At 45.5% G+C, this 142545-nt stretch overlaps 3 protein-coding genes across 3 annotated transcripts in view; all 3 read right to left on the reverse strand.

Annotated features, from left to right (window-relative positions):
* Positions 1 to 1374: 1374 nt before the first annotated feature.
* Positions 1375 to 37655, reverse strand: LOC131196698 (hydroperoxide isomerase ALOXE3-like). Its single transcript, XM_058179833.1, has 14 exons — positions 37050 to 37655; positions 33250 to 33454; positions 31634 to 31718; positions 28193 to 28315; positions 27516 to 27619; positions 23857 to 24026; positions 22323 to 22466; positions 21431 to 21634; positions 19936 to 20022; positions 15858 to 16027; positions 8342 to 8463; positions 5363 to 5463; positions 3563 to 3733; positions 1375 to 2385 (listed from the first exon to the last, which is right to left on the reverse strand). The coding sequence occupies exons 1-14, from the start codon at positions 37194 to 37196 to the stop codon at positions 2206 to 2208; spliced, it is 2013 nt and encodes a 670-aa protein (XP_058035816.1). The 5' UTR covers positions 37197 to 37655; the 3' UTR covers positions 1375 to 2205.
* A 9075-nt stretch (positions 37656 to 46730) lies between these two features.
* LOC131196700 (polyunsaturated fatty acid lipoxygenase ALOX15B-like) lies at positions 46731 to 109797 on the reverse strand. Its single transcript, XM_058179836.1, has 18 exons — positions 109597 to 109797; positions 100205 to 100443; positions 98277 to 98422; positions 96330 to 96448; positions 89054 to 89205; positions 88273 to 88476; positions 85182 to 85386; positions 83480 to 83564; positions 78720 to 78842; positions 77379 to 77482; positions 75215 to 75387; positions 68643 to 68786; positions 67692 to 67895; positions 62728 to 62814; positions 60648 to 60817; positions 58293 to 58515; positions 55350 to 55520; positions 46731 to 52840 (listed from the first exon to the last, which is right to left on the reverse strand). Exons 4-18 carry the CDS (start codon positions 96394 to 96396, stop codon positions 52661 to 52663), a joined length of 2292 nt encoding a protein of 763 aa, XP_058035819.1. The 5' UTR covers positions 96397 to 96448; positions 98277 to 98422; positions 100205 to 100443; positions 109597 to 109797; the 3' UTR covers positions 46731 to 52660.
* A 14137-nt stretch (positions 109798 to 123934) lies between these two features.
* Positions 123935 to 142545, reverse strand: part of LOC131196695 (polyunsaturated fatty acid lipoxygenase ALOX15B-like) — a 60571-nt gene continuing 41960 nt past the window's right edge. Inside the window, exons 12-14 of the mRNA XM_058179826.1 lie at positions 139263 to 139363; positions 132473 to 132643; positions 123935 to 125013 (exon numbers count right to left, since the gene is read on the reverse strand). Of these exons, the coding sequence (XP_058035809.1) occupies positions 124834 to 125013; positions 132473 to 132643; positions 139263 to 139363 (452 nt within the window). The 3' untranslated portion in view covers positions 123935 to 124833. The remainder of the gene's footprint in view (positions 125014 to 132472; positions 132644 to 139262; positions 139364 to 142545) is intronic.

Genomic DNA, 142545 nt, shown 5'->3' on the forward strand with positions numbered 1-142545 from the left:
TACCCGCCTATGGTACGCGTGCCGCAAGTGGTACGCAGAGCCATCTCTTCACCAATGAGACTGTCCCTAGTTTTCAGAGGTCGGCAACCTTAAACACTCAAAGACCCATTTGGACCCGTTTCCCAAAGAAAAGCAAACACCGGGAGCCACAAAACCCCTTCCTGTGCCTGCCTGAGGATTTCCTGAGCGGCCACAAAACTAGCATTTGCAGTTGAATTAAATGTTCCTGTTTTCTTCTGAAACTTTTCTTTTCTTGGATTTATCCACGGGAGTCGAAAAGCTCAATAATTTGCATGCTGGCGGGTGTCGCACATTGGCGGCTGTGACGCACATATTGAGCGACAGGGAGCCGCAGCAGTGGGAACGGAAGAGCCACATGCGGCTCCAGAGCCCCCGGGTTGCCGACTCCTGCCCTAGTTTCTCGGGCTGTAAAAGAAACCGGGGAAGAACGATCCTTCCAGATTTTCAAGACTCTGTCAACGTCACTTTACAATCAAGGAGGATTATCTTATCTGGTTGTGTTTTCCATCTCGTCTACCTCGTTTCTACTTATGAGAGAAACGAGATCGTCTGGCTTATATCTTTTGTCATTCCTCCTCCACTTTCAGCCCTGCCTGAAGCTGGGGCCAGTTTCAGACCTTCGTCTGAATAATCCAATTTTAATAAGATTTCACGAGGTATTTTTTTTCCCCATATTTCACAGCGCCCGGGATTGCCCTGGGAAACCTGGAGTCATTCCAGGATTAAAAACAGATGACAGGGTTTTGTTATCTCCATCTCTTCCCTCCCCCACTTCTGAAGGAGGATGCAAAAAACTAAAAAGAACACCGCTCACAATTTTTTTGTCCCAGTCGGATCTCTTTTTATGTTACTTTTTCCAGTCATAACTTAGGACAACGATTCTCCGCGTTGGCCCGTTTAACACGAGCGGACTTCAACTCCCAGAATTCCCCAGCCAGCAACGGTTTACTAAAAAAAATTCAGTAGGGCTAGGAAAAGAACAAATGTGACTACCTGGATCGCATGTTTTGATAGGGTAGCTTTCTTCATAGATGGTGGGAATGCAGTAGACGTAATATATCTTGACTTCAGCAAAGGGGGGGGGGGAAGCTGGCTGGGGAATTCTGGGAGTTGAAGTCCACAAGTCTTAAATCAGAGGTCTCCAACCATGGTCGCTTTAAGACATGTGGACTTCAACTCCCAGAGTTCCCCAGCCAGCCATGTGGGGTAACTTTCTTAATGGATGGTGGGTATGCAGTAGACATAATATATCTTGACTTCAGCAAAGTGAGAAAAAAACAACAGCTGGCTGGGGAATTCTGGGAGTTGACGTCCACCCATCTTAAAGGGGCCAAGTTAAAAAACACTTAGATGAAAATAAATATGCAGACATCAAGACAATGTGGAATATAATTTACTGTTATATACGTTTATAATTTACTGATAATGACGCTTCTTGTTATCTAGGATTACTAAACTTGTGTTTCTAGTCCTCATGATCTAAATTTCGCAACTACCGGGCGAGCATGACGCTTCTGGTTATTTATGATGACTAAACTCGTTTAAACTAGTGTTTCTAGTTTAGTCCTCATGATCTAAAAACTTTGCAGCTACCGGGCGATCATGACGTTATATATGATGACTAAGCTAGTGTTTCTAGTCCTCATGGTCTAAACTTTGCAACTACCAGGCAACTATCATTAAAGATGGGGGGGGGAAAGAAAAGAAAAGAAAAGAAAGAGAACCAGTCCGACTGAGTTTCCAGAAGTCAAAATGCATTTGTTTGTTTCTTCAGTGGATACAATCCTTTTTCCTCTCCTTATTTAAGGAGAAAATTTGGGGATTTTTCGCAATCTCTTCTGGCTCTCGCACCAACCCATCCATCCCTCCTTGCAGGTCCCACCTAAAAATAGCTGAATTTCCCTCACCCTCTAGTCTTCCTCCTATTATTATTATTATTATTATTATTATTATTATTATTATTATTATTATTATTATTGTTGTTGTTGTTGTTGTTGTTGTTGTTGTTGTTGTTGTTATTGTTATTATTGTTGTTGTTGTTGTTGTTGTTGTTGTTATTATTATTATTATTATTATTATTATTTGGCAGAAAAGCAGATTTTTCCAGATGGTCAAAACGTTATCCAATTCAAGGTAATAACTTATCATCTTCTTCTGCCTTTGGCGGGGTGTGTGGCTGGGCCATTAAATGGAGACACTGTTTTGGACCAGCGAAGGGTTGAGATAGTGGTAGGCGATGGGTAGCGCCTGGTTCCTTTCTTCAATTTTTTCGGAAATTTCCGCCAGGCTTTTCTGGAAATCGGAAATGAGGTTTTTGGGCATCTCCTCAGTGAAATGCTCTTCGGGGTAATGGCCCAGAGGTCTCTGGAAAGGAGAAAAATGTGGAGATCGTCAGCTACGGAGGGGTGCAACGAGGGGTGAAATGCTCCCAGTTTGGACCGGATCGCCCGATCCGGTAGCGATGGCGGCGGGTGGTTCGGAGAACTGGTAGCAAAAATCCCTGCCCCCCTTCCCATGCCCAGCTGAGCTGCGCGATCATCAGAGTTGGGTTTTTTTTTACTTTTAAAAGCATTTTTTTCTTTGGCTGAAGAGGTTGTAAAAAAAATGCCTTTAAAAGGCTCTAACGATCCCAGCTGAGTTGCCTGATTGTCCGATGCTTTTTTTTTTTTTAAAGGCAAAATTTTTTTTTAAAAGCCTTTGAAGATCAGGCGACTCAGCTGGGATCCTCAGAGCCTTTTAAAAGCATTTTTTTACAACCTCTTCAGCCGATAAACACTACCTGATAAATATGTTAATGTATTCATTGATACTAATTTTTTCTAATCTTAGCAAATGACCGGATGCAGATTGGCTTTTCCCAGAATTCCACAGCCAGGAGAATAGATGTTGCTAAGGATTCTGGGAAGAGAATCCATCCATCTGGAAAATGGGTGATGTTGGGAAACCTTCATGGATGATAGTCGCAGTGCTCAAAGCTCAGGGGGACTCATGGGACATCAATGGTACACTTTTGAGGACATAAGCAGGGGTGGGATTCAGCCGGTTCGAACTGGTTCGGGCGAACTGGATGCTAATTTTACATCTGGTTCACTGAACCGGTAGTTGCAAGGACTGGCTGGCCCTGTCCTGCCCCCCCCCCCCCCGCATCTCTCCCTTCCTAGGAGTCTCCACATGGCCCAATTTGGATGCTAGGTAAGTGCAACGCCCGCGTGGAGACTCTGGGAGCATGAAAAATGGGCCTCCCGGAAGTTCCAGAAGTTCAGAAATAGGTCCATTTCCGGCCTCTGGTGGGCCTCTGGAGCCCTGGGGAGGCCATTTCGCCCACCCGGAGGCTCAAGGAAAGCCTCCAGAGCTTGGGTAGGGAGAAAACACTTCTCCCACCATGGTGCACTAGGTCCAGTTGGCCACCTGGCCACCTGCCCAGCAACCAGGCAGAGGACCGGTTGCTAAAATTTTTGAATCCCACCCCTGGACATAAGTCCATCGTTCTATTGACTTTCTCTGTCTTTTTTATCAGCTTTTGACTCTTAGGTCCACTTACCAGGTCTCCTGGCTCATAGCTGACGATGGATAGCAGTGACAACAAGGCACAGGTGGAGTTGACTTCAGGGAAGGTCTCTAAGATGCTTTTCAAGGAGGCTGTGCCTTTGACCGTTGGTGGAGGCTGTCTCAACGTGGCCGGCGTGTTTGGCATCCAGGCGGCAAAGTCAAACTGTTGCAACACACAAGGAACACAAAATCAGAAGGTCTACAGAAGGTAAGGAAGCATCTCGGCTTTTGTGTCCAGCACATGGAGAAGATCTAAGGCAGGTATGGGGAAACTCGACATGAAGAAAAAGGTTGTCCCCCAAGGAGATCAGGGAGGAGCAGGAAGCCATCAAACTAAGGTTGAAAGGCAAGGTTGGACCATCAGTAGACCCAAGGAACCCGAAATTAGAAGTTCTACAGATGGTAGGGTGTCATTTGGGTTGTGTGTCCAGCAAATGGAGAAGATGTAAGATAAGAATGGGGGAACTCAACTTGAAAGACAAGGTTATCCACAAGTAGATCAATAACAGGAAGCTGAAAACCAAGGTTGGACCAAGAATAGATCCAAGGAACCCGAAATTAGAAGTTCTACAGAACACAGGGCAGTATCTTGGCTATGTGTCCAGCAAATGGAGAAGATCTAAGGTAGGAACGGGGGAATTCGACGTGAAAGACAAGGTTGTCCCCAAGGAGATCAGGGAGCAGCAGGAAGCCATCAAACTAAGGTTGAAAGGCAAGGTTGGACCATCAGTAGACCCAAGGAACCCGAAATTAGAAGTTCTACAGATGGTAGGGTGTCATCTTGGCTGTGTGTCCAGCAAATGGAGAATATGTAAGATAAGAATGGGGGAACTCAACTTGAAAGACAAGGTTATCCACAAGCAGATCAATAACAGGAAGCTGAAAACCAAGGTTGGACCAAGAATAGATCCAAGGAACCCGAAATTAGAAGTTCTACAGAACATAGGGCAATATCTTGGCTATGTGTCCAGCAAATGGAGAAGATCTAAGGCAGGAATGGGGGAATTCGACGTGAAAGACAAGGTTGTCCCCAAGGAGATCAGCAACAGGAAGCTCAAAACTCAGGTTGGACGAAGAATAGACACAAGGAACACAACGTTAGAAGTTCTACGGAAGGTACCACACCAATATCTGTACAGACGTTCTACAGAAATTATGACGGCAAATGGAGAAGATCTAGTAGCGGAATGGGGGAACTCGCAATGTGACAGACAAAGTTTTCCCCAAGGAGTTCATGCAGCAGGAAGCCATCAGACTAAGGCTAGAAGGCAAGGTTGGACCAAGATTAGACACCAGCAGATGTGAAGACATTAATCCAAGGCTAAGTCATTTCAGAATGCAAATCTACAATCACACCCAGCCCTCAACAGTTCTCAGAAAAACAGCTTGGAAATTAAATGTGTTTTGTCAGACAAGGGTTTGTTGTTGTTGTTGTTTTGGTTCTTTTCCAAACAACAACCCCCGAAGCCCAGTGTGAATCTACTGTGGAGTTGTATTTGTGATACTAAGACACCGTCTAGTGCAATATTTAGAACTTCCTGCCATCCCGCAATGTGCAGGAAGGGGACGTCGCAAAACAGAAACCTCTTTCTCTTTTTGATGTTGATGTTGACGGACACTCAGTAGCTGTAACTTTAAGATGCGTGGACGTCAACTCCTGGGAGTTGAAGTCCACACGTCGGAAAGGTCCCAGCGTTGGGGAAACAAGTCTTGCAGATCTTGCTTAGTCCCAGGGACGAAGGATGAACATTAGAAGAAGAAAACCCAGCCGCCCGCCGGAGGAATCTCCTACCTGTCCACTGTTGACCGCTGAATGCCGTGCAGAGCAGTTGAAGATGACCATGGTGAGGAATTTGATCAACTCAGCTTTGCTGTCGAAGGTGGATGGAACACCTGTCGGGGGACGGACAGGACGATGGGTATTGACCAATGATGGGTTTCACATTTTGTTACCGCCGGTTCGCCCTGCGTACACATGCTCGCTTCTGCGCATGCACCTGAACTTTCGTGCATGCACTTTGCTCACACTTGCGCCTTACATGTGTATACGCAAGGTAGTTGAAAACACAGCCCAAGAACCAACCGCACAGTGTAAAAAAGAGATGATTTCCCTCACTCCGAGGGGAGAGCGTGGAAATCTCGTAAAAGGTTGCACATGGGCGGAGGTGGGTTTCGCATAATTTTACCACCGGCTTGCTGCGCAACTATTCTGTCCCCCTCGCCTCAGTCCGAGTGATGACCTAATTAGCCGGCAACTATCAGCTCTGGCAGCAAACTAGCGAGCGTCTGCCAAGTGTCTCTGTTATCTCTCTTGATGCCGATGAGTCAACCAGGAACAAACAGTACTTCAGCTCTAGTTAAGCAGTTGATTTGTTTGCCACGAAGTGGCATAGCAGCCCTTGCTGCTTTTATATCCTGTGGGGTGTGGCTCCATGACTCAGCACTTCCTAGGCCTGCCCCACCCCTGCTTCTGTTGTTCCCGCCTCTCCTGCCTACGAAACCTAGGGTCCAGCCAGGCCTGATTGCCATCAGCCGGGTCTGGAGGCGTGGCCTGGGGGGGGAAAGAGTCAGGGGACGGAGGCCTCGTTACCTCCTCCACCTGGCCTGCCTCTGGCTCCTGGAGCTGAGCCAGGGAAGCCGGTGCTCCCGAGGTAAGTCCTGATGGCCCTTCCCCCTCACTTTCCGAGTCACTTTCTGCCAGGGGGCTCTGCTCGGGAGGTCCAGACACAATACCTTCCGTGCATGCGACCAGCCTTCTTCACATGTGCTTTGCTCGTGTGCGTGGCTTGCACGCTTAGAAAATGTGGCTAAATAGGACGGCATAGTGCCGGGCAGGTGGGTGGGCCCCCCACCCGCAGGTCACCACTACCAGGTTGTCCAAACCTGTCTGAACCATCTGAATAACACCACTACACATAGGGACAAAATCAGGGGTGAAATTCGACCGGATCAAACCGGCTCAGGCGAACCGGTAGGGACGATTTGAATCAGTTCGCCAAACCGGTAAAAATCACCCTTGGTTGGTCCCGCCTACCCCCACCCACTCGCCCGGTTGCCACTCACCTCTTCCGGCTGCTGCAGCCTGTCCCTCTAAGGTGGTCCCCGGGAAAGTGAGGGCCAGGGGAGACCATAAAGGGAGCAGCTGCTCTGCTGTGTATGAATGGAGGGAGAAAAATCCGGCTTCACTCTGCCACAGCATTCACTATGAGCCCTTCTCGTGCTCATACACACATTTTTTCCCTACCGGGTTCTGTGGGTGTGGCTTGTTGGGGGGGGGTCATGTGACTGAGTGGGCATGGCCATGAGTGTCATCTAGTTGGCCACGCCCACTCGGTCACAGGACACCCCCCCCACCAAGCCACGGCCACAGAACCGGTAGGGAAAAAAATGTGAATGTCACTACTGGACATAATGTCATCGAACGTCTGCATCGCTGAGAACTTCAGGCATGGTGGACCATATATCTACTTCTGGCCCATGTCCAGCCAAGGGATGTATTATTCAGCTTGGTTTGTCCATTGTAATTTCCATTTCTGAGCCTCTGGTGGCTCAGACTGCTAAGACAGTCTGTTATTAACACAGCTGCTTGCAATTACTGCAGGTTCAAGTCCCACCAGGCCCAAGGTTGACTCAGCCTTCCATCCTTTCTAAGGTAGGTAAAATGGGGACCCAGATTGTTGGGGGCAACAAGCTGACTTTGTATATAATATACAAATGGATGAAGACTATTGCTTGACATAGTGTAAGCCGCCCTGCGTCTTCGGAGAAGGGCGGGATATAAATGCAAAAAAAAAAAAACAACCCAGGAATTTGGGTCAAGGAAGGAAGAAAGGAGACATCGATCTCTGGTGGATGTACCACCAAGGTTAGTCAAGCCAAGGTCTTTTAGCAGAAAGCATTAGGAGCATCGACGTGGATGGTGCGCTTCCTTCCAGACGGTTATTTAGTATGTTCAACGGAGGACCGTTTTGAAACCCATTTCCAAGTAGAAATGGCAGGGGTTGGCTGCCGAGGGGTCGCAGGGGTTTGGGAGAAGCTAAGATTCTGTGCAGTGCGGAGAACCCCCAAATCCCACTCCTGGCTGGTCCCGCCCACCCCTCCCCTCCCCTCCCAGGAGTCCCCCACGCAGCCCATTTTGGATGCAGGTAGTGCAGGGCACGCACGGATACTTGGGGAGAGTGGAAAAACAGGCCTTCTGGCCTCCAGAGGGCCAACGGAGCCTGGGTAGGCCGTTTTCGCTCTCCCGGAGGCTTGAGAAAAGGCTCCGAAGCCCGAGGAGGGCAAAAACACCCCCTCCCCACCATGGTGCAGGAGGCTTACTAGGCCACGCCCACTGTGGCCCCTCCCACTCCTCTCCTCCCCTCCCAGGAGTCCCCACGCAGCTCGTTTTGGATGCAGGTAAGTGCAGGGTGTGCGTGGATGCTCGGGGAAGGCGAGAAACAGGCCTTCTGGCCTCTAGAGGGCCTCCAGGGCCTGGGGAGGCTGTTTCGCCCTCCCGGAGGCTCGAGGAAAGCCTCTGAAGCCCAGGGAGAGCAAAAACGCCCCCCCCCCGGTGGTGCAGGAGGCTGACTAGGCCACGCCCACCATAGCCATTCCCATCAGCAACCAGGCAGAGAATCCCTTGCTAACATTTTTGAAGCCCACCCCTGAGAAAGGGTGTGGAGGAAACCAACTTGGTTCCGTCTATGTGGATTCGATCTTCTAGCTGAGGAATTCAGAGAGGTCCTCAAGAGAGACCGGGATGGGGACGCCTTGGTGGCAAAAACCTTACCTGACGATTCCCTACTCAAGAAAGCTTCTGTGAAGATCTCATGAATCCAGGCTTGTAGCTCAGGGTCCTCCTTGACGGCGTCATCGGATTTGTAGTAGAATTCAACAGTGCCGGAGACGAATCTGAAAATCACCGAAGCAAAATGGAGTTATTTGTGGCCCTAAATCCCAGAAGTCCTCGGAGTTCTGACCGCAGCCCGAAGAACAGAAAATGGACAGATGTATCCTTGCCACTTTGGACTTTACAATGTAAAATGGAGTTCCTCCAAACTTCATTTCTGATGTTCTGTCCTCTGAGAACATTGCAAAGAGAGGGGAGAACTTCCAGAGGAAGGGAAGGTCCACGAGACCCAAGAATCGTGAAGGAGGCATCCGGCAGAGCTTTCCAAAAAATGAGAATTTGTGGAAAAACCTTCTGACCACACTAAATGTCTATGGAGATCCTCAATCATCCAGGCAGGGATGGGATTCACTTGGTTCGGTCCGGTTTGGATGAACCGGATATTAATTGTAATTTGGTTCGTTGAATCGATAGTTGCAAGTGTTAAGGGTAATCTGGGTTCACAACCAAGGTTGTGGACTGTTGAGCAGAGTACCCTATGCATGAAAACGACTGAGACTGGTTGTATACAATAACAGTCACATGTAGACAAACTGGGGTTTGATATTCCTTTACTTTTAGGGAAAAGGCAAAATCATAGTCCAAAAACAATTCCAGGTCACACACATATAAAGCCAGTCAGTCAGGGATGTTGCAAATATCACGTCTTCTTACCAACGTAGACTTGCACAACAAACAAGGTCTTCTTTCAGTTCGGCAAAACACAGTTCAATTCACAACAGTCAGTATCTTGAGGAATCAGTAACTAGCCATGATCAAGCAACAATCATAAAGCTCAAATATACAGTTGCAGCATGTCACCAGCTTACAATGCTGTAGCGTCCCTGTAGATTCCCCACAAGCCATAATTTAGTAGTCCTTTTATACATTGGCTGCAGAGCTCAACCAATCAGGATGCTTGCAATGATGCAGCACAGCCTTAAAGCAATATCATGCCTTTCTTACAAACATACATAGTTAGTTTATATATTGCCTGGCCAACTAGTTAGACAAATAACCATTTCCTGACAGCAAGGAGTGACTGACCCAGCCCCTCCCAGGAGTCTCCACACGGCCCGTTTTGGATGCCAGGTTAAGTGCAGGGCCCACGCAGAGGTTCTGGGAGGGTGAAAAATGGGGCCTACCAGTAGTACCAGAAATGCAGAAATGGGTCCGTTTCCAGCCTCCGGAGCCTGGGGGAGGCTGTTTTCGTTCTCCCGGAGGCTTGAGGAAAGCCTCCGGAGCCTTAGGAAGGCAAAAATGCTGCCCCCACCATGGTGCAGGAGGCCAAATAGGCCACGCCCACCATGGCCACGCCCAACCCTGTGTCCAGGTCATGGTTGCCCCACACGTGCTTTTTCAAGAGGCAACCGGGCTTTGTTTTTCCTTGAAGAGGTGTCACTTCTCATCCAAGAAGCTTCTTCAGTTCTGAAGAACTGATCGCCTTTGCTTCTGAAGGAGAACTGATGAAGCTTTCTTGGATGAGAAGCGAAAGGTCTTCAAGGAAAAATCCAAAGAGAGTCCAGTGGCCTCTTGGAAAAAAAGCACCTTTGGGACCTCTCAGCTCACAAACACACACACACACACACACACACACACACACACACACACACACACACAGAGTATCTGAAAGTCTTCTAAACAAGAAGAGAAAGGGAAGGAGAGACTACCACGAGGCCAAGAATTCTGAAGGAGGCATCTAAGACACCTTCCCAGGAAATGACACTTGGCCAAGAAAACTTCTGACCCAGAAAAAAAACCAACCAAAAAAACCACCAGTATCTGAAAGTCTTCTAAACCGGTTTATCTGTTTGGGATTATTATAATTATTATTTTTTTTAGCTTGCCAGGTGTTTTCTTAATCATGAGCTTTGCTAATTAAAGAGGGGGAGCGAAGTTGTGGCTCCAAGGAATCCATTGGGCTGAATTTGCAGGACCGTATCTGGAAAACGAAGACGTGACTTCCACAATGAACACCTCCCGCCCCAAATCCTCGGGGAAGAATAGTTGATTCCCTTGAACCGTCCTCGTTCGGTACAATTTGTTTCCGGACCAGCCTGCGAAATAGACACCTCTTAGAAATAGAACTATTTTGATTCAGAACGGGGCTGCTATGCTGAATTACCACAATTTAGATCAAAGTAGTTGTAGCCGCTGTTTCTGCGTCTGGTTGTCCTTGCAGGGCTGACGTTTAACAAACGTCTCCGCCCCCCCGAGGACTTAGCGTCAGTTAAAAGTCGGTCGGTCAGGGACCACCGTAAACATCTCACTTGGGGTAACTGAGTGGGGGTGTCTTTGTGGGGGGATCCACGTTTGCACACAAAAAAACCACACAACAACAACCACCAAAGTGGGGAAGAGAAGAGGTGTTTGGGGGTCGGCAGTGGTGAAGCTCCGTGGAGACTTCAGGTTTTTCGATCTCAATGGAAGGTTCTTGCACGCCAGGCTAGAACCCATCAAGGACTAAGGAGAACGGTCTCAACAGTGAGAAGAATTAACCAGGGGAACAGCTTGCCACCAGAAGTTGGGGGAGGGGCTTCATCACTGGAGGTTTTAAAGAAGAGATTGGATAACCATTCGTCTGAAAGGGTATGGGGTCTTCTGCTCGAGCAGCGGGTTGGACTAGAAGACCTCTGAGGCCCCTTCCAGCTGTATTTTGATTATTATTAAGAAAGAAAGAAAGAAAGAAAGAAAGAAAGAAGGAAGGAAGGAAGGAAGGAAGGAAGGAAGGAAGGAAGGAAGGAAGGAAGGAAGAGGGGGGATGAAGGAAGAGGAAAGGGAGGGAGGAAGGAAGGAAAAGAGAAAGAGAGAGAAAGAGAGGGAGAAAGGAAGGAAGGAAGAAAGAGAGAAAAAAGGAAGGAAGGTGGAAGGAAGAGGAAAGGAGGAAGGAGGGATGAAGGAAGGAAGGAAGAGAGAGAGAAAGAAAGAAGGAAGGAAGGAAAGAGGGAGGGAGGGAGAAAGGAAGGGAGGAAAAGAGAAAGAGGGAGAAAAAGAGAGAGAAAGGAAGGAAGGAAGAAAGAGAGAAAAAAGGAAGGAAGGAGGAAGGGAGGGAGGGAGGAAGGAAGGAAGGAAGGAAGGAAGGAAGGAAGGAAGGGAGAGAGAGAGAGAGAGAAAGAGAGAAAGAAAGAAAGAAAGAAGGAAGGAAGGAAGGAAGGAAGGAAGAGGGAGGGATGAAGGAAGAGGAAAAGAAAGAAAAAGAAAGAAAGAAGGAAAGGGAGGGAGGGAGGGAGGAAAAGAGAAAGAGGGAGAAAAAGAGAGAGAAAGGAAGGAAGGAAGAAAGAAAGAGAGAAAAAAGGAAGGAAGGAGGAAGGAAGAAAGAAAGAAAGAAAGAAAGAAAGAAAGAAAGAAAGAAAGAAAGAAAGAAAGACAGAAAGAAAGAAAGAAAGAAAGGAGAGAAGCAACCTGGAATTAAGGAGAAACTTCCTAATTGTGAGAAGAATTAACCAGTGGAACAGCTTGCCACCAGAAGTTTTGATTGCGCCATCACGGGAGGTTTTCAAGAAGAGATTGGACAACCATTTGTCTGAGAGGTTACCGGATCTCCTGCTCGAGCAGCGGGTTGGACTAGAAGACCTCCGAGGCCCCTTCCAAGTCTGTTATTCTGTTATCCCTTCCTCCTGAATTTTGGCCGCTTGCGTGTCTATTCCAAAAGGGAACGTGGCATGATTTAATGGGAATGAGAGTGGCCAACATGGCAAGGGATGAGTGGGTGGACAGTGAAATTATCCTTTCTCTTCCTTTCCTTCTTGGGTGCCACAGAGCCCTTGGCTAATTTGAATTATTCTCGTTGGGCTGGAATGCGCTCACCACCTTCGGAGCCTCAAAAGTACATTACGGCAACTTGATTGGGAAGTTACGGCCTTCCCACCCTCTGATTTAACTCACGGCTTCCCACTCACCCACCCAGCCCCGGCACTGTGGTTGGGAGGTGCGCAACACCTGGTTGTAAAGGGGATGAGATGGCAGTCCAGGATTTTGACAAGCCTTGGCGTGCGGGATTTGTTCAGGGGAACGAGGGCTTTGCAGCCAGGCAGCCTCCTGCGGTTACAAATGCTCAGATTTTTCCACCCACAGCTAAACAACGCACAGAGGATAAGCTAAAACATCTATCAGTCAGTCAGTCAGTCATTCTGCCTGCCTGCCAATCTATCGATCTATCATCCATCCATCCATCTATCCGACAGTTAGAACAATTAATCAGTGGAACGACTTGCCTGCAGAAGTTGTGAATGCTCCAACACTGGAAATTTTTAAGAAAATGTTGGATAACCATCTGACTGAGATAGTATAGGGTTTCCTGCCTGGGCAGGGGGTTGGACTAGAAGACCTCCAAGGTCCCTTCCAATTCTGTTGTTGTTGTTGTTGTTGTTGTTGTTGTTGTTGTTGTTGTTGTTGTTATTATTATCACTATCTATCTATCTATCTATCTATCTATCTATCTATCTATCTTTCTTTCTTTCTTTCTTACCTATAATCGGTCTTTCTGTCAGTCTGTATCTCTCTGTCTGCCTATCATCTCTCTCTCTCTCTCTCTCTCTTGGTCTCTTTCTCTCTCTCTCTCTCTCTCTTGGCCTCTCTCGGTTTCTCTCTGTCTCTGTCTCTCTCCCTCTGTCTCTCTCTCTCTCTCTGTCTCTGTCTGTCTGTCCAACTCTCTTGGTCTCTCTTGGACTCTGTCTCTCTCTCTCTCTCCCTCCCTCCCTCTCCCTCCCTCTCTCCCTGTCTCTGTCTCTGTCTCTCTGCCTCTGCCTCTCTCTCTCTCTCTCTCTGTCTCCCTCTCCCTGTTTCTCTCTCTGTGTGTCTCTCTGTTTCTCTGTCTCTCTCCTCTCCTGTCTCTCTCCTCTTTCTGTCTCTCTCTCTCTCTCTCCCTCTCCCTGTCTCTCTCTCTCTGTCTCTCTCTGTCTCTGTCTCTCTGTCTCATTCCTTCTTCCTCTCTCTCTCCCTCTCCCTCTCCCTGTCTCTCTCTCTGTCTCTCTCTGTCTCATTCCTTCTTCCTCTCTCTCTCCCTCTCCCTCTCCCTGTCTCTCTCTCTGTCTCTCCCTGTCTCTGTCTCTCTCTTTCTTCCTCTTTCTCTCCCTCTCCCTGTCTCTCTCTCTCTCTCTGTCTCTCCCTGTCTCTGCCTCTGCCTCTTTCTGGAAGCAACAGATGAAAACTAATCAAAGAGAGAAGCAACCTAGAACTAAAAAGAAATTTCCTGACAGAACAATTAACCAGTGGAACAACTTGCCTCCAGAAGTTGTGAATTCTCCAACACTGGAAGTTTTTAAGAAGAGATTGGACAACCATTTGTCTGAAATGGTAGAGGATTTTCTGCCTAAGTAGGGGGTTGGACTAGAAGGCCTCCGAGGTGCCCTCCCACTCTGTTATTATGTGTTTATCCTGTGTACTTGTTCATCAGGTTAGCTCCTTGTGTTTTCAAGGTTCTAAATTTGACTAGAGGGGAAGATTGTAGGTGAAAATTAGATTTGTTTGGAGATATATATATATATGTTTTCTGAGATTTTCGCGGGTGTTTGTATATAGGTCTTTGGTTATTCGGGTTTTCTCCCACGTAAAATTGGAAGTGACTTGGCGACGTTTCAACGAAGTCTCATTCGTCATCTTCAGGCTTCAGCTTCGTGCTTCTGGGACTTCGTCGAAATGTCGCCAAGACACTTCCAATTTTACGCGGGAGAAAACCCGAATAACCAAATACCTACATATATATCTATATCTATATATCTCTATCTCTATCTCTATCTCTATCTCTATCTCTATATCTATATCTATATCTATATCTATATCTATATCTATATCTATATATGTAGGTCTTTGGTTATTTGGGTTTTCTCCCATGTAAAATTGGAAGTGTCTTGGCGAAGTTTCAACGAAGTCTCATTCGTCATCTTCAGGCTGGTGTTTACTGCTTCGTGCTTCTAGGAGCAATGCTTCTAGGAGCAACCCGTGAAAATCTCCAATATATATATATAAATCATAAATATAAATATATATAAATATATATATAAATCATGTCCCTTTGTACTAAGATGTTGTAGAACAATGTTTTTCAAACTTGGGACAACTTTAAGATGCGGGAACTTCAGTTCCCAGAATTGAAGCCCACACACCTGGCCAAGTTTGAAAAGAAAAAAAAAGTTTGAAAAAAAAAACCCCCTAATCTTACATAGCTTCTTCTCCAGAAACACTATACATCTAACCAGAGCTTACAAAACATTTGCTAGACCAATTCTTGAATACAGCTCGCCTATCTGGAGCCCACACCACATTTCAGACATCAATACAATTGAACGTGTCCAGAAATATTTTACAAGAAGAGTTCTCCACTCCTCCGAATACCACAAAATACCTTATACCACGAGACTTGAAATCCTGGGTTTAGAAAACTTAGAACTCCGCCGCCTCCGACAGGACTTGAGTTTAACTCATAGAATCATCTATTGCAATGTCCTTCCTGTTGAAGACTACATCAGCTTCAATCACAACAATACAAGAGCAAACAATAGATTTAAAAATGTGAACCACTCCAATCTTGATTGCAGAAAATATGACTTCAGTAACAGAGTTGTTAATGCTTGGAATGCACTACCAAATTCTTTGGACTCTTCCCAAAATCCCAAAAGCTTCAAAGTCAATGGGGGAAAAGCTGGATTCGCTGAACGACCATCTCACTAACTGAACCGCAGCAGTGATGGGTTTCTAATTTTTTTTACTACCGGTTCTATGGGCGTGGCGTGGCTTGGTGGGCATGGCAGGGGAAGGATCCTGTAAAATCTCCATTCCCACCCCACTCCAGGGGAAGGATACTGCAAAATCCCCATTTCCTCCCGATCAGCTGGGACCTGGGAGGCAGAGAATAGATGGGGTGGGCGTGGCCAGGCAGCATTTTTACTACCGGTTCCCCGAACTCCTCAAAATTTCCGCTACCGATTCTCCAAAACTGGTCAGAACTGGATGAAACCCACCTCTGAACCATGTCAGTGATTCACTTAACAACTCTGGCCCGAATGGCCCCGTCAAATGAAGCCAAATTTACTTCACATTCATCTCGCTTAGCGAGGGGAATTTTTGGACTCGACAGTGGTCCTAAATTGAGGTATTTAGAGCTTACTTTCCAGCCAGGGAGACTCACCTTTGGTCCTCCTGAAGACAGAACCCATCCAAAGGTGGGCTTTACATTCTGGTCACAACTGGTTCACCCAGCACCGGAAATGTGAGCGTGCCCCATCCGCGCATGCATGCGATGTCAAACAACGCGGCAATTCGCTCTCGCGCGCCTTCCACACATGCATGCAACCTCAAAACCACAGTGAAATAGGAGAGGATTGCGCCTGGCCGGGTGAGTGCTACTACCGGTTCTCCTGAACCGGTTCGAACCGTCTGAATCCCACCTTCAGAACACAGCTACCCGATGCTCACTCACTTCTCAATGGCGGCCCAGATCTTCATCCCATCATCCCGGTAGTAGAAGTTGGGCAAGGAGGAGACCCCTCTTTCTTCAAGGTCATCGGGCAGGCACAGGGACGTGTAGTTGGAGGCTTCTACCCCTTTAGCCAGCAGTTTCAGCATGCCATCCCGGCCTGTAGCTGTGGCCTGGAGAAAAGGAGATATGAGGTCAACCCAACTGTTCGCGAAAAGCGGATTCTCTTCCAGGAGAACCTGAGGTGGACTCATCAGCTGGTACCAGTTGACTTGGGTGTGACCTCCTGGGTCCTCCTGCCTGTTGTGGCCCACCAGCGGCCAGCAGAACTGGTAGCAGATTCGGTCAGTGAGGAGGTTGGGGAGGAACATGAGCCAACCCTGGAGTCTGGGGAAGGCTCTGCATCGGAGGGCTCTGCATCAGAGGCAGAGAGGGGGCCAGGGCTATATGCCAATTTTCAGCTGCCTTCAGAGTCGGACATCAGTGAGGCAGACGAACAGCTGGAGCCTGTTCCCAGCGTGCGCATGCGCAGAGTTGCCAGACAAAGGGAACAGCTAAAGAACAAGGGTCGACTCAGGAGTAAAGCCACAGGTGGACGATGAATGGGCCCCTTCCAGAAGGAATAGAAGGGGAGCGAAAGGTGAATGGAGTTTGGAGGAGACAATTAGTGTGCTTAATTGGTTCATGATTCTCCGAGACTCCTTGCCAAGTTTTGAAGATATCGGCCTGGCCGCTCTCCAAGCCAGATAAGGTCTGTGACTGTAAATTCTCCCTTGAAAGACTTTGCTGGATGTGAACGAGAGGAATTCACAATAACTTAATAAAAAAAGGAGGGTTATCTTGGGATAAGGAGTTTGGGAACGCCTGGGTCAGAACACTGTCTTCTCATGAGAAGTTAAAGACGGGAAGTATCCTTCAGCGCTAGCAATAGAAACTCAAGGAACATGCATGGAGGAAGATGGAGGAGAACATCCGACCAGTGGCTGCTGCTGGTTTGGTTTCCAATTCATCATTAGTAGGGTCTCGTTGGGATCTTCTAAATCAGGGGTCACCAACCTTTCGGATCTCAGGGGCCACTAAATTCATAATTTAAAATCCTGCGGACCACTAATACGATCTGCCTTATGACCGGCTGGGTGGGTGTGGCTAGGTGGTCATGTGACTGGGTGGGCGTGGCGAACTCGATGTTACTCACGACACCGCCAGCCTCTACTCGCCCCTCCCCTCCCAGCCACTCCTCGCCTCCCCACCCAGGCTCCTTAGGGCCCCAACAGGAAGCAGTTGTTGGAGCTAAGCAGCCATCATGAGAAAGAGTTGGCAAAACAGCTCAGTTCAAATTGGATCTGACCGAGAAGGTGGGTCAGTAGAAACACCTCACTGAGGACTAGGAGCATAGGCTTTCCAAGCAGAGGAAAGATCTGTGGGAGTGCAGGGCCAGGTACAGGCACCTGAGGCTCAGTGGGCTGAGATGGTCAGCCAGGCCATGATGCAGTCCCACTGGAACAAGGCCCTCCGGCTCTTCGCCATTGGCGGCCCTTCCCTCCAGCCCTCACCCAAAGCCCCACATCAAGAGGCTGAAGCAGACCCCAAGTCCGAATTTCTGCCCTCCTTCGACCCACACAAAAAGACCCCAAAGGGAGAGACTCAGCAGCAACATTCATTGCATATATCTGGCCAAAGGGCCGTAGTTTGAGGACCCCTGATTTAGTGCAATATTTTAAAAAATTCAAATAATTTTTCTGGAGAACACCAAAATTTTCTCACAGACCACTAGTGGTCCATGGACCCCCAGTTGGTGACCGCTGTTCTAAATCATCTGTAAGTTCTTCGGCTACATTTCTGATCTGTTAGAACAGGGATCCCCAAACTTGGCAGCTTTTAAGACATATGGACTTCAACTCCCAGAATTCCTCAGCCGGCTAGGGAATCCTGGGAGTTGAAGTCCACAAAGTTGCCATGTTTGGAGATTCCCCCGCGTTAGAAAGTCCAGATTTTCGACTACTTCGACATCGCCAACTACTTTTAGTAGAGTTTTGAGGAGAGTCGCACTTACATTTCTCCCATTCAGATCAGCGTTTCTGAAGCTAAGTCATGAGAAGGTATGGACTTCAACTCCCAGAATTCCCCAGCCAGCTGAGGAATTCTGGGAGTGGAAGTCCACGCCTGTTCTGTTTCCCTCCCCCAATACTCCCAACAAAGAGTCAGTCAAAGGCCTCCTTTTCTAATTTATTTACATAGATAAATGTTCTGGCCATCTCTACCCACAGGTCTGCCAAGTCTCTGGAGATAACTAGGAAATTATAGATAAGGCCAGAATTACTCACGAATATATTCTTCCCTCCATTGATACAGTTTGCCCACGCAAATTCACTGCTTTGTCCAAGACAAAAAACCAGGAAGTTCCACCTCCTTTTTATAGTCTCTGCAGATGTCACTGCATGACTCATCATTCGTTGGCTTTGTCCCAACGCTTCCTCTGCTGCGCGCGCCGGTCACGTCTGCCCAGTCTTGCATCACTCCAAAACTGTTCTTGGGGCGTTGCCAAATCAGAAGAAGGCCCGGGAGAATCAGGCCTTGCCGGCCCCTCCTCCTCCCTTTGGGTGGGTGCCAGGGAGGGAGAGGGCCCAGGAGAAGCAGGCCTTGCCAGGTCTTCTCCCTTACTTTCTGAATCATCCGAGTCCAGGAGTCCGAGTCCAGGAACCTGGGTCACAACAACACCTCTTAAAATCGCCACGGTTGAGAAATGTTGGTTTGAAGGACCGTATAAAAGAACGGAGAGCCAGTGAAAAGAAATGCAGGGTGGTGAATGTTGGACGCTCACAGGAATTATCTTTCGTATTTCCAACTGACGAAATAAGACTCGGTAAAAAGCAAAATTGATTGGTTTGGCAGGCTGTAGAACCGTGATGATGAACCTGTGGCATGCTTGCCACAGGTGGCACACATAGCCATATCAATGGGCACGTGAGCTCAGCTCTGCCCTGATTTTCGGGCCTTCTGGGCCAACTAGAAGTAGGGAAACAGCCTCCGGAGGGCCTGGGGTGGTGGTGGGGAAGGCCAGTTTTTCTCTCTCATCTGACTCCAGAGCCTCTCTATGAGTCTGGGGAGGGTGAAAACTTTCCCAACCCCACCGGAGGCCCTCAGGAGGCCAGAAACTACCCATTTGCCAACTTCCAGTTAGATAGAAAGTGACTTTTGCTGTCCCCAGCCTCCAGAGACTCATAGAGAGGCTCTGGAGCCAGGTGAGAGAGAAAAACGGGCCTACCAGGCCATCGCATGCCAGGAGCAGGGTGGGGTGGGGTGAGGGTGAATCACGCGCGCATGCGTGGGGGCAGGGTGCATAGAATTATGGGTGTGGGCACACGCGACCCCCACCACCCCCCGCCTCCTGGCCCACGATGGCAAAAAGGTTAGCCATCACTACTCTAGAAGTGTTGTGACCCAGGTTCCTGGACCCGGACTCCTGGACTTGGATGATTCAGAAAGTGAGGGAGAAGACCTGGCAAGCCCTGCTTCTCTTGAGCCCTCTCCCTCCCTGGCACCCACTCAAAGGGAGGAGGAGGGGCCGGCAAGGCCTGATTCTCTCGAGCCTTCTTCTGATTTGGCAACGCCCCAAGAACAGTTTTGGAGTGATGCAAGACTGCGAGGCATGACAGCGCGCAGCAGAAGCAGCATTGGGATAAAGCCAAGGAATGATGGTCATGCAGTGACATCTGCAGAGACTATAAATAGGAGGTGGGACTTCCTGGTTTTTTGTCTTGGACAAAGCAGTGAATTTGTGTGGGCAAACTGTATCAATGGAGGGAAGAATATATTCGTGAGTAATTCTGGCCTTATCTATAATTTCCTCGTTATCTCCAGAAACTTGGCAGGCCCGTGGGTAGACGTGGCCAGGACATTTATCTATGTAAATAAAAGTAGAAGAGGAGGCCTTTGACTGACTCTTTGTTGGGAGTATTGGGGGAGGGAAACAGAACAAGAAGGTGCATGTGTGAAGTTGTGTTCTCCAGTTGAACTTGTGATGTGGAATGCGCAGGCCAAGCTTCCTGTTGTCAAAATATCCTTTTGGAAGATTTCTTACCTTATCAAAGACTCCACCGGGCTGGATAAGATTGGTCCGAGCAAGCGTATTAATATGGAGGGTATAACGGGTATGTGGTATCAGGAGCTGAAATGAAGAAAAAAAGGAAGGGAAGGGAAGGGAAGGGAAGGGAAAGGAAGGAAGGAAGGAAGGAAGGAAGGAAGGAAGGAAGGAAGGAAGGAAGGAAGGAAGGAAGGAAGGAAGGAAGGAAGGAAGGAAGGAAGGAAGGACAGAGAGAAAGAAAGAAGGGAGGAAATTCAAAATAAGGAAGGAAGAAGATAGAAAAGAGGCAGGAAGGAAGAAGAAAGAAAGAAAGAGAAAAGAGGAAGAGAGGAGGAAAATAGAAAAGAAGGAAGAAGGAAGGAAGGAGGAAGGAAGAAGAAAGAAAGAAAGATAGAAGGAAGGAAGGAGGAAAATAGAAAAGAAGGGAGGGAGGAAAGGCAGAGAGAAAGGAGAAAGGGAGGAAATTCAAAATATGGAAAGAATGAGATAGAAAAGGGAGGAAGGAAGGAAAGAAAGAAAGAAAGAAAAAGAAGAAAAGAGAAAGAAAGAAAGAAAAGAAAAGAAAAGGAAGGAAGGAAGGAGGAAGGGAGGAAAATAGAAAAGAAGGGAGGGTGGAAGGAAGGAGAGAGAGAGAAAAGGGAGGATGGAAGGAAGGGAGGAAAGAAGGAGAAACAGAGAAGGGAGGATGAGGATGAGAGGAAAATGGAGAAGTAGGAAGGGTGGAAGGAAGGAGAGAAAAAGGAGGATGGAAGGAAGGGAGGAAACAGGAGAGGAGGAGAAACAGAAGGAGGATGGAGGAAAATAGAAAAGAAGGGAGAGTGGAAGGAAGGAGAGAGAGAGAAAAGGGAGGATGGAAGGAAGGGAGGAAAGAAGGAGAAACAGAAAGGAGGATGGGAGGAAAATAGAGAAGAAGGAAGGATGGAAGGAAGGAGAGAGAAAAGGGAAATAAAAAAATAAATAAAGAAAGGAAGGGAGGAAAGTAAAGAAGAAGGAAAGGTGGGAGGGAGAGAGGAAAGGAAGGAAGGAATAAACAAGAGGAAGGACAGGACAGAAAGGAAGGAAGGAAGGAAGGAAGGAAGGAAGGAAGGAAGGAAGGAAGGAAGGAAGGAAGGAAGGAAGGGATACTGCTTAGACTTCACCATGGAATATAATCTGGGGAATTCTGGGAGTTGAAGTTCCCCCTCTTAACGGGGCCCAGTTTAAAAAACTGGGATAGTAGACCCCCCCAACACCCCAAAGATTTTCCTAAGGTCAATGTAGCTGGGCGATCCCATAGTCCCTGGCTTTCCAAAATCTCCGTAGTCATCTTCCCAGGTCGCTTTTGAAGGCCACCAACCCATCTTCAAAAACAAAACCGAGACAGTTGCCTCTCGCAACGTGTCCCGTCCCCCTGCCTCCCCCCCGCAAAAACAATCTCCCTCCAGATGATCTCTGGGAACCCCTCAACGGGTGCACAAGAGCGCTTGGGACCCCCCGTTCTCAAGGCAATTACCTTGTAAATAGGGTGGCACATCGGGAGCTGGCGAAGAGTAGCCATGGCATAGACCTCGCAGTGGAAATGGGCTTCCAGGAGGTGGGTGATGACCTCGTGGACGTGGAAGTTGGCCATTCGCACCCAGATCTTGGCTAAGGTCCAGTCCCATTTACGGTCTGTGGGCAGGAAGACGGGGCTTTCCAGGCTGTGGATCTGGCTCAGCTGGGGGAGAGGAAGGAGAAAGTGGATTTTAGCACATTCAGCTTCATGCAACATCTCCATGGCTTCCAATTGTTGATAATTAGAGAGCAAACTCGACTGCCTTCTGCTACTGATGTTGTTATGTAGTTGGGTCATGAAACGTCTGCAAGAAAACAACCAAGCTCAGAGAGCACCTAGGAGCCCACAGTCCTTAAGCAGAGAATTCTGGGAGTTGAAGTCCACCTAGCTTAAACAGGGAATTTTAGAAGTCCACCAACCTTAAACATGGAATTCTGAGTTAGGGTCCGCCTATCTTAAGCATGGAATTCTGGGAGTTGAAGTCCATCTAACTTAAGCATGGAATTCTGGGAGTCCATCTATCTTAAGCATGGAATTCTGGGGATTGAAATCCATCTATCTTAAGCATGGAATTCTGGGAACTGAAGTCCATCTATCTGAACCATGGAATTCTGGGAGTCCATCTATCTTAAGCATGGAATTCTGGGAGTCCATCTATCTTAAGCATGGAATTCTGGGAGTTGAAGTCCACCTATCTTAAGCATGGAATTCTGGGAGTTGAAGTCCATCTATCTTAAGCATGGAATTCTGGGAGTTGAAGTCCGTCTATCTTAAGCATGGAATTCTGGGGACTGAAGTCCACCTATCTCCAGCCATCTTTGAGGGACCAAGGTTGAGAAACACTGATCACCTGGATAGCTATCGGCATCATCTGTTGCTCCGAGTTGAGGTACAACAGGCAAATTGGGGCTGCGAGAAACTGGTGCTTCCCATTCAGTTTGGTGGTCGGGATGTCCTCCAAGATCTTGTAGTCGGCGATGAAGAGGTTCCCCTTCTGGGTAGGAGAGAAAGATATTGAAGGAAGACAGGTGTGAATTCAAGGTAAGTCTGCAATTTTGGAAAATCCAGATTTCCCAGTTGGGACCTGAAAGATTCAGGTCTCTTTGAAACCATCAGAGGAGACCGACCCAATGTTGTTCCCATTTTAGAAAGGGGGAATAGCATTGAAGGATGTGTTTTGGGTTCTACCATGAAGGAAGGACGTGTTTTGGGTTCTACCATGAAGGAAGGACGTGTTTTGGGTTCTACCATGAAGGAAGGACGTGTTTTGGGTTCTATCATGAAGGAAGGACGTGTTTTGGGTTCTACCATGAAGGAAGGATGTGTTTTGGGTTCTACCATGAAGGAAGGATGTGTTTTGGGTTCTACCATGAAGGAAGGATGTGTTTTGGGTTCTACCATGAAGGAAGAACATGTTTTGGGTTCTACCATGAAGGAAGAATGTGTTTTGGGTTCTACCATGAAGGAAGAACGTGTTTTGGGTTCTATCATGAAGGAAGGACGTGTTTTGGGTTCTACATCAAGGAAGAATGTGTTTTGGGTTCTACCATGAAGGAAGGATGTGTTTTGGGTTCTACCACGAAGGAAGAATGTGTTTTGAGTTCTACCATTAAGGACTCATCTCCCCAATCTGAATTCTATTCCAATTTAGCATCCTCCAACTCAAACAATTCTAAATTGCATTAATAGAGGGATACAATCAAGGGAGGTACTAATACCACCCTATAAAGCCTTAGTAAGACCACACTTAGAGTCCTGCATCCAGTTTTGGTCACCACATTATAAAAAGATGTTGAGATTCTAGAAATGATGAGGGGACTGGAAGCTAAAACATATGATGAACAGTTGCAGGAACTGGACATTGCTAGTCTAGTGAAGAGAAGTACCGGGGTAGACATGATAGCAGTCTTCCAATATTTGGGGGGCTGCCACAGAGAGGAGGGGGACAAGCTATTTTCCAAAGAACCTGAAGGCCAGACAAGGATTAATGGATGGAAACTGACCAAGGAGAGATTCGACTTGAAAATAAGGAGAAATTTTCTGACAGTGAGAACAATCCACCCCTGGAACAGAAGTTGCCTTCAGAAGTTGTGCGAGCTTCATCCCTGGAAGCTTTCAAGGAGAGACTGGACTGCGATCTTGTCAGAAATGACGTAGGGTCTCCTGCCTGGGCCAGGATGGGGGTTGGACTAGATGACCTACAAGGTCCCTTCCAACTCAGTTAATCTCTTTTCTGTTAAACTCAGATCCTTGTGAGGAGACCTTCTTGGAAAGTTTGCACCCCGAGATAAAAATATTCCCCTTTTATTGGTCCTTGGAAGGTGTTCCAGGGACCCAAATCCCCAAACTTCTCCCACCCATCCGATGGGTCCACCTAAGGTTACCTTTAGTTCTTCTTCAAGGGTGGACTTTCCCAAGCTTCCAGCCACCATTTCTTCTGTCACGGGGAGATTTTTGGGAATCTCGGTGCATTTGCGGAGCAGGACGGGGTTGACTCCGTTGAGGAACTGGTACCCAAAGAAATCATCGTCCATCCAATGGTCCATGACGTATTCTGGATTTACAGAAAGGCTTCTTAGAGAAGGTTGTGAGGGCCTTTTTGCTACCGCTAAATATGGAGGCATTTAAGAAGGAAAGAAAGGGAAGGGTAGGGTAGGACAGGACACAACATGGTGATGATCACACCTCCGGGGTGTACAATATTTACAACCATTTGTTTAGTGACCGTTCAAAGTTATGATGGCTGTGAGAAATGGTGACTCGTGTCCATTTTTCACACTTACAACCAGGGATGGTATTCACTTATTTTCCCTATACCTCTACCTTAAGGTAAAGATTCCCCTCGCACATACGTACTAGTTCTTCTCGTTTGGATTATTGCAATGGTCTCTACATGGGGCTGCCCTTGAAGTGCACCCGGAGGCTGCAGTTAGTCCAGAATGCAGCTGCGCGAGTAGTAACGGGAGCCACTCATTGCTCCCATGTAACACCGCTACTGCGCAGTCTACACTGGCTTCCTGTGGTCTTTCGGGTGCGCTTTAAGATTTTGGTTACCACCTTTAAAGCGCTCCATGGCTTAGGGCCCGGGTACTTACGGGACCGCCTGCTGTTACCTTATGCCTCCCACCGACCCGTACGCTCTCACAGAGAGGGTCTTCTCAGGGTGCGTCCGCCAAACAATGTCGGCTGGCGGCCCCCAGGGGAAGGGCCTTCTCTGTGGGAGCTCCTACGCTTTGGAACGAACTTCCCCCTGGCTTACGCCAATTGCCTGATCTTCGGACTTTTCGCCGTGAGCTGAAAACGCATTTATTTATTCAAGCGGGACTGGCTTAAAAGTTTTATTAAATTTTAATTGGGATTTTTATGCATTTTAGGGTTTTAAATTTTTAAATTTCGGCCATTTATGTAATATGCTTGGTTTTAAGTTTGTTTTAATGTGTATATTGTGGGGTTTTTATTATTTGGCTGTACACCGCCCTGAGTCCTTCGGGAGAAGGGCGGTATAAAAATCTAATAAAATAAATAAATAAAATAAATAAATAGTTGTTTTCGACTCTAGGGAGCAGTCCTCATCTCTGTTTCAAAGCCGAAGAGCCAGCGCTGTCTGAAGACGTCTCCGTGGTCATGTGGCCGGCATGACTCAACGCCAAAGGCGCACGGAACGCTGTTCCCTTCCCACCAAAGGTGGCCCCTATTTTTTTCTACTTGCATTTTTACGTGCTATCGAAACTGCTAGGTTGGCAGAAGCTGGGACAAGTAACGGGAGCTCACCCCGTTACACGGCAGCACTAGGGATTCGAACCGCTGAGCTGCCGACCTTTCGATCGACAAGCTCAACGTCCTAGCCCCTGAGCCACCGTGTCCCTCCTATTTTCCCTACCGGTTAGCAAATGTGAGTGCGCGCCTCCACGCGCTTGTTCCGCTCGCACCCACCAATTCTGCGCATGCGCAGGGCCTCAAAAACGTGTCTAAATAGAACGGCATAGAGCCGAGATGGGTGGACGGGCCCACCAGCGATTTCCGCTATCGGTTCGGCTGAACCGGCGCGAACCGGCTAAATACCACCTCTGCTTATGACCTTTGGAGAATCTCCATGGTTACCTGATCAATATTTGAGTGATTGGCAATATATTTTAAGACGGTCGCCGTGTCCCCGGGGGGATCGCGTGATCCGTTTTTGCAACCGCGGCGATTCACTTAGCGACGTTGGCCAGCAAGGTCGTAAAATGGGGCACAACTCACTGAAGAAATATCTTTTGGGCTCCCTGGAGGTTCAGCGAAAAAGTAGCGGTATTGCAAGAGACAGGTTAACTTTACATGTCTTGCAATTGGCGGGAGGCTGATATTCTTTCAATATCGAAGGGAAATAAAAATATCCAAGCGTCCTTTTTATGCTTTTCTTCAAAAGTAATTTATTGTATTTATTTATCAAAGTTCTATCTCCCGCCCGTCTTTCGGTTAGAAGCAAGAAAAGGCCAGAGGGCCACAACGCAACTAAAGTGATGGATCTTTATTGAGAGAGAGAGAGAAAGAAAGAGGGAGGGAGGGAAAGAGAGAGAGAGAGAGAGAGAATAAAAGACAGTATTTGGGCGTTTGGGGACTTAGGAAAAAAAAAAGGAGAAAAAAGGAAAGAACGTTGGAAATGCATAAAATTATATGCAGAGTGGAGAAAATGGGAGAGGAAAAGCTATTCTCTTCCTCTCTTCCTTTTCTCGTCTCCAGGAATAATCCAGTAAAGATAAATAAATATTTGGGAATAGAGGAGGCTAAAAATCCATTTGCGTCTCTCTTGGTTATAGCTATTTATCATCCATCTTCCCTTGTTCTCTCTCTTCATCCATCCATCCATCCATCCATCCATCCATCCATCCATCCATCCATCCATTATCTCTAACTCTCCATCCATCTATCATCTTTATCTCTCCATCCATCCATCAGTCATTTCTTTTCTCCATCTCTCCATCATATTTATTCACCCACCCACCCATCCATTATCTCTATCTCTCCATCCATCCATCTATCATCTATCTATCTATCTATCTATCTATCTATCTATCTATCTATCTATCTATCTATCTATCTATATCCATCCATCCATCCATCCATCCATCCATCATCTCTCTCTCTGCCAATCATCTATCTACTTCCATCCATCCATCATCTCTATCTCCATCCATCATCTATCTCCATTCATCCATCCATCATCTCTATCTCTCCATCGATCATATCTATCTATCTCTATCCATCCATCCATCATCTCTATCTCTCCATCCATCATCTATCTCCATCCATCCATCAGTCATGTCTTTTCTCCGTCTCTCCATCCATCCATCCATCCATCCATCCATCATCTCTATCTCTCCATCCATCATCTATCTTCATCCATCCATCCATCCATCATGTCTATCTCTCCATCCATCCATCCATCCATCATCTCTATCTCTCCATCGATCATCTATCTTCATCCATCCATCCATCATCTCTATCTCTCCATCCATCCATCCATCCATCCATCCATCCATCCATCTATCATCTCTATCTCTCCATCCATCATCTATCTCCATCCATCCATCCATCATCTATCTCCATCCATCCATCCATCCATCCATCATCTCTATCTCTCCATCCATCCATCCAGCCAGCCAGCCATCTATCATCTCTATCTCTCCATCCATCATCCATCCATCCATCTATCATCTCTATCTCTCCATCCATCATCTATCTCCATCCAACCATCCATCATCTCTATCTCTCCATCCATCATCTATCTTCATCCATCCATCCATCCATCATCTCTATCTCTCCATCCATCCATCCATCCATCCATCTATCATCTCTATCTCTCCATCCATCCATCCACCCATCCACCCACCCATCACGTCTATCTCTCTCTCCATCCATCATATCTATCTGTCTGCCTGTCTGTCTGTCTGCTTCCCATCTCTCTCTCTCTCTCTCTCCCATCATCCCTCCCTCTCTCCCTCCCTCTCTCCCATCATCTACGCTGTCTGGTTCTGGAGCTCTTGGCCAAAGGGAGACCCACCTGTGACAGGAGTTTTGTGAAACCAAAAGATTTTGCGGAGATCATCCAGACTCTCCCACGATTCCACAAGATTCGAGAAGCCCTTCAGCCTCAGTTCAATCTCCCTGCGAGGAAGGACAAGCACAGGTGAGCTGGGGGTGGGGGGAATTGTGGGAGTTGAACCCACCACCATCCCCACATCTTCAAAGTTGCTAAGGCCAGACATTGCTGCGCCAGCCTCCCTGGAGTCGTAACCTTTAATTATTATTATTATTATTATTGAATTTAAATGGTGAATTTCCTCCAAGGTGGTAAAAAAATTCCCTTTGCGATCTTGGTTTCGAACCCGGGCGCTTGGTGGAGGGTCAGATTAGATGCCCTCAAGGCACATCTCCCAATGCGTTTCCAACATACGTTATCCTCTCTCTTTTACAAGGAGAGAGAGAGAGACCTAGAATGCTGACATCCTTTTAACAATTAACCAGTGGAACAGCTTGCCACTAGAAGTTGTGGGAGCTCTATCACTGGAGATTTTGCGATGCAACTGGACGGCCATTTGTCGGACATGCCATTGGCTCCCTTGCTCAAGCAGAGGGTGGGTCTAGAAGACCTCCAAGGTCCCTTCCAGCTCTCTCGCTCTTGTTCTGCTGCAGCCGAAGCTAAAACCCAGATCCCGACCCACCACATCCGTTACTCACGACTTGAGGGTGCGAACGGCGAAGACGGTGGTTTTGCTGAGCGAATACTTTGAATTTGAATGCAGCTCTTCGGTGGTGTGGGCATCGACGCACCTGGGCCAGCCCGGAGCGTACGTCTTCCAGCTGCGGTGAGAAAATCCAGCCCCAAAGATTTTTTTTTAACACAGACACACACAACACACATAAAACGCACACACAAAAGAGACTAGGGAACTCCTCGCTACGTGATGCAATAGGCGCGAAGATTATGCGTTGGAGGCGAATTACGTGTCTCGTTCTTCCCCAACTTGGCGCCCTCCACGGGGGCTGGGTTGCAAGGTCGTTGGTGCATGGGAATTATGGGAGTTGGAGTCCGAAAGGACAGCAGGGTGGGTGGGCACCAGTTTGGAGACGGAAATGCACAATTCCGCAAATCTTTCTGTGTTTATGGCAGCTTGGAGTGCTCAGCTACGGTTGTGAGTTCGCTATTCCCCTTTGTACTATATACACACACACACACACAAGCACAAACTCACACACAGGCACACCCAGAAATACACAGACTCAGAGACACAGGCACACACACACACAAACGTTGAACCACCGACACACAACCGCCGATGTGCGACACCTGTCGGCATGTGATTTATTGAGCTTTTCGACTCCCAGTAGGCCGACCGTGGATAAGTCCAAGAAAAGAAAACAGAAAGTTTAATTCAACTACATATGCTAGTTTTGTGAATCGCTCAGGAAATAATCCAGGCACGGGAAGGGTTTTTGTGGCTCCCGGTATTTTCTTTTTTGTGGGAAACGGGTCCGAGTGTCTCTTTCTGTGTTTAAGATTGCCAACCCTTGACGTAGAAAAACAAGCACGTACAAAAAAAAAAACGATAGAAAGACTGTACAGTAATTGAGACGAAACTGATTTTAAATCTAATAACAGCGGCAAGATTACTGATAGGACAGCATTGGAAGAAAAAAGAAGCATCTACAATAGAAGAATGGATATTGAAAGTTATCTGGCTGAGATGGCGAAAATCTCAGCCTCTTTGAAAGACAATACGCAGGAAAGATATTTAAACGAACGGGAAAAAATGGATCGACTATATTCAAAACAGATATCAGACGAAGAGTTATCAGACTGCCTTTGAATGATTAGGATGTATTATTTCTGATTGTTTTGGGGGAGGTTAGGAGTTGATGAGAATTGTAGGAGTATAATTGAGTTAGGAGGGAAATTTTTTTAGCATATGTTTGTTTTATTTTTATTTTTTTTAAATTTGCATTTATATCCCGCCCTTCTCCGAAGACTCAGGGTGGCTTACACTATCTTAGCAATAGTCTTCATCCTATTTGTATATTTATATACAAAGTCAACTTATTGCCCCCCCAACAATCTGGGTCCTCATTTTACCTACCTTATAAAGGATGGAAGGCTGAGTCAACCTTGGGCCTGGTGGGACTAGAACCTGCAGTAATTGCAAGCAGCTGTGTTAATAACAGACTGCATTAGTCTGTTGAGCAAGGTATATTTTTAACTATACCTTGTGTTTGTTCTGGGAAGTCGGGGGAAGGGGGTTTGTGAAGGGTGGGGGGGATGGGAGGAAGGGGAAAAAGTTTTGTAAAACTTTTTCAATAATAAAAAAAAGAAATAAAAAAAAGAAGAAGAAGTTATGAAGTTAAGCTGGAAATATTATATTTGAGAGATTTTATTCGAAATAATATTTGATTGATGGAGTAGTATTGGAAGATTGGATATTAAATGTTATGACAATTGAAGAAATATATAAGTGATGAAAATTTGAATTTGAGAAGCTGGATTGTAATTTAAGAAATGGACTTATGAAATTTGAAGGAATATACAAGTGGGTGAAAAAAATTTGAATTTTAGAAGATGGACTAATTTTTAAAATGGACTGTAAGAAGAACGGACATTAAATGTTATGGCAATTGAAGAAATATATAAGTGATGAAAATTTGAGTTCGAGAAGATGGACTGTAATTTGAGAAATGGACTTATGAAATTTGAAGGAATATACAAGTGGAAAAAAATTGAATTTGAGAAGATGGATTAATTTTAAAAATGGACTGTAAGAAGAAGTAATATGTGAAGTTGGTATTGCTTCTTTTCTTTTTTTCTTTTTATTATTCTTTCCTATCTCTTTATTTTTATTGTGAGGGGATCTAAAGTTTTAAATTTTTAAAGGTGGGAGGTTATGTATATTTTGTATACTTTAGCTTGTGATTGTTGGTCATAATACCCGGTATTTGCTCTGGGAAGTCTGGGGGGGGGGAAGGGGGAGGGGGGGGAAAGGGGGGGAAATGATACATGGATTGATTATTAATGTACAGTAATTTTTGAAGCTATGAAATTAAAATTTAAAATGATATTGGGGATGCTCGACTGCCATTTCGGGAAGAAAAGGAGAGAGGAGTAGAAGGAGGGAAGAAAGTAGGTAGGAAAAAGTAGAGAAGGAGGAGGGGAATAAGTAGGTTAGACAGGGTGGAAGAAGGGAGGAGTGAAGAAGGAAGAGAGGAAGTAGTAAAATGAAGGAGATGAAGGATGTGAAAGTAGTAGAGGGTAGAGAGGGAGGTTGTGAAGAAAGGAAGTGGCAATCGGGCAGGCCTGAATCAGTAATAAATAAAAATTAATGATTAATGATGGATAATAGTTTGTACATAAATATGATGTTGGAAAATGGAAATAAAAATTATTTATTAAAAAAAAAAATAATTAAAAAAAAGAAATAAAAAAGAAGAAGAAGAAAAAACGAAAACCAAAAGAAACGACCGAAAGAGACACATAAACATACACACACTGACCTACACAAACACAACAAACACATAGATACACACATATAGACCAGGGATGAAATCTACTTATCTTCCTTACCGGTTTGGAAGTGCATGTGCCGTGTGCACAGACCTGCGCATGCGCAGATTGTAAAAACCACATGACTTCCTGGTTCAAACCTTGTTTAAAGACACACAACCTTCGTCCTTATCTGGGGGCGGGCGTGGAGGGGGGAGGAGACCCAGAATTGGGGAGGGGGTGGTGGGAAAGTTTTCCTAATCCCGCCTCAAAGGGGGAAATCGAATCGAAAAGCGTCCGCTCTCTGCCTGTAGAAATCTAGCCGCTCAAGCCGCCGCCGGCTTCTCCTCCCCTCAGAACCGGTGGTGGGTTGCCTCCGGTTCGTACCGGTTCGCAAGAACCGGTAGTAACACCCGGGGGGGGGAGGCTCCGCCCACTGACCTGGACGTCATCAGGAAAGTCCTGCGCATGCGTCCCGGTTGCAAACCGGTAGTAAAGATAAGTAGAACCCACCCCTGCTCAGAAAACCTCACTTTCTGGGCGCTTCTTCCAAGCCCTCGACTTCTGGGGTTCACGGCGGCAGCTTTGGGGCTACCGGAGGGTTCCAGAGAGAGAAGGGGGGGAGGAGGGGGAGGTTTCACCTCGCTCACCTGTAGCTTTCTTGCTTTTTGGCCAGCTCTTTCTTGCGATGGGTCAACAGGGTGGGGTTTCCGGCATCGTCTTCAATCGTTTTGGCTGCAGGACAAAGAGAACCGAAGGCTGGTTATTTATTATGTATTTATTATTTATTTATTTAATTTATTTATTTACATTTATATCCCGCCCTTCTCCGAAGACTCAGGGCGGCTTACAGTGTGTAAGGCAATAGTCTCATTCTATTTGTATATTTATATACAAAGTCAACTTATTGCCCCCCCCAACAATCTGGGTCCTCATTTTACCTACCTTATAAAGGATGGAAGGCTGAGTCAACCTCGGGCCTGGTGGGATTCGAGCCTGCAGTAATTGCAGGCTGCTGTGTTTTAATAACAGGCTATCTTACAGCGTGAGCCACACCGCGACCCTTGGTTGGGGGTTGGAATGGGGAAGTCACCCCTGGAAATCACGGGATACCTTGGTGCCTATGGGCCGAGCCTTCCCTAATGAACCGGGGCGGCTGTTGAGTGCTGGAAAGTCTTTGCGTGCTCAGAGGCACCGTTTCACCGGCTGAGGCTAAATCTCGGATCGTTCAATCCCACGCATCTCTGGGGCCCGGCACCCAGAGGTACCGAATATAGCTAATCCCCAGCCAGCATGGGTGCTGGGGAGGCTGGTTATTGCAATACCATACATCGGGGCGGGTGGGTGTGTGCCTTCATCGAATAATCTTTCTTCCTCCTGTTTTCCTCACAATGACAACCCTGTGAGGTGGGTTGGACTGGCCCAAAGTCGCCTAGCAGGCTTTCATGCCTAAGGTGGGACTAGAACTCACAGTCTCCTGGGAATTGGCCCAGACTCACCCAGCCAGCTTTCATGCCTAAGGTGGAACTAGAACTCTCCATCTCCTAGTGATTGGCCGAAGTCACCCAGCCATCTTTCATGCCTAAGGTGGAACTAGAACTCACCGTCGCCTGGTGATTGTCCCAGACTCACCCAGCCAGCTTTCATGCCTAAGGTGGAACTAGAATTCTCCATCTCCTAGTGATTGGCCCAAAGTCACCCAGCCAGCTTTCATGCCTAAGGCGGAACTAGAACTCCCAGTCTCCTGGGAATTGGCCCAAAATCACTCAGCCGGCTTTCATGCCTAAGGCAAAATTAGAACTCCCCATCTCCTAGTGATTGGCCGAAGTCACCCAGCCACCTTTCATGCCTAAGGCAGAACTAGAACTCCCCATTTCCTAGTGATTGGCCCAAAGTCACCCAGCCACCTTTCATGCCTAAGGCAGAACTAGAACTCCCCATCTCCTAGTGATTGGCCCAAAGTCACCCAGCCACCTTTCGTGCCTAAGGGGGAACTAGAACTCCCGGTCTCCTGGTGATTAGCTCAAAGTCATTTAGCTGGCTTTCAATGGCTAAGCGGAACTAGAACTCACCGTCTCCTGGTGCCGAGGCGAGCACCTTAACCCCTATACCATGCCATCGTCGGCTGTGTCTTGAAGACCCCTCTGCAGAACCACCCACCGACCCAGCTGGGTCTGGGGACAAGGGGGTGGCTCACCTGCCTTCTCCCCTTCCTCCCAGGTGTGTGTGTGCCGGGGGGGGGGAGGAGAGTCAAAACTTGTGCTACCTGTCCCTTCGCGCAGAGTCAGGGTGCAGTAGCCCTCCAGCCACTGATAGGAGGGGAAGTGGTAGGTCTCCCCCCGAGGCGTCTTCACCCGGACGTAGCTGCAGAACCAGTTGTCCTTCGGGAAGAACAGGTAGGGCTCCTTGTGGAGGCGGATCAGCACGATGGGTCCCAGATCCCGCTCACAGGGCACGTCGTATTCGTCCACCTGGGCACAAAACAGGAGTAGACTAAACCGCGATATAAACAGAGGATCGGTCTGGAATTGAGGAGAAACTTCCTAGCGGCGAGAACCATTCACCAGCGGAACAGCTTGCCACCAGATGTTGCGGAGATGGTGCTCCGTCGCTGGAGGCCTTCAAGAAGACATTGGACAGCCCGTTGGTCTGAAATGGCCTTGGGTCTCCTGCCTGAGCAAGGGGGTTGGGCTAGAAGACCTCCGAGGTCCCCTTCCAATTCTGTTATTCTATGAATGAATGGATCAGTGGAACGACTTGATTCCTGAAGTTGTGGGAGCTCCATCATGGGAGGATTTTAAGAAGAGATTGGACAGCCATTGGTCTGATGTGGGATAAGGTCTCCCGCCTGAGCAGGGGGTCGGACTAGAAGATCTCCGAGGTCCCTTCCAGCTCTAGTCTGATTGTAAGTTTTCTGGCTTCCTTCTTCTCTGATTCATTCATTCATTCTTCCTTCCCCCCTCTCCCTCCCTCCTTCATCTCTTCCTTCCTTCCTTCTTTCCTCCCTTTCCCTCCCACCCTCCTTCCTTCCTCTCTCCCTCCCTCCCTCCTTCCTTCCTTCCTCTCTCTCTGATTCATTCCTCCTTTCTTCCTCCCTCCCTCTCTCCCTTTCTTCCTTCCTCCCTCCCTCCCTTCCTCCCTCCCTCCTTCCTTCCTCTCTGATTCATTCATTCTTCCTTCCTTCCTCTCTCCCTTCTCCCTCCTTCCTTCCTTCCTTCTTCTCTGATTCATTCATTCATTCTTCCTTCCTCCCTCCCTCCTTCATCTCTTCCTTCCTTCCTTCCTTCCTTCCTTCCTTCCTTCCTTCCTTCCTTCCTTCCTTCCTTCCTTCCTTCCTTCCTTCCTTTCCTTCCTTTGAAATTTCTAGGGCTGAGAGAAGGTGGCTGGCACAAGACCGCCCAGTTTCATGGCCAAGGCAGGACTAGAACTCCCCAATCTCCCACTTTCTAGCCTGGTGCCTTCACCATGCCCCCAAACTGCCTCTCTGAGTCCTGTAGAAAACAACCGTTTTGGGATGGTCGCTTTAACTGACACCCCACCCACCCCCGTCTCCTGAGTCGTATCTCCGCTGCAGAGAAGTCTGACTTAGCCGAGTATTAAAGATCCCGGCATAAGAGAGAAGACCCGAAAGGCATGCAGAATTCCCTCCCCCTCTTAAAAAAAACTAGAAGATTTTCTTCTCCAGGAATCTGCCTCCCCCGCCCCCAGGAAGATTAAGCAACTTTTAATAAGCATCAGGAAATTACAAGGCGCCCACCAGAAAATTGGCCAATTTCCTCTCTCTAATTACAGAAGAAAATCTTTCTAGCTCACGGCGCAGCCGGGAGGTCCTGAGCTGGGTGGTTTTCTTGCAGGCGTTTCATGACCCAACTAGGGAACACCATCAGTGCCAGGGGGGGAGTTGGGTTTGTGAGGAGGAGGAGGAGGAGGAGGAGGAGGAGGAGGAGGGGGAGGAGGAGGAGGAGGAGGAGGAGGAGGAGGAGGAGGAGGAGGAGGAGAAGGACTGTGGAGTCCTTTGTGCTCTCTGAGCTTGGTGGTTTTTCTTGCAGGCGTTTCATGACCCAACTAGGGAACATCATCAGTGTTAGAAGAGAGAGGGGAGACGAGGAGGAGTGGGGAGGGAAAGAGGAAGGGGAGGAGGAGGAGGAGGAAAAGGATGCTTCACTCTCTCTGAGCTGGGTGGTTTTCTTGCAGACGTTTCATGACCCAACTAAGTAACAACATCAGTGCCAGACGGGAGTGGGGTTTGTGGAGAGGAAGAAGAGGAGGAGGGGGGAGGAGGAGGAGGAAGAGGAGCGGGGGAGGACTGTGAGGTCCTTGGGGCTCTCTGGCTTTGATTGTTTTCTTGAAGACGTTTCATGACCAAACTAGATAACATCATCAGTGCTAGAAGGGAGTGGGGTTTGTGGAGAGGAAGAAGAGGAGGAGGAGGAGGAAGAGGAGCGGGGGAGGACTGTGAGGTCCTTGGGGCTCTCTGGCTTTGTTTGTTTTCTTGAAGACGTTTCATGACCAAACTAGATAACATCATCAGTGCTAGAAGGGAGTGGGGTTTGTGGAGAGGAAGAAGAGGAGGAGGAGGAGGAAGAGGAGCGGGGGAGGACTGTGAGGTCCTTGGTGCTCTCTGACTTTGCTCGTTTTCTTGAAGACGTTTCATGACCCATCTAGGTGTCATCATCAGCTCTAGAAGGGGGAAGGGTTTGCTCTCTCTCTCTATACAAGCGGTTTGCCGCTACCAGCTCAGACAAGCAATCACGCAACAAACAAAAGCTCAGTCAAGCAATCCACTTGTATATAGCAATAGCGATAACCCTTAGACTCATATACCGCCTCGCAGTGCTTTCACAGCCCTCTCTAAGCGGTTTGCAGAGTCAGCCTCTTGCCCCCACCCCCCCGCCCCCAACCGTTTGGGTCCTCATTTTACCGACCTCGGAAGGAAGGACGGAAGGCTGAGTCAACTTGGAGCCCCGTGAGATTCGAACTGCCAAATTGCAGGCAGCCGGCAGTCAGGAGAAGTAGCCTGCAAGTACTGCGCTCTCTAACCACTGCGCCACCACGGCTCAATATAAACAGAGAGCAAACCCCCCACACACCCTTCTAGCACTGATGATGTTCCCTAGTTGGGTCATGAAACGTCTCCAAGAAAACCACCAACCTCAGAGAGCACCAAGGACCCCACAGTCTTCCTCCTCCTCCTCCTCCTCCTCCTCCTCCTCCTCCTCCTCCTCCTCCTCCTCCTCCTTCTCTTCCCTAAATCCCACACTCCCTTCTAGCACTGATTTTGTTCCCTAGATGGGTCATGAAACATCTGCAAGACAACCACCCAGCTCAGAGAGCATCAAGGACCCCATATCCCTTTTCTTCTTCTTCTTCTTCTTCTTCTTCTTCTTCTTCTTCTTCTTCTTCTTCTTCTTCTTCTTCTTCTTCTTCTTCTTCTTCTTCTTCTTCTTCTTCTTCTTCTTCTTCTTCTTCTCCTCCTCCTCCTCCTCCTCCTCCTCCTCCTCCTCCTCCTCCTCCTTCTCTTCCCTAAATCCCACACTCCCTTCTTGCACTGCTTTTGTTCCCTAGATGGGTCATGAAACATCTGCAAGACAACCACCCAGCTCAGAGAGCATCAAGGACCCCATATCCCTCTTCTTCTTCTTCTTCTTCTTCTTCTTCTTCTTCTTCTTCTTCTTCTTCTTCTTCTTCTTCTTCTTCTTCTTCTTCTTCTTCTTCTACTTCTTCTTCTTCTTCTTCTTCTTCCTCCTCCTCCTCCTCCTCCTCCTCCTCCTCCTCCTCCTCCTCCTCCTCCTCCTCCTCCTCTCCACACACCCTCCTCCTTTCCATCCCTGATGCTGTTCCCTACTCCGGTCATGAGACGTCTGCAAGAAAAACAACTTAGCTCAGGGAGCTCAGACCCCACTGTTCTCCTCCTTCTCCTTCTCCACACACCCCGCTCCTTTCCAGCCCTGATGCTGTTGCCTAGTCTGGTCACGAGACGTCAGAGAGCCGCAAGGACCCCACACTCATGCAAACCCCCCCCCCGTCAGAACCCCTTTCGAATCCCGCTCCTCTCCAAATACTCACAGCTCCGGGGACGAAATCTTTCCCCAGCTTGTCCAGCCGCTGCTTGGCGCTTTCCGCTCGTTCGCCCACCAGGGTGATGGAGATGGTACTGTAGCTGCCAGCTAAGATCATGTCGCCGGTGGCTACCGAGACTTTATAGGTCGCCATCTGGGAAGCCGGGAAAGCGAGCTCAGAACGCAGGTGAGCAAGGAAGGATTGTGGCGAGCCGATGCCTCAGACGGGCTGGGACATGTTGAGCAGCTCCTCCCCAGGGAAAGCTGACGTGCCACGCACCTGCCACGGATAAATGACAGTCACCTCTCCCACGCCTTGGGCGAGGAATGCAACGCGGCCAAATCTGTTGGTTCTGAATTCGCTGGTTCGACTTCAAAAAGAATTGCCACCCGCTCCTATAATTGCACAACCACAATTGGTTCCCCTTTCATGGTTGGGAAAAAAAAATGATTAAAGAGCACATAGATTTTAAACCAGAAGTCTTTCTACTTGGGATCATACCAGGAATTTATAATAGAGGAGTGAGTTATTTGATGGTAAATATCGTAACAGCTGCTAGAATGGTGTTTGCCAAAAATTGGAAAAGTGAGAAAATACCTTTGCAAAACGAAATAATTAGGAAAATAATGGAATGTGCTGAAATGGGTAAATTGACATTTGAAATAGAATATAATTTTTTTTTATTGGCCAAGTGTGATTGGACACACAAGGAATTTGTCTTGGTGTATATGCTCTCAGCGTACATAAAAGAAAAGATACGTTCATCAAGGTACAACATTTGCAACACAATTGATGGTCAATATATCAATATAAATCATAAGGATTGCCTTATGATTCTCTTATAAATAAGAGAACAGGAAGAAAAACAATACTGTAAGATATGGGATATATTTTATCAATGGCTAGAAGGGAAGATATGTTAGTAAAGATTGGAGAAAAAAATACTATTAGCTGAAATATTAATATGAATGGTGTAGAACGATAGAATTAATGATGTTACCAGATAAAATATTCACCAGTGGATATGCATATGGAATGAGAAAAATAAAGGTTGATTAATTTAACATTCTGGATACAAGAGGGTGACGATATAAATTTAGATAAATTAAGGTTATTTGTAAATTGTGAAGGCACAAGAGATACACAATATTGGGATTGAAAATGTTTTCATGTTTATGGGTCTGGTTTTTAAAAGATAATTTAAAAAAAAATTGTATAAAAAAGAAAAGAAAAGGAATTGCCACCCGCTCCTATAATTGCACAACCACAATTGGTTCCTCTTTCTTGGATCCTGTTTCTATCTCGCCTTGGCAGGAAGTCCTCGACTTTACAACCAGGCATTGAGGGACCGAAAGTTACGATGAGACTTAGGACTGGTGGCGGTTTTTAACTTGGGAGTTGTTGGGTTGTTGTTTTTTTTCTGGAACGCTGACAACCGGTTTTCTTCACCGTTTTGCAACCTCCTGGACATCAATAACTCAGATGCTTGGCAAGAGGTTCGTATTTATGACGAACGCAGTGTCCCCAGGGTCGTGTAATTTTCCCCTTTTTGCGACCTTCCGACCAGCAAAGGCCAGGGGAAACCAGATTCACTTAACAACCGTGTGACTCCTTTAAAATCCAGCGATTCGTTTAACAACGGCGGCAAGAAAGGTGGGGCCGAATTCCCTTAACGAATGTCTTTCCCTTAGCGACATAAAATTTGGGCTTAATTGTTTACTTTACTTTACTTTATTGTCATGGCACCTCGTACAACGAAATTAAATGCCATCTTCAGCGTACATTAGAACTATAAAAATAAAACACAAACACACATCCTTCACATTCTATACAATTGTGGTCATAAGTCAAGGACCATCTGTATTATTTTTACAAATGAGTTATTTGTAAAAATTATTCTATTCTATTCTATTCTATTCTATTCTATTCTCTTTTCTTCTGTTCTATTCGAATTCTGAATTCTATTCTATTCTCTGGTCCCTGTTCTCTATTTTCTATTATGTTCTCTATTCTCTATTCTGTTCTATTTTAAATTCTATTCTATTTGATTTGAATTCTGAATTCTCTCTTTTCTTTTCTTCTCTTCTCTTCTCTTCTCCTTTCTTCTCCTCTCTTCTCTTCTCCTCTCCTCTCCTCTCCTCTCCTCTTCTATTCCATTCCATTCCATTCTATTATTTCTCCTATTCTATTCTATTCTATTCTATTCTCTATTCTCTTCTCTTTATTCTCTTCGCTTCTCTTCTATCTTCTCTTCTCGACTATTCTCATCTCTTTTTTCTATTATATTCTCTAGATATTCTATTCTATTCTCTTCTATTTTTTCTCTTCTCTTTCTCTTTCTCTTTCTATGCTATGCTATGTTATGCTATGCTATGCTATGCTATGCTATTTCTATTCTTTCCTGATCGTATCCTATCCTATCCTATCCTATCCTATCCTGCCCTGCCCCGCCCCGCCCCGCCCCACCCCGCCCCGCCCCGCCCGTCCCATCCCATCCCATCCCATCCCATCCCATCCCATCCCATCCCATCCCATCCCATCCCATCCCATCCCATTCGTATTTTCTACCAGTATTCTATTCTATTCTATTCTGTTCTGTTCTGTTCTGTTCTGTTCTGTTCTGTTCCGTTCCGTTCCGTTCCGTTCCGTTCTGTTCTGTTCTCCCAGACCCCAGTTTAGAGATTCCAGCCTCTTCTATCCCACCCTTATTAGCGAGCCACAAACCCGAGCCAGTCTGGCACCAGAAACAGGTGTGGGCAGAGACGAGGGGAATGCCAGCTCTGTAATTCAACCGACCTAAATCAACTGACCTTCTCCGGTAGCCTTGCAGAGAAACAACCTACCCATCCATCCATCCAGGCAAGGCACTCAATCAAGTCAGCACACCTGGCTCTGGGCTGGGAGATCAAAGCCCCATGGACCTTTTCCAGTTACAAAGGAAGGCAGAAATATATATATATATTGGGGACAGCAATTAGGTTTAACTTTGAACATGTTTTTTATTTATTTTATTATTTTTTTTGCAGGTCAAAAATCACTCAAGAGTTTGGGAACCCGAGCTCTGTTTTTTCAGAGCTTTCAACTTAGGTTTTTTTGGTGTCCGAATAGAGCTGGAAGGGACTTTGGAGGTCTTCTAGTCTGACCTCCTGCTCAAGCAGGATGTCCTGTACCATTTCACACAAGTGGCTGTCCAATCTCTTCTTAAAAACCTCCAGTGATGGAGCCTCCACAACTTCTGGTGGCAAGCTGTTCCACTGGTGAATTGTCCTCACCGTTAGGAAGTTTCTCCTTCATTCCAGGTTGCTTCTCTCCTTGATGAGTTTCCATCCGTTGCTTCTTGTCCTGCCTTCATGGGCTTTGGAAAAAAGGCATTCCATGATTCTGTAAGGGTCTCCACCTCGAGCAGGGGGGGTTGGACTAGATGACCTCGAGGGTCCCTTCCAACTCTGTCGTTCTATGATTCTCGAAGGGTTTCCTGCTCGAGCAGGGGAATTGGACTAGATGACCTCCCGGGTCCTTTCCAACTCTGTTGTTCTCTGTAAAGGTTTCCTGCTTGAGCAAGGGGTTGGATTAGATGACCGCCAAGGTCCCTTCCAACTCTGTCATTCCATGATAGAATAGAATAGAATAGAATAGAATTTTTATTGGCCAAGTGTGATTGGACACACAAGGAATTTGTCTTGGTGCAGATGCTCTCAGTGAACATAAAAGAAAAGATACCTTCATCAAGGTACAACATTTACAACACAATTGATGGACAATATATCAATATAAATCATAAGGATTGCCAGCAACAAAGTTACAGTCATACAGTCATAAGTGGAAAGAGATTGGTGATGGGAACTATGAGACGATTAATAGTAGTGCAGATTCAGTAAATAGTCTGACAGTGTTGAGGGAATTATTTGTTTAGCAGAGTGATGGCCTTCGGGAAAAAAATGTTCTTGTGTCTAGTTGTTCTGGTGTGCAGTGCTCTATAGCGTCGTTTTGAGGGTAGGAGTTGAAACAGTTTATGTCCAGGATGCGAGGGATCTGCAAATATTTTCACGGCCCTCTTCTTGATTCGTGCAGTATACAGGTCCTCAATGGAAGGCAGGTTGGTAGCAATTATTTTTTCTGCAGTTCTAATTATCCTCTGAAGTCTGTGTTTTTCTTGTTGGGTTGCAGAACCGAACCAGACAGTTATAGAGGTGCAAATGACAGACTCAATAATTCCTCTGTAGAATTGGATCAGCAGCTCCTTGGGCAGTTTGAGCTTACTGAGTTGGCGCAGAAAGAACATTCTTTGTTGTCCTTTTTTAATGATGTTTTTGATGTTAGCTGTCCATTTGAGATCTTGCGATATGATAGAACCTAGAAATTTGAAGGTTTCTACTGTTGATACTGTGTTGTCAAGTATTGTGAGAGGTGGAAGTATGGAAGGGTTTCTCCTAAAGTCTACCACCATTTCTACGGTTTTGAGTGTGTTCAGTTCCATTAGGTTGACCCCCTCTTCTATGGGGCAGCCCCTCAAATACTGAAACACCTTCCCCCACCCACCCAGCAATCTGCTCTTTTGGACTGATCCAATCTCAACATTCCCCCCCCCCCATCCCTATGGATTGGTCCACCCTCCAAAAGACAAGAAAAATTCCTAGCAGAAACAGCAAAGGGATGCTCAGGCAGAAGAGAGCCATGGCGCCACCTGGAGACTGCTGAGGGTATAACCAGAGCCCTCCAGGTACCACTGTCGTCCGTCGCATTTGCAAGACTTTGACCTATATATATTTTTTTTAATTTAATTGTCGACCTTCCTTTTTCTCAACCCTCCCGGGAAGTTTTTCATCCTCTGTTTGCAGCTTTAAAAATAATAATAATAATATTCGCCGTCTCCTTTGAACTCGAAATGCAGGGTGCAGGTTTTGATTGCAAGGTGAAGAGGCTTATAATTCGTATTTTTAGACTGGTTTCATGGATTACCTTTACTTAGAAACAAACAGCCTACTCTCTAATAAACAATTTGGTTTCAGGAAAAAATTATCATGCAACTTACAACTTCTCCACTGTAAAAACATATGGACTACAAATCTCGATCAAGGCAAAACAATAGATGCAATCTACATAGACTTCTGCCAAGCTTTTGACTCAGTAGTACATGATAAACTTCTACTAAAACTAAAATCCTATGGCATTTCAGGACCCCTCCACAAATGGATATCTGCTTTTCTGTCTAACAGACAACAAGTGGTCAAAATTGGCAACGCTCTATCAAATCCTGTTCCTGTCAAGAGTGGCGTTCCTCAAGGCAGCGTCCTTGGACCAACACTCTTCATACTATACATAAATGATCTTTGTGACCATATCTCAAGTAATTGTGTTCTCTTTGCTGACGATGTCAAACTATTTAACACCACTGACAATACATCTATCATTCAAAATGACCTTAGTCTAAAACTTGGCAGCTCCAAATCTCAACCAGCAAATGCTCAGTCTCACATATTGGAAAAAAGAACCCAAACACTAAGTACATACTAGATGGACATTACCTTACAGATGACCCCCATCCCGTTAAAGACCTTGGAGTTTTCATGTCAAATGATCTAAGTGCCAAAGCCCACTGCAACTACATAGCAAAAAAAGCTCTAAGAGTTGTAAACCTAATCTTGCGTAGCTTCTTTTCCAAAAACACCACACTACTAACCAGAGCATATAAAACATTTGCTAGACCAATTCTAGAATACAGCTCGCCTGTTTGGAACCCTCACCACATCTCTGACATCAATACAATTGAACGTGTCCAGAAATATTTTACAAGAAGAGTTCTCCATTCCTCTGAAAACAACAAAATACCTTATGCCACCAGACTTGAAATCCTAGGCTTAGAAAACTTAGAACTCCGTCGCCTTCGACAAGACCTAAGTTTAACTCATAGAATCATCTATTGTAATGTCCTTCCTGTCAAAGACTACTTCAGCTTTAATTGCAATAATACAAGGGCAACAAATAGATTTAAACTTAATGTCCACCGCTTTAATCTAGATTGCAGAAAATATGACTTCTGTAACAGAATCATCAGTGCTTGGAATACTTTACCTGACTCTGTGGTCTCTTCCCATAATCCTAAAAGCTTTAACCAAAAACTTTCTACTATTGACCTCACCCCATTCCTAAGAGGAGCATGAGGGGCGTGCATAAGAGCACAAACGTGCCTACCGTTCCTGTCCTATTGTTTTTCTTCATATATATGTTTATATACTATATAATCTTTTTGTGTGATGCTTATGTATATTGTTATGACAAAATAAATAAATAAATAAATAAATAAATAAATAAATAAATAAATAAATGGATGGATCAACATTTGGAGGTGTTTTTTTTGTTTTTTTGTTTGGTCACTGTCTCCCTCAGGGATATCCTTTCATCTTCCCTGAGATTTCCTGGTGGTCCCCCATCCAATCTCTAACCAGCTCTGACCCTACCATTGTCCCCAATTCGGGTCTGAGCCTGGTGCTGAGGTCAATTATGGGCGCCAGACACAAGGTGCGGGTTTTTGATTGCTTTTTTATGGGAGTTACCCCAAGGAAAAGAGTCCATAGTCTCTACTCAAAATCCCAAAATCTTCAACCAAAAACTTGTCTACTATTGACCTCACCCCATTCCTAAGAGGACTATAAGGGGCGTGCATAAGAGCACAAAAGTGCCTACCGTTCCTGTCCTATTGTTCCCTTCATTGTATCAAATTAATATTATTGATGCATATTTTTACTTATATATTTTCTTCAAGACATGTTGTTTTATCTATGACAATTGTTTGTGTATACTGTTGTGACAAAATAAATTAAAATAAAAAATAAAAAAAAGAAAGAAAGAAAGAAAAGGGCTCCCGGCTGGCAGTGGGTTTCATATTTTGTTACTACCGGTTTGCCCCGCGTGCGCACGCTCGCTTTGCACATGTGGCGTAGAGCCAGGACCGGTGGACAGGCCCATCTGCGATTTCCGCTACCAGTTTGCTTGAACCGGTCCGAACCGTATTAAGAAAGCTTTGTACATTTTCACTAAAGGAGAAGGCGGGACAAGGCAGGATGATAAGAAATATCATCTAATAAACATTTCATTAGTTTCCTGGGGAGGAATAAAAATAACAACATTTTATTAGTTTCCTGGGGAGGAAAGCTATGGCAAATCTAGACAGCGTACTAAAACGCAGAGACATCACCCTGCCAACCAAAGTGCGCATAGTCAAAGCTATGGTTTTCCCAGTTGCAATGTATGGCTATAAAAGTTGGACCATAAGAAAGGCTGAGCGCCAAAGAATTGAGGGCCTTTGAACTCTGGTGCTGGAGAAGACTCCTGCGAGTCCCTCGGACTGCAAGGCGATCCAACCGGTCAGTCCTAGAGGAGATCAACCCTGACTGCTCTTTAGAAGGCCAGATCCTGAAGAGGAGACTCAAATCCTTTGGCCACCTAATGAGAAGGAAGGACTCACTGGTGAAGAGCCGAATGCTGGGAAAGATTGAGGGGCAAAAGAAGAAGGGGACGACAGAGAACGAGGTGGCTGGATGGAGTCACTGAAGCAGTAGGCGTGAGTTTAAATGGACTCCAGAGGATGGTAGAGGACAGGAAGGCCTGGAGGAATGTTGTCCATGGGGTCGCGATGGGTCGGACACGACTTCGCAACTAACAACAACAACAAACATTTTAGTAATAATTCGACAATTGGTTCTGTTGTCCTTTAGCTGCCCCTATTCCTAAACCTTGGCTAATGGATGCTCCAGGACATTCGTACTAATTCGCTGTGCATGCGCACGCTCACTTCACATGCAGGCGTGCCTTCCGCGCATGTGCCTCGAAAACGTGGCTAAATAGGACGGCATTATGCCAGGGGGGGTGGGGGTGGACAGGCCCACCCGTAATCACCGCTATCGGATCGCCCGAACCGGTCCAAACCGGCTGTTCCAGGAGTTCACTAATACACATTCTGTTTGCTGCAGGCCATCTCTAGGCCTAACTTTTAGCTGAGGTCTGCAAGTTGCCGAACTCTCGGTTGCTTTTATCAGGCTTTCTAAGGATCCAGAATTGTTTCGGGCTTTTACACCTGCCTATTTCCTGGGAAATAAGCAGTCTTGGCAGACAGACTCCGCAATTACAGGCGTCCTGGTTTACTTTGAAGTGTGTGTGTGTCATGACCTCGCTTTATTTCAGCAGACAGCCCATCGCTACACAAATGCCAAGACGAACCCGGTTTTGATTCTGGCACGCGTAGCCAAATCAGCTGACTTTCAGGCCTCCTGGGCCCACCAGAAATAGGGAAACAGCCTGTTTCCTGTCTACAGAGGATCTTGGGGCTGTGTGTGGGGGGGGGAGGCCCGTTTTTCTCTCTCACCTGGCTCCAGAGCCGCTCTAGGAGTCTGGGGAGGGCAAAAACGGCCTTCCCCATCCCCCTGGAGGCCCTCCGGAGGACAAAAATGGTCCATTCGCCAACTTCCGGTCCTACCGGAAGTTGACAAATGGGCCATTTCTGGCATCCGGAGGACCTCTTGGGAGGGAGACTATTTTCGCCCTCCCCAGACTCCTAGAAAGGCTCTGGAGCCACGTGAGAGAGAAAAAGGGGCCTACGGGGCCATCGCATGGAAGGAGTGGCGGGAGTGGGTGAGGGTCACACGCGCATGCACGGGGGCGGGGCACATAGAAGTAGGCAAGCGTGCGCGCATGAGAACCCCCCCCCCACACACACACACGCGATGGCAAAAAGGTTAGACATCACTGGATTAGACATTTGGAAGGACATTTTTGGTTTCCACCATGGATGCGGCAAAAATGGATGGAATGAGCAGAGACGGTGAACTCGATTGCTTTGATCAAAGGAAAAAAAACAACGACACACAATTAGTTTTGTTTTGACTTGGAAACCGCTTCTGGACTTTGTGCTCGGGGTGAAAAAAAAAAAAGAAGAAACTTTGATTCTGGGTTTTACCGATTAAACAGGTTTGTTATTATAGAAATGGCTAGTTTATGCTATTACCTAAAAAATAAAAAGTTGAGGTTAGGCGTAAATCGGAAGGGGCCCTCAGGGTCATCTAGTCCAACCGCCTGCAGTCGGATAGGACCTTGGAGGTCATCTAGTCCAACCCCCTGCTCCATCAGGAGACTGTTACAGAATCACAGAATTCGAAGGGACCTTGGAGGTCTTCTAGTCCAACCCCCCCCTCCAGCAGGGGACCCTTATGGAATGACAGAATAACAGAGTTGGAAAGGGACCTTGGAGGTCTTCTAGTCCAGCCCTCTGCTCAAGCAGGAGTCCCTTACAGAATCACAGAAGAGTTGAAAAGGGACCTTGGAGATCCTCTAGTCCAGCCCTGGGCAACTATGGCCCCTTTATGACCTATGGACTTCAACTCCCAGAATTCCTGAGCCAGCATGCTGGCTCAGGAATTCTGGGAGTTGAAGTCCATAGGTCATAAAGGGGCCATAGTTGCCCAGCCCTGCTCTAGTCCAACCCCCTGCACAACCAGCAGTCCCTAAAATCTGGAGGGAGGGAGAGGAGGCGATTGCTTTAAATCCAGCTTCCAAATCCAAATTTCCAGCTTCCAAACCCCAAATGTATCGATTCGTTTTCCTCCAGCACCTTTTCAATAAGCCACGCTGTGGAGTTTTAAACCGGCCCGGAAAAAAAAAAAAAAAAAAAGGAAAAAAGCACGACGTTTTAGATCTAAGGCACATTTTTTTATTTCAAAAATATATAAAAGTAGTTTTCTTTTCCTCTTATTAAAAGTCTAGCCTTCTCCGCATCCGAAACAGGGAAAAACACCCCAAACACCTTACAATATCGAGAACCCAGCTGCCCTTAAAAATTACAAAACTGTGCCATTATTGACTCGCACCGGGCGAAATCCGCATTCGGGCTGCGACGGACATACTTCATTTTTAAAACGTCGTGCAAAACCGGCACTAAAACGATCCAAGTCGCGGGACTGTTTCGCAACCCGGCACGAGGAGCTTAAAAATACACGCCGGGCGGTGAACCGACAAGAGAAATCTCACCAACGCAACTGTCACAAAACAACAATTACACAAATGGTTGTCGTGTTGGAAGAACTCGATTTGACGCTTCAGGCTGGAACCGGGCTCCCTTCTTCGTCTTGAGGCGACTTAAGACTTTGAAGCTGGAGTAACCACCGGAAGATGTTCTCCTCAGAGGCGAGTTTCACATATTTTTACCACAGGTTCGCTTCTCACATGCACCTTCCGGCCACGCACCCGGCCTTCGGCGCATGCACTGTGCTCGCGCACATACCTTCCTCACGTGTGCCCCACTTTGAAAATGTGGCTAAATAGGACAGCATACCGCCGGGGCAGGAGGATGGGCCCATCCGCAATTTCCACTATCGGTTCGCCAGAACCGGCTGAATGCCACCTCTGGTTCTCCTGCTGGTTGCCAATTCCCATCATCCTTGGCCAGCTTAGGTTGCTACCGGTATTATCATTCTTTCCCAGTTTGAACCAGTGGTGAAATGTAGAATTTGTTACTACCGGTTCTGTGGACGTGGCTTGGTGGCGGTGGTGGGTTATGTGACTGGGTGGGCGTGGCCAACTTTTTTTTTTTTTTACTTTTAAAAGCATTTTTTTCTACAATCTCTTCAGGCGAAGAGGTTGTAAAAAAAAATGCTTTTAAAAGGCTCTTCTGACGATCCCAGCTGAGTTGCCTGATCATCAGAGGGTTTTTGTTTTCTTTTAAAAGCATTTTTTCTTCAGCCGAAAAAATGCTTTTAAAAGTTAAAAAAAAAAGGCTCTGATCATCACGCGGCTCAGCTGAGATTGTCAGAGCCTTTTAAAAGCATTAAGGCCGAAGAGATTGTATAAAAATGCTTTTAAAAAGCTCTGACGATCCCAGCTGAGCCGTTGGGATCATCAAAAGCTTTTTTTTTTTACTTTTAAAAGCATTTTTTCAGCCGAAGAAAAAAATGCTTTTAAAAGCATTTAAAGGCAAAAAAAAAATGCTCAGCCGAAGAAAAAATGCTTTTAAAAGTAAAAAAAAAAACCTCTGATGATTGCACGGCTCAGCTGGGCATGGGGGGGGGAGGGATTTTTGCTACCAGTTCTCTGAATCACCCGCCGCCATTGCTACCGGATCGGGTGATCCGGTCCGAACCGGGTGATCCAGTCCGAACCGGGAGCATTTCACCCCTGGTTTGAACCTTTAGTCAAGAAAAACTTGGAAGGAGTCGTTTCCCATCCCAGGAGTGTCTCCCAAAGAAATCCGCAAAGCCTTTTTTCTTTACAGGTTAAGCCCTCGACTTACGACCCACCCATAGAGAGGCCCAAATTTCTGTCGTTCAACGAGACATCTGTGAAGTGAGTTTTCGGCCAATTTTATGACCGTTCTTGACCCCGTGGTTAAGTGAATCACCGCAGCTGGTAAGTTAGTCAACAAGCAGTTGTTCGGGGAATTGGGGCTTCCCCGTTGAGTTGGGTCGTCGGGACAGTCACAAAAGGGGATCACGTGACCTTGGGACACGGCAACGGTCGTAAGTGCGAGTCGGTTTGCCTAGCATTTTGATCACGTGACTGTGGGGATGCTACAGAAGTCTGGAAAAAAAAACCTGAGTCCTGTCACTTTTCCCCCCCCATGCCTTTGTAACTTTGGAACGGTCGCTAAATGAACTATTGCCTACATTAGGCAAAGATATTTGATCTTGTGAGTGCAGCTGCCATCTTGGTTTTCTTTGATACCTTGGGAAAATTCCCTTGTCCCCAAGCCGAGTCATTCTTCATGATAGACCAAGCTACCGCTTCTCAAAGAGGACTACTCTCTTGAGGGATCCACCAATGAGTAAAATATTTGTAGGACAGAAGCACCCAGAACAAGATCCGAACTCAACGTCCTCCACACTTAAGAGCTACCAAATCTATCAGGATTCGGATAAGGAGGAGCGGACTGGCCTTCAGCAGATGTTCGGATGGGGGGAAAGCCAATTTTTGTTGTTGTTGTTGTTGTGCTGAATTTCAGTGCAAAGGTACACAACCCCAAATTTGAGGAGTTTGAAGTTCCAGGGGGCTAAAGGATAAAACATATGATGAATGGTTACAGGAACTGGAAGGTCTGGACCAGGGGTCTCCAAACTTCAACTCCCAGAATTCCTCAGCTACTTTTAAGACTTGCGGACTTCAATTCCCAGAATGCCTCAATCACTTTAGGACTTAAAATGGCTGAGGAATTTGGGGGATGGGGGGGTTGAAGTCCCCAAGTCTTAAAGTGACAGAGGAATTCTGGGAGTTGAAGTCCCCAAGTCTCAAAGTGACTGAGGAATTCTGGGAGTTGAAGTCTATAAGTCTCAAAGTGACTGAGGAATTCTGGGAGTTGAAGTACACAAGTCATAAAGTGACTGAGGATTCTGGGAGTTAAAGTCCACAAGTCTTAAAAGTGACTGAGGAATTCTGGGAATTGAAGTCCCCAAGTCACAAAGTGGCTGAGGATTCTGCGTGTTAAAGTCCACAAGTCTTAAAAGTGACTGAGGAATCCTGGGAGTTAAAGTCCACAAGTCTTAAACTGACTGGGGAATTCTGGGAGTCGAAGTTCACAAGTCTGAAAAGTGACTGAGGAATTCTGGGAGTTGAAGTACACAATTCTTAAAAGTGACTGAGGAATTCTGGGAATTGAAGTCCCCAAGTCATAAAGTGACTGAGGATTCTGGGAGTTAAAGTCCACAAGTCTTAAAAGTGACTGAGGAATTCTGGGAGTTAAAGTCCACAAGTCTTAAACTGACTGGGGAATTCTGGGAGTCGAAGTTCACAAGTCTGAAAAATGACTGAGGAATTCTGGGAGTTGAAGTACACAAGTCTTAAAAGTGACAGGAATTCTGGGAATTGAAGTCCCCAAGTCATAAAGTGACTGAGGATTCTGGGAGTTAAAGTCCAGATGTCTTAAATTGACAGAGGAATTCTGGGAGTTGAAGTCCCCAAATCTTAAAATGGCTGAGGATTCTGGGAGTTGAAGTACACAAGTCTTAAAAGTGACTGAGGAATTCTGGGAATTGAAGTCCCCAAGTCATAAAGTGACTGAGGATTCTGGGAGTTAAAGTCCAGATGTCTTAAATTGACAGAGGAATTCTGGGAGTTGAAGTCCCCAAATCTTAAAATGGCTGAGGATTCTGGGAGTTAAAGTCCACAAGTCTGAAAAGTGACTGAGGAATTCTGGGAGTTGAAGTACACAAGTCTTAAAAGTGACTGAGGAATTCTGGGAATTGAAGTCCCCAAGTCATAAAGTGACTGAGGATTCTGGGAGTTAAAGTCCACAAGTCTTAAAAGTGACTGAGGAATTCTGGGAGTTGAAGTCCTAAGTCTTAAACTGACTGGGGAATTCTGGGAGTTGAAGTTCACAAGTCTGAAAAGTGACTGAGGAATTCTGGGAGTTGAAGTACACAAGTCTTAAAAATGACTGAGGAATTCTGGAAATTGAAGTCCCCAAGTCATAAAGTGACTGAGGATTCTGGGAGTTAAAGTCCAGATGTCTTAAATTGACAGAGGAATTCTGGGAGTTGAAGTCCCCAAATCTTAAAATGGCTGAGGATTCTGGGAGTTAAAGTCCACAAGTCTGAAAAGTGACTGAGGAATTCTGGGAGTTGAAGTACACAAGTCTTAAAAGTGACTGAGGAATTCTGGGAATTGAAGTCCCCAAGTCATAAAGTGACTGAGGATTCTGGGAGTTAAAGTCCACAAGTCTTAAACTGACTGGGGAATTCTGGGAGTCGAAGTTCACAAATCTTAAAATGGCTGAGGATTCTGGGAGTTGAAGTACACAAGTCTTAAAAGTGACTGAGGAATTCTGGGAATTGAAGTCCCCAAGTCATAAAGTGACTGAGGATTCTGGGAGTTAAAGTCCAGATGTCTTAAATTGACAGAGGAATTCTGGGAGTTGAAGTCCCCAAATCTTAAAATGGCTGAGGATTCTGGGAGTTAAAGTCCACAAGTCTGAAAAGTGACTGAGGAATTCTGGGAGTTGAAGTACACAAGTCTTAAAAGTGACTGAGGAATTCTGGGAATTGAAGTCCCCAAGTCATAAAGTGACTGAGGATTCTGGGAGTTAAAGTCCACAAGTCTTAAAAGTGACTGAGGAATTCTGGGAGTTGAAGTCCTAAGTCTTAAACTGACTGGGGAATTCTGGGAGTTGAAGTTCACAAGTCTGAAAAGTGACTGAGGAATTCTGGGAGTTGAAGTACACAAGTCTTAAAAATGACTGAGGAATTCTGGAAATTGAAGTCCCCAAGTCATAAAGTGACTGAGGATTCTGGGAGTTAAAGTCCAGATGTCTTAAATTGACAGAGGAATTCTGGGAGTTGAAGTCCCCAAATCTTAAAATGGCTGAGGATTCTGGGAGTTAAAGTCCACAAGTCTGAAAAGTGACTGAGGAATTCTGGGAGTTGAAGTACACAAGTCTTAAAAGTGACTGAGGAATTCTGGGAATTGAAGTCCCCAAGTCATAAAGTGACTGAGGATTCTGGGAGTTAAAGTCCACAAGTCTTAAACTGACTGGGGAATTCTGGGAGTCGAAGTTCACAAGTCTGAAAAGTGACTGAGGAATTCTGGGAGTTGAAGTACACAAGTCTTAAAAATGACTGAGGAATTCTGGGAATTGAAGTCCCCAAGTCACAAAGTGGCTGAGGATTCCGCGTGTTAAAGTCCACAAATCTTAAAAGTGACTGAGGAATCCTGGGAGTTGAAGTCCTAAGTCTTAAAGCGCCTGAGGAATTCTGGGAATTGAAGTCCACGTGTCTTAAAAGTTGCCAAGTTTGGAGAGCCCTTGGCCTAGTCCAGGGGTGTCAAACTCGATTTCATTGAAGGCCGCATCCGAGTTGTGTTTGACTGGGGGTGGGGGGAGGTGGTGAGGGGGAGGTGTGGCCAAGGTGGGTGTGGCCAGTATGACATCACTTGTGTTGTGGGGGCGGGAGGATCACCGAGCGCTCTGCCATCGAAAATGGGCTCCCAATCTCCATTTTGGCTGGGACGGCTCCCTGCAACCGTCTGCCAGCGAAAACGGAGTTTAGGGAGTGGGGAGTCACGCACGGCCCTCCCGAGCTCCGTTTTCGCCAGCAGAGGCACCGCGGGCCGGTCGTTTGCTATTTCCAGGGCAGCCCTGTGGGCCAGGTCTAAGCATCCCCAAGCCGGATTTGGACCCCGGGCCTTGAGTTTGACACCTCTGGTCTAGTCTAACAAAGAGAAGGATTAGGGATAACATGATGGCAGTCTTCCAATATTTGGGGGGGGGCTGTCCCAAAAAAAGAGGGGGGGGGTCAACCTAGTCTCCAAAGCCCCCGAAGGCAGGGCAAGAAGCAACGGATGGAAACTAATCAAGGAGAGAAGCCCCCGAGAACTAAGGAGAAATTTCCCGTCAGTGAAGACAATTAGCCAGTGGAGCTGCCTGCCACCGGAAGTTGTGGGTGCTTCATCAGTGGAGGTCTTCAAGAAGATACCGGACAGCCGTTTGCCCCCGCAGGGTATCTGTTCGAGCACGGGTTCGACTAGAAGACCTCCAAAGTCCCTTCCCACTCTTGGTTATTCCCGAAAGAATCCCGCTGGATGGGCCAATCGGGTGAGACCGAACGCCGGATCTCTCTGGATTTTGTCCGTCTCCATCCCCAACTCTAGATGGAGACACTGTTCTCCACGCAGGGCGGGTTGAGGTAATCGTAGGGGAGAGCCAACGACCGGTTCCGCTGGTTGATTTGCGTGGAAATGTCCGCCAGGCGGTTTCGAAAGGTCTCCATCAGCCTCTCGGGTTCCTCTTCCACAAAATGGCGGTCTGGGTAGAACCCCAACGGTCGCTGGAAAAGATTTCAGAGGAGAAAACGCTTCTAGCAGCAACACACACACACATACACACACACCCTGTTTGCCCTGAACAACGGCCGGCTCCTGAGCCTGACGCCCCCGTCGCCATTTTTCTGGCAGAAAAATTAGATTCATATCTTTTTGGGGTAGGCCTGAGGAAATGGAGATTGCAGAGAAATCGTTTTAGGCAGGCGGCCCGCGACTTATGGCCCGTTCCTTTAGGGACCGTTCCAAGTTTTAAAAAGGGACTTATGACCGTTTCCCACAGTGATGCCCTTTGCAGCTTCCCCTTGATCGTGGGATAGAGAGAGGGAGGGAGAGAAAGAGAGAGAGAAAGAAAGAAAAAAAGAAAAAAAGAAGGAGGGAGGGAGGGAGGGAGGGAAGGAAGGAAGGAAGGAAAGGAGGAAAGAAGAAAGGAAAGAAAGAAAAAATAAAGGAAGGAAGGAAAGAAGGAAGATGGAAGGAAGGAGGGAGGGACAGCCTTCCTTTTTCCTTTCTTTCTTTCTTTCTTTCGCTCTTTCTTTCCTTCCTTTCTCTTTTTCTTCCTTTCTCTCTTCCTTTCTCTTTTTTCTTTCTTCCTTTCTTTTTCATCCTTCCTTTCCACCTTTCCTCCCTCCCTCCCTTCCCTCCCCCTTTCTTCTTTCTCTTTCTTTCACTCTTTTTCTTTCTTTCTTCTTCCTTCCTTCCCTCCTTCTTTCTTCGCTCTTTCTTTCTTTTTCTTCCTTCCCTGCCTCTCTCTCTCTTTCTTTCTTTCTTTCTTTCTTTCCCTTCCCTTCCCTTCCCTTCCTTTCTCTCTCTCTCTCTCCCTCCCTCGTAATCGGACCCACAAGGAATTTGTCTCCGGTGCATAAGCTCTCAGTGTACATCCACACACCGAAGTGGTACCTCGAAGCCTACATCAACTCCCAGGCGTTTCCCTTCTCGGTCGGGTATCCTCGCCACTTACCCGATCCCCTGCTTCCTTGCTCAGGAGCCAGAGGGAAGAGAGAGCAATGCAGGTAACGTTGACCTGCGGAATGGTCTCGAGGATGCCCTCCAGTGACGCAGAGCCCTTCACGGTCGGCGGGGGTCTCCTCATGGTCGGAGGGATGTTTGGCATCCAGGCGCCGTAGTCAAACTGAGAAAGAGAGAGAGAGAGAGAAAGAGAGAGAGGCCAGGTGAGCTGAGAGTGGCAACACCCACCCTGCACGATCAGGGCAGGCGTCTACTGTGCTGAGGTTCAGTGGGGTGGGGGCAAAAGATGTTAGACTGGCTCTGATTTCTCTGTCGTGAATGAGGGTCTTGTCGAAATTTGGGGCCCAAATGTTCCAGGTTGGAGGCCCCAAAGGAAGGGGAGAGGGTTGAAAATCATCAGGACAATTAGCGATAGGAGCAGTGGTGAAATCTGAACCGGTTTACTACCGGTTTGCTGGCTGCGCATGCGCGCCCTGCGCCAAATGCGAGGTGCGGGCACAGTGCCCACCAAAAAGAGGCATGAGGTATGTAGAACAGTGCGCGGTGTGTGTATGTGTGTGTGTGAGATCAGCTGCGGCACATGATCTTTTTTTTTTTGAATTTTAAAGCATTTTTTACAACTTATCCGGCCAAATAGGTTGTAAAAAAATGCTTTTAAAGTAAACAAAAAGGCTCTGATGATCGCGACGATTAGCTCGGTTACCGCTTGCCGCTTGCCGCTTCTTTCGGCTGTTCGCTTTTCCCACCGAATGGTGAAATAGGTTGCAAGTGCTTTTAAAGGTAAAGGCTCCGATGATCACAGCTAAGCCGTGCGATCATCAGAGCCTTTTTTTTACCTTTAAAAGCATTTTGCAACCTATTTCTACCATTCGGTGGGAAAAGCGAGCGAGCCGAAAGAAGCGTCAGCGGCAAGTGGGTAACCGAGTGATTGGGTGGGCAGGTTTGTGGGTGGGTGGCAGGGATTTTTGCTACCGGTTCTCTGGAAGAAGAAGAAGAAGAAGAAGAAGAAGAAGAAGAAGAAGAAGAAGAAGAAGAAGAAGAAGAAGGAAGATGGAAGATGGAAGGAAGGAGGGAGGACAGCCTTCCTTTTCCTTTCTTTCTTTCTTTTCTTCGCTCTTTCTTCCTTCCTTCCTTTCTTTCTTTCTTTTCTTCCTTTCTCTTTCTTTTCTTCCTTTCTTTTCTTCCTTCCTTTCCACCTTTCCTCCTCCTCCCTTCCTCCCCTTTCTTCTTTCTCTTTCTTTCACTCTTTTTCTTTCTTTCTTCTTCCTTCCTTCCCTCCTTCTTTCTTCGCTCTTTCTTTCTTTTTCTTCCTTCCCTGCCTCTCTCTCTCTTTCTTTCTTTCTTTCTTTTTCTTTCTTTCTTTCTTTCCCTTCCCTTCCCTTCCCTTCCTTTCTCTCTCTCTCTCTCCCTCCCTCGTAATCGGACCCACAAGGAATTTGTCTCCGGTGCATAAGCTCTCAGTGTACATCCACACACCGAAGTGGTACCTCGAAGCCTACATCAACTCCCAGGCGTTTCCCTTCTCGGTCGGGTATCCTCGCCACTTACCCGATCCCCTGCTTCCTTGCTCAGGAGCCAGAGGGAAGAGAGAGCAATGCAGGTAACGTTGACCTGCGGAATGGTCTCGAGGATGCCCTCCAGTGACGCAGAGCCCTTCACGGTCGGCGGGGGTCTCCTCATGGTCGGAGGGATGTTTGGCATCCAGGCGCCGTAGTCAAACTGAGAAAGAGAGAGAGAGAGAGAAAGAGAGAGAGGCCAGGTGAGCTGAGAGTGGCAACACCCACCCTGCACGATCAGGGCAGGCGTCTACTGTGCTGAGGTTCAGTGGGGTGGGGGCAAAAGATGTTAGACTGGCTCTGATTTCTCTGTCGTGAATGAGGGTCTTGTCGAAATTTGGGGCCCAAATGTTCCAGGTTGGAGGCCCCAAAGGAAGGGGAGAGGGTTGAAAATCATCAGGACAATTAGCGATAGGAGCAGTGGTGAAATCTGAACCGGTTTACTACCGGTTTGCTGGCTGCGCATGCGCGCCCTGCGCCAAATGCGAGGTGCGGGCACAGTGCCCACCAAAAAGAGGCATGAGGTATGTAGAACAGTGCGCGGTGTGTGTATGTGTGTGTGTGAGATCAGCTGCGGCACATGATCTTTTTTTTTTTTTTGAATTTTAAAAGCATTTTTTTACAACCTATTCGGCCAAATAGGTTGTAAAAAAAAATGCTTTTAAAAGTAAACAAAAAGGCTCTGATGATCGCACGACTCAGCTCGGTTACCCGCTTGCCCGCTTGCCGCTTCTTTCCGGCTCGCTCGCTTTTCCCACCCGAATGGTAGAAATAGGTTGCAAAAAAAAAAAAAGTGCTTTTAAAAGGTAAAAAAAAAAAAAGGCTCCGATGATCACAGCTAAGCCGTGCGATCATCAGAGCCTTTTTTTTTTTACCTTTTAAAAGCATTTTTTTTTTTTTGCAACCTATTTCTACCATTCGGGTGGGAAAAGCGAGCGAGCCGGAAAGAAGCGGTCAGCGGGCAAGTGGGTAACCGAGTGATTGGGTGGGCAGGTTTGTGGGTGGGTGGCAGGGATTTTTGCTACCGGTTCTCTGGAAGAAGAAGAAGAAGAAGAAGAAGAAGAAGAAGAAGAAGAAGAAGAAGAAGAAGAAGAAGAAGAAGGAGAAGAAGGAGAAGGAGAAGGAGAAGGAGAAGGAGAAGAAGAAGAAGGAGAAGAAGAAGAAGAAGAAGAAGAAGAGGAGGAGGAGGAGGAGGAGAAGGAGAGGAGGAGGAGGAAGAGGAATTTTAAAGCATAGCATTTAAAGTATTAAAGCGGGCAAGATACGATGGATAGATGATTTCTCCTTTTTGTTCCGATTTGTTTCTCTCTCTCTCTCGTTTTTACTTTTCTTTTCTTTTTTTTTTTTTTAGGTGGGTGATACGCTTAGAAATTAGGATAGAAAGGAAAAGTCTTTTAATAAAGGGTGACAGCATTAAAAGCTAGAATAAGTGATAGAAATAAGAGAAGGGGGAATATTAGTGGATACGTTTTTATATAATAAAAATAACCACAAGGAGAAAGATGGAACAATTGAATAACGATAGATGGCAGCATAATAGAAATGCGCATTATTAGTAGAAACATATAAGTTGGTTGAATGTAATAATTGTGATTAATTTTATAAGTTTTGCTTGTAATAGAATGTGAGACACCCAGGTGCCACACTGTTCATGAATTGATTTGATATATTTGTAAAAAAAAAAAAAAAACTTGGCGAAACATAAAAGAAGAGGAAGGAGGAGGAGGAGGAGAGGAGGAAGAAGAAACAGAAGAAGAACGGAGGAGGAGGAAGGAGGAGGAGGAGGAGGAGAACTGTGGGGTCCTTGGTGGTCTCTAAGCTTGATGGTTTTCTTGCAGACGGTTCAATGACCCAACTAGGGAGTATCATCAGTGCTGGAAGGGAGTGGGGTTTGGGGAGAGGAGGAGGAGGAAGAGGAGGAGAAGGAGAAGAAGGAGAAAGTGTAGTGGAGAAGGAGGAGGAGGAGGAAGAAGACGAGAAGAAGGAGAAGAAGGAGAAAGTGTGGTAGAGAAGGAGGAGGAGAAGGAAAGTGAAGGAGAACTGTAGGGTCCTTGGTGGTCTCTAAGATTGATGATTTTCTTGCAGACGGTTTATGACCCAACTAGGGAGTATCATCAGTGCTGGAAGGGAGTGGGGTTTGGGGAGAGGAGGAGGAAGAGGAGGAGAAGGAGAAGAAGGAGAAAGTGTAGTGGAGAAGGAGGAGGAGGAGGAGAAAGAGGAGGAGAAGGAGAAGAAGGAGAAAGTGTGGTGGAAAAGGAGGAGGAAGAAGACGAGAAGAAGGAGAAGAAGGAGAAAGTGTGGTAGAGAAGGAGGAGGAGGAGAAGGAAAGTGAAGGAGAACTGCGGGGTCCTTGGTGGTCTCTAAGTTTGATGGTTTTCTTGCAGACGATTCATGACCCAACTAGGAGTATCATCAGTGCTGGAAGGGAGTGGGGTTTGGGGAGAGGAGGAGAAGAAGAAGAAGAAGGAGAAAGTGTGGTGGAGAAGGAGGAAGATGAGGAGGAGAAGTAGAAAGTGTGGTAGAGAAGGAAGAGGAGGAGGTGAAGAAGGAAGGTGAAGAAGAACTGTAGGGTCCTTGGTGGTCTCTAAGCTTGATGGTTTTCTTGCAGACGATTCATGACCCAACTAGGAGTATCATCTGTGCTGGAAGGGAGTGGGGTTTGAGGAGGGAAGGAGGAGGAGGAAGAGGAAGAGAACTGTGGGGTCCTTGGTGCTCTCTAAGCTTGATGGTTGGTCTTCCAATATTTGAGGGCCTGCCACAAAGAAGAAGGGGGTCCACCTATTCTCCAAAGCACCAGAAGGCAGGAGAAGAAGCAACAGATGGAAACTAATCAAGGAGAGAAGCAACCTAGAACTAAGGAGAAATTTCCTGACAGTTAGAACAATTAACCAGTAACCTCTGTTATTCTACTATCTAAGGTAGGATGGTTTCTCACCTGCCCACTGTTGACCGCAGCATGTTGAGCTGAACAGGTAAAAATGACCACAGTCAGCAATTTGGTGAGCTCCTCCGCGGTCGACAGAGTTGAGGGAGCCCCCGACGCCTCTCGGCTTTGGAATGCTTCCTTGAAGATCTCCAAAACCCAGGCCTGGAGCTCGGAATCTCCTTTGATCCGGTCATCATTCCAGTAATAGTATCTGACAAAGCCTGCCACGAAGCTGGAAGAACAAGAACATCAAGTTGGAAGGTCTTCTAAGACAGCTTTCCACCAACCTGGTGGACCTCGGACACACGTTGGGCTTCAATTCCCAGAACCGCCAGTCGAAGGGCGAGAGAGTCGAGTCCATCTGGTCCCAAAAGGTGGAGAAAAATAGAAGAAGGAGACCATCTAAATCAGGGGTCTTCAACCTTGGTCCCTTTAAGACTTGTGGACTTCAACTCCGAGAGTTCCTCAGCCAGCTTTGCTTAAAGGGATCAAGGTTGGAGACCTCTGCTCTAAATGGTGGTTGTGTTGCTGAAGACCAAAACTGGCCCAACAGACTTGGCCAAGAGACTGCTCTGACCCAGCCTTAGCAGAAGCAAGAAACAGACTCCCGGTCACGAAAAAAAACAACCCTCTTTATTTACCTCTTGTGAATTAATGGCATCCAACCCACCGAAAAGTCCGGGCAAGAGTCCTTCAAGGAGTTAACGGTAGTAACAGACCTTATCAGTTTCTTGCAATAATTGCCAGGCCAGAAGCTCCCAACCGAAAGGCTTCAAACTAAGTTCTGGCATGCAGTCTTTGTGGCACAAAACGGCATGAGCAAAATCTCCAGAAATACGAACGGTTGTCTCCTACGACCACCATTCCCCTTTCCTTCTCTTTATTCATTCCCCAGCCAGGGAGGGGCCATTCAGCATCCACATGTGCTTTGCTTCCCGAGTCGACTCCTTGTCCTCCGTTGTTCTCCTCTCCTAACTGCTCTGCGCATACCACGGGCATCGGGAACAGGCCCCAGCTGTTCTTCCTCCTCACTCACCTCAGCTTCCAAAGGCAGCTGCCTCTCCGTAGCTGGGAAATATCAGACAGCCCTGGCTCTATCTCTGCGTCGGACGCAGAGCATCCATCAGAGCCTTCCCCAGACTCCAGCACTGGCCCAAGTTCCTCCCCAACCTCCTCATCGTCTGCCGGCATTTCCGCTGGCAACTGGCGGGCCACAACAGAGTCACCTGTCCTCTCGGGCACCGTTTGTGTTGACTGCTTCATTATTCTCTTTCTGGTCCTTCCCTTGCAAAGCTAAGCCAGCCTTGACTGGGTTTAGAAGCTAGGATGGTTTGAATCTGGTTAGTCTTTGGACCATGAAGTCCCCCAGGATGGCGACTAGACTTGGAGGTCCCCCACTCCCACAAAAAAAATCCCACAAGCTCATTCAGACTCAGCTGGAGGAAGAGGTTCATTTGATCCGGCTACAGGTAACCTTCAACTTACGACCACAATAGAGCCCCAAATTTCCGTTGCTAAATGAAACAGTTGTTTAAGTGAGTTTTGCCCCGTTTTACGACCTTTCTCAGTTGTTAAATGAATCCTTGCAGTACTTAAGCTAGTCTCACAGCTGTTAAGGGGATCCGGCTTCTCCCCACCCCCCTTGACTTTGCTTGTTGGAAGGTCGTAAAAGCGGATCCCGTGACCCCGGGACATTGTGACCGTCGTAAATATGAGCATCCAAATTTTGATCACATGATCTTGGGATGCTACAACCATCATGAATATGAACTAGTTTCCATATATCTGAAATTTGAACCCGTGACCATGGGGATAGTTCAATGGTTGGGTGAAAAATGCTCATAAGTCACTGGTTTTCAGTGCTGTTGTAACTCCGAACAGTCATTAAATGAACTGTTGTAAGTCGAGGACTATCCATATGTGTCTCTGGGTGGACCTGAGCTAATATGAAAAAGCTCAGCAGGGTTGAGGCAGGTTAGATTTGGATGGAAGGATATCAAGAAATACCAAGTTCTTATTTGGAAGAAGACGACAATAGAAAGACGTCGAGACATTGTGTTCCTGTCGGGAGTACATTTGGTTGAAATGTATTTTATGTGCAACAACCACAGTTGTATTCAGCCAGTAGATGGCAGTGTTTACAAGTTTGGATCTACGTGTATGTTCTATGTTCTTTCATACTAAGTAGAATTTCCTGTTTCCTGTTAAAACAGTTAAGCAGTAAAGCACATGGTGACTGTACTCTTGGTTTGATCTGTGATGGTATATATATATAAACAGAATTTCTGACAGTTCCCAAAAAACTGTGTGGTTGATCATGGAGACTTCAGAGAACGTCTTCAGAAACCCAAGACCCGACCTCACCTCTCTATGGCGGCCCAGATCTTGGTGGCATCATCTCGATAATAATAGTTGGCGACAGAGTCAACTCCACGAGCCTTGATGTCCTCCGGCAGGCAAAGTGAAGAGTAGGTCAACTGTTGAACCCCTCGGTTCACCAAGGAACCGATTCCTTCATATCCGGCTGAGGTGGCCTGTAAAAGAGGGAGAAGGTTGAGTCGCTCATGGGTAGTCCTCGATGCACGACCAAAATTTAGCTCAAACGTTCCGTTGCCAAGTGAGAGGGTAGTCCATCACCACAACCGTTAATGGAATCGCCGCTGCGGTTTAAGTGAGTGACACAGTTGTTAAGTGAATCTGGATTCCCCCGTTGACTTTGTTCATCAGAAGGTCGCAAAAACCCATCCCCACCCTCTAGATTACTGTGACTGTCATAAATACATGCCGGTGGCCAAGCGCCTGAATTTTGATCATGTGACCCATTGGGGATTCTTGATGATTTGTAACTAGGAGGAGCAGTCATAGATCACTGTCTGTTTATCTGTCTCTGTCTCTCCGTCCATCCCTCCATCATCTATCAAGCTCCATCCATTTCTCTACCTACCTACCTCTGTCTGTCCATCCATCTATCATCTATCAAGCTCCATCCCTCTCTGCTTGTCTGCCTGCCTGCCTGCCTACCTACCTATCCATCCATCCATCCATCCATCCTCTATCAAACTCCATCCATATCTCTACCTACCTACTTATCATCCATCTATCTCCATCCATCCATCCATCCATCCATCATCTATCAAGATCCATCCATCTCTCTACCTACCTACCTAGCCATCCATCATTTAAGCTCCATCCATATCTCTACCTACCTACCTACCTACCTATCATCCATCTCTCGCTCTCTCATCCATCCATCTACCCATCCATCTATCATCTATCAAACTCCATCCATCTACCTACCTACTTACCTATCCATGTATCTCTCTACCTACCTACCTATCCATCCATCATCTAAGCTCCATCCATATCTCTACCTACCTACCTATCATCCATCTCTCTCCAACCATCCATCCATCATCTATCAAGATCCATCCATCTCTCTACCTACCTACCTATCCATCCATCATTTAAGCTCCATCCATATCTCTACCTACCTACCTACCTACCTACCATCCATCTCTCTCTCATCCATTCATCCATCCACCCATCCATCCATCATCTATCAAACTCCATCCATCTACCTACTTACCTATCCATGTATCTCTCTACCTACCTACCTATCCATCCATCATCTAAGCTCCATCCATATCTTTACCTACCTACCTATCATCCATCTCTCTCCAACTACCCATCCATCCATCATCTATCAAGTTCCATCCATCCATCTCTCTATCTACCTACCATCCATCATCTAAGCTCCATCCATCTCTCTACTTACCTACTTATCATCCATCTCTCTCTCTCATCCATCCATCCATCCATCCATCCATCATCTATCAAGCTCCATCCATCTACCTACCTACCTATCCATCCATCATCTAAGCTCCATCCATATCTCTACTTATCTACCTACCTATCATCCATCGACCTACCCACCCATCATCTATCAAGCTCCATCCATCTCTCTACCTACCTATTATTCATCTCTCTCTCTCTCCAGCTCCATCCATCCATCTCTCTATCTCTCTATCTACCTATCTACCATCTATCTGCTCGCCCGTCCGTCCATCATCTATCTATCAAGTTTCTTAGCCACCCATCTCCCTCACAGAGGGCTCTGGCGAGGTTTTATATCTTCACTAAACAAACAGCCGTAAAGTGAGGACTGCCCACTATCCAAGCTTCACTTAGAGGACGAACTGAATTCGACATGAGTGTAATAGTTGCTCAAATGCCTTTAAGCCCCTTTCTTTGTTAAAACTGCTGTATTCCAATGAATGCCAAGTTTTCTCAATGCACCTGCTGTTTGCAGAATCCAAAAAAAAAAAAAGAGAGAGAGAGAGAGAGAGAGAGAGAGAGAGAGAGAGAGAGAGAGAGAGAAGGAATGGAGAAGTGCAGGGATAAAAAGAGACCAGGCAGAGAAACTACCCCAGAAGGTCCACCTTACCTGATCCATCATGCCACCTTTCTTGATCAGGCGTATCCTGGCTAGTATGTTGATCTGGAGCGTGTATCTTACGTGTGGAATCAGGAGCTGCAGAGGAAGGAGGAGAAGGAGGAGAAGAAATGAAGGTCTTCAGTCCTCGAGTTGGAGAAGGTTCTTGGAGACCATGGAGGTCAAGAGAGAGGCTGATGATTCAGAGCTTCTAAGGAGGACAACAGGGTGGCCGTCACAACCTGTGACCAACCCCACCAAATGCGGAAAGCAGGTGATGTATTTGAACCTGCCAGGTGAACAGGAAACCTGGCTCTCCACCTTCCAGAAGTAGATGGAGATGATGAGGACAGGGAGAAGACCTGTTCTGTCCTCCTTCGCCTCCGTCCAAGTGATGGCTTAATTAGCCGGCACTATCAGCTCTGGCAGCAGAATAGCCAGTGATTGCCAAGAGCCTCTGTTATCTTCCATGACGCTGATGAGTCACCCAGGAACAAACTTCAGCTCTTAGTCAATCAGTGGATTTGCCTGTTACAAAGAGACACAGCAGCTCTCGCTGCCTTTTATACCCTGTGAGGTGTGGCTCCATGACTCAGCACTTCCTAGGCCTGCCCCACCCCTGCTTCTGTTGTTCCCTCCTCTCATGCCTACGAAACCTAGGGTCCAGCCAGGCCTGATTGCCGTCAGCTGGGTCTGAAGGCGTGGCTGGGGGGGGAAAGAGTCAGGGGACGGAGGCCTCGTTATTTCTTCCACCTGGCCTGCTTCTGGCTCCTGGAGCTAAGCCAGGGAAGCCAGTGCTCCCGAGGTAAGTCCTGATGGCCCTTCCCCCTCACTTTCCAAATCACTTTCTGGCAGGAGGGCTGGTTCGGGGGGCGCATACACAACAAGACCTCTAAGGGGACCAGTTCCTGAGGGTCAAAATAGGGGAACATGCTTGATGGGACACGTCTCTCCAGGACAGAAGAACAGAACCACCGGGTTGGAAGGGACTTTGGAGGTTTTCTAGTCTGACCCCCTGCTCAAGCAGGGGACCCTAACTCATTTCAGACAACTGGTTGTCCAATCTCTTCTTTAAAATCGCCACTGTTGGGAGCACCCGCAACTTCTGGAGGCAAGTTGTTCCACTGATTAATTGTCGGGAGAGGACCTAGGACAATTTAGTAGCATGGGGACTATTCTCTTTTCCTCGAAGTCCTTCTCCCCCAAAAGAGAGACCCTTAAATTTTAGATGGACGTGACATCGTGGTGGGTTCGTCCAACTCGAAAAGAAGGAGGTGGGTCCATACTTCACTTTGGAATATACCAAGTTCCAGCAAACAAAAATCAACCGAGTGAAGATGATAGGTGGTTGCACAGCCAATCAGATGTTCAGACTGGATTTGCCCCCTTTTGACCACCTCTCGGGTCCTTCCCAAGGACCCAGGATAGGCAGATGTGGATGTTTGATGGGGTTGAAGGCCACGTCATGGGATGTCAGCCCGTCCGACTCAAGCTGCCTTTTGCAATTGACTTGACAGGGATTTTGCCAATATCTTCTCAGTCAAGCTGCCTTTTGCAATTGACCAAGAGTCTGTCAATGTCATTCCAAGCAAAGCTGCCTTTTGCAATTGGCCGATGGGGATTTTGTCAATGCCATTCTGAACAAAGATCCTTTTGCAATTGACCGAAGGGGATTTTGTCAATACATTCTCAATCAAACTGCCTTTTGCAATTGACTTTTGCAATTGACCAAGAGTCTGTCAATGTCCTTCCAACCAAAGCTACCTTTTGCAATTGACTGAAGGGGATTTTGTCAATACATTCTCAATCAAACTGCCTTTTGCAATTGAGTTTTGCAATTGACCAAGAGTCTGTCAATGTCCTTCCAACCAAAGCTACCTTTTGCAATTGACCAAGAGTCTGACAATGTCCTTCCAACCAAAGCTACCTTTTGCAATTGACTGAAGGGGATTTTGTCAATGCCATTCTGAACAAAGATCCTTTTGCAATTGACTGAAGGGGATTTTGTCAATACATTCTCAATCAAACTGCCTTTTGCAATTGACTTTTGCAATTGACCAAGAGTCTGTCAATGTCCTTCCAACCAAAGCTACCTTTTGCAATTGACTGAAGGGGATTTTGTCAATACATTCTCAATCAAACTGCCTTTTGCAATTGACTTTTGCAATTGACAGACAGGGATTCTGTCAATGCCATTCTGAGCAAAGTTCCTTTGCAATTGACCAAGAGTCTGTCAATGTCCTTCCAACCAAAGCTACCTTTTGCAATTGACTGAAGGGGATTTTGTCAATGCCATTCTGAACAAAGATCCTTTTGCAATTGACTGAAGGGGATTTTGTCAATACATTCTCAATCAAACTGCCTTTTGCAATTGACTTTTGCAATTGACCAAGAGTCTGTCAATGTCCTTCCAACCAAAGCTACCTTTTGCAATTGGCCGATGGGGATTTTGTCAATGCCATTCTGAACAAAGATCCTTTTGCAATTGACTGAAGGGGATTTTGTCAATACATTCTCAATCAAACTGCCTTTTGCAATTGACCAAGAGTCTGTCAATGTCCTTCCAACCAAAGCTGCCTTTTGCAATTGGCCGATGGGGATTTTGTCAATGCCATTCTGAACAAAGATCCTTTTGCAATTGACTGAAGGGGATTTTGTCAATACATTCTCAATCAAACTGCCTTTTGCAATTGACCAAGAGTCTGTCAATGTCCTTCCAACCAAAGCTACCTTTTGCAATTGGCCGATGGGGATTTTGTCAATGCCATTCTGAACAAAGATCCTTTTGCAATTGACCGAAGGGGATTTTGTCAATACATTCTCAATCAAACTGCCTTTTGCAATTGACTTTTGCAATTGACCAAGAGTCTGTCAATGTCCTTCCAACCAAAGCTACCTTTTGCAATTGGCCGATGGGGATTTTGTCAATGCCATTCTGAACAAAGATCCTTTTGCAATTGACTGAAGGGGATTTTGTCAATACATTCTCAATCAAACTGCCTTTTGCAATTGACTTTTGCAATTGACCAAGAGTCTGTCAATGTCCTTCCAACCAAAGCTGCCTTTTGCAATTGGCCGATGGGGATTGTGTCAATGCCATTCTGAACAAAGATCCTTTTGCAATTGACTGAAGGGGATTTTGTCAATACATTCTCAATCAAACTGCCTTTTGCAATTGACCAAGAGTCTGTCAATGTCCTTCCAACCAAAGCTGCCTTTTGCAATTGGCCGATGGGGATTTTGTCAATGCCATTCTGAACAAAGATCCTTTTGCAATTGACTGAAGGGGATTTTGTCAATACATTCTCAATCAAACTGCCTTTTGCAATTGACTTTTGCAATTGACCAAGAGTCTGTCAATGTCCTTCCAACCAAAGCTACCTTTTGCAATTGGCCGATGGGGATTTTGTCAATGCCATTCTGAACAAAGATCCTTTTGCAATTGACTGAAGGGGATTTTGTCAATACATTCTCAATCAAACTGCCTTTTGCAATTGACTTTTGCAATTGACCAAGAGTCTGTCAATGTCCTTCCAACCAAAGCTACCTTTTGCAATTGGCCGATGGGGATTTTGTCAATGCCATTCTGAACAAAGATCCTTTTGCAATTGACTGAAGGGGATTTTGTCAATACATTCTCAATCAAACTGCCTTTTGCAATTGACTTTTGCAATTGACCAAGAGTCTGTCAATGTCCTTCCAACCAAAGCTACCTTTTGCAATTGACTGAAGGGGATTTTGTCAATGCCATTCTGAACAAAGATCCTTTTGCAATTGACTGAAGGGGATTTTGTCAATACATTCTCAATCAAACTGCCTTTTGCAATTGACTTTTGCAATTGACCAAGAGTCTGTCAATGTCCTTCCAACCAAAGCTACCTTTTGCAATTGACTGAAGGGGATTTTGTCAATACATTCTCAATCAAACTGCCTTTTGCAATTGACTTTTGCAATTGACCAAGAGTCAGTCAATGTCCTTCCAACCAAAGCTACCTTTTGCAATTGACTGAAGGGGATTTTGTCAATACATTCTCAATCAAACTGCCTTTTGCAATTGACTTTTGCAATTGACCAAGAGTCTGTCAATGTCCTTTCAACCAAAGCTACCTTTTGCAATTGACCGATGGGGATTTTGTCAATGCCATTCTGAACAAAGATCCTTTTGCAATTGACTGAAGGGGATTTTGTCAATACATTCTCAATCAAACTGCCTTTTGCAATTGACTTTTGCAATTGACCAAGAGTCTGTCAATGTCCTTCCAACCAAAGCTACCTTTTGCAATTGGCCGATGGGGATTTTGTCAATGCCATTCTGAACAAAGATCCTTTTGCAATTGACTGAAGGGGATTTTGTCAATACATTCTCAATCAAACTGCCTTTTGCAATTGACCAAGAGTCTGTCAATGTCCTTCCAAGCAAAGCTACCTTTTGCAATTGACAGACAGGGATTCTGTCAATGCCGTTCAAGTCAAGCTGCCTTTTGCAATTGACGGATGGGACTTTGTCAGTGCTGTTCCAGGTCAAGCTGCTTTTTACAATTGACCAATGGGGATTCTGTCAATGCCATTCTGAGCAAAGTTCCTTTTGCAATTGACTAAGATTTTGTTAACGCTATTCCAAGTCAAGTTGCCTTTTTGCAATTGACCGATGGGGATTTTGTCAATGCCGATGGCATTCAAGAGGTGTTCCCAGATGTTTTGGGACTGCACCCTATCGCTATTGGGAGCATTTTGCTTCCCTTTGCTATGGTTTTATGATTATTTGGGTCATTATTATTCGAACAGGGTGTCCTTCGTTATTTCATATCAAGTCATGCATTACGCTTAGTTGTATTATTCCTTTCATGGACAGCCACCCCAAACCTCGCATTATGGGGAAGCTGGACAAATCCAGTGACAATATTCCTGTTCACCTGCATCACAATTCATGTGAAACCTCTCCCCACCTCCAGGGATCTGTCTCCCTTGTGCCCTACCTTAAACACCGGATGGCACATGGGGAAGTGCCGTAGAGTGGCCATAGTAAAGATCTCAGCCATCAGGTGGGTCTTTAGGAGATGGGAGATGTTCTGATGGATCTGGAAATCGGCATTGCGGACCCACATCTTAGCCAAGGTCCAATCCCAGTGCGGGTCACTGGGAAGGAAAATGGGGCTCTCGTCACCCGGGATTTGGCTGAGCTGCGAGAAGGAAGAATACAAAGAACGACAGATGTAGGGGGGGGAAAAGCATGAATGAGCAAGGAGATTGAGAAAAAAACGACATTTCCTCACCTTTCGGGTCACTGATTGGTTTACCAGAACATTTATAGAACAACAGAGAGGAGTGGTGCAGTGCGGTGGCCTAGAGGAGGAGCTCTCGCCTCACAATCAAGAGGCTGGGAGTTTGATCCTAGGTAGAGGCAGATATTTCTCTCTCTGGGCACGATGAGAATATATCTGCTGTACTAAACTCCGTATTGGTGACAGGAAAGGCATCGGGCCAGTAAACACACAGCTCCATTCAGTTGCCCAGACTCCACCCCGCAAGGGATTATGGGGTCGTTAAAAGAGGATGATGATATAAGCCTAAATGCTGAGCGGTGCGGTGGCCTAGAGGTGGAGCTCTCGCCTCACAATCATGAGGCTGTGCATTCGATCCTAGGTAGAGGCAGATATCTCTCTCTCTGGGCACGATGAGAATATATCTGCTGAACAAAACTCCGCCCTGGCAACAGGAAAGGCATCCGGCCATTAAAAAAACACTCTGCTAGCTCCATTCAGTTGGCCAAACTCCACCCCGCAAGGGATTATGGGGTCGTTAAATGACGATGATGATTTATAGAACAGTGGGCCACTCTAGGTAGCCATCCACTTAGTGACCGTTCAAAGTCACAACGGCGCTGAAAAAAAGTGTACTTACGATAGGTTTTCACCATTTTGTTTTACCTGAATTGCTATCGGGACGAGATTGCCGGACGATGTCTGGTGGAAGAGACACACAGGGACAGCCAGGTACTGCTGTTCACCTCCGATGACATTGGTCGGGATTCCTTGGAGGATCTTGTAGTCCACTATGAAGATGTTCCCCTTCTTTAAACAGAAGGAAGAGAGAAAGGGGGGGGACGGACGGAGGGAGCGGGAGGGAGAGACAGAATCATCTTCGCTGACGATGTTAAACTATTTAACACTATCAACAATACACTACCCTTCAAAAAGACCTTGATTTTGGGTCAGAATGGTTGAAAACCTGGCAACTCCAAACCTCAACCAACAAATGCTCTGTCTTACACATTGGAAAAAAGAACCTGAACACTAAATACAAGCTCGATGGACACTACCTTATAGATGACCCCCATCCCGTTAAAAACCTTGGAGTTTTCATATCCAATGATCTAAGTGCCAAAGCCCACTGCAACTACATCGCAAAAAAAGGCTTTAAGAGTTGTAAACTTAATCCTGCGTAGCTTCTTCTCCAGAAACTCTACACTACTAACCAGAGCATATAAAACATTTGCTAGATCAATTCTTGAATACAGCTCGCCTGTCTGGAACCCGCACCACATTTCTGACATCAATACAATTGAATGTGTCCAGAAATATTTTACAAGAAGAGTTCTCCACTCTGATCACAACAAAATACCTGATGCCACCAGACTTGAAATCCTGGGTTTAGAAAATTTAGAACTCCGCCGCCCTCGACATGACCTGAGCTTAACTCATAGAATCATCTGTTACAACGTCCTTCCTGTTGAAGATTACTTCAGCTTCAACCACAACAATACACGAGCACACAATAGATTTAAGCTTAATGTGAACCGCTCCAATCTTGATTGCAGAAAATATGAACTTTAGAAACAGAATTGTTAATGCCTGGAATGCACTACCAGACTCTGTGGTCTCTTCCCAAAGTCTCCAAAGCTTTAACCAAAAACTATCTACTATTGACCTCACCCCATTCCTAAGAGGTCTGTAAGGGGCGTGCATAAGAGCACCAGTGTGCCTACCGTTCCTGTCCTAATGTTCCCTTTGATTGTATCCAATTTCATATAATTATTACATACTTATGGTTATATATATGCTTGTATATCGTATAGTTATTTCATGCTTATGCTTATATACAATATTGTGACAAATAAAATAAATAAAAGAAAGAGAGAGACAGAGACAGAGAGAAAAAGAAAGAGAGAGAGAGAGAGAAAGAAAGAAAGAGACAGAGAGGGAGGGAAGGAAGGAAGGAAGGAAGGAAGGGAAAGAAAGAGAAAGAAAGAAAGAAATAAGTTTATTTATTTATTTATTTATTTATTTATTTATTTATTTATTTATTTTGTCACAACAGTATTTATTTATTTATTTATTTAATTTATTTGTTTATATTTCTATACCACCCTTCCTTCTCCCGAAGGATTCAGGGCGGTTTACAGCCTTGTTAAAACAATTTTTACAAATATTTAAAAATAATTGAAAATGAAATATTTAAATTTAGGCTGACTCCTTAAAACCCATTTAAAATTCCCAATTAAAACTATCAGGCCAGTCCTGCACGATGAAACAGCCATGTTTTCAGCTCGCATCGGAAAGTCCGGAGATCAGGGAGTTGGCGAATACCTGGCGGTAATTCGTTCCAGAGGGTTGGGGCCCCCACGGAGAAGGCCCTCCCCCTGGGGGTCGCCAGCCGACATTGTCTAGCCGACGGCACCCCGAGGAGGCCCACTCTATGGGAGCGCACTGGTCGCTGGGGGGGCCGTCGGTCGCAGGAGGTGGTCCCGTAAATAGCCAGGTCCCATGCCATGAAGCGCTTTAAAGGTGGTAACCAATACCTTGAATTGCACCCGGAAGATCACCGGAAGCCAGTGCAGCCTACGCAGGATTGGTGTTATATGGGAGCCTCGATTTGCTCCCTCTATCACCCGCGCGGCCGCATTCTGGACCAGCTGAAGCCTCCGGGTGCTCTTCAAGGGGAGCCCCATGTAGAGAGCGTTACAGTAGTCCAGACAGGAGGTGACAAGGGCATGGGTGACCGTGCATAGGGCAAGTGTATATAAGAAGTGTATATAAGCATAAGCATGAAAATAACTATATAATATATAAGCATATATATATATAAGCATAAGCATGCAATAACCACATTAATTGGATATAAGAAGAGGGCCGTGAAAATATTTGCAGATCCCTCGCATCCTGGACATAAACTGTTTCAACTCCTACCCTCAAAACGACGCTATAGAGCACTGCACACCAGAACAACCAGACACAAGAACAGTTTTTTTCCCGAAGGCCATCACTCTGCTAAACAAATAATTCCCTCAACACTGTCAAACTATTTACTGAATCTGCACTACTATTAATTGTTTCATAGTTCCCATCACCAATCTCTTTCCATTTATGACTGTATGACTGTAACTTGTTGCTGGCAATCCTTATGATTTATATTGATATATTGACCATCAATTGCGTTGTAAATGTTGTACCTTGATGAAGGTATCTTTTCTTTTATGTACACTGAGAGCATATGCACCAAGACAAATTCCTTGTGTGTCCAATCACACTTGGCCAATAAAAATTCTATTCTATTCTATTCTATTCTAATGAAAGAAAACAAGTTAGAAACAAGTTAGAAACAAGAAAGAAAAAGTTAAGTAGTTCCTTGCTATCATCTGAAAACCAGCCAACCTTCACTGTCAAAAAGGCAACCCATAAGGAGGAGATGTTTCTGTGGGTCCATGGAGAAAGTTCAGAAGGTCAAGAGGTTGGCTTCAGAAAGACCAGAAAGTCAAAAGGGCAACTTCAGGAGTCGCAACCACAACTTCCCTCTATTGACTCTCCCTGGAGATTCCCCAGTTCCTCCACCGAGAAAGTCACTAGGTCAACACTAGGTTGACTAGGTCAATCAAACAAGAAGAAAACCTCCTGCGCATGAAATCCAACCGCGCCTTCTATAGTTTTGTAAACAACAAACCACCCTGAGTCTTCGGAGAAGGGCGGTATAAATTTTTTTTTTATTTGAATTTATATCCCGCCCTTCTCCGAAGACTCAGGGCGGCTTACATTGTGTAAGGCAATAGTCTCATCCTATTTGTATATTTATATACAAAGTCAACTTATTGCCCCCCCCAACAATCTGGGTCCTCATTTTACCTACCTTATAAAGGATGGAAGGCTGAGTCAACCTTGGGCTTATTTATTTATATGAATAAATAAATAAATAAAGACTCGAGATCCATCCCACCCCTAAAAGGATCTAACAGTAAAGAATGCAATGATGAAGCAGTTAAAGCAAACTTTTTTTTTTTTGTCACAACAGTATACACAAACAAATGTCATAGATAAAACAGCATATCTTGAAGAATATATATATATATTGTTCCCTTTATTATATCCAATTAATATAGTTGATGCATAATTTTAATTATATATATATAATATTGATGTTTTATATGCCTGTGAACCGCCCTGAGTCCTTTGGGAGATAGGGCGGTATATAAATTCGAATAATAAATAAATAAATAAATAAATAAATAAATAAATAAATAAATAAATAAATAAATAAATAAATAAATAAATAAATAAAATAAATAAATATATATATATATAATTAAAATTATGCATCAACTATATTAATTGGATATAATAAAGGGAACAATAGGACAGGAACGGTAGGCACATTTGTGCTCTTATGCACACCCCTTATAGTCCTCTCAGGAATGGGGTGAGGTCAATAGTAGATAGTTTTTGGTTGAAGATTTTGGGATTTTGAGTAGAGACTATGGAGTCAGGTAATGAGTTCCAAGCATTAACAACTCTGTTACAGAAGTCATATTTTCTGCAATCAAGTTTGAAGTGATTGACATTTAGCTTGAATCTATTTTTTGCTCTTGTAATATTGCGACTGAAGCTGAAGTAGTCTTTTATAGGAAGGATATTTCAATAGATGATTTTGTGTGTTAAACACAGGTCATGTCGAAGTCGACGGAGTTGTAAGTTTTCTAATCCCAGGATTTCAAGTCTGTCGGTATAAGGTATTTTGTTGTTTTCGGAGGAGTGAAGAACTCTTCTAGCAAAATATTTCTGGACTCTTTCTATTGTATTTATGTCAGAGATGTGGTATGGGTTCCAGACGGATGAGCTGTATTCAAGAATAGGTCTGGCAAATATTTTGTATGCTCTAGTTAGTAGTGTAAAGTTTTTTGAAAAGAAGCTGCGTAAAATTAGGTTTACAACTCTTAGGGCCTTTTTTGCTATGTAGTTGCAGTGGGCTTTGGCACAGTCTTTAACACAGTCTTTAACAGTCTTTAACACAGTCTTCGGCTCAGTCTTTGTCAACAGCAATGGCTCATGCTCAACATTCCCTAGTCGTACCCAGTGGTGGGATTCAAGTAATTCAACAACCGGTTCTCTGCCCTTGTCTGTCCCACTCCTCCTCTGACGGCTGGGTCGGGGAAGTATGTATCAAGCATGGCCACAAAGCCTCTGCAGCTTTGCCAAAGTTCTGTCAGAGTTCTCAGGGCAGGCAGGAGTCCAAGATGTGACTTCAGCAACCAGATGAGACTTTCCCTGACTCAAGGAATGCCAAAAAGCAGATCCTTTATATAGGCCATGGGGTGTGGCTCCATGACTCAGCACTTATCCAGGCCTGCCCCTCCCTTCCTTTTGCTGACGTCGCCTCTCCATTCTCCGGAAGCATGAATCCGTCCACCTTCCAGCTGCCAGCAATTCCAGCTCGTGACTGGTTTCATGTTCCTCATGTTCACATGCTGTGGGGGAGGGGGTTATTTGCTCAGTTTCTCCGGGCATGGTGCCAGGACTGGGGGCTGAAGGCATGCCAGGCCATTCGTCTTGCTCGGTCTGTCCGGGCATGGTGCCAGGACTGGGGGCTGGAGGCATGCCAGGCCGTTCGTCTTCATTATCCGTCTCTGGCTGAGATAACAGGAGATGAGAGGGGCCCGGCTGCGGAGAGGGGGGCGGCCGAGGCACAACAACCCTAATGATTTCTTCCAATGACCAGTTTGCCAAACTGCTCACAAAGTTAACAACCGGTTCTCCCGAAGTGGTGCGAACTGGCTGAATCCCACCACTGGTCGTACCACTAATGATTACAATGATCTAACACAAATAGATTTCACAGAAGATAATGTTGAAAAGGCACTATGTAGACTGAAACCATCTCTATCTATTGGACCTGATGGACTATGTGCATACTTCTTAAAAAAAGATTTCCACTGTTATAGCAGAACCCCTAAGCATAATCTTTAAAAAATCTTTCAGGACCAGCTCCCTACCCAACCTATGGTCACTAGCCACGGTCATCCCTATCTTCAAACAGGGAGACCCCAGCCTAGTCGAAAATTACAGACCAATCTCTTTATGCTGTGTCACCTGCAAAGTCATGGAATCAATCATCAACCAATCCATCACCCTCCACCTAGAAACAAACAACCTACTCTCTCATAAACAATCTGGTTTCAGAAAAAAAATTATCCTGTAATGTACAACTTCTACACTGCAAAAACATATGGACTACAAATCTAGATCAGGGCAAAGCAATAGATGCAATTTACATAGACTTCTGTAAAGCCTTTGATTCAGTGATACATGACAAACTACTTCTAAAACTAAAATCCGACGGCAACTCCAGACCCCTCTATAATTGGATAACTGCGTTCCTGTCAAACAGGCAACAAGTGGTCAAAATAGGGAGCGCCCTATCAAAATCCTGCACCTGTTAATAGCGGTGTCTCCCAAGGAAGCGTCCTGAACCAACACTCTTCATACTATACATAAATGACCTTTGTGATCACATTATAAGTAACTGTGTTCTCTTCGCCGATGATGTAAAACTATTTAACACCACCACCAATGCTGCTACCCTTCAAAAAAAAAACTTGACTTTGTGTCGGAATGGTCAAAATCTTGGCAACTCCAAATCTCAACCAACAAATGCTCTGTCTTACACATCGGCAAAAAGAATCAGAACACAAAATACAAGCTAAGTGGACATGACTTGTAGATGACCCTCACTCTGTCAAGGACCTTGGAGTACCCATATCAAATGATCTAAGTGCCAAAGCCCACTGTAACAACATCGCCAAAAAGACATTAAAGGTTGTAAACCTAATCTTGTGTAGCTTCTTCTCCGGTAATATTACACTACAAACCAGAGCATACAAAACATTCGCTAGACCAATTCTCGAATACAGCTGATTGCTTATTTGTATCCTATGACTATCATTAAGTGTTGTACCTTATGATTCTTGATGAACGTATCTTTTCTTTTATGTACACGGAGAGCGTATGCACCAAAGACAAATTCCTTGTGTGTCCAATCACAGTTGGCCAATAAAATTTTTTATTCTATTCTATTCTATTCTATTCTATTTATTCAATTCATGCTTATACTATATATAAATTATCTAACATGTACTCAACAAATAAATAAATAAATAATAAATAACCCTAGTGAGATTCTTGGTGAAACACAACCACAAGTGACTCGAGAAAGCTAGAAACCACATCCCAGTCACCTGCAATTCTTCCGAGAGAGTGGTGGCTTTTCCAAGAGACTCAGCGACCATCTCCTGGGTCACAGGGAAGTTGGCCGGGATCTCCGTACACTTCTCAATCACCAAAGGGTTGACCCCATTCAGATACTGGTAGCCAAAGAAGGCGTCTTCTAGCCAGTGATCAGCAACGTACTCTGGAAATGAGAGAAAATCGAAAGCAAAAAAAAGAGATTGACTTTCTGACGGATTATGAAGATCTTGAAGGCCAGGCTGGACCATGAAGACTGGAGGATCTGGATGGAGAATTCTTGGAAGATGACAAACACTCTCTCCGTGCATTCTTGCTGAAGGGAAGAGGACATTATTTTAGGGAGACAACTGGGATCTCGTATCCAATTGGAGCCGGAATGCAATTGGGAGGAGCAAGAGCTCGGGATTTCCCTCACAATTAGAAGAGGAGAAGGTCTTGGAGGACCTGGAAGGGGGAGAAGGCCAAGTGCTCAGGTTTTAGGCCAAAGATCTGCTTCCAGAACTACAACCAGGTCAACCCGACAGGTCAAAGCTGCGGGTGTTACAACCGGCTGTCCTTTCACAACATTCAAGATGGCCGCCTCTCTTTTCCGGATAGTGGGACCTGCCTAGTCCTAGGCTCTGCACGTTCATTTTATCTTGGATGAATTCTGGGATTTTGTCTGTGTTGTGCAGAAAAAGAGCAGGGAGAGCTGGAGGTGGAACGAAATGCGTCATCAGCTTAGAATCATTACGTTGCCACAAATGATTCACGTCCAACTCCTGAATTCTGTTGACTCTTATCTGGCTCCGGTTTAGCACTGAACTTTAAACTGACTAGATTCTAGTCTGGTGCATAAGCAGGAGAGTTGAAGCTTTGAACTGCAACTTAACCTTATCCTCTGCACTAACATTAATCCAGTGGTGAAATGTAAAATTGGTTACTACCGGTTCTGTGGGCGTGGCTTGGGGGGGTGTCATGTGACTGGGTGGGCGTGGCCAACTTTTTTCTTTTACTTTTTTAAAGCAATTTTTTTACAACCGGTTCGGGTGAAAAAAAATGCTTTAAAAAAGTTTTTTAAAAAGGTTTCGACGATCACAGCTGTGCCGCACGATCGTCAGAACTTTTTTTAAAAAACTTTTTTAAAGCATTTTTTTCACTACCTAGTCGACGGAACCGGTAGTAAAAAAAATGCTTTTACAAAAAAAAAAAAAGGTTTCGAGGATAGCGCAGCACTGCTGTGATCGTCAGAACCCTTTTTAAAGCATTTTTTTTTTACTACCGGTTCGTCCAAACCAGAGCGAACCGGTATCATTAATCTAGTGATTAATGATACCGGTTGACTAGTTTAGTTGACTAGATTAATCCTGCATTAATCTAGTCAACTAAAGTTCGATACTCAGTAGATTAATGTTCCCCATAGCGGCTAGGGAATTCTGGGAGCTGAAATCCACACATCTTAAAACAGGCTGACTTTGGAATTCTAGGAGTTCAAATCCACTCATCATAAATAAAACTGGCTGGGGAATTTGGGGAGTTGAAGTCCACCCATCTTAAAGAAGGCTGGCTGGGGAATTCTGGGAGTTGAAGCCTACCTATTTTAAAGCAGGCTGGCTGGGGAATTCTGGGAGTTGAAGTCCACCCATCATAAATCAAACTGGCTGGGGAATTCTGGGGGTTGAAGTCCACCCATCGTAAATCAAACTGGCTAGGGAATTCTGGGAATTGAACTCTAACCATTGTAAATCAAACTGGCTGGGGAATTCTGGGAGTTGAAGTCTACCTATCTTAAAGCAGGCTGGTTGGGGAATTCTGGAAGTTGAAGTCCACCCATTGTAAATCAAACTAGGTGGGGAATTCTGGGAGTTGAAGTCCACCCATCATAAATCAAACTGGTTGGGGAATTCTGGGAGTTGAAGTCCACCCATTGTAAATCCAACTGGCTGGGGAATTCTGGGGGTTGAAGTCCACCCATTGTAAATCAAACTGGTTGGGGAATTCTGGGAGTTGAAGTCCACCCATCTTAAAAGCCCTTCAGTTCTGGAGCTCCATGCTCTGTACTCCAAAATAATCTTCATTAACCTCCTATTTCTTTCACGCACTTTAGCCAACCCTTAGATCCGTGGTCTTCCTTCCCGTATTTTCCCTTCTTTGTCCTTCTCCTCTGATACCAACCTGAAACCAAGGTCTTGTTGAACCAGAAAATCTTGCGGATGTCCTCCAGTCTTTTCCAGGAATGGTGGTAGTTCATTAAGCCTTTTAACCTGAACTCCAACCGCCTGAGGAGGAAAAGAGAAAGGGGAGAAGGACTGAGCCCGGATCACGCTTCAGCGGCCAAATCGGGGCGAACCATTTCCCTTCACAAGAGGATATAAGGATGAACGCAAAAGCTTCTCCTGCCAACTTTGGTGAGAGAGGTCTTGATGATTCTTCCATTAGGACGTCATGAGCCACTCCCTTCTACCACTGATAACGTTACCTAGTTGGGTCATGAAATGTCTGCAAGAAAACCACCAAGCTCGGAGAATATCAAGGACCCCACAGTCCTCTTCTTCCTCCCCCTCTCCTCCTCCTCCTCCTCCTTCCTGCTCCTCCCTAAATCCCACACTCCCTTCTAGCAGTGATGATATTACCTAGTTGGGTGTTGTGTCTGCGTCCCGCCGAGCCGGACCTCCTGCCAGAAAGTGACTTGGAAAGTGAGGGGGAAGGGCCATCAGGACTTACCTCAGGAGCACCAGCCTCCTGAGGTAAGGCCAGGTGGAGGAGATAACGAGGCCTCCGTCCCCTGACTCTTTCCTCCCCCCAGGCCACGCCTTCAGACCCAGCTGATGGCAATCAGGCCTGGCTAGACCCTAGGTTTCGTAGGCAGGAGAGGTGGGAACAACAGAAGCAGGGGTGGGGCAGGCCTAGGAAGTGCTGAGTCATGGAGCCACACTCCACAAGATATAAAACCAGCGAAGGCTGCTATGCCTCTTCGTAGCAGGGAAAATCAACTGCTTAACTAAGAGCTGAAGTACTGTTTGACTCATCGGCGTCGAGGGAGATAACAGAGACACTTGGCATACGCTCGCTATTTTGCTGCCAGAGCTGATAGCGCCGGCTAATTAAGCCATCGCTCGGATGGAGGCGAGGGGGAGACAGAACATTGGGTCATGAAATGTCTGCAAGAAAACCATCAAGCTCAGAGACCACCAAGGACCCCACAATCCTCCTCTTCCTCCTCCTGCTCCTCCCTAAATCCCAGTTCCCTTCTAGCACTGATGCTATTACCTAGTTGGGTCATGAAATGCCTGCAAGAAAACCACCGAGCTCAGAGACCACCAAGGGTTCCACAGTTCTCCACTTCCTCCTCCTCCACCTCCTTTTCCTCCTCTCCACAAACCCCCCTCCCTTCTAGCACTGATGATGTTCCCTAGTCGGGTCACGAAACGCCTGCAAAGAAAACCGCCCAGCTGAAGAGAGCGCAGGGGCCTCGCCAGCTCATCCCCGAGCTACCAAGCTTTCTGTGGTACTCACGTCAGTTTTGAACGCGCCATGAAGGTGCTTATCTTGGTCAAGGAGAACTTGATGTTCGTGTTCATCTCCTCGATGCTCTCCACCGCCACGCACCGGGGCAAGCCGGGAGCGAATTCAGCCCACCTTGGATTTCAAAAGGAGACACCCAATGCATTTTTTTTTTAAATTTATTTTTGTCACAACATTATATACAGGAACATATATTGAAAGGGAACAATAGGACAGGAACCGTAGGCACTTTTGTGCACTTATGCACGCCCCTTATAGTCCTCTTAGGAATGAGGTCAATAGTAGACGGTTTTTGGTTGAAGCTTTTAGGATTATGGGAAGAGACCACAGAGTCAGGTAGTGACTCTTACATATAGGAAAAAAGAACCCAAACACTAAGTACATACTAGATGGACATTACCTTACAGACGACCCCCATCCCGTTAAAGACCTTGGAGTTTTCATGTCAAATGATCTAAGTGCCAAAGCCCACTGCAACTACATAGCAAAAAAAGCTCTAAGAGTTGTAAACCTAATCTTGCGTAGCTTCTTTTTCAAAAACACCACACTACTAACCAGAGCATATAAAACATTTGCTAGACCAATTCTAGAATACAGCTCGCCTGTCTGGAACCCTCACCACATCTCTGACATCAATACAATTGAACGTGTCCAGAAATATTTTACAAGACTAGTTCTCCATTCCACTGAAAACAACAAAATACCTTATACCACCAGACTTGAAATCCTAGGCTTAGAAAACTTGGAACTCCGTCGCCTTCGACAGGACCTAAGCTTAACTCACAGAATCATCTATTGTAATGTCCTTCCTGTTAAAGACTACTTCAGCTTTAATTGCAATAATACTAGAGCAACTAATAGATTTAAACTTAACGTCCACCGCTTTAATCTAGATTGCAGAAAATATGACTTCTGTAACAGAATCATCAGCGCTTGGAATACCTTACCTGACTCTGTGGTCTCTTCCCATAATCCTAAAAGTTTTATCCAAAAACTTTCTACTATTGACCTCACCCCGTTCCTAAGAGGACCATAAGGGGCGTGCATAAGCGCACAAACGTGCCTACCGTTCCTGTCCTATTGTTTTTCTTTTCTTCTTCCTATATATATGCTTATACCTCCTTATATTTACTCATATATGTGTTTATATACTATATAATCTTTTTGTATTGTTGTGACAAAATAAATAAATAAATAAAAAAAACAGTGTGTTCCAAGTGTTAACAACTCTGTTACAGAAGTCATATTTTCTGCAATCAAGATTGAAGCGGTTAACATTAAGTTTGAATCTATTGTTTGCTCTTGCATTGTTGTGATTGAAACTGAAGTAGTCTTTAACAGGAAGGATATTGCAATAGATGTGTGTTAAACACAGGTCATGTCGGAGTCGGTGGAGTTCTAGGTTTTCTAAACCCAGGATTTCAAGTCTGGTGGGATAAGGTATTTTGTTGTATTCAGAGGAGTGGAGAACTCTTCTTGTAAAATATTTCTGGACACATTCAATTGTATTGATGTCAGAAATGTGGTGTGGGTTCCAGACAGGCGAGCTGTATTCAAGAATTGGTCTAGCAAATGTTTTGAATGCTCTGGTTAGTAGTGTAGAGATTTTGGAAAAGAAGCTACGCAAGATTAGGTTTACAACTCTTAGAGCCTTTTTTGCGATGTAGTTGCAGTGGGCTTTGGCACTTAGATCATCGGATACGAAATGATTTTACATTTTATATATTATTTTATAATTTTTTTAATTTTATAATTTATAAATATAATTTTTTTTTAAAAAAATTTAAATTTAAAAAATTTATTTTTTTCATTTGATAATTTAATTTTATAATTTATAGAATATTTTATAAATATTTTAGATATCATTTGCAGCATAGTTTTAATCGCAGCAATCACCATGAGGCCATGAGTGACTTTGACAGGGCCCCGTAAGGTAGTCCTCAACTTACGGCCACAAATTGGGACCAGAACCACCGCGGTTAAGTGAGTTGGTCATGAGGTGAGTTGTGCTTCATTTTACAACCATTTTTGCTGTGGCCACTAAGCGAATCGAGCTCCCACCCCCCACCCCCCGTTTGGTAAACTAGAACGGTCACAAAGGGAAATCACATATTCTCCGGGAAGCGCTACCACGATCATAAAGGTGACGACCAGCCATAGATTTGAGGACGGTCATAAATGCGAGGACTGCCCATAAGGGTGAAGAACAGTCACAAGGGCGAGGACGTGGCTTTTTTCAGCATCGTGGTAATTTTGAACTGTCGCTAAAGCTGAGGCAGTTTGTAAAACTCTTTTGTAAGTCGAGGAGTGTTAAGTTCAGTGGCCAATTTGTATATAAACAGAGAGGAAGCCTCACTCCCTTCTAATACTGATGATGTTACCTAGTTGGGTCCTGAAATGTCTGCGAGGGAAATAACCAAGTTCAGGCCAAATGCAAACATTTCTGCAACTTGGCATGGAGACAAATCAGCCATCCGCAGACACACAGAGATAAACCACATCTATAAACACCTGCTGAATGGTAATTTGCAAGACTATTTGCAGAGGGGAGGCCACGGTGTGTGTGTGTGTATGCGTGTGTTTGTGTGTGCGAGAGAGAGGGGGGAGGGAGGGAGGAAAAGAGAGGGAGAGAGAGATGGGGTGAGAGGGGGGAAGAGAGAGAGAGAGAGGGGGGGGGAGACAGAGAGAGAGGGAGAGATGGAGAGAGAGAGACACGGAGAGAGAGAGAAAGATGGAGGGGGAGAGAGACGGAGAGAGAGAGAGATAGACAAAGAGAGGGAGAGAGGGAGAGAGAGAAAGAGATGGAGAGACATAGAGAGATGGAGAGAGAAAGAGACAGTGTGTGTGAGAGAGAGATATGGAGAGAAAGATGGAGAGAGAGAGAGATGGAGAGAGATGGAGAGAGAGAGAGAGAGAGAGAGAGAGAGAGAGAGAGAGAGAAATAGACGGAGAGAGAGACAGAGAGAGAGAGAGATGGAGAGAGAGATGGAGAGAGAGAGAGATAGACGGAGAGGGAGAGATGGAGAGAGAGACGGCGAGAAAGAGAGAGAAAGAGATGGAGATATATATATATATATATAGACGGGGAGAGAGAGAGAGATGGAGAGAGAGAGAGAGAGAGAAAGAGAGAAAGAGATGGAGAGACAGACAGAGATATAGATGGAAAGAGAGAGAGAAAGAGACAGAGAGAGATACAGATGGGGAGAGAGAGAGATGGAGAGAGAGTGAGAGAGAGATGGGGAGAGAGAGAGATAAACAGACGGAGAGAGAGATATGAAGAGAGAGATGGAGAGAGAGAGAGAGACAGAGAGAGAGAGAAAGAGATGAAGAGACAGAGATATAGATATAGACGGGGAGAGAGAGAGAGATGGAGAGAGAAAGAGACAGTGTGTGTGTAAGAGAGATGGAGAGAAAGATGGAGAGAGAGAGATGGAGAGAGATGGAGAGAGAAATAGACGAGAGAGAGAGAGAGAGAGAGAGAGAGAAATGAGAGAGAGAGAGATGGAGAGAGAGAGGAGAGATGGAGAGAGAGAGAGAGAGAGAAGAGATGGAGAGACAGACAGAGATATAGATGGAAAGAGAGAGAAAGAGACAAAGAGATACAGACAGGAGAGAGAGAGATGGAGAGAGAGAGAGTGAGAGAGAGATGGGGAGAGAGAGAGAAAAATAGACGGAGAGAGATATGAAGAGAGAGATGGAGAGAGAGAGATAGCGAGAGAAAGAGACAGAGAGAGAGAGAAAGAGATGAAGAGACAGAGATATAGATATAGACGGGGAGAGAGAGAGAGATGGAGAGAGAAAGAGACAGTGTGTGTGAGAGAGAGATGGAGAGAAAGATGGAGAGAGAGAGAGATGGAGAGATGAGAGAGAGAGAAATAGACGGAGAGAGAGAGAGAGAGAGAGATGGAGAGAGATGGAGAGAGAGAGAGATAAACAGACGGAGAGAGAGAGATGGAGAGAGAGAGAGAGAGAGAAAGAGATGGAGAGACAGACAGAGATATAGATGGAAGAGAGAGAAAGAGACAAAGAGATACAGACGGGAGAGAGAGAGATGGAGAGAGAGAGAGTGAGAGAGAGGGGAGAGAGAGAGAGAAATAGACGGAGAGAGAGATATGAAGAGAGAGATGGAGAGAGAGAGATAGCGAGAGAAAGAGACAGAGAGAGAGAGAGAGAGATGAAGAGACAGAGATATAGATATAGACGGGGGGAGAGAGAGAGAGAGATGGAGAGAGAAAGAGACAGTGTGTGTGTAAGAGAGAGATGGAGAGAAAGATGGAGAGAGAGAGAGATGGAGAGAGATGGAGAGAGAGAGAAATAGACGGAGAGAGAGACAGAGAGAGAGAGATGGAGAGAGAGATGGAGAGAGAGAGAGATAAATACACGGAGAGAGAGAGATGGAGAGAGAGAGAGAGAGAGAGAAAGAGATGGAGAGACAGACAGAGATATAGATGGAAAGAGAGAGAGAAAGAGACAAAGAGATACAGACAGGGAGAGAGAGAGATGGAGAGAGAGAGAGTGTGAGAGAGAGATGGGGAGAGAGAGAGAAAAATAGACGGAGAGAGAGATATGAAGAGAGAGATGGAGAGAGAAAGATAGTGAGAGAAAGAGACAGAGAGAGAGAGAAAGAGATGAAGAGACAGAGATATAGACGGGGGGAAAGAGAGAGAGATGGAGAGAGAAAGACAGAGAGAAAATGTGTGCAGGCCTCAGTAGAAAAGGGATGGTTAGAAAAAGGTTTCAGGAAGCCTTACCTGTAGGTGTCCTGCCTGTTTCTCAGCTCTTCCGTCCTGTGTCTCAGTAGGCAGGCGTTCTCGCCGTCATCACAGATCAATTTGCCTGGGAGAGATTAAACGAAAGGAAAATGTCCTGGGCACTGGATTCAAATTGCGCGTGCCTTTCTCCCAGAGTTCATGGATCTACCGGCAAAGGGCAAACCGAGCAAACGCGGCCATGGTTGGGCGTTTGACACAGGCTCAAAATGCATTTTTCCACCTCCTCTTCTTTCTTTCCACAATTCTTCACTATAACCGTTTTCCTATCTCTTCTACCAACCAGATATTACGGGCAAACATTTATTGCTTATTCTTCGTGCTCCGCTAAACTTTTTATTTCTAAACTTATACCCTACTGTTTCATAGTAAATTGCTTTTCCAGGCAGCGAAGCTATTTATACTCTTATATTTTTATTATCCGACTAATCGTAAAATACAATAGCATTAAATAACGTGATCATACGAGACCTAAGAGCGGAGGTAAATTTCCAGGATAGTAAATAGGAACAGCTGTCAGTTATAGATTGTTGATTGTAGATTTAAATGGACCTACAGCGTATGTAAAATCTGGCATTAAAATGTAGTATGTATATTTGCCCACCGGCCAGCCATTTTTTGCCTCTACACATCCCATTTTGGGGCCCTTTTTTTTGGGCCCATTTTCAGAGCATTTTTCAGCCAATTTTTGGCCAATTTTTTTTAAAAAAACAACAACTTGAAAAAGCCTCAAAAAAAGGCCAAAAAAAAGCCTCAAAAATGGGCCATAAAAAGCCTCAAAAATGGGCCAAAAAAAGCCTTGAAAACAAGCTGAAAAAAAGCCTCAAAAAAGGCCAAAAAAAGCCTTGGAAAAAAATGGGCCTTAAAAACGGGCTGAAAAGAGCCTTCAAAATGGGCCAATAAAAGCCAAAAAAAAAAAAAGACTGGAAAAGGCACAAAAAAGGCCCAAAATGAGGTGTGCGGAGGCCTGTATTCAAGGCTTTTTTTTTTGAACCAATTAAAAATAATGGGCTGAAAAAAAGCCTCAAAAATGGGCTGAAAAAAGCCAAAGAAACCCCTCAAAAACAGGCCAAGAAAAGCCTTGAAAAATTGGGCCAAAAAAAGCCTCAGAAATGGGCCGAAAAAAGCCTTCAAAATGAACCAAAAAAAGCCTTGAAAAAATGGGCCAAAAAAAGCCTGGAAAAAATGGGCCAAAAAAAGCCTGGAAAACAGTCTGAAAAAAGCCTCAAAAACGGGCCGAAAAAAAGCCTCAAAAATGGGCCAAAAAAGCCTCAAAAACGGGCCGAAAAAAAGCCTCAAAAATGGGCCCAAAAAGGCTGGAAAAAGCCCCAAAAAAGCCCCAAAATGGGGTGCGCGGAGGCCAAAAATAATTTTTTGTTGTTGATTTCTTCTAAATTTAGGTGCGTCTTATAGTCCGAAAAATACAGTCGGATGTTGCGTGTTTTCTATCCAGATCAGGCCACATAACCGTAATCCAGTCCAAGCCAGTCCTCCTGCAGCCCTCTGCTGGCCGAAAACGGGCCCCGTGGAGGCCCCACGCAGCCCGTTTTAGCCGGCACAGGCATCGCAGGAGGCGATCTTTCGTTATTTCCAGATCAGCTCCGCGGGCCAGATTTAAGTACCCTGCAGACCGGATGCGGCCGACGGGCCTCGAGTTTGACACCCCTGGACTGGATGATCTCACCTGTGCCCTCTCTCAGCTCCAGGGGCTGGTCGTCCTCGATCCATCGGTAGCAAGGAAAATGGAAATTTTGGCCATCCGGGGTGGTCAGCTGGACGAAGTCGCAAAACCACGAATCTTCTGGGAAAAATTGATAGGGTTCCTTATGGAGCCGGATGAAAAGCAGGGGACCCAGGTCACGATCGCTCGAGATTTCATAGTCATCCACCTACGGAAAGAAGCAAATCCGTTGCAGGGAAGGAAAGCACGACCTGTTGTGGTCGCCAAAACGAAAGGAATTACGGGAAAAGTCATGGAGTAGAGAGCCAGCTAGGCTAAGGACACCTCGCTGTGGTGGCTCGGACAGGGGACAGATGTGAACTGTCCTCGCCTTACGACCATTCGTTTAGTGACCATTCCAAATGAGGACACTCTAAAAAGAGACTCGTGACCGTTTTTTCACTCTTATAACGTTACGAGTGTTTTTCACACTTACAACCGTTGCTGCATCTCCACGATCACGGGGTCAAAATTCAGCCTCTTGGCCACTTGACTCACATTTATGACGGTCGCAGTGTCTCGGGAGGGGGGTTGTCACGAAATACCCCCTTTGGCAGCCTTCCGTCGAGCAAAGTCAACAGGGAAGTCGGATTTGCTCAACATCTGTGCGACTTAACTTAGTGACCGCAATGCTTCCCTTAACAACCGTGGCCAGAAATGTCGTACAACGGAATCAAGTTCCTTTAACAGCTGTCTCACTTAGCAACAGGAATCCCGGGCCCGATTGCGGTTGTACATCGAGGCCTACCCGTATTTAGATGCCCGTACCAAGTTTGAATATGATGTTTTTTGCCTCTTTTGCCCAAAACGTTTTGGGCTCGGAAAAATAATAATAATAAATAGATAAATACCAAGCTCTGTGAGCTTCTGTGACCAACGAGATTGTAAAACCTGGGGAGGGAGGGAACCACTGTTTTGCTCAGCAGCAGACATTTGGGTTTGATTGTGGTCGTAAGTCGAGGACCACCTATATACCCACTTTCCCAGGAAATAAGACCTATCCCGAAAATAAGCCCTAGCATGTTTTTATGTGTGCGCCTAATATAAGCCCTACCCCCAAAATAAACCCTACTTAAGAGCCTGCGCAGGGGACGTGGTGGCTCAGGGACTAGGACGTTGAGCTTGTCGATTGAAAGGTCGGCAGCTCAGCAGTTCGAATCCCTAGTGCTGCCGTGTAACGGAGTGAGCTCCTGTTACTTGTCCCAGCTTCTGCCAACCTAGCAGTTTCGAAAGCACGTAAAAATGCAAGTAGAAAAAATAGGGACCACCTTGGTAGGAAGTTAACAGCGTTTCTGTGCGCCTTTGGCGTTGAGTCATGCCGGCCACATGACCACGGAGATGTCTTCGGACAGCGCTGACTCTTCGGCTTTGAAACGGAGATGAGCACCGCCCCCTAGAGTCGGCAACGACTAGCACGTATGTGCGAGGGGAACCTTTACCTTTAAGAGCGTGCGCAGCCGGCCGGGCGCCGATTTCACTGGTTGCTCGTGGTGCCGCAGCCACGAGACGAGGTGGGGGTGGTGATGGAGCCGCCCCATGTGTCCCACATCTGCTTATCTCAGTTTCCCTGCAGCCATGCCATCCACGCCCCGACAGCTACCTCGTGGCACCCACGTGCAGCAGCAGGAGCCCACGTGACCGCCAGCGCACTTCTGCTCGCTTGCGGGCGCAATGGAGCAGGAGGCCAAGCAGTGTGCTGGTGCTGTGGCCGCGAGGCGAGCCAGGTGTCGGGGAGTGGATGGCCCTGAGATAAGCCAGTGCGGGGCATTTGGGGCCGTTCCACTCACCCCCGCATCGCCTCATGGCAACAATACTGGAACAACGCTCGGCCGCCTGCTCCACTGCAGAAGGGGGCCAGTGGCCACTCAGGGTCCTGATGGATGGGGCTGTCGGAGCCGCCACTGCGAGGTAAGGCAAGTGTCGGGGCATGGATGGTCTGCCTGCGGGGCCCTGAGGTAAGCCGGTGTGGAGTGCACGGGGAAACTCCACTGGCGCGACGTGTGGCCTTCTGCTCCGCCGAGTACAAGCAGAAGTGAAGGGGAAAAGTGGGGGGGCGGGAATATTCCCGTTTGGATTATTGCAATGCTCTCTACATGGGGCTGCCCTTGAAGTGCATCCGGAGGCTGCAGCTAGTCCAGAATGCAGCTGCGCGGGTAATAGTGGGAGCAACCCGTTGCTCCCATGTAACACCAATCCTGTGCAGTTTGCACTGGCTTCCTGTGGTCTTTCGGGTGCGCTTTAAGATTTTGGTTACCACCTTTAAAGCGCTCCATGGCTTAGGGCCCGGGTACTTACGGGACCGCCTGCTGTTACCCTATGCCTCCCACCGACCCGTACGCTCTCACAGAGAGGGCCTTCTCAGGGTGCCGTCCGCCAGACAATGTCGGCTGGCGGCCCCCAGGGGCAGGGCCTTCTCTGTGGGAGCTCCTACGCTTTGGAACGAACTTCCCCCTGGTTTACGTCAAGTGCCTGATCTTCGGACTTTTCGCCGTGAGCTGAAAACGCATCTATTTATTCAAGCGGGACTGGCCTAATTAAATTTTAATCCGGGGTTATTTATATTTTAGGGTTTTTCAACTATTTTAAATGTTTTACATGTTTTAAATTTTTGGCCATTTTGTAATATGTTTGTTTTAGTCTTGTTTTAATGTATATATTGCGCTTTTTATTTGGCTGTACACCGCCCTGAGTCCTTCGGGAGAAGGGCGGTATAAAAATCGAATAAATAAATAAATAAATAAATAAATAAATAAATAAATAAATAAATAAATAAATAAATAAATAAATAAATAAATAAATAAATAAATAAATAAATAAATAAAAATAAATAAATAAGACATCCCCAAAAATAAGCCCTAGTACTTTTTTTCGGACCCAAAAGAAAATAAGACCCAGTCTTATTTTCTGAAAAACACGGATAAGAGAGCCACCAAGCCGTGACCCTCGCAAGGACAATTGCAAGCGGGAAACTGGCAAAGACTAAAAATGGCTTCTTCGCCCAATCCCTGCCCCCCCCCACCTCCATCCCCTTGAGCCACGGGTGCAATTCTCTCACCGCCCCGGGGATGAAGTCTTTCCCGGTCTTATCCAAGAGCTGCCTGGGGCTCTCCCCCTTTAAGCCCACCAGGGTGATGGAAACGGAGTCGAAGGTGCCCGAACCCCAAAGTTTCCCGGTAGCGACGCGAACTTTGTACACCAAGGGTGAAGGGGCTTCCGGGCAGGACCGAGTGCTCTGCTGTCTCCAAAAATTCTTCTTTTCCTGTTTCGAAGAAGAAAAGGAAGATCAGTGATAGCAAGGTCAGAATTTGGGGGAAAAAAGGAAAAAAAGACAGTGAATTTTGTTCCTATATGTCCTGGAATATTCTCCTTAAATATGGGTAGTCCTCGAATTACAACCACAACCGAGCCCCCAAAGTTCTGTTACTAAGCGAGACAGTTGTCAAGGGAACTTGGCCCCATTTCGCAATCTTTCTTGCCACCGTTGTTAAGTGAATCACTTCAGCCCTTAAGTCAGTAACAAACAAACAAACAAAAAAACCCCACTCCCAAGTCACTTTTTCTCAGCGCCGATCTAACTTCGGACAGTCACTAAGCGAACCGTCGTACGTCAAGGACTATCTCTACACGTTCGCTTTGGGTAGACCCGAGCCATGATTAAAAAGCCAAGCAGGGTTGCGGCCGGTTCGATTTGGTACGGAAGGATACCAAGACAATAAGGGTTGTACGTTGAGGACTACCCACCTGCTGTGACTTACTTAATGACCAACAGTCGTCGTAAATCGAGGACTGTCTTGGTTTTTTTGCAAAAGAACCCCAAAGCCACAGATTAACATTACCCTCGTTTCTCTTTGCAAACCAGCGGCTTTTCCTAATAACGGGAAACCACATCCTTGAATTCCTGGGAATCCGGCGATTCTATTCTGCCTCGTTCGGTTCAAATCGGGGTTGTTTAAAAAAGCCAATTTTCTCCAAGCGTCCCCACTGTAGCCTGCCAAAAAAAAAAAAGGGGTGGGTGCGTGTGTCATTTTTCAAAAGATCTTTGCTTATCTGTGTCCATTTCCTGCTTCCATGAAACAATACATTCATTTATTACCGAGGGCTTGGCTTTTTCCGCAGCGATAAATCATCCATTGTTAAGAATTTTTTTTCTCTCTCTCTCTCTCCATAATTTGAATTTTGGCTGAGCGGAAGCGATAAAATCAACCCTCGTTGAGAATTATTTCTTCTCCTCCAGAATTTGAATTTTGGCTGAGAAGCAAAACCACCTTTCGACGCCAGGCTACAAATGGGCGTTGTTGTGTTGTTGTTTTTAACTTCCAGCCAAAAATCTCATTTCTCCCAGCTGTTCAGCTCTTGCATCATCAATGCAATGGCCTGCTTTTCTTTATCGCTTTCCATTATTCCTTAATCCTTGCGCAATGTTTATTTTACTGGGGTCATTCCGGCCAAGAGGAAGAAAAACAACGAGAAAGTGATACAGATTACAGATTAGCAGAGCTGGAAGGGACCTTGTAGGTCATCTAGTCTAACCCCCACCCACTGTCGCTCAAGCAGGAGACCCTACACCATTTCTGACCGATGGCAGTCCAGTGTCTTCTCAAAAACCTCCAGGGATGAAGCTCCCACAACTTCCAAAGGCAACTTCTGGTCCATGGATTGATTGTTCTCACCGTCAGAAAATTCCTCCTTATTTCCAGGTTGAATCTCTCCTTGGTCAGTTTCCATCCATTATTCCTTGCCTGGCCTTCAGGTGCTTTGCAAAATAGTTTCCTCCTCTCTGGGGCAGCCCCCCAAATATTGGAAGATGCTATCCTGTCTCTCCTGGTCCTTCTCTTCACTAAATTTAGCCATGCTCAGTTCCTGCAACCGTTCATCCTATGTTTTTAGCCTCCGGTCCCCTCATCATCCTGGTTATTCTTCTCTGCACTTTTTCTAGAGTCTCAACCTCTTTTTTATCGTGCGGTGACCAAAACTGGATGCAGGATTCCAGGTGTGGTCTTACTAAGGCTTTGTAGAGTGGTATTAGGACCTCCCTTGATCTTGATGGTATCCCTCTGTTAATGCAATTTAGGATTGCATTGGCTTTTTGGGCTGCCGCCGAACACTGCTGGCTCGTATTTAACTGGTTGTCCACTAAGACTCCAAGATCCCTCTCACGGTTACTGCTATTAAACCAAGTTTCACCCAATCTATATGTGTCCTTTTGTTTTTCCTTGCCTACGTAGTGTAAGTTAGTGGTAACTTACTACTAACTATTAGCTAACTAACTAACTAACTTGCCTGCAGAAGTTGTGAATGCTCCAACACTGGAAATTTTTAAGAAAATGTTGGATAACCACCTGACTGAGATGGTGTAGGGTTTCCTGCCTGGGCAGGGGGTTGGACTAGAAGGCCTCCAAGGTCCCTTCCAACTCTGTTTATGTTATGTTATGTTATGTTATGTATTGTATTGTATTGTATTATGTTATGTATTGTATTGCATTATATTATATTTATGTTATGTTATTGTATTGTATTGTATGTTATGTTATGTTATGTTATGTTATGTTATGTTATGTTATGTTATGTTATGTTATGTTATGTTATGTTATGTTATGTTATGTTATGTTATGTTATGTTATGTTATATTTATTATAATTATATAATTATATTATTATAATTAGTAGTAAATTAGTGTAAGTTACTACTAAGTTAGTAGTGTAATGTTTCTCCAGAAACACTACACTACTAACCAGAGCTTATAAAACATTTGCTAGACCAATTCTTGAATACAGCTCGCCTGTCTGGAACCCGCACCTCATTTCGGACATTAATACAATTGAGGGTGTCCAGAAATATTTTATAAGAAGAGTTCTCCACTCCTCTGAATACAACAAAATACCTTATGCCACCAGACTTGAAATCTTGGGTTTAGAAAACTTAGAACTCCGCCGCCTTCGACAGGACCTGTGTTTAACTCATAGAATCATCTATTGCAATGTCCTTCCTGTTGAAGACTACTTTTTTTATTTATTTATTTACATTTATACCCCGCCCTTCTCCGAAGACTCAGGGCGGCTTACAGTGTGTAAGGCAATAGTCTCATTCTATTTGTATATTTACAAAGTCAACTTATTGCCCCCTCAACAATCTGGGTCCTCATTTTACCTACCTTATAAAGGATGGAAGGCTGAGTCAACCTTGGACCTGGTGGGACTAGAACCTGCAGTAATTGCAGGCAGCTGTGTTTTAATAACAGGCTTCTTACAGCCTGAGCCACACCGCGGCTCAGCTTCAATCACAACAATACAAGAGCAAACAATAGATTTAAACTTAAATGTTAACCGCTTCAATCTTGATTGCAGAAAATATGACTTTTGTAACAGAGTTGTTAATGCTTGGAACACTACCTGACTCTGTGGTCTCTTCTCAAAATCCCCAAAGCTTTAACCAAAGACTGTCTACTATTGACCTCACCCCATTCCTAAGAGGTCTGTAAGGGGCGTGCATAAGAGCACAAATGTGCCTACCGTTCCTGTCCTATTGTTTCCTTTTGTTATATCCGATTAATATAGTTAATACATACTTATATATATATTTATATATTATATAGTTACTTTCATGCTTATGCTTATATATACTGTGGTGACAAAATAAATAAATAAAAAAGTGTTTCCTTTTCTCTACAGTGAATTTCGTTTTGTTAGATAGGGCCCAGGGTTCAAAGCAGAGGTGAAATCTGCACATGTGCGCCAAACACATGCTATGCGCACGCATGCAGTGCGCGCCACGCACCAAATGCGAGGTGCGTGCGCACATGTGCAGTACATGTTAAAAGGAGGCATGGGAAGGAAGGTAAGTAGAACAGTGCGCGGGGTGTGTGTGTGTGATCAGCTGTGGTGTGCTATCGTTAAGAGCCTTTTTAAAAACTTTTTTAAAAGCATTTTTTACTACAGGTTCTGGAGAACCGGTCGTAAAAAAAGGCCTAAAAAGTTTTTAAAAATGTTCCCACGATTGTGTGTCACTCAGTGGATCGTCAGTTTTTTTTTTTTTTTAACATTTGTAACTACCGGTTCGTGCGAACCGGACCGAACCGGTAGCATTTCACTCCTAGTTCAAAGCTGTCAGGGGACTGGAGGCTAAAACATACGATGAACGGTTGCAGGAACTGGGCATGGATAGTATGGGACTGGCTTCGTGATTTTTAAATTTTATAATTTTATATTTTTAGAGAGTTTAATTTTTAATAGGATATTGTTTTATATTTCAGCCTATATATAATGTTTTTTTAACTGTTGTTTTAATTGTATATTGTTCTATTTTATTATGGCTGTGAACCGCCCTGAGTCCTTCGGGAGAAGGGCGGTATAAAAATCTAATAAAAAATAATAAAAAATAATAAAAAGTCTAATGAAGAGAAGGACCAAGGGAGACAGGATAGCATCTTCCAATTTTTGGGGGGCTGCCCCAGAGAGGAGGGGGGTCAGGCTATTTTCCAAGGCCAGACAAGGAATAATGGATGGAAACTGAACAAGGAGAGATTCAGCCTGGAAATAAGGAGGAATTTTATGCCAGTGAGAACCATCAACCCATGGAACAGAAGTTGCCTTCAAGACGTTCTGGGAATCTCATCCCTGGAAGCTTTCAAGAAGACACTGGACTGCCATCTGTCAGAAATGGTTGTAGGTAATGCTTGGGCAGGGGGTTGGACTAGATGACCTACAAGGTCCCTTCCAGCTCTGTCAATCCTTAGATCATCCTTAGATCATCTGGATCTTCTAGGGTGTTGGCTATTCCTGCCAGCTTAGTATCATCTTCAAATTTGGTTAAGTTCCCCTTCTATGCCCTCATCTAAGTTGTTTATGAAGTTATGGAAGAGTCCTGGGTCTAAGACGGAAAACTCGTGGTACCCCACCGCTTACTTCCCTCCATGTGGACTACTCATTGAGTATGGTTTGTCAGCCAGATTGCTTTAAAATGCACACACACAAACACACACACAAAACCTTGAATGATGATAAATAAGCTGGTTCCAGATGCGAGAGGGGAAATAATGCACAGCTGTAAATAGTCCTCGACTTACGACTTTCCAACACATTTGGGACTGCCATTTGGTTGTAGGGTCTCTTGCCTGTGGGGTGGGGGGTTGGATTAGATGACCTACAAGGTCCCTTCCAACTCTTATTCATCTATCTAACAAGAAAGGTTGTACCGTGGGGGGATGGGTGGGGTGGGAAATTCAGGGTTTTGCTTAGCCCCGGGAAAGCTAGGGCTCCAGTGCGGTCGTATGTCGAGGACTATGTGCATTTGCCAAATCTCAATTCCGATTAATTTTAATAAGACTGGGCTGCAAATTTTTTTAAAAACACTTTCAAATGTTGTTGTTTTTTCTCGCAGTATAAGCTGGTCGGCACAATTGGTTTCTCTGGAAAAATTCTCCACCCAGTTCTGCAGAATTTGCTTTGAATCGCGACCTCTTCGTGACTACAGATTTAAAGATTTGAACCTCCCTTGCTAGACTAGAAGGGAATCGCAACAGTTGGAAGAAGGGACCTTGGAGGTCTTCTAGCCCAACCCCCCCTGTTCAGGCAGGAAAATTTACACACACACACACCCCTGCCCGTCAGACAAACGGTCGTCCAATCTCTTCTTCAAAACTCTTCCAGCGTTGGGAGCGTTGAACAATTATTCTGGCGCTAACACTTTGCAAAAAGAACTTCCCAAAAATGAAAGCAAATTCAAAACTCAGGGTTTGGTGGTTTGTTTGGTTGGTTTTTTTTTTTTTTTTGAAGAAGTGGGACATCGCGTCAACACAATTCCGCCCCGAAAAACATCCCGTCGACCCAAGAAATTCTCCGAGCTGAACAAAGAGGAACTATTTTGCAAAAAAGTTGGTTGAACGCCAACAGAAAGGGAGTTATGTTGGTTCAGGCCGATGACCTCTTTAAATGCAAGAACAAAAAGGCCTCTGAAAATATCTTTTTTTAAAAAAGGGGGACAAAAAATTGCCATACGCTTCTGGAAAGCTCAGCCACAGGACGGTAGGCAGTTCTCGACTTATAACTGTCCGTTTAGCGACCGCTCCGAGTTACAATGGTACTGAAACAAGGGACTGGGGAGCGGTACCTCGCCCTTATGACCGTCACGGTATCTCTACAGTCAAGAGGAATCAAGATTCCGGCATTTGTATTTACAATAGTAAATTGTTTATTTACGATAGTAAATTCGTTATTTACAATAATCCCAGGGTCACCTGATCACCGTTCATGATACCATCCCAGCGGGCTTTCGACAAGTCCGTAGGGGAAGCTGGATTCACTTAATGACCTTGTGATTCACTTAACAACCGCATGGATTTATTTTAACAAGCGTAGTCCCACACAAAAAAAGAAGAAGGTCATAAAATCAGGTGCAACTCGCTTAAGGACTGCAGTGCTTAATCATGGAACTTGTCTCCCAATTTGTGGTCATAACTCGAGGACTGCCGTCAGCTCTCTGAACAAACCAGGATTTTTTTCTATGTTTAAATATCTTAATTCGTTTACGGGAGGAAGAAAAAAAAACCATCAGAGGAGAACAATACTTGGATTTTGCTCTTGGGTTCGAATTGTGATTGTGAGAATTAACAGCCCGGAGAGATCGTAAAAGTTTTATCAGCAGTCAGAAATTCCACAAACTAAAAACTTTGGTTATGTTAGCAGGTTTTAAAATCAATGCAGGCAGTCCTCGAGTTACGACGGAAGTGCCAAGGTAAAAAAAAAAGTGCAACGAAAAGCAACTGAGATGATTAAAAGCCTGGAGACAAAAAAAATAAAAATAAAATGGAAGCATTGAGGTCATCTAATCCAACCGTCCAGATTTAACCAATTCACCAGACTTAACCAGTGGAACAGCTTGCCACTAGAAGTTGCGGGTGCTCTTAAAAACTGGAGGTTTTTAAGAAGAGACTGGACAGCCACTTGTCTGAAACAGTGCTCGAGCAGGGGGGGTTGGACTAGAAGACCTCTAAGGTCCCTTCCAACTCTATTCCGATTGATCGATTGATTGACCACAACTGAGCCAAAAATTTCTATCATGAAGCAAGACTATTCTTAAGTGAGTTTTGTCTCATTTTGCCACCTTTCTTGCCCCGGTTGTTAAGTGAATCGCTGCAGTCGTTCAAGTGAGTCACACGGTCGTTAAGCGAATCGGGCTTCCCTCATTGACTTTGCTTGTCAGACGGTCGCAAAAGGAGATCACGTGACCCCGGGGACACTACGACCGTCCTCCATACGAGTCAGCAGCCAAGTGACATGGCAACGGTCGTAAGTGTGAAACAGGCTCATCAGTCCTTTTATTCGGTGCTGTTCCAACGGTCACTAAATGAACGGTTGTAACTCGAGGACTATTTGAAAATCAGAAGATGAAAGATGTTAACCCAAAGGATAAAAAAGAAAAAAAAAAAGGAAATTGAGAGATTTAAAAAGAGCTGGAACAAAAACTACATTTCAACTGCAAACACCAGTTGTATATTATTTAGAAATAACTTTGTTAAGAAACGAAAGGAAACGAAGAGAGATGCCTTAATGCAGGGGAAATAAAATTTAACACAACTGGGGAGAATCGCACGGCCAAATTTGGGGCAACCCTTAACAAATGTTGTTGTGTTTTTTTTCATTTATATCCCACCCTTCTCCGAAGACTCAGGGCGGCTTACACTACGTTAGCAATAGTTTTCATCCTATTTGTATATTTATATACAAAGTCAACTTATTGCCCCCCCCAACAATCTGGGTCCTCATTTTACCTACCTTATAAAGGATGGAAGGCTGAGTCAACCTTGGGCCTGGTGGGACTAGAACCTGCAGTAATTGCAAGCAGCTGTGTTTAATAACAGATTGTCTTAGCAGTCTGAGCCACCAGAGGCCCTTGGTTTCACTTAACCAGTGGCTGGATTCGCATTATGTTGCTACCGGTTCGCCCCATGCGCACATGCTCGCTTCGTGCGCCTGTGTGCCCAGTTTGCACTGAACCACACAAACAGTGGGCTCGACGGCGGTCGTATGTCGAGGACTCCCCGTGCATTTCCTGAGCATCGCACCTTCAGGCGGCAGGATTCTCATTGGGCCAAAAAACCCCAGAAACCTTACTTACCTCGGGCTGAATTTGGCGTGAAAATTTGGCGAACCATCCAAGATCTCGGCATCCCTTTGAACTGCATTTTGGGGCAAATTGAAGGCAATTGAGGGCCATTCAATAAGAAGCCGACATTCCTAAAGAGATAAAAACATTCCCCCAGAGGGGGGGGAAAAATTGTTTTTTTCCAATGTTCAAATGTGCGGGGGTTGAAATTGCAAAAATATATTTATTGTTTTTCCCCCTCCGGCTTTCCTGACGAGTTCCCTTCTCTGCTAACCAGGGATGATCCAACTCAGGTTACTGGTGTAGAAGTCCAGCCATTCACACCCGTGTGGATTTTGAGTCTCTTTTTCCATTTATTTATTTTTTTGCGGGGGGGTGGGGTAGGAGGACTGGACAAGGATTTTCTGGGCTTCAGAATAAGCCGAGAGCCGGATTGAGGAAAGGACGATTAGTTGGGGTGTAAGGAACCCGAGTGCTAATCCTGCTTTAGGCACAAAAGGCAGCTGGGTGATTTCTGGGCCAGTCCTCTGACATTTTTTAGGGAAATAAAAGGCTGCTGAGAAACCGAACAGACTTGTCTACATCCCTCGCCAGGGGCCAACACTGACTTTAGGCACATATATATATATATATATATATATATATATATATATCTATATATATCTATATATATCTATATCTATATCTATATCTATATATATATATATATATCTGAGGTTTTTGCGGGTGTTTGTATGTAGGTCTTTGGTTATTCGGGTTTTCTCCCGCGTAAAATTGGAAGTGTCTTGGCGACGTTTCGACAAAGTCTCGTAAAAAGTTTCGTAAAAATACGAAAAATAAATAAATAAATAAATAAATAATAAAGTCTCATTCGTCATCTTCAGGCTTCAGCTTCGTGCTTCTACAATCACACATTGCTCCCAGAAGCAATGTGTGATTGCTTCTGGGATATATATATATGAGATCTCATATCAGATGCCTGAGTTTTGCAACATTTTATAACTCATATATCTGAGTTTTGCAACAATACGTGTAAATATTATATATATATATATATATATATATATATATATATATATATATATATATATATATATATATATATATATATATATATATATATATATATATATATAATATTTTGCAATATTATACACACACATATATCTGAGTTTTGCAATAATATATATGTGTATGTGTGTGTGTATCATATATCTTAGTTTTGCAACTATACACACACACACATATATATATATATATGAGTTTTGTAACATTTTATTACTCATATATCTGAATTTTGCAACAATATATATGTGTGTATCATATATCTAGTTTTGTAACATTATACACTCACACATATATATACACACAAATATATATTTTGCAACATTTTACACACACACACACATATATCTGAGTTTTGCAATATAATACACACACACACATATACTGTTTATATGAATATGAGATATATGAGATATATAGATAGATAGATAGATAGATATATACACATATATTATTTATATGCTTACACCGCAGTTTTAATCACTGCTCCAGCACTCAAAGCAGCGATAGAAAAACAATACAGACAGTGTTCGATTTAGCACTGAAAACAACGACTTAACGACCCTTGTTTCCCTCTCATGACCTTTGCCGACCTCCCCGGCGACACAGTCTTCAAAATTCAGACGCTTGGCCACCGTCTCATACTTACGACGGTCGCAGCGTCCCTGGGGTCACGCGATCCCCCCCCCCACTTTTAAGCGAACCTCTGGCCAAGGAGGACGCCGGGGTACACTTAACAACCGGGGAGGGGGGCCCAGCTGAACGATGGCAGGGAATTCGCTTCACGACGGCGGCCGGAGAGGTCGTAAAACGGGGCTGAACGGAAGTTTCACTGAGCGGCCTGCGTGCTGGGCTCAGTTGAGTGGTGGGGGGGGGATGTACATCGAGGACTACCTGTCAAGGCCACTCAGCGAAACCAAGTAAAGGAAGGGCAGCTGCCCCTGTTGAATTTCTGCCTGTCCCGCAACTCCACTTTACGAGGCCTCTTCTCCTGGTTCCCTTCTCCAAACTGAAAGTACTCCGAGTCCCAACGGATCAGCCTGCAAAAGGGAGGAGGAGGAGGAGGAGAAGAGTTACAAATCCCATGCGTCGGAGCTCCGGAGCAATTCAGGGGGTTCGCAATTTCACACACACACACACACACACCCAGAAACAGCCCGTTCTTTCTTCCCCAACCGCTTCTCCAACCTGGCGCCCCTTGCAAAGAAAGTTGCGCCTTCCCAACTACACACCGCCCACGGTGCCCAGGTGGGGCAAGGCTGGGCGATCCTACAGCGGGGAGGAGGAGGAGGAGGAGGAGGAAAGGCGGTGCCATAACCCACCCACACCTTCTCCCTCCCTGCGCGATCCTCGCAAAGCTAGGATCGGGCTGCGCGCAAGGAGAAAAGAAAAAAAACAACCCGTCTTGCCTGGTTCTTTTGCTCCGTTTCACCGGACGCAGATTCTCCCCCACCCCCGGACAGGAGGGTCCCCGAAAGCGGGCAAGCGATCCGGAGATGCGCCAGTTGCGATAAGCCCGCTGGATCTGCGGTTCTGGGCGGCCCCAGAGAGCCTCGGCACTCGGAGCTCCACCTGGGAAGGGCGGGCCGCCTCCGCCTCCGCCTCTCGCCGCCCCCCGGGCAACCCAGCCAGCCCGGAGTCCCTGCCCGGCCGAAAAGCAGCTGAGCGACCCATCCTGCCCGCCTACCCGCCCGCCCGCCCGCGCCCCGGGCAGCGCGATCCGGCAAAGGCGCAGCAGCAGCAGCAGCCAAGCGCGAGGGCGCACCTGGGAAGGAGGGGGGAGGGAGGGAGGGAGGGAGGGAGGAAGGCTGGGTGCCTCCGCCTCTTCCTCCTCTTCTATCCAAACCCCCCTGCCTTGTAGCACTGATGATGTTCCCTAGTTGGGTCATGAAACGTCTGCAAGGAAACCGCCCAGCTCAGAGAGTACCAAGAATCCCACAGTCTTCTCCTCCTCCTCCTCTTCTTCCTCCTCCTCCTCCTCCTCCTCTTCTTCCTCCTCCTCCTCCTCCTCCTCCTCTTCTTCTTCCTCCTCCTCCTCCTCCTCTTCTTCTTCTTCCTCCTCCTCCTCTTCTTCTTCCTCCTCCTCCTCCTCTTCTTCTTCCTCCTCCTCCTCCTCCTCTTCTTCTTCCTCCTCCTCCCCTTCTTCCTCCTCCTCCTCCTCCTCCCTCCTCCTCTTCTTCCTCCTCCTCCTCTCCTCCTCCTCCTCTTCTTTCTCCTCCTCCTCCTCCTCTTCTTCCTCCTCCTCCTCCTCCTCTTCTTCCTCCTCCTGCTCCTCCTCCTCTTCTTCCTCCTCCTCCTCCTCTTCTTCTTCCTCCTCCTCCTCTTCTTCTTCTTCCTCCTCCTCTTCTTCCTCCTCCTCCTCCTCCTCTTCTTCTTCCTCCTCCTCTTCTTCTTCTTCCTCCTCCTCCTCCTCCTCCTCCTCCTCCTCCTCCTCCTCCTCCTCCTCCTCCTCCTCCTCCTCCTCCTCCTCTCTGCAAACCCCACTCCCTTTTAGCACTGATTATATTACCTAGTTGGGTAATGAAATGTCTGCAAGAAAACCACTAAGCTCAGAGACCACCAAAGACCCCACAGTTCTCCACCTCCTCCTCCTCCTCCTCCTTCTCCTCCTCCTCTCCCTGTCTCCCCTTCTCCTCCTCTCTGCAACCCCCCCCCCTCCTTTCTAGCATTGATGATATTGCGTAGTTGGGGCATGAAACGTTTGCAAGAAAACCACCAAGTTCAGAGAGCACCAAGGACCTCACAGACCTCTTCTTCTTCTTCCCCTCCTCCTCCTCCTCCTCCCCACAAACCCCACTCCCTTCTCGCACTGATGATGTTACCTAGTTGGGTCGTGAAATGTCTGGAGGGAAACGACCAAGCTGAGAGAGCACCAAGTCCTCCCCCTCCTCTCCAACTCCATTTCCTTGAAGCGCTGACGATGTTCGCTAGTTCGGTGCTGACACGTCGGCAAGAAAAGCACCCAGCTCAGAGAGCACCATGGGCCCTACAGTCCTTTTCCTCCTCTTCCTTCCACTTCTTCAAGCGCTGAGGATGTTAGCCTAATTGGGTCATGAAATACCTGCAAGAAAACCACCAAGCTTAGAGAGCACCAAAAACTCCCCATCTTCTTCCTCCTCCTCCTCCTCCTCCTCTTCTCAAACACAGGAGGGTTTTACATTTAGGCAAGAAAAACCGAATGCACAGGTACAGAACAGCCGACACCTCAGGGGTGAAATGCTCCCGGTTCAGACCGGATCGCCCGATCCGGTAGCGATGGTGGCGGGTGGTTCGGAGAACCGGTAGCAAAAATCCCTGCCCCCCCCCACCATGCCCGGCTGAGCCGTGCGGTCATCAGAGGGTTTTTTTTTTGTTTTTTTTAACTTTTAAAAGTATTTTTTCTTTGGCCGAAAAAGTGCTTTTAAAAGTTTTTTTAAAAAAGGCTCTGATGATCATGCGGCTCAGCTGGGATCGTCAGAGGCTTTTAAAAGCGCTTTTTTTTAACAACCTCTTTGGCCGAAGAGGTTGTAAAAAAAAATGCTTTTAAAAGCCTCTGACGATCCCAGCTGAGCTGCCTGATCGTCAGAGGCTTTTAAAAGCATCTTTTTTTTTTGCAACCTGTTTGGCAGAAGAGGTTGTAGAAAAAAATGCTTTTAAAAGTAAAAAAAATAAAAAATTGGCCGTGCCCACCTGGTCACATTACCTCCCCCCACCAAGCCACGCCCACAGAACCGGTAGTAACAAATTTTACGTTTTCACCACTGCGACACCTTGGCTCAAGCGTCGTAATTGCGAGAGGGATCTCGCCCTGGAAATGTTTGGGCTTAGCGGTGGCTGTAAGTCGAGGACTCCCCCTATTTCACGACTGGCCTTTTTGAGGGCTCATGGGAAAATGTTGTATCCCCAGGCAGAAAATACCTTGTGGACCATTGTGATAAAAAGCGATTTGGGCGCGTGCCAAGACAGCTGCCGTTTCCGTCCTCAAACATTTACTGTTGGATAAATATGTACAAAAGACTGGAAAGACTTTAATCTCTTGACAATGTGTAACTGGTTTCCTTTTATCTGTTTTTTTGAAGTTGGCCGCTTAGCAGGTTTTATTCAGTTTTATTGGCGGCACGTGAAATACGCTATTGTCCTGCATGGCATTGATTGCATTTATTATTTAAAAGCAGATATTTATAACTCGGGGTTTAATTAATCACGGAGCTCGGCTTTATCTATTTATTATTATTTTCCAAGGCCGCGTATTATTTTACGTGAAAAAGAGAAAATACGACATTCGGAATTGGTCTAGCAATCTAAACGCGAGTGGGCCTCAACGTACATCCACAATTATTATTATTATTATTATTATTATTATTTATTCGATTTTTATACCGCCCTTCTCCCAAAGGACTCAGGGCGGTGTACAGCCAAAATAAAACAAGCAATACAATATACAATTAAAACCCAAATTAAAAAACTTATTACATCATTGGCCTAAGACTTTAAAACATATAAAACTAAAAACCCATTAAAATTCATAGGAAAAATTTAAAAACCCAATAAAAACCCAATAAAATTTAAGCCAGCCCCGCGCAAATAAATAGATGTGTTTTCAATTCGCGGCGAAAGGTCCGAAGGTCAGGTATTTGGCGTAAACCAGGGGGAAGTTCGTTCCAGAGGGTAGGAGAATTGAGTTCAACGTTCCTGTTTGCTAAGTGAGACAGCTGCTAAAGGATGAATTTTACTCCGATCTGCGACTTTTCTTTGCCGCGGTCGTTATGTGAGTCACGGGGTTGTTAAGTGAATCTGGTTCCCTCAAGGTCGCAAAATGGGGGGGTCACGTGACCCCAGGACACTGCTGCCACCGTCATAAATACGAGTCGGTTGCCGAGCGTCTGAATTTCGATCACGGGACAGGAATACTGTATTGGTTATAAGTGTGACAAACGTCGCAAGTCCCTTTTTTCGGCGGCGTAACTGTGAACGGTCACTAAATGAACTGCTGTTAAGTCGAGGGCTACCTGTAAGGAAACGTTCAATAACTACATAACAAATATAAAGTATAAAAATTAAAACACCGAAGGAATTTTAAACACAACTGGTTCGGGCCGGTTCGAGCCGGTTCGGACGAACCGGTAGTTAAATTGCTGGCTGGCTCCTCCCCTTCCAGGAGTCCCCCGCATGCCCCATTTTGGCCCCCAAGTAAGTGCAGGGAGGCCTCCTAGCCCCAAAACGGGGGCACAGGGGTGTGGTGCGCCCCCCCCCCGCTGCCTGTTTTCACTCCCAGGAGGCTTCAGTGAGGCCTAGGCCCAAGACGGGGTGCCGGGAGTGCGTGCGTGCCCCCCCCCCCGTTTTCGCTCCCAGTGGGATGCAGGAGGCTGAGTGCTCCCTGTCACACCCACCCAGATGGTCATTTAGGGCCGAGAACTGGTTGTTAAATTATTGGAACAAATAATTACTGGCAAAGTTCTTGGAGTTTTCATATCAAATGACCTAAATGCCAAAGCCCACTGCAACTACTTAGCAAAAAAGGCTCTAAGAGTTGTAAACCTAATTTTACGCAGCTTCTTTTCCAAAAACTCTACACTACTAACTAGAGCATACAAAACATTTGCCAGACCTATTCTTGAATACAGCTCATCCGTCTGGAACCCATACCACATCTCTGACATAAATACAATCGAACGCGTCCAGAAATATTTTACTAGAAGAGTTCTTCGCTCCTCCGAAAACAACAAAATACCTTATACCACCAGGCTTGAAATCCTGGGATTAGAAAACTTACAACTCTGCCGACTTCGACATGACCTGTGTTTAACACACAGAATCATCTATTGCAATGTCCTTCCTGTTAAAGACTACTTCAGCTTCAATCGCAATAATACAAGAACAAACAATAGATTCAAACTTAATGTCAACCGCTTCAAACTTGATTGCAGAAAATATGACTTCTGTAACAGAGTTGTTAATGCTTGGAACTCCTTACCTGACTCCATAGTCTCTACTCAAAATCCCAAAATCTTCAACCAAAAACTGTCTACTATTGACCTCACCCCATTCCTAAGAGGACTATAAGGGGCGTGTGTAAGAGCACAAAAGTGCCTACCGTTCCTGTCCTATTGTTCCCTTCATTATATCAAATTAACATAGCTGTTGCATACTTTTACTTATATATATATTTTTTCTTTTATGATGTGTTGTTTTTTTTATTTATGATGATGTTTGTGTATACTGTTGTGACAAAATGAAATATTAAAAAAAAAAGAAGAGAAACATCTTCCGAGAAAAGCCAGAAAGTCCAGTTGACTCTCGAAATAAAAAAGTTGGGGAAAAAAACCTCCATAGACTTCCAGGGATGAAGCTCGCACGACGTGTGAAGGCAACGTCTCTTCCATCGGTGGACGGAAAGTTCGCTTGAAGGCCATCAACCTTGACCTTCGATGCCAACCTGGAACGGAGGGATAGGATGAGCAAGCAGGAGGTTTCGTGGCTCCCTCCCCCCCAAAAAGCAAGTTGACCTTAGGAAAAATAATTGGACTGATCCTGGTTTGACCTCTGATGACCATCTCGCCATCTCCCAAGCCTTCTCCTCCAGCCCTCACCCCCCCCCCCGGAACATCTCGGAAACTTGCAGAAGGAAGAAGAGGTTTTATTTAGCCCGAAGATGCTGAAGCCGCAGCCGAGGGAGGAAGAAGTGAAACTGGATGTTGGAAAATACTTTCACTGCAGAAGATGACCTTCCTGGGGAGGAAGTCCCTTGGCTTTCGGGTCGCACGTCCAATTTCTCCTTTCTTGGAAAGGTGGGAAGAATCGGCTTCAAGAGCTCCGAGGGTGCTACGGACTCTGGAACAGGAGATGTCCAAACCTTGGCAACGTTAAGACTTGTGGACTTCAATTTCCAGAATTGCCCAGCCAGCTGCTCCATCTCCTTTTCTTCTTCCTCCTCCTCCTCTTTCTTGTCTTCTTCTTCTTCTTCTTCTTCTTCTTCTTCTTCTTCTTCTTCTTCTTCTTCTTCTTCTTCTTCTTCTTCTTCTTCTTCTCCTTCTCCTTCTCCTTCTCCTTCTCCTCCGCCACCTCCTCTGCCTTCTTTTCCGCCTTCTCCTCATTCTTGTCTACTTCTACTTCTACTCCTCCTCCTCCTCCTCCTCCTCCTCTTCCCCTTCCCCCTCTCTGTCTCCTCTTCTCCTTCTCCTTGCAAAAAGACACTACAACCGTCATAAATAGGAGTTACTTGCCAAGCGTCTGAATTTTGATCACGTGGCCAGGGAGCCACGGGGGTGACTGCAATGGTCGTATGTGTGAAAAATGGGCCTCTGTTCCTTTTTTCCGTGCCGTTGTAGCTTCCAGCGGTCACTAAATGGACGGTTGTAAGTCGAGGACTGCTTGAAAAAGGCAATCACATGACCCCGGGGACGCTACCCCCGTTGTACATCCGGTTGCCAAAGCATCTGGATTGCGATCTGCGGTCATAAGTGTGACGCAGGTCAAAAGTATGACCTTTGCGGTGGTCATAAGTGTGAGGTCCCTTTCCAGAGTGCCTTCGTAATTCCAAATGGTCATTAAACACATCATCGCAAGTTGAGGACTGCCTCTACTGGCTTTGCTTTTCGGTGGGGATCTGTGTGGTAATGGTCGTAAGTGTGAGGACCGTAAATCCCTTTCCAGAGCACTGTCGTAATTCCAAATGGCCCTTAAACGCATTGTTGTAGAATAGAATTTTTATTGGCCAAGTGTGATTGGACACACAAGGAATTTGTCTTGGTGCATATGCTCTCAGTGTACATAAAAGAAAAGATACGTTCATCAAGGTACAACATTTACAACACAATTGATGATCAATATATCAATATAAATCATAAGGATTGCCAGCAACAAGTTATAGTCATACAGTCATAAGTGGAAAGAGATTGGTGATGGGAACTATGAAACGATTAATAGTAGTGCAGATTCAGTAAATAGTCTGACAGTGTTGAGGGAATTATTTGTTTAGCAGAGTAATGGCCTTCGAGAAAAAACTGTTCTTGTGTCTAGTTGTTCTGGTGTGCAGTGCTCTATAGCGTCGTTTTGAGGGTAGGAGTTGAAACAGTTTATGTCCAGGATGCGAGGGATCTGCAAATATTTTCACGGCCCTCTTCTTGATTCGTGCAGTATACAGGTCCTCAATGGAAGGCAAGTTGGTAGCAATTATTTTTTCTGCAGTTCTAATTATCCTCTGAAGTCTGTGTTTTTCTTGTTGGGTTGCAGAACCGAACCAGACAGTTATAGAGGTGCAAATGACAGACTCAATAATTCCTCTGTAGAATTGGATCAGCAGCTCCTTGGGCAGTTTGAGCTTACTGAGTTGGCGCAGAAAGAACATTCTTTGTTGTCCTTTTTTAATGATGTTTTTGATGTTAGCTGTCCATTTGAGATCTTGCGATATGATAGAACCCAGAAATTTGAAGGTTTCTACTGTTGATACTGTGTTGTCAAGTATTGTGAGAGGTGGAAGTATGGAGGGGTTTTTCCTAAAGTCTACCACCATTTCTATGGTTTTGAGTGTGTTCAGTTCCAGATTGAGGACTGCCCGTACTGGCTCCAACTCACCTTGAACTGCAAACTAGGTGGCCCCAAAAAATTCGATAATAATAAAAACAATAATAATAATCGTCGCCATGCCTCCGTTCGGTTCCCAGCTGAGAAGAAATTTGGCAAGCGTCCCACTTTAATTCAGATTTCCATCTGGAGTCTCACCCGTTTTGGCAGCTGCGATCCGCCAAGAAAACTTCCGGCTTTCGAAAGTGAGATGGCACATTCCCAACCCCATCATCCACCGCCAGCCTGAGTTTTCGCTACGCTGCCCCGGAGAAGGGAGGCAGGGTGGGACGCCGGAGTCCAAGATACTCCGAAAATACAAGGAGTTTTTGGCTTACGACCGCAATGGCGTCCCCAAATTTGTGTTGCTAAACCAGACCGTTGCTCGGTGAATTTTGCGACCTCTCTTTGCCTCAGTCGTTAAGCGAATCCCTGCACTTAAGAGAAATGAAACCCACTCCCCATGATTTTGCTCGTCGGAAGGTTGCACACATACACACACACAAATACACACACCATCAGGGCGCTGTGAGTGTCCTAAATGCATGCCGGGGGCCAATATTCCCGATTTCAATCACCCGCTATCGTTACAACCAGAGGTGGTATTCAGGAACCAGTTCGAACCGGTTCAGGCGAACTGATAGCGGAATTTTTTTTTTTTAATTCAAAACGTTTTACAAAAAAAAAATTCTTTTTCCCCCTTCCCTCCCCAACCCCCCTCCCTTCACTAATCCCTCCCCCCTCCCCCCTGACTTCCCGGATGAAGCACAAGATATAGATAAAAATAAAACAAACATATGCTAAGAAGATTTTCCCCCAAAACTATTATACCAATTTTCCCTCTCTAGCTCTGACTTCCTCCTAACACAACCAAAATCCTTCAAGAAAAATAAAAATAAAAAAATTAACAATTAAGAATAACAAAATATGTAAATCAATAAAACAAATTAATCCTAAAGTATTTAAAACCAACTAAAACATAAAAATCCAATCCAATTCAAAGAATATCTCCCTTATAGCTTCTATAACCATATAATTTTTCCCCCAGGTCTTTCTTACATAAACTCTCAAAATTATTCTATTCAAAATACAATACAACACATTATAAAATTTCAATACCAAGAATTACAGTAGCTATTCAAATTTAGTCCATCCTCGTCAAAATCCAGTATAAATCCAAATACCTAGTCTTTTATAATAGATACAAAACATATAATCAACCCATTTCTTCCAGATCTTCCTCACTTGTCTTTCAGGGACAGTAATATTTTTGTCTGTTAATAATTCATAGCGGAAATTTTGAGTAGTTCGGAGAACCGGCAAATACTACCTCCGGCTGGCCCCGCCCCCGGCTGCCTGCTCATTGCTTGCTGTGTTTGCCCGCTTGCCGCTCGCCCCTTCCCGCCCCGCTTGGGTTGACCAAGTAGTTTCTGTGGTTTGCCTGCCTTTCCACACGGTGCCTGCAGCCCAATTGATCATACCCTGATCTGCCTGGTTGCGGCCTAGCTAGCTGCCCCACCCAACTGTCCCTGCCTGCCTTCCCTACTCTCTTCCCCGTAGCCTGCGGCCCCGTCATGCTTCCCTGCCTTCCTTGTGGCTTTCCCAGCGCTCCCTGCGGTCTTCCCGGCGCTCGTAAGTGTGGAAAAACGGCCATCAGTCTCACTTTTTCCCCCCATGCCGCTGTTGCTTTAAACGGTCATTAAGCAAACCGTTGCAAGTCAAGGGCTGCTTGTAAATTTCTCCTGGTTCGGAGAAGGTAGATCGGTGACCATGCCACGCTGGCCAAGACCCCAGAAGACCAGCTCAGGATCCAAAAAGATCTCGATCGGCTGGGAACAATGGGCCCTATCCCCCCAAAATGAAATTTAACGCGGGGAGGGGAAAAAAAGCAAAGCTTTACATTTAGGATTAAAAATAAATCAAAGGTGTAAGTAGAGATTAGGCGAAGCTTGGCTCGAAAACAGGAACGGCGAGATGGACTTTGGCGTCCCAGTGGACGATCACTTAAATATGAGCTGGCGGTGTGCGGCAGCAACCAAAAAAGCGAATACAATTCTCGGTTGTGTAAACAGAGGCAGAGAATCAAAATTACGGGAAGGATTAGTACTGCTTTGTAAAGCCTTAGTAAGGCCACACTTGGAATCCTGCAACGAATTTTGGTCCCCACGTTACAAAAAAGATGTTGAGGTTGCTGCTAAAAAAGCCAACACAGTTCTGGGCTGCATAAACAGAGGGATAGAATCAAGATCACGTGAAGTGTTAGTGCCACTTTATAAGGCCTCGGTAAGGCCACACGTGGAATATTGCATCCAGTTTTGGTCGCCACGATGTAAAAAGGATGTTGAGACTCTAGAAAGAGTGCAGAGAAGAGCAACCAAGATGATTAGGGGACTGGAGGCTAAAACATATGAAGAACGGTTGCAGGAACTGGGTATGTCTAGTTTAATGAAAAGAAGGACTAGGGGAGACATGATAGCAGTCTTCCAATATCTGAGGGGTTGCCACAAAGAAGAGGAAGTCAAACTATTCTCCAAAGCACCTGAGGGTAGAACAAGAAGCAATGGGTGGAAACTGATCAAGGAAAGAAGCAACTTAGAACTAAGGAGAAATTTCCTGACAGTTAGAACAATTAATCAGTGGAACGACTTGCCTGCAGAAGTTGTGAATGCTCCAACTTCTTAAATGTTCCATTTAAGAAAATGTTGGATAACCATCTGACTGAGATGATGTAGGGTTTCCTGCCTGGGCAGGGGGTTGGACTAGAAGGCCTCCAAGGTCCCTTCCAACTCTGTTGTTGTTGTTGTTGTTGTTGTTGTTATTATTATTATTATTTTTGGAACAAGTGCAGAGAAGAGCAACTAGGATGATCAAAGGCCCGGAGATTAAAACATACGAAGAACGGTGGCAGGAATTGGCTTTGGCCAGTCTAGATAAAAGAAGAATTAGGGGTGACATGATAGCAGAGTTCCGGTATTTGAAGGGCTGCCACAAAGAAGAGGGGGTGGGGTGTCAAATTATTTTCCAAAGCCCCTGAAGGCAGGAGAAGAAGCAATGGATGGAAACTCATCGAAGAGAGAAACAATCTGGAACTAAGGAGAAACGTCCTAACGGTGAAAACAATTCACCAGTAGAACAGCTTGCCACCAGAAGTTGTGGGTGCTGCTTCGTCACTGGATGGAGTTTTTAAGAAGAGACTGGGCGGCTATTTGTCTGAAAGGGACTAAGGTCTCCTGCATGAGCAGGGGGTTGGACTAGAAGACCTCCAAGGTCCCTTCCAACTCTGTGATTCTGTTAGTCTAATAAAGAAAAAGGACATGATAGCAGCCTTCCAATATTTGAGGGGCTGCCCCAAAGAAGAGGGGGGGGGGTCCACCTATTCTCCAAAGCACCTGAAAGGCAGGACAAGAAGCAACGGATGGAAACTCATGAAGGAGAGAAGTAACCTGGAATGAAGGAGGCATTTCCGAAAAATTAACCAGTGGAACGGCTTGCCACCAGAAGTTGTGATTGCTCCAACACTGGAGGTTTTGAAGGACAGTCACTTGTCCGAAATGGTATATAGGTTCTCCTGCTTGAGCGGAGGGCTGGACTAGAAGACCTCCAAGGTCCCCTTCCCAGCTGGATTCTATTCCTCTGTCACACTAGCCGCGGAGCAGTAGTGGGTTTCACTTACCTTCGCTACGGTTTGCGCAGAGCATGATGACATCCGGGCGGGTGGGCAGAGCCTCCTGCCACTTCCTCTACCGGTTCACCCAAACCGGGGTGAACCCCACTACTGTCACAAAGCCTCCGTAGTCAGGGGCAGTCTCTCTGAACCCAGGCACATACGATCAGCCCAGCTTTCTGTTGAACAATGCGAGGCATCCCGCAACTTCTCCTTGGGCAAAAACAACACCACAGACACAAACACACACCCCGTTGCCCAAGAGAATGTTGTCATCCCTTCCTTGTTCAATACGCAACTTCGCAACCCTCTTTTCTTGTCAAGAAAGGAATAGGGAGGAACTGAGGATGGCCGGAAGAGATCGTTGAAACTGATAGCGCTCGCCAGTTGCAGCTTGCACGGTTTTCCTTTGAAACCCAGGTTTCGCTTCGGAGCCTGGGCCAATGGGTTGTGTCTGCGCACACAACGCAACCGAGAAGTCTGGGGAGATTTTCCAGTTTGCAAATGTTTTTATTGGTGGGCCAAACTATAAAATGCAGAGGGAAATAAAAAGCCTTGAAAAACTAGGGTGAGTGGGGAAAGAAGGGAAGAAAAGAAAATGAGGAATAGCTTAGGGAGAAAGAAGGGAAAAAAGCACTCCTTTTGGCACATCATCCTCAACTTACAACGGTTCGTTTAGTGACCGTTCGAAGTTACAATGGTACGGGGAAAAAGGGACTTACGAACGGTTTTTTTTTTCACAGTTATGACCTTTCTAGCATCCCCGGGGTTCAAAATCCAGACGCTTGGCAACCGGTTCATATTTATGACGGTTTGCAGCATCCCGGGGGGGGGGAGCAGTCACGTGATCTCCTTTTGCGACCTTCTGACAAGCAAAGTCAGAACGGGGACTGCTGGATTCACTTAATGACCGGGTTACAAAACTGAACCGCCGCCGCAATTCGCTGAACCACTGAATCGCTCTGTCGTGTCCCACTCCTCCGCTGACGGCCGGGTCGGGGAAGTCCGTATCAGGCGTGTCTCTGCAGCTCTGCCAAAGTCCTATCAGAGTTCTCAAGGCAGGCAGGAGACCAGGAAGTGACTTCAGCAATCCAAGTTAGATTTTGCCTGACTCAGAGAATGCCAGAAAGCAGATCCTTTATATAGGCCATGGGGTGTGGCTCCATGACTCAGCACTTATCCAGGCCTGCCCCTCCCTTCCTTTTGCTGACGTCGCCTCTCTACTCTCCAGCGAGGATCTCTCCAGCCTCCAGCTGTTGGTAATCTTAGCTCATGACTGGCTTCACATTCTTCAGGCTCACATGCTGTGGGGGAGGGGTTTAGTTGCTCCGTTTGCCTGGGCATGGTGCCAGGACTGGGGGCTGAAGGCACGTCAGGCCCTTCGTCTTGCTCGGCCTGTCTGGGCATGGTGCCAGGGCTGGGGGCTGGAGGCATTCCAGGACATTCTTCCGAACTATCAGCGTCCGGCAGGAGATAAGAGGGGCCTGGCTGTGGCAGGGGGAGCGAGTGAGACACAACACGCTCATAAAACGAGGCCAAACTCACTGAACATGTGTCCCCACTCAATGACAGAACGTTGGGGTGCTCGATTATGGTCGTAAGATGAGGAAGGCCTGTACAACCTGAATGTTTTACTTTTACACAATAATATACACTAGCCCAGGGGTGGGTTTCGCTTACTTTTACCACCGGTTCGCCGCTCGTGCGCACGCTTGCTTCGCACGCACGTGCCCCATCTGCGCGTACACCCGGCTTTCTGTGCATGCACTTTGCTCACTCCCGCACCTTCCGTGCATGCACCCGCCCTCTAAAACAGGGGTCCCCAACCTTTTGGACCTCAGGGACCACTAAATTCATAATTTTAAAATCCCGCGGACCACTAATATGATCTACCTAATGACTGGCTAGGCGGGCATTGCAAGGTGGTCATGTGACTGGGTGGGTGTGGCCAACTCACTGTCACTCACGTCGAGGGGCACCTTGCCAGCCTCTACTCGCCACTCCTTGCCTGCTCGCCCGGGCTCCTTAGGGCCCCAACGGGAAGCAGTTGCTGGAGCTAAGCGGTCGCCACGAGAAAGAGTTGGCAAAACAGCTCAGTTCAAATTGGATTTGACTGAGAAGGAGGCTCAGCAGAAGCACCTCACTGAGAACTAGGAGCACAGGCTTTCTAAGCAGAGGGAAGACCTGCGGGAGTGCAAGGCCAGGTAGCGGCGCCTGGAGGCTCAGCGGGCTGAGATGGTCAGCCAGTTCCAGGCCATGAGGCAGTCCCACTGGAACAAGGCCCTCCGGCTCTTCGCCACCAGCATCACTTCCCTCCAGCCTTCGTCCAAAGCCCCACACCAGGAGGTTGAAGTAGACCCAGAGTTGGAATTTCTGCCCCCCTCCGACCTACACAAAAAGACCCTGAAAGGGGAGACTGTCTACAGCAACACAAACATTCATTGCACATATCTGTCCCAGAGGCTGTAGTTTAAGGACTCCTGCTTTAGTGCAATATAAAAAAATGCAAATAATTTTTCTGGGGACCACCAGAATTTTTTCACGGGCCACCAGTTGGTGACCACTGCTCCAAAACATGCCTAAATAGAATAGAATTTTATTGGCCAGGTGTGATTGGACACACAAGGAATTTGTCTTGGTGCATCTGTTCTCAGTGTACATAAAAGAAAAGATACCTTCATCAAGGTACAACATTTACAACACAATTGATGGTCAATATATCAATATAAATCATAAGGATTGCCAGCAACAAGTTATAGTCATACAGTCATAAGTGGAAAGAGATTGGTGATGGGAACTATGAGAAGATTAATAGTAGTGCAGATTCAGTAAATAGTCTGACAGTGTGGAGGGAATTATTTGTTTAGCAGAGTGATGGCCTTCGGGAAAAAACTGTTCTTGTGTCTAGTTGTTCTGGTGTGCAGTGCTCTATAGCGTCGTTTTGAGGGTAGGAGTTGAAACAGTTTATGTCCGGGATGCGAGGGATCTGTAAATATTTTCACGGCCCTCTTCTTGATTCGTGCAGTATACAGGTCCTCAATGGAAGGCAGGTTGGTAGCAATTATTTTTTCTGCAGTTCTAATGATCCTCTGAAGTCTGTGTTTTTCTTGTTGGGTTGCAGAACCGAACCAGACAGTTCTAGAGGTGCAAATGACAGACTCAATAATTCCTCTGTAGAATAGACAGTATAGAGCCAGGACAGGGGGCAGGGGTGGGGGTATCTCAGCGATCTCCGCTACCGGTTCACCGGAACCGGTCCGAATACCACCTCTGCACTAGCCGTTTCTGCAGCGACAAACGTATCCAATCCGCAAACCCGAAATCGAAGTTTATTATTCATTCGTCTTTTTTTTTAAGTCTATGGAGATTCTCAGTCCAATCCTCCGGGTCCTTTCCCCCCCCCCCCCAAAAAAAAGCAACTGGACTTTTTTGATTTTTCCTGGAAGACTTTTTGCTTCTGGTCTAGAAGCTTCTTCGGTTCTGAGATTCCCGGTTTGTAAGTTGCAAATCGAGGACAATTCACTTATTTTCCCTACTGGTTCGCAAATGTCGTCCACAGATGCGCCCGGCCTTCCGCATGCGCCGAGCCTCAAAAACATGCCTAAATAGTATTGGAAGAAATATCCATCTGGGTTCAGTTCCAAGTGGGGACAAAGACACTGGAAACATGGATACTGCTTGGAAAGATGGTTTAATGGTGGTCAGGATCACATGGCTTGAGTCCTGAACAGAAAAGGGCTGAGATCCTGTGTGCTCAATGGCTTTATGCTTTTTCTGAGCTTTGAACTTTCTGGGGCACAAGAAGAGTACCCTGATTGGCTGTCAGACTCCCAGGGGGTGGGGGGTCTTAGCTAGCCTTGCTGGCTGATGTAATCTTCCCAGGTGCCATGTGGTGAGTTTCAGTTGCTAGATGGGTCCTATTATGTTGCAGATGATGATGGCCCATTGACAAAGGTGGGGAGAATGAGTGAGCTTGGCTGAGGCTTTAATGGCCCATTGACAAAGGTGGGGGGGAGTCAGGAAGCTGCTTTGTCTTTAAAACATGTTTCTCCATTTCTCATCCAGGGAAATATATTCTGCCTTTTTAAATATTTTCTAAAATATTTCATTCTTCTAGGAAGGGGGTGGGTGGTAAATTCCTACAATATCATGACTTGGAGTCGGGGCAGGTAGGTGGGCCCACCCACGATTTCCATTATCGGTACGGGCGAACCGGTCCAAACCGGCTGATCGTCCCAGCTCTGGGACAATCCATAGTGGAAGCTTGGAACCAACTTCGTGTAGAGATCGCGAGTTAACCGTCATTAACTGAGTTTAAACAAGCTTGGGACAAACACACGTCCATCCCCCGACACAAATTTAAATAAATAAATAAATACCACTACCGATAAAAAAATTACTTCCAAGGGCAGGCTTGATAAGTCACACAAAGACATTATTTATTCGTCTTGAAAGAAAGAAAAAAAGCATAATTGGAATTCTTTTATTCAGCAGGCCGCCGAGTGCTCGGCGGGATGGTTTTATAACATCGGAAACAAATGCCGTTATTTCTGCTTTTTCGTTTTCTTATACGGAACTTTCTCATTCTCTTCACTCTCTCTCTCTCTCTCTCTCTCTCTCTCTCTCTCTCTCTCTCTCTCTCGATTTTCCATATCCAATTTAAATAAAATAATAATAATAATAATAATAATAATAATAATAATAATAATAATAATGAAACCAGAATTCTAGAAATGAAATTAAAATCTGGAAAATGGGACTACCGAATGCCAATTTTCAGGGTGAGTTTTAAAATAAGACTTATCTGGAAATGTGTAGCTTCTACGCGCTTTAATTGTGACACCCGAGAATCATTTTTGGGAAGTGGTTGAAACTTTTTCGGCATACGGCTTTCGCATGCAAATGAATGACTTCCTAGTGCGTCCTTTGATATGCTGAATGAACTACTGGGCGATTGCAGATTGCGTTCTGGGGTTTGCACAAGAGGCAAAAATTATGAATTACAGTAACTAGAATTACGCCCTCCCTCCCTTCCTTCCTCCCTCTTCCTCTTGCTTGCAAACCTCTTTCGCTTCTGGCTCTGATGACGTTCCCTAGTTGGGTCATGAAACGTCGGCAAGAAAACCATCCAGCTCAGAAAGCAGCAAGGATCCCACCGTCCTCCTCCTCCTCCTCCTCTTTAGATGTCACATAGTTGGGTCATGAAAGTTCTGCCAGAATATAGAGACCACCAAGGGTCCCACAGTCGTCATCCTCCTCTTCTTCCTCTTCCTCCTCCTCCTCTTCTTCTTCTTCCGTACTCCTCCTCGCAAATGCCAACCCCTCATAGCACTGATGATGTTACCTAGCTGGATCATGAAACATCTGCAAGAAACTACCAAGCTCAGAGCCCTTCAAGGACCCCACAGTCCTCTCCTCCTCCTGTTCTTCTTCCTCTCCTTCCTCCTCTGCCGTCCTGCAAACCCCACGCCCTTCTAGCACTGATGATGTTACGTAGTTGGCTAATAAAACGCCTGCAAGAAAACCACCCAGCTCAGAGAGCACCCAGGACCCCCACAGTTCAACCCTCTGTGACAAACTTTCTCTTCTACAAGCGTTTATGTATTTTTCGTGATTTCTACAGCCTCCCATTTGGAGGATACGATGCAAAATGCAAGCCCTGCTGGAGGGATAGAGCGAAAGGGAAGAGGGAATGGTGTCCTGACTTGGGGCCAAATGAGCAAAGACACACACACAAACACACACACAAACACACACACGGACGAATACATGTTCCCTCTGCAAATCCACTTCCTCATTTTTTTCCAAAGCAAGTTAACCAGAAGCCGGTTCAGTTCAAGAAGGCGAAAGTCAAATGTTTATTCTTATGCATGTTGTGTCATGCCATTAATGGATGTTCGGGCGGACGGGATCAGAAAGGGATGGAAAATTTACGGGGGACTAGGAAAGAGAGGCAGCCGCTGCTCTGCTTGAAAACAAGCCAGAGTTAGAAATGCATGCAAGAAAACAAGCCAGAGTTATAAATGCGTGCAGGAAAACAATCCAGAGTTATAAATGCATGCAGGAAAACAAGCCAGAATTAGAAATGCATGCAGGAAAACAAGCCAGAGTTAGAAATGCATGCAGGAAAATAAGCCAGTTATAAATGCATGCAGAAAAACAAGCCAGAATTAAAAATGCATGCAGGAAAACAATCCAGAATTAGAAATGCATGCAGAAAAACAAGCCAGAATTAGAAATGCATGCAGGAAAACAAGCCAGAGTTAGAAATGCATGCAGGAAAATAAGCCAGTTATAAATGCATGCAGAAAAACAAGCCAGAATTAAAAATGCATGCAGGAAAACAATCCAGAATTAGAAATGCATGCAGAAAAACAAGCCAGAATTAGAAATGCATGCAGGAAAACAAGCCAGAATTAAAAATGTGTGCAGGAAAATAAGCCAGTTATAAATGCATGCAGCAAAACAAGCCAGAATTAAAAATGCATGCAGGAAAACAAGCCAGAGTTATAAATGCATGCAGAAAAACAAACCAGAATTAAAAATGTGTGCAGGAAAATAAGTCAGTTATAAATGCATGCAGGAAAACAAGCCAGAATTAGAAATGCATGCAGGAAAACAAGCCAGAGTTATAAATGCATGCCGGAAAACAAGCCAGAATTAGAAATGCATGCAGGAAAACAAGCCAGAATTAAAAATGCATGCAGGAAAATAAGCCAGTTATAAATGCATGCAGGAAAACAAGCCAGAATTAGAAATGCATGCAGGAAAACAAGCCAGAGTTATAAATGCATGCAGGAAAATAAGCCAGTTATAAATGCATGCAGAAAAACAAGCCAGAGGTAGAAATGCATGCAGGAAAACAAGCCAGAGTTATAAATGCATGCAGGAAAACAAGCCAGAGTTATAAATGCATGCAGGAAAACTGGCCAGAATTAGAAATGTGTGCAGGAAAACAAGCCAGAATTAGAAATGCATGCAGGAAAACAAGCCAGAATTAAAAATTCATGCAGAAAAACAAGCCAGAATTAGAAATGTGTGCAGGAAAACAAGCCAGAATTAAAAATGCGTGCAGGAAAATAAGCCAGTTTTAAATTCATGCAGGAAAACAAGCCAGAATTAGAAATGCATGCAGGAAAACAAGCCGGAGTTATAAATGCATGCAGAAAAACAAGCCAGAATTAGAAATGCATGCAGGAAAACAAGCCAGAGTTAGAAATGCATGCAGAAAAACAAGCCAGAATTAGAAATGCATGCAGGAAAACAAGCCAGAATTAAAAATTCATGCAGGAAAACAAGCCAGAGTTATAAATGCATGCAGGAAAACAAGCCAGAGTTATAAATGCATGCAGGAAAACTGGCCAGAATTAGAAATGTGTGCAGGAAAACAAGCCAGAATCAGAAATGCGCACAGAAAGACAAGCTCATGACTTCCTGGTTGGCTCCGTTGGCAATGGAGGTGATCTTTCTGGTCACCAACCTCTGGATCATGTTGGACTGCTAAGACAGCGACAATCAGCTGTCCAGCAGTTCGGAAACCCCCCTCTTCGGGAGAAGAAGCGGTGGTGAGCAAAAAGAAGCAGAGGTAGAGCTTCCCTAGAGCTCCTGGAAGATACCAGGGGGCTCGAAGGGTTAAGCCCCCTCAGAACTTCAAAGTGCTCCAGATCTGAGGCTTTTTTCCTGCTCCGGCAGACCTAATTGCCGCGACCAACTTCCGGGACCAATTTTAACTTAAAGAAGATAATACCGGTCTGAACAGAAACAGGAGAGCTCTAATTATAAAAGCAAGTAATCAATCAATTCCCTGTTATTTTTTTTTTTAAGTTTTGGATTTGACTTCAAAGTGAAAATGGCGATCGTTCTTTAATGAGCTACGCAGTTGAAAACGAAAGTGTTACAATTCTCTGTTTGCTGTTTATTGCTGAAGGCCAGCTGGAAATTTTTTTTAAACATTGTAATGAGAAGGGAGAAGAGATCGAGATATTGAGACTGATTTAAAAAAAAAAAAAGACTTAAAAGGTTTATACGTAATATTAGCCGGGACCAATTTTAACTTAAAGAAGATAATACCGGACTGAACAGAAACAGGAGAGCTCTAATTATAAAAGCAAGTAATCAATCAATTCCCTGTTATTTTTTTTTAAGTTTTGGATCTGACTTCAAAGTGAAAATGGCGATCGTTCTTTAATGAGCTACACAGTTGAAAACGAAAGTGTTACAAGTCTCACTGTCTGTTGTTTATTGCTGAGGCCAGCTGGAAATTTTTTTTTTTTAAACATTGTAATGAGAAGGGAGAAGAGATACTGAGACTGGAGAAAAAAAAAAAAGACTTAAAAGGTTTATTATATTATGTTAAAGAGAAATTTTAAGAGATGGCAGCAAAACAATTAAAGTCAACTGCTACAAAAACTCCAGGAACATTAACACCGGGAGTCTCTCCAGCACATACAGCAGATACAAAATCACTAAATTTGGAAGCACTTCAGGATAACCTGAAAGAATTTATGAAAGAATCTCTTAACGATGCTATGAATTGGCAAACTTCCCAGATAGAGGATAAGTTTAAATTAATTACAGAAGAAATGTCAGAGATGAAAAAACAGATGTTAGAAATTCAGACTGGAAATAAAGAAGTTAAAGAAGGTTTGGTGTCAGCAGTACAGGGTCTGGCATCAAATGTGATTTTATTGGAGCAGGAAGTAGAAGAAATAAAGAAAGTTAATTTAAAATTGGAAAATAAGATTGAGGCAGTTCAAAGTAAAATGGATAAAGTTGATGATGAAATTGTTTTGGTACAATATAGAGCAATGGAACTTGCTTTACGAATCCGTGGACTAAAAGAATGTAAAAATGAGAATTTGAAGCAAATTTTTTCGGAGGCCTTTGCAGAGATTTTGGCAGTTCGGCCAGTAGATGTGGCATTTTATATTGATAAAATTTATCGTGTGAATTCCTGGATAGCAAGACAAAGAAATCTTCCCAGAGACATTGTTATTTATTTTACTACTAGAACAGTGAGAAATGAGATTTTACAAGCTTTTTTTAAAGGAGACAAGATTCAAGCAGCCGCCAAGATATTTTAATACTAAAGGAAATTCCCCCCAAAATGTTGAGAGGTAGGAAGGAGTTTGCTTTTTTGGTGAACGAACTTAAAAAACGTCAGATTGAGTATAGATGGGACATCCCAATTGGTATAATAGTTTACTATGAAGGGAAAGCACATCGTCTTAATACAGTCAGTAAAGCACAAGAGTTTTATGCTTATGTGCTTAAGGTTGAAGTCCACCATCTCCGGATGGTAGGAGAAAGGAAGGTGAAATTAAAGAAAAAGAAGTGATAGTAATGGAAGAAGACCGTTTACAAGCGTTGGATGTGTCTAAGATGGGATCAGAGATTCCAAAAGAGCCAAGGATGACAAGAGCAGCTGTCAAACGCAAGGAACAAGAAGAAAAGGCTCAACAGGCTCAATCTGCTATTACCAAGACGGAAACAGTGGGAGGAGCAAGGCCCAAAGAAAGATATGATTTGCGGCTGGTGCTTCAAAAGTTTCCGATTGCTGATAATGGCAATTAGACTTTTATCTTGGAATGTCAATGGATTAAACTCACCACAAAAGAGAAGAAAGATATTTCATTATTTGAAGCAATTTAAAAATGACATTGTATGTTTACAAGAAACACATATTAGAACATTAGACCAGAAATATTTGATAAATTCGAAATTGGGAATACATTTTGTTGCATCTGCTACAGAAAAGAAGAATGGACTAGTTGTTTATATAAAGAGTAATTTATCTGCAACATTAATTGAAGCGGATAATCAAGGAAGATATATTGCTATTGAACTTTTATTGAGAAAATAAAAAGAAAAATACTTTTAATAGGAGTTTATGCACCAAATCAACAACAAGAAAATTTTTATAAGTTTTTACATAAAAGAATAACATCTTGGGATTATAAAACTTATATATTAATGGGTGATTGGAATGGAGTGATGGATACCCAGAAAGATAAAAGAAGTCTTAGAAATATTTCCAATCGTGTAAAACTGCCAAAGGCATTCTTTGATTTGATGGAAGATTTAGAATTGAGAGATGTATGGCGAGAACGCAATGAAAAAGAGAGAGATTTTACATTTTTTTCTGACAGACATCAATCTTTTTCTAGGATTGATTTCATTTTAATTACTAATGATTTGTTTTTCAGAGTGAAGAAGACAAAAATTTGTTCTAGAACCTTGTCTGATCATAGCCCGGTATGGATTGAGTTAGATCGGGAAAAAGAGGCCAGGAGGTCGTGGAGGATGAATGAGAACTTGTTTAAATATGAACAAAATGTAAATGAATGTAAAACTCTAATGAAGGAATTTTTTTCTTTGAACATGGATAAAGGGACACCTATAGAGATAGTTTGGGACACCAGTAAAGCTTATATGAGGGGAATTTTATTAGAGATGAATAATAAATATAGAAATAGACTGCACAAAAGGCGGAAAAAAAAAGGGGGAATTACAGTTGAAATCTAGGGAGAAATTGAGGGATGAAGGAAGAAATTATACATGGTTCCAGTATGGACAATTGCAATCTAGATGGAAAATAGATCAGAAAATTGGTATAAGGCAAAGTGATGATAATCTGGTAAAACAAATAAAAGATCAAGGTCAACAGCATATAAAAAAACAGCATATAAAAAAACAGCATATAAAGAGATTATATAATGTATTGGTTGAAATTGATTCAGAAATGGAGTTGGTTAAAGATTGTATGATAAAATGGGCACAAAATTTTCAACAACCTATAATGTTAGAAACATGGGAAAAAATTTGGGTGAGGAATGTTAAATTCACGCAAGCACAAAATTTAAGAGAAAATTTTTATAAAATGTTTTATAGATGGCATTTAGATCCTAAAAAACTGTCATGTATGTATCCAAATGTGAAAGCAAAATGTTGGAGATGTGATTGTGAGGATGCTACCTATTATCATATATGGTGGACTTGCAAAAAAGTTAAAGCCTTTTGGATTAAAATATGGTGGATTATGCAGAACATTTTGAAAAAGAAGATCAAGTTTGTTCCACAGTTCTTTTATTAGGAATAATCTCAGATTGCACTGTTATAGAGACAAAACTGATTCTGAATTTAATAACTGCTGCAAGATTATTGATTGCACAATATTGGAAGAAAGAAGACTTACCTACAATTGGAGAATGGATTAGTAAAGTATCAAATTTAGCAGAAATGGCAAAAATTTCTGCCTACTTGAAAGACTGTACACAAGAAAAATATATATTGGAATGGAGGAAGTGGATTGATTATATTCAAAATAAGTATCAGATTAAAAAATATCAATTAGTTTTTGAGTGAAGTTAGGAATTATTATGTATTAGTTTAAGAAAGAAGGGAATTGATAGTGTGATGGTGTGAAATGGAATATGTTTTATGTTATATTTTAGATTATGTTTGTTAGTTACAATACCCTGTATTCTGTTCTGGGAAGTCTCGGGGGGGGGGAAGGAGGTGGGGAAGGGGAAGACTATAAATTGATTGGTTGCCATTGTACAGGAATAATAGTAGAATTAAACAAGTTGGAATGGTGTAATGTCGGGACTGCTCGGCAAACACTCCCGAAGGGAAAGGGTAAGGAAAGAGGAGTAAAGTAGGTAGGTAGGTGGGTAGGGAGGAAAGAAGGGAGGGAGAAGAAAGGATAGGAGGAGGAGAAGAAGGAGAAGATAGAGGGTTAGAAAGGATGGTAGTGAGAAGTGGGAAAGAGGAGGGGAAGTAGGAAAGCGAGGAGAAGGTGGTGGGGGAAGTTTAAGAAGGATGAGAAGGGAAGAAAGGATTAAAGGGGGGAGTGGCAGTCGAGCAGCCCTGACTGAGTATAATTTGAGTATAGGACTGATTGTTGGATAAGTGATTGTATTGTACACTGGTCAAATTGTGGGAATTATTATGGAAAAATAAAAAAATTTTGCAAAAAAAAAAAAAAAGAAAGACAAGCTCATGTGATCATGTGCTATGTGATCGTCTTTGGTCATGTGATCGTCTTCGGCGACCTTCGGATGAGCAAAATCAACGGGGAAGTGACTGAAAAACCGTCCTACCAATTTATCAGCTGCGGCGATTCCCTTAATCAGCCTTGGCAAGAAAGGTCGTAAAATGGGGGGCCAAACCACACACGTCTCACTTAACAACAGAAACTTTGGGCTCCATTGTGGTCGTAAGTCCCCACAGGCACCCTGATTGCAATAAATGTCAGCAAAGGACTGCAGCATAAGTTGCAAGGATGTCTAAGTTGGTGGTTTGAAAACTGGTGGACTTCAACTCCCAGAATTCCCCAGCCAGCCATATAGTGTATCTTTCTTCATAGATGGTGGGTATGCAGTAAACGTAATATATCTTGACTTCAGCAAAGTGAAAAAAAAAGAACTGGTTGGGGAATTCTGGGAGTTGAAGTCCACGAGTCTTAAATCGGGAGTCTCCGATCTTGGCCACTTTAAGATGTGTGGACTTCAACTCCCAGAATTCCCCAGCCAGTTACGTAGGGTAACTTTCTTAATAGATGGTGGGTATGCAGTAAGTATAATATATCTTGACTTAAGCAAAGTGAAAAAAAGAGCTGGCTGGGGAATATCTGGGAGTTGAAGTCCACAAGTCTTAAATCAGGAGTCTCCAACCTTGGTAACTTTAAAGACTTGTGGACTTCAACTCCCAGAATTTCCCAGCCAGCCACATAGGGTAACTTTCTTCATAGATGGTGGGTATGCAGTAAACGTAATATATCTTGACTTCAGCAAAGTGAAAAAAAAAGAACTGGTTGGGGAATTCTGGGAGTTGAAGTCTACGAGTCTTAAATCAGGAGTTTCCGATCTTGGCCACTTTAAGACGGGTGGGCTTCAACTCCCAGAATTCACCAGCCAGCCACGTAGGGTAACTTTCTTAATAGATGGTGGGTATGCAGTAAGCATAATATATCTTGACTTAAGCAAAGTGAAAAAAAGAGCTGGCTGGGGAATATCTGGGAGTTGAAGTCCACAAGTCTTAAATCAGGAGTCTCCAACCTTGGTAACTTTAAAGACTTGTGGACTTCAACTCCCAGAATTTCCCAGCCAGCCACATAGGGTAACTTTCTTCATAGATGGTGGGTATGCAGTAAACGTAATATATCTTGACTTCAGCAAAGTGAAAAAAAAAGAACTGGTTGGGGAATTCTGGGAGTTGAAGTCTACGAGTCTTAAATCAGGAGTTTCCGATCTTGGCCACTTTAAGACGGGTGGGCTTCAACTCCCAGAATTCACCAGCCAGCCACGTAGGGTAACTTTCTTAATAGATGGTGGGTATGCAGTAAGCATAATATATCTTGACTTAAGCAAAGTGAAAAAAAGAGCTGGCTGGGGAATATCTGGGAGTTGAAGTCCACAAGTCTTAAATCAGGAGTCTCCAACCTTGGTAACTTTAAAGACTTGTGGACTTCAACTCCCAGAATTCCCCAGCCAGCCACGTAGGGTAACTTTCTTAATAGATGGTGGGTTGCAGTAAGCATAATATATCTTGACTTCAGCAAAGTGAGAAAAAAAAGAGCTGGCTGGGGAATTCTGGGAGTTGAAGTCCACAAGTCTTAAATCAGGAGTCTCCAACCTTGGTAACTTTAAAGACTTGTGGACTTCAACTCCCAGAATTTCCCAGCCAGCCACGTAGGGTAACTTTCTTAATAGATGGTGGGTATGCACTAAACGTAATATATCTTGACTTCAGCAAAGTGAAAAAAAAAGAGCTGGCTGGGGAATTCTGGGAGTTGAAGTCCATGAGTCTTAAATCAGGAGTCTCCGATCTTGGCCGCTTTAAGACGGGTGGACATCAACTCCCAGAATTCCCTAGCCACCTATATAAGGTACCTTTCTTCATAGATGGTGGGTATGCACTAAACGTAATATATCTTGACTTCAGCGAAGTGAAACGAAAGAGCTGGCTGGGGAATTCTGGGAGTTGAAATCCACGAGTCTTAAAGTCACCAAGGTTGGTCACCCCTTGGTCTAAAGCAATGCATACTGTAGAGAAAACCCTTAAAGTCAGTTTTAAGTGATTGCGTAATGCGATTGCGGGTCGTTTCGGAGAGGGGGAAAAAAAAAAACCCACATTTTTTTGCTCGATTTGGAGTACATTGGGAAACTAAGGCAACTGCAAAGTAATTTGTCGGGTTTGGGCACTCTGAACTTTTGTCACCATCCGGAAAGCCGCGTCAGCACAGACACACACAAAAAAATGCAAGCCTGACTTGAAATTCAGCATTTCTTCAAAAGGAAAATTCGAAAGTTGCTTAAAACAGGATTTATTTGGGTAGTGGGAAAAAAACAAAAAATACCAGGCGGCCTTGACATGTTTCCTTGCAAAAGGGCCACTTGTCCCCAAATTAGTTTCCGCAGAATTAATTTAATTAATTTCTATACCGCCCTTCTCCTGAAGGACTCAGGGCGGTTTACAGCCAAGTAAAATACAATACAATATACAATACAGCTAAAAACCCATTTAAAAAACCTATTCAATTTGGCCCATTGATTAAAATACAGATTAAAAACATAAAACCCAAATTAAACCCAAATTAAAATTACTAATAGTAATTACTAATCGTAATTGCCCAGTCAGCTGCCCATGAACTCCGAGAAGGGAATCCGCAGCTAGTCCTCCACTTACGACCCTCTGTTTAGCGATCATTCCAAGTTACGATGGTCCCGGTTCAAAGTCCCGTGTTTCACAGTTATGACCTTCGCAGCCCCTCCCCCTCCCTCCGTGGGATGCAAATTCATATTTGTGACCGTCGCTGGCGTCCCGAGGTCCCACGATATCCCCCCTTTTTTTGCGACCTTCTGAGGGGAAAGCTGGGTTCGCTTAACGACCGGGCCGCTAAGTTACCAACCGCAGCGATTCGCTTAACGGCCAGGTCATAATGTGGGGGCAAAACTCACTTTTTAAAAAAAAAAATACGTCTTGCTTAGTGACGGAAATTTTGGGCTCGATTTTGGTCATAAGCAGAGGACTAGCCGTACGACGATACGACCTTGGACGCAGCTGCATTTCGCCTCTTCTGTTGCCTGGAGGATTCCTGGAGGCAGGAATTCGTGCATTTCTGCCGCCAAAAAATGCTCTTCATATCCTCCCTCTCTCCCCCGCTTTCGAAAGGGGGGGGGAAAAACACGGGCGGGAACCCTCGTTGAGGACTAGCAACATGCACAGGCTGAGCGACCCAGCGTCCTAGATTGTCGTGCTGTTTTCTATGTTGGGGGGATAGAGGTAAGCGTAAGGCAGCGTGAGGGTCCGGTTCCTGTTGCCGATGGCCGCCGTGATGCGCTTGAGGCATTCCTGGAAGCCGCCGATGAGCCGCTTCGGGCCTTCCTCCACAAAGTGCTCCTCGTCGTAGTAGCCCAGCGGTTTCTTGCAGAACGGGAAAGAGAATAAACAGGGTGGGAAGGGACCTCGGAGGTCATCTAGTCCAACCCCTTCCCTCTTCCCCCCCTCCTCCCTCCATTCAAACATCATTTCAGACAAAGGGCCGGCCCCGTCTCCTCTTAAAACGCTCCAGTTATTGGAGCGTTCCCAACTTCCGGTGGCAAGCTCTTCGGCATAACAAAATAGTTTGGAAGGGACCTCAGAGGTCATCTAGTCTAAATCCCCCCACTGCTCAAGAAAGAGAGCCTGGCCTGTACCATCTGGGACAAAGGGCCGTCCGATCTCCTCTTTTTTTAAAAAAAAACAAACAACTAGCTGTTGGAGCATGCACAGCTTCCGGTGGCAAACTCTTCGGAATAACAAAATAGTTTGGAAGGGACCTCGGGGGTCATTTAGTCTAACCCCGATGCTCAAGCAGGAGACCCTACCCCATTTCTGACCAACGGCCGTCCGATCTTGCCTCGAAAGCCTCCAGTGATAGAACACCCTCAGCTTCTCTTTCCACTTATGACTGTATGACTGTAACTCTGTTGCTGGCAATCCTTATGATTTATATTGATATATTGACCATCAATTGTGTTGTAAATGTTGTACCTTGATGAAGGTATCTTTTCTTTTATGTACACTGAGAGCATCTGCACCAAGACAAATTCCTTGTGTGTCCAATCACACTTGGCCAATAAAAAAAATTCTATTCTATTCTATTCTATTCTGGTGGCAAGCCGTTCCACTGGTTAATTTTTTTTTAAAGGAAATTCCTCCTTAAATTCCAAGTTGCTTCTCTCCTTGATGAGTTTCCTTTCCGTTGCTTCTTCTCCTGCCTTCAGGGGCTTTGGAAAATAGGTGGAAACACACATACACACATACCACTTTTCTTTGGGGCAACCCCTCAAATATTGGAAGGCCGCTGTTTGAAAAAATGTTGGGGGGAAAAAGGGAATTGCCACAGGAGGGCGAATGCTGGCAGTGGTGCCCCAGCCGCCAGGAATGTAGGGCCTGGAGAGAGTGCCAGGCTCAGACCGCAAATGGTGCCTACAAGTTCCCTTCCTCCACATCCGGCCCACCCCGACGGCGGCCTTTGGGGTTTGAACCCTGCTTTCATCCCCCTGAGAGAGAAACACACACAGAGAGAGACAGACAGAGAAAAGAAAGAAAGAAAAAGAAAGAAAGAAAGAAAGAAAGAAAGAAGAGGGAGTGAGGGAAGGAAGGACTGAGGGAGGGAGGGAGGAAAGAAGGAAGGAAGGAGGGAAGGAAAGAAAGAAAAGGAAGGAAGGAAGAAAGGAAGACAGAGAGAAAGAAAAAGAAAGAAAGACAGACAGAAAGAAAGGAAGGAAGAAAGAAGAAAGGAAGGAAGGAAAGGAAGGAAAGAAAGAAAAGGAAGGAAGGAAGGAAGGAAGGCAGACAGACAGACAGGAAGGAAGGAAGGAAGGAAGGAAGGAAGGAAGGAAGGAAGGAAGGAAGGAAGGAAGGAAGGAAGGAAGGAAGGAAAGAGAAAGAAAAGGAAGGAAGGAAGGAAGGAAGGCAGGAAGGCAGACAGACAGACAGATAGGAAGGAAGGAAGGAAGGAACGAAGGAAGGAGGGAGGAAGGAAGGAGGAGAAAGAGGGCGGGATATAAAAGAATAGAATTTTTTATTGAGAAAAATTTAAAGAAAGAAAAAAGGGAGGGAGGGAGGGAGGAAGACAGAGAGAAAGAAAAAGAAAGAAAGAAAGAAAAAAGAGGGAGTGAGGGAAGGAAGGAAGGAGGGAGGAAGGAAAGAAGGAAGAAGGAAGGAGGAAGGAGAAATAGAAAGAAATGAAAGAAAACCCAAAAGAAAGAAAAGAACGTAAAAAGAAAAAAAGAAAGAGGAAAGAGGAAGAAAGAAATGAAAGGAATGGAAACAAGGAAAAGGATGAAAGGAAAGAAAAAGAAAGGAAGAAAAAGAAAACAAGAAAGAAAGAGAGGGGAGAGAGAAAGGAAAAGAGAAAAAGAAAAAGAAAGAAAGAAAGAAAGAAAGAAAGAAAGAAAGAAAGAAAGAAAGAAGAGGGAGTGAGGGAAGGAAGGAAGGAGGGAGGAAGGAAAGAAGAAAGAGGAAGGAAAGAGAAATAGAAAGAAATGGACGAAAAAGAAAAAGAAAAGAACATAAAAAGAAAAAGAAAGAGGAAAGGGAAAAGAGGAAGAGATAAAATGAAAGAAATGGAAAGAAGGAAAAGGATGAAAGAAAGAAAACAGGAAAGAAAGGAAGAAAGGAAGAAAAAGAAAACAAGAAAAGAGGGAGAGAGAAAGGAAAGAGAAAGAAAGAAAGAAAGAAAGAAAAAGAAAGAGGAAGGAAGGAGAGAAAGAAAAAAAGAAAAAGAAAACAAGAAAGAGAGAGAAAGGAAAGAATGAAAGAATGAAAGAAAATGAATGAAAGAAAGAAAAGGAAGGAAAACAAGGAAGGAAGAAAAAGAAAACAGGAAAGAGTAGAGAGAGAAAGAAAAGAGAGAAAAGGAAGGAAAGAAGGAAGGAGATGGAAAGAAAACAAAGGAAAGAAAAGACAAGAAAACAAGAAAGAAAGAGAGGAAAGGGATGGATAGAAACAGAAAGAAGGAAAATGAATGCAAGAAAGAAAACAGGAAAGAAAATAAGAAAGAAAAGGAAAGAAAATGAAAGGGGAAAGAAAGATAGAAAGGAAGAAAAAGAAATGAAGGAAGGAAGAAAGAAAGAGGAGGGAGGAAGGAAAGAGAAAGAAAGAAAGAAAGAAAGAAAGAAAGAAAGAAAGAAAGAAAGAAAGAAAGAAAGAAAGAAGAGGGAGTGAGGGAAGGAAGGAAGGAGGGAGGAAGGAAAGAAGAAAGAGGAAGGAAAGAGAAATAGAAAGAAAATGGACGAAAAAAGAAAAAAGAAAGAACATAAAAAGAAAAAGAAAGAGGAAAGGGAAAAGAGGAAGAGATAAAATGAAAGAAATGGAAAGAAGGAAAAGGATGAAAGAAAGAAAACAGGAAAGAAAGGAAGAAAGGAAGAAAGAAAACAAGAAAAGAGGGGAGAGAGAAAGGAAAAGAGAAAAAGAAAAAGAAAGAAAGAAAAAGAAAAAAGAAAGAGGAAGGAAGGAGAGAAAGAAAAAAACAAGAAAAAAGAAAAACAAGAAAGAGAGAGAAAGGAAAGAATGAAAGAATGAAAGAAAATGAATGAAAGAAAGAAAAGGAAGGAAAACAAGGAAGGAAGAAAGAAAACAGGAAAGAGTAGAGAGAGAAAGAAAAGAGAGAAAAGGAAGGAAAGAAGGAAGGAGATGGAAAGAAAACAAAGGAAAGAAAAGACAAGAAAACAAGAAAGAAAGAGAGGAAAGGGATGGATAGAAACAGAAAGAAGGAAAATGAATGCAAGAAAGAAAACAGGAAAGAAAATAAGAAAGAAAAGGAAAGAAAATGAAAGGGGAAAGAAAGATAGAAAGGAAGAAAAAGAAATGAAGGAAGGAAGAAAGAAAGAGGGAGGAGGAGATAAGGAAGGAAGGAAGGCAGACAGACAGATAGGAAGGAAGAAAGGAAGGAAGGAAGGAAGGAAGGAAAGAAAGAAAGAAAAGGAAGGAACGAAGGAAGGAAGGAAGGAAGGCAGACAGACAGACAGGAAGGAAGGAAGGAAGGAAGGAAGGAAGGAAGGAAGGAAGGAAGGAAGAAAGGAAGGAAGGAAGGAAGGAAAGATAGAAAGAAAAGGAAGGAACGAAGGAAGGAAGGAAGGAAAGAAAGAAAGAGAAGGAGGGAGGAAGGAAGGAAGGAAGGAAGGAAGGCAGACAGACAGATAGGAAGGAAGGAAGGAAGGAAGGAAGGAAGGAAGGAAGGAAGGAAGGAAGGAAGGAAGGAAGGAAGGAAGGAAGGAAGGAAGGAAGGATAGAAAGAAAAGGAAGGAACGAAGGAAGGAACGAAGGAACGAAGGAAGGAAGACAGACAGACAGGAAAGAAGGAAGGAAGGAAGGAAAGAAAGAAAGAAAGAGAAGGAAGGAAGGAAGGAAGGAAGGAAGGAAGGAAGGAAGGAAGAAAGAAAGGAAGGAAGGAAGGAAGGAAGGCAGACAGACAGACAGGAAGGAAGGAAGGAAGGAAGGAAGGAAGGAAGGAAGGAAGGAAGAAAGAAAGAAAAGGAAGGAAGAAAGAAGGAAGGTAGAAAAAAGGAAGGAAAGAAAGAAAGAAAAAAGACAGACAGACAGACAGAAGAAAGGAAAGAATGAAGAAGAAAGGAAGGAAGGAAGGCAGACAGACAGGAAGGAAGGAAGGAAGGAAGGAAGGAAGGAAGAAAGAAAGAAAAGGAAGGAAGAAAGAAGGAAGGTAGAAAAAGGAAGGAAGAAAGAAAAAAAGAAAAGAGGGAGAGAGAAAGGAAAGAGAAAGAAAGAAAGAAAGAAAGAAAGAAAGAGGAAGGAAGGAGAGAAAGAAAAAACAAGAAAGAAAACAAGAAAGAGAGAGAAAGGAAAGAATGAAAGAATGAAAGAAATGAATGAAAGAAAGAAAAGGAAGGAAAACAAGGAAGGAAGAAAAGAAAACAGGAAAGAGTAGAGAGAGAAAGAAAGAGAGAAAAGGAAGGAAGAAGGAAGGAGATGGAAAGAAAACAAAGGAAAGAAAAAGACAAGAAAACAAGAAAGAAAGAGAGGAAAGGGATGGATAGAAACAGAAAGAAGGAAAATGAATGCAAGAAAGAAAACAGGAAAGAAAATAAGAAAGAAAAGGAAAGAAATGAAAGGGAAAAGAGGAAGAAAGAAAGGAAGAAAAGAAATGAAGGAAGGAAGAAAGAAAGAGGAGGGAGGAAGGAAAGAGAAAGAAAGAAAGAAAGAAAGAAAGAAAGAAAGAAAGAAAGAAAGAAAGAAAGAAAGAAAAGAAGAGGAGTGAGGGAAGGAAGGAAGGAGGGAGGAAGGAAGAAGAAAGAGGAAGGAAAGAGAAATAGAAAGAAAATGGACGAAAAAAGAAAAGAAAAGAACATAAAAAGAAAAAAAGAAAGAGGAAAGGGAAAAGAGGAAGAGATAAAATGAAAGAAATGGAAAGAAGGAAAAGGATGAAAGAAAGAAAACAGGAAAGAAAGGAAGAAAGGAAGAAAAGAAAAGAAGAAAGGAAGGAAGGAAGAAAGGAAAGAAGAAAGAAAGAAAGAAAGAAAGAAAGAAAAGAAAGAGGAAGGAAGGAGAGAAAGAAAACAAGAAAAGAAAACAAGAAAAGAGGGAGAGAGAAAGAAAGAAAGAAAGAAAGAAAATGAATGAAAGAAAAGAAGAAAGAGGAAGGAAGGAACCAAGGAAGGAAGAAAGAAAACAGGAAAGAGTAGAGAGAGAAAGAAAGAGAGAAAAGGAAGGAAAGAAGGAAGGAGATGGAAAGAAAACAAAGGAAAGAAAAAGACAAGAAAACAAGAAAGAAAGAGAGGAAAGGGATGGATAGAAACAGAAAGAAGGAAAATGAATGCAAGAAAGAAAACAGGAAAGAAAATAAGAAAGAAAAGGAAAGAAAATGAAGGGGGAAAGAAAGATAGAAAGGAAGAAAAAAGAAATGAAGGAAGGAAGAAAGAAAGAGGGAGGGAGGGAGATAAGGAAGGAAGGAAGGAAGGCAGACAGACAGATAGGAAGGAAGAAAGGAAGGAAGGAAGGAAGGAAGGAAAGAAAGAAAGAAAAGGAAGGAACGAAGGAAGGAAGGAAGGCAGACAGACAGACAGGAAGGAAGGAAGGAAGGAAGGAAGGAAGGAAGGAAGGAAGGAAGGAAGAAAGGAAGGAAGGAAGGAAGGAAAGAAAGAAAGAAAGGAAGGAAGGAAGGAAGGAAGGAAGGAAAGAAAGAAAGAAAAGGAAGGAACGAAGGAAGGAAGGAAGGAAGGCAGACAGACAGATAGGAAAGAAGGAAGGAAGGAAGGAAGGAAGGAAGGAAGGAAGGAAGGAAGGAAGGAAGGAAGAAAGGAAGGAAGGAAGGAAAAAGAAAGAAAAGGAAGGAACGAAGGAAGGAACGAAGGAACGAAGGAAGGAAGACAGACAGACAGGAAGGCAGGAAGGAAGGAAGAAAGGAAGATAAAACGTAAGAGGAAGAAGGAAGGAAGGAAGGAAGGAAGGAAGGAAGGAAGAAAGGAAAGAAAGAAAGAGGAAAAATGAAGGAAGGAAGGAAGGAAGGAAGGAAGGAAAGAAAGAAAGAAAGAAAGAAAGAAAGAGGAAGGAAGAAAAGAAAGAAAGAAAGCAAGAAGGAAGAAAGAAGGAAGGTAGAAAAAAGGAAGGAAAGAAAGAAAGAAAAAAGACAGACAGACAGACAGAAGAAAGGAAAGAATGAAGAAGAAAGGAAGGAAGGAAGGCAGACAGACAGGAAGGAAGGAAGGAAGGAAGGAAGGAAGGAAAGAAAGAAAGAAAAGGAAGGAAGAAAGAAGGAAGGTAGAAAAAAGGAAGGAAAGAAAGAAAGAAAGACAGACAGACAGACAGAAGAAAGGAAAGAAAGAAAAGAAGAAAGAAAGGAAGGAGGGAGGAAGGAAGGAGGAGAAAGAGGGTGGGATATAAATTCAAATTAAAAGAAAGAAAAGAACATAAGAAAACAAAAGAATGAGAGAGAGGAAAGAGAGAGAAAGAAAGAAATAGAAAGAAGGGAAATGAACAAAAGAAAGAAAGAAGAAATAGAATAGAATAGAATAGAATAGAATTTTTTATTGAGAAAAATTTAAAGAAAGAAAAAAGGGAGGGAGGGAGGGAGGGAGGAAGGAAGGAAGACAGAGAGAAAGAAAAAGAAAGAAAGACAGACAGAAAGAAAGGAAGGAAGAAAGAAGAAAGGAAGGAAGGAAAGAAAGAAAAGGAAGGAAGGAAGGAAGGAAGGCAAGAAGGCAGACAGGAAGGAAGGAAGGAAGGAAGGAAGAAAAGGAAGGAACGAAGGAAGGAAGGAAGGAAGGAAGGAAGGAAGAAAAGGAAGGAACGAAGGAAGGAACAAAGGAAGGAAGGAAGGAAGGAAAGAAAGAAAGAAAAGGAAGGAACGAAGGAAGGAAGGAAGGAAGGAAGGAAGGAAGGCAGACAGACAGATAGGAAGGAAGAAAGGAAGGAAGAAAGGAAGGAAGGAAGGAAGGAAGGAAGGAAGGAAGGAAGGAAGGAAGGAACAAAGGAAGAAAGAAAGGAAGGAAAGAAAGAAAGAAAAGGAAGGAACGAAGGAAGGAAGGAAGGAAGGAACGAACGAAGGAAGGAAGGCAGACAGACAGGAAAGAAGGAAGGAAGGAAGGAAAGAAAGAAAGAAAGAAAAGGAAGGAAGGAAGGAAGGAAGGAAGGAAGGAAGGAAGGAAGGCAGACAGACAGACAGGAAGGAAGGAAGGAAGGAAAGAAAGAAAGAAAGAAAAGGAAGGAAGGAAGGAAGGAAGGAAAGAAAGAAAAGGAAGGAAGGAAGGAAGGAAGGAAAGAAAGAAAGAAAAGGAAGGAAGGAAGGAAGGAAGGCAGACAGACAGGAAGGAAGGAAGGAAGGAAGGAAGGAAATAAAGAAAGAAAAGGAAGGAAGGAAGGAAGGAAGGAAGGCTCTCACCATGTCCAGGCTCTCGTTCTGCAGGACCCAGAGGACGGAGAGAACCTGGCTGGTGACGTTCATTTCCGGGATGGTGTCCAGGAAGTCCTGCAGGCTGCGGGGGGCCTTCACCTGGGGAGGGGGCTTCCTCATGGACGAAGGCAGGTTGGGCATGAAAGCCCCCATCTCAAACTGCCGCCCAAAAGGACAAAAAAGAGCGTCAAACAGAAGGAGAAGAAGCCTCGGGAAATCATTTTGATTTTTAGACCTGCAAAAAGAACGAGACCAAAGGCCCAGAAAGGGAACCCTGCACAGTTTACGACTGTGTTTCACGCTTACGACCGTTGCGGCATCCCCCACGGTCAGGCAATCCAAATTCAGAGGACGGTCGCGGCATCCCGAGGTCACGCGATCGATGCCCCTTTGGCGACCTTCCGACGCGCTAAGTCAAGGAGGAAGCCGGGTTGGCTTAACGACCGTGCGACTCGCTGAACGACGGTGGCCAGGAAGGTTGGTCCAATGGGGGAAACTGAAGAAAAGCCTCGCTTAGCAACGGAAATGTTGGGTTACGCTTGCGTTGGAAGTGGGAGACGACCGGATTGGGGTTGAAGGAAAGGTTGATTCCAGAGCTAGGGGTCTCCAACCTTGGTCCCAACCCCTGCATTGAGGAACTCTGGGAGTTGAAGTCCACAAGTCTTAAAGGGACCAAGGAACTCTGGGAGTTGAAGTCCACAAGTCTTAAAGGGACCAAGGTTGGAGACCCCTGCACTGAGGAACTCTGGGAGTTGAAATCCACAAGTCTTAAAGGGACCAACCTTGGTCCCAACCCCTGCATTGAGGAACTCTGGGAGTTGAAGTCCACAAGTCTTAAAGGGACCAAGGTTGGAGACCCCTGCACTGAGGAACTCTGGGAGTTGAAGTCCATAAGTCTTAAAGGGACCAACCTTGGTCCCAACCCCTGCACTGAGGAACTCTGGGAGTTGAAGTCCACAAGTCTTAAAGGGAGCAACCTTGGTCCCAACCCCTGCACTGAGGAACTCTGGGAGTTGAAGTCCACAAGTCTTAAAGGGACCAACCTTGGTCCCAACCCCTGCACTGAGGAACTCTGGGAGTTGAAGTCCACAAGTCTTAAAGGGACCAACCTTGGTCCCAACCCCTGCACTGAGGAACTCTGGGAGTTGAAGTCCACAAGTCTTAAAGGGACCAACCTTGGTCCCAACCCCTGCACTGAGGAACTCTGGGAGTTGAAGTCCACAAGTCTTAAAGGGACCAAGGTTGGAGACCCCTGCACTGAGGAACTCTGGGAGTTGAAGTCCACAAGTCTTAAAGGGACCAACCTTGGTCCCAACCCCTGCACTGAGGAACTCTGGGAGTTGAAGTCCACAAGTCTTAAAGGGACCAAGGTTGGAGACCCCTGCACTGAGGAACTCTGGGAGTTGAAGTCCACAAGTCTTTAAGGGACCAACCTGGTCCCAACCCCTGCACTGAGGAACTCTGGGAGTTGAAGTCCACAAGTCTTAAAGGGACCAACCTTGGTCCCAACCCCTGCACTGAGGAACTCTGGGAGTTGAAGTCCACAAGTCTTAAAGGACCAAGGTTGGTCCCAACCCCTGCACTGAGGAACTCTGGGAGTTGAAGTCCACAAGTCTTAAAGGGACCAACCTTGGTCCCAACCCCTGCACTGAGGAACTCTGGGAGTTGAAGTCCACAAGTCTTAAAGGGACCAACCTTGGTCCCAACCCCTGCACTGAGGAACTCTGGGAGTTGAAGTCCACAAGTCTTAAAGGGACCAAGGTTGGAGACCCCTCCACTGAGGAACTCTGGGAGTTGAAGTCCATAAGTCTTAAAGGGACCAACCTTGGTCTCAATCCCTGCACTGAGGAACTCTGGGAGTTGAAGTCCACAAGTCTTAAAGGGACCAAGGTTGGAGACCCCTCCACTGAGGAACTCTGGGAGTTGAAGTCCATAAGTCTTAAAGGGACCAACCTTGGTCTCAATCCCTGCACTGAGGAACTCTGGGAGTTGAAGTCCACAAGTCTTAAAGGGACCAAGGTTGGAGACCCCTGCACTGAAGAACTCTGGGAGTTGAAGTCCACAAGTCTTAAAGGGACCAAGGTTGGAGACCCCTGCACTGAGGAACTCTGGGAGTTGAAGTCCATAAGTCTTAAAGGGACCAACCTTGGTCCCAACCCCTGCACTGAGGAACTCTGGGAGTTGAAGTCCACAAGTCTTAAAGGGACCAAGGTTGGAGACCCCTGCACTGAAGAACTCTGGGAGTTGAAGTCCACAAGTCTTAAAGGGACCAAGGTTGGAGACCCCTGCACTGAGGAACTCTGGGAGTTGAAGTCCACAAGTCTTAAAGGGACCAAGGTTGGAGACCCCTGCACTGAAGAACTCTGGGAGTTGAAGTCCACAAGTCTTAAAGGGACCAAGGTTGGAGACCCCTGCACTGAGGAACTCTGGGAGTTGAAGTCCATAAGTCTTAAAGGGACCAACCTTGGGCCCAACCCCTGCACTGGGGAACTCTGGGAAGTCCACAAGTCTTAAAGGGACCAAGGTTGGAGACCCCTGCACTGAAGAACTCTGGGAGTTGAAGTCCACAAGTCTTAAAGGGACCAAGGTTGGAGACCCCTGCACTGAGGAACTCTGGGAGTTGAAGTCCATAAGTCTTAAAGGGACCAACCTTGGTCCCAATCCCTGCACTGAGGAACTCTGGGAGTTGAAGTCCACAAGTCTTAAAGGGACCAAGGTTGGAGACCCCTGCACTGAAGAACTCTGGGAGTTGAAGTCCACAAGTCTTAAAGGGACCAAGGTTGGAGACCCCTGCACTGAGGAACTCTGGGAGTTGAAGTCCACAAGTCTTAAAGGGACCAAGGTTGGAGACCCCTGCACTGAAAAACTCTGGGAGTTGAAGTCCACAAGTCTTAAAGGGACCAAGGTTGGAGACCCCTGCACTGAGGAACTCTGGGAGTTGAAGTCCACAAGTCTTAAAGGGACCAAGGTTGGAGACCCCTGCACTGAGGAACTCTGGGAGTTGAAGTCCACAAGTCTTAAAGGGACCAAGGTTGGAGACCCCTGCACTGAGGAACTCTGGGAGTTGAAGTCCACAAGTCTTAAAGGGACCAACCTTGGTCCCAACCCCTGCATTGAGGAACTCTGGGAGTTGAAGTCCACAAGTCTTAAAGGGACCAAGGTTGGAGACCCCTCCACTGAGGAACTCTGGGAGTTGAAGTCCATAAGTCTTAAAGGGACCAACCTTGGTCTCAATCCCTGCACTGAGGAACTCTGGGAGTTGAAGTCCACAAGTCTTAAAGGGACCAAGGTTGGAGACCCCTGCACTGAGGAACTCTGGGAGTTGAAGTCCACAAGTCTTAAAGGGACCAAGGTTGGAGACCCCTGCACTGAGGAACTCTGGGAGTTGAAGTCCACAAGTCTTAAAGGGACCAAGGTTGGAGACCCCTCCACTGAGGAACTCTGGGAGTTGAAGTCCATAAGTCTTAAAGGGACCAACCTTGGTCCCAATCCCTGCACTGAGGAACTCTGGGAGTTGAAGTCCACAAGTCTTAAAGGGACCAAGGTTGGAGACCCCTGCACTGAGGAACTCTGGGAGTTGAAGTCCACAAGTCTTAAAGGGACCAAGGTTGGAGACCCCTGCACTGAGGAACTCTGGGAGTTGAAGTCCACAAGTCTTAAAGGGACCAAGGTTGGAGACCCCTGCACTGAGGAACTCTGGGAGTTGAAGTCCACAAGTCTTAAAGGGACCAACCTTGGTCCCAACCCCTGCACTGAGGAACTCTGGGAGTTGAAGTCCACAAGTCTTAAAGGGACCAAGGTTGGAGACCCCTCCACTGAGGAACTCTGGGAGTTGAAGTCCATAAGTCTTAAAGGGACCAACCTTGGTCTCAATCCCTGCACTGAGGAACTCTGGGAGTTGAAGTCCACAAGTCTTAAAGGGACCAAGGTTGGAGACCCCTGCACTGAAGAACTCTGGGAGTTGAAGTCCACAAGTCTTAAAGGGACCAAGGTTGGAGACCCCTGCACTGAGGAACTCTGGGAGTTGAAGTCCACAAGTCTTAAAGGGACCAAGGTTGGAGACCCCTGCACTGAGCAACTCTGGGAGTTGAAGTCCATAAGTCTTAAAGGGACCAACCTTGGTCCCAATCCCTGCACTGAGGAACTCTGGGACTTGAAGTCCACAAGTCTTAAAGGGACCAAGGTTGGAGACCCCTGCACTGAAGAACTCTGGGAGTTGAAGTCCACAAGTCTTAAAGGGACCAAGGTTAGAGACCCCTGCACTGAGGAGCTCTGGGAGTTGAAGTCCACAAGTCTTAAAGGGACCAAGGTTAGAGACCCCTGCACTGAGGAGCTCTGGGAGTTGAAGTCCGTAAGTCTTAAAGGGACCAACCTTGGTCCCAATCCCTGCACTGAGGAACTCTGGGAGTTGAAGTCCACAAGTCTTAAAGGGACCAAGGTTGGAGACCCCCGCACTGAGGAACTCTGGGAGTTGAAGTCCACAAGTCTTAAAGGGACCAAGGTTGGAGACCCCTGCACTGAGGAACTCTGGGAGTTGAAGTCCATAAGTCTTAAAGGGACCAAGGTTGGAGACCCCTGCACTGAGGAACTCTGGGAGTTGAAGTCCACAAGTCTTAAAGGGACCAACCTTGGTCCCAACCCCTGCACTGAGGAACTCTGGGAGTTGAAGTCCACAAGTCTTAAAGGGACCAAGGTTGGAGACCCCTGCACTGAGGAGCTCTGGGAGTTGAAGTCCACAAGTCTTAAAGGGACCAAGGTTGGAGACCCCTGCACTGAGGAGCTCTGGGAGTTGAAGTCCACAAGTCTTAAAGGGACCAAGGTTGGAGACCCCTGCACTGAGGAGCTCTGGGAGTTGAAGTCCACAAGTCTTAAAGGGACCAAGGTTGGAGACCCCTGCACTGAGGAGCTCTGGGAGTTGAAGTCCACAAGTCTTAAAGGGACCAAGGTTGGAGACCCCTGTTCCAGAGGGAATCGGAGGGAGAGAAAAGCGAAGGCATGAATTCAAAGAGACAGGAAGGCCAAAGAAGGAAAGGAGAGAGAGAAAGCGGGAACAAAGGAAGGAAGAGAAAGGAAAACTGAGCTCAGAGGGACTGCAAGAGCCGCAGAGAAGGAGGGCGGGGGGGGCTGCCTGCCTGCTGAGTTAGGCCCAAGAGGGAAGGGGGGGAAGGGGGAAGGGGAGGGGAGGGGAGGGGAGGGTGCCATGCCAGGGAGGGAGGGAGAGAGGAAGGAGATAGGAAAAGGGAGGGAGGAAGGAAGGAAGGAGAAAGGAGGGAGGGAGGAAAGGAAGGAAAAAAGGGAAATGGGAATAAGGGAGGGAGGAGAAGAACGAAGGAAGGAAAGACATAAGAGGAAAGACATAAGCGCACAAACATGCCTACCGTTCCTGTCCTATTGTTTTTCTTTTCTTCTTCCTATATATATATTTATATGCTTATACCTCCTTATATTTACTCATATATGTGTTTATATGCTATATAATCTTTTTGTATGATACCTACATATATTGTTGTGACAAAATAAAATAAATAAATAAAATAAAAATAAGGGAGGGAAGAAAGGAGAAAGGCGGGAGGACAGGAAGGAAAGAAGGAAGGAAGGAAGGAAGGAAGGAAGGAAGGAAGGAAGGAAGGAAGGAAATGGGAATAAGAAAGGAGGGAGGGAAGGAAGGAAGGAAAGGAAGGAAGGAAGGAAAAGGAAGATAGGAAATGGGAATAAGAAGGGAGGGAGGAGAAGAACGAAGGAAGGACATAGGAATGAGAAGGAGGGAGGCAGAGAAGGAGGGAGGGAGGAAAGGAAGGAAAGGAAGGAAGGAAAAGAAAGGTAGGAAAAGGGAATAAGAAGGGAGGGAGGAGAAGAACTAAGGAAGGACAGGAATGAGAAGGAGGGAGGCAGAGAAGGAGGGAGGGAGGGAAGGAAGGGAGGGAGGGAGGAAGGAAGGGAGGAAGGAAGGAAGGAAGGAAATGGGAATAAGAAGAGAGGGAGGAGAAGAATGAAGGAAGGACATAGGAATGAGAAGGAGGGAGGCAGAGAAGGAGGGAGGGAGGAAGGAGGAGGGAGGAGGAAGGAAGGAGGAAGGAAGGAAGGAAATGGGAATAAGAAGAGAGGGAGGAGAAGAATGAAGGAAGGACATAGGAATGAGAAGGAGGGAGGCAGAGAAGGAGGGAGGGAGGGAAGGGAGGGAGGGAGGGAGGAAGGAAGGGAGGAAGGAAGGGAGGAAGGAAGGAAGGAAGGAAATGGGAATAAGAAGAGAGGGAGGAGAAGAATGAAGGAAGGACATAGGAATGAGAAGGAGGGAGGCAGAGAAGGAGGGAGGGAGGGAAGGAAGGGAGGAAGGAAGGAAGGAAAGAAGGAAGGAAGGAAGGAAAGAAGGAAGGAAATGGGAATAAGAAAGGAGGGAGGGAGGAAAGGAAGGAAGAAAGGAAGGAAATGGGAATAAGGGAGGGAGGAGGAGAACGAAGGAAGGACATAGGAATGAGAAGGAGGGAGGCAGAGAAGGAGGGAGGGAGGAAAGGAAGGACGGAAGGAAAGAAAGACATGGGAAGAAGAAGGGAGGGGAAGAAGGAAGGAAGGAGATGGGAATGAGAAGGAGGGAGGCAGAGAAGGAGGGAGGGAGGGAAGGAAGGGAGGAAGGGAGGAAGGAAGGAAGGAAGGGAGGAAGGAAATGGAAGGGAGGGATGAATCAGTGGATCGAAGGGGTAAAGCCACGGTCGGGCGATCGTGGCCGGCCACCAACCAAATTCCTCCCCGTCCAGCAAGGATCCGGTTCCGCCTCACTTACCTGCCCGCTGTTCACCGCCGCATGGTAAGCCGAGCAGGTGAAGATGATCATGGTCAGGTACTTGACAAGTTCTGGGACGGACTGGATGGAGGAAGGGACACCTGTGAATGAAGGAGGAGAGGAGGAGAGCTGAAATCCCCCACGGACGAAGGAAAGAAGGCCAAGCAGCGATTCCCAGGGGAGGACGGAGGGGCACATCGGGCTCCCTGTGCATTTACTGCTCAGCCCGTCTCACCAGCCGTTCCAGTCACAGCTCTGGGATTGGATCCGGTTTTTTTGGCCGTTTTTTACAACGGTCGTTAAGTGAGTCACACACGGTCGTACGTCCGAGAGTGTCTCGTTGGAAAAGGAAGACAAGAAAGATACGAACGCGCAAACACAGGAAACCCTGAGCAAGTGTTCCTCGATTTACGACAATTTGTCGTAAATCGAGGAACACGACGGTTACGACGGCACTGAAAAAAAGGAACCTACGACTGTTTTTCACACTTATGACCGTCGCAGCATCCCCGTTGTCACGTGATACAAATTCGGACACTTGGCAAGCGACGGTCGCAGCATCCCGGGGGAAAGCCAGATTCGTTTAACAACCGTGTTCCTAACTCATCCACTGCACTGATTCACTTAACGACTGTGGCAAGAAACGTCATAAAATGGGGTAAGAAATCCACGAAAGCAACGTCTCGCTTCAGCACAGAAATTTAGGGCTCCTAAATTGTAGTCATCAGTTGGGGACCACCTGTACTTGTTTAGCGACCGTTTGAAGTTAGGACGACACTGAAAAAAGGGACATACGACCGTTACGATCATCGCAGAATCGAAATCTGGATGTTGCACAACTGGTATGTATTTACACTAATCGTGATCTCTGGGATGGAGTTGGTGCAATGGCTGTGTTCTGTCCCCCCTCGCCTCCGTCCGAGCGATGGCTTAATTAGCCGGCACTATCAGCTCTGGCAGCAAACTAGCGAGCGTCTGCCAAGTGTCTCTGTTATCTCCCTCGACGCCGATGAGTCACCCAGGAACAGTACTTCAGCTCTTAGTTAATCAGTTGATTTGCCTGCTACGAAGAGGCCCAGCAGCTCTTGCTGCCTTTATATCCCATGGGGTGTGGCTCCATGACTCAGCACTTCCTAGGCCTGTCCCACCCCTGCTTCTATTGTTCCCTCCTCTCCTGCCTACGAAACCTAGGGTCCAGCCAGGCCTGATTGCCATCAGCTGGGTCTGGAGGTGTGGCCTGGGGGGAGGAAAGAGTCAGGGGATGGAGGCCTCGTTATCTCTTCCACCTGGCCTGCTTCTGGCTCCTGGAGCTGAGCCAGGGAAGCCGATGCTCCGAGGTAAGTCCTGACGGCCCTTCCCCCTCACTTTCCAAGTCACTTTCTGGCATGAGGCCCGGCTCGGGGAGACGCAGATACAACAGGATGAGAGGTGGAGCTCTCACCTCACAATCGGGAGGCTGTGAGTTCGATCCTAGGTAGCGGCAGATATTTCTCTCTCTGGGCACAATGAGAATATATCTGCCAAACAAAACTCCGCACTGGCAACAAGAAAGGTATCCGGCCAGTAAACTTTATGCTAGCTTCATTCAGTTGCCCAGACTTACCCCGCAACGGATTACGGGGTCGTTAAATGATATGTGATTTCCCGGATCATGGGATCTCCATTTGCAACCTCCCCAGCAGGCTTTCGGTGAGCAAAGTCACTGGGAGAAGCCTGATTCGCTTAACAACTGACTGATTCTCTCAATAGCCGCAGTGTTTTGCTTAACAACCGTGGGAAAAAAGAAGAGTGTACACACAACTCACTTAAATGCTTTTTTTTTTTTTCAGTGCTGTCGTGGCGTCGAACTAAAGAAATGGTCGCTAAGTCGAGGGCTACCTGTATTCTACAGAATGGAATGGAATTGACACCACCAGGTAAGCATGGAATGGAATGGAATTGACACCACTAGGCAAGTATGGAATGGAATTGACACCACCAGGAAAGCATGGAATGGAATGGAATTGACACCACCAGGAAAGCACGGAATGGAATTGACACCACCAGGTAAGCATGGAATGGAATTGACACCACTAGGAAAGAACGGAATGGAACGGAATTGACACCACTAGGAAAGAATGGAATGGAATGGAATGGAATTGACACCACCAGGTAAGCATGGAATGGAATGGAATTGACACCACCAGGCAAGTATGGAATGGAATTGACACCACCAGGAAAGCATGGAATGGAATGGAATTGACACCACCAGGAAAGCACGGAATGGAATTGACACCACCAGGTAAGCATGGAATGGAATTGACACCACTAGGAAAGAACGGAATGGAACGGAATTGACACCACTAGGAAAGAATGGAATGGAATGGAATGGAATTGGCACCACCAGGAAAGCATGGAATGGAATTGACACCACCAGGAAAGAATGGAATGGAATGGAATTGACACCACTAGGAAAGAATGGAATGGAATGGAATTGACACCACTAGGAAAGAATGGAATGGAATGGAATGGAATTGGCACCACCAGGAAAGCATGGAATGGAATTGACACCACCAGGAAAGAATGGAATGGAATGGAATTGACACCACCAGGAAAGCATGTGATGGAATTGACACCATCAGGAAAGAATAGAATGGAATTGACACCACTAGGAAAGAACGGAATGGAATGGAATTGACAACACTAGGAAAGAATGGAATGGAATGGAATGGAATTGGCACCACCAGGAAAGCATGGAATGGAATTGACACCACCAGGAAAGCATGGAATGGAATGGAATTGACACCACTAGGAAAGAATGGAATGGAATGGAATGGAATTGGCACCACCAGGAAAGCATGGAATGGAATTGACACCACCAGGAAAGAATGGAATGGAATGGAATTGACACCACCAGGCAAGTATGGAATGGAATTGACACCACCAGGAAAGCATGGAATGGAATGGAATTGACACCACCAGGAAAGCACGGAATGGAATTGACACCACCAGGTAAGCATGGAATGGAATTGACACCACTAGGAAAGAACGGAATGGAACGGAATTGACACCACTAGGAAAGAATGGAATGGAATGGAATTGGCACCACCAGGAAAGCATGGAATGGAATTGACACCACCAGGAAAGAATGGAATGGAATGGAATTGACACCACCAGGAAAGCATGGGATGGAATTGACACCACCAGGAAAGAATAGAATGGAATTGACACCACCAGGAAAGCATGGAATGGAATGGAATTGACACCACTAGGAAAGAATGGAATGGAATGGAATGGAATTGGC

This window comes from Ahaetulla prasina, chromosome 4, assembly GCF_028640845.1.
Source record: "Ahaetulla prasina isolate Xishuangbanna chromosome 4, ASM2864084v1, whole genome shotgun sequence".
In the NCBI taxonomy this organism is placed as follows: domain Eukaryota; kingdom Metazoa; phylum Chordata; class Lepidosauria; order Squamata; family Colubridae; genus Ahaetulla; species Ahaetulla prasina.

What these genes read in the sequence shown, in the direction of transcription:
- LOC131196698 (XM_058179833.1), bottom strand. Translation starts at nt 37,196, where the DNA reads ATGGCGACCTATAAAGTCTCGGTAGCCACCGGCGACATGATCTTAGCT. An exon ending in TCACAAAACTCCTGTCACAG is followed by an intron (nt 24,027 to 27,515) that starts GTGGGTCTCCCT and finishes CTGTAAATCCAG; the next exon opens with AATACGTCATGGACCATTGG. An exon ending in CCGGTGGAGTCTTTGATAAG is followed by an intron (nt 16,028 to 19,935) that starts GTAAGAAATCTT and finishes CCTTTTCTCCAG; the next exon opens with GCCACAGCTACAGGCCGGGA.
- LOC131196700 (XM_058179836.1), bottom strand. Translation starts at nt 96,396, where the DNA reads ATGCAGTTCAAAGGGATGCCGAGATCTTGGATGGTTCGCCAAATTTTC. An exon ending in CACGCCAAATTCAGCCCGAG is followed by an intron (nt 89,206 to 96,329) that starts GTAAGTAAGGTT and finishes TTTTTTTGGCAG; the next exon opens with GCTACAGTGGGGACGCTTGG. An exon ending in CTCTCTCGGAAGAATTGCAG is followed by an intron (nt 68,787 to 75,214) that starts GTGACTGGGATG and finishes TTCTGTTTAAAG; the next exon opens with AAGGGGAACATCTTCATAGT.